This window comes from Melospiza melodia, chromosome 27, assembly GCF_035770615.1.
Source record: "Melospiza melodia melodia isolate bMelMel2 chromosome 27, bMelMel2.pri, whole genome shotgun sequence".
Lineage (NCBI taxonomy): Eukaryota > Metazoa > Chordata > Aves > Passeriformes > Passerellidae > Melospiza > Melospiza melodia.
In genome coordinates this window covers 5612632-5754184 of record NC_086220.1, presented here as the reverse complement: position 1 = coordinate 5754184, position 141553 = coordinate 5612632, and the positions used below count along the sequence as shown (strand labels likewise).

Sequence of the window (141553 nt, the reverse complement as noted above, 5' to 3'; positions counted from 1 at the left end):
GCACAAGGACAGCAAGGGCAGCAGCACTTAAAGCAGGGAGCATGTCCCTTTCCCCATCCATCCTGCTCTTCAGTGCCAGACGAAAGTCAGACTTGCTCAGATCCTCCCGTGAGTCGCTTCATGGGGAAGGAATGAGCTGGCCCTCACAGGGCTCGGGGTGAGACCTGGGGGCTCACAGAGCCTTTTTGGGGACACATTTCATTGCCATGCTTAAATTGAGCTGCACAGAGGCTCCTATTTCCCCTCTTTCCCTGGCTGGATATCCTGCACAATCCTGGCTTTCTGCAGTGGGAATGGCTGAGGGTTGGAGCAATCCTTGCAGGGTCATCTCAGTGCCACAGGTGTCCTTGGGGCAGCGTGGGCAGGGTGTACCCACAGCAGAGCCAGCACAGGTCTGTGCCCAGGCTGTGTCCCCAAGCTCTGGTGGCCTGCAGGAACTGTGGGCAGGGTGTACCCACAGCAGAGCCAGCACAGGTCTGTGCCCAGGCTGTGTCCCCAAGCTCTGGTGGCCTGCAGGAACTGTGGGCAGGGCGTACCCACAGCAGAGCCAGCCATGACCCCATGCCCAGGCCGTGTCCCCAGTGCTGGTGACCTGCAGGAACCCTGGGGCAATGTGGGCAGGGTGTACCCATGGCACAGCCAGCAGAGCCAGCACAGCTCTGTGCCCAGGCTGTGTCCCCAGTGCTGGTGACCTGCAGGAACCCTGGAACAGCATGGGCAAGGTGTACCCACAACACAGCCAGCAATGACCTTGTGCCCAGGTTGTGTCCCCAGCACTGAGGCCAGCAGGAACCGTGGAGCAGTGTGGGCAGTGTGGGCAGGGTGTAGCCACAGCACAACCAGCACAGCTCTGTGCCCAGGTTGTGTCCCCAGTGCTGGTGACCTGCAGGAACCCTGGAACAGCATGGGCAGGGTGGGCAGGGTGTACCCACAGCACAGCCCCGTGCCCAGGCCGTGTCCCCAGCACCGAGGCCAGCAGGAACTGTGGGCAGGGTGGGCAGGCTGTACCCACAGCACAGCCCCGTGCCCAGGCCGTGTCCCCAGCACCGAGGCCAGCAGGAACTGTGGGCAGGGTGGGCAGGCTGTACCCACAGCACAGCCCCGTGCCCAGGCCGTGTCCCCAGCACTGAGGCCAGCAGGAGCCCTGCAGCACCGTCCTGCAGGTTCTGCTGGGGAGCCAGAGGAGCCCAGCCCTGGGACAGGCAGCACTCCAGGTTCCCAGCCTGTGCAGCAGCAGCCAAGCCCTCAGCTCGCTGGCACCACGCTCCCTCCTTGGATTACTCATCTTTTCCATTGCGAGCCTCCCGTGCTCCAGCAATCCATCTGCTTGCTGGTGCAATTTCAGGATCATGCCTTTTGTCAGTGATGTTAATTTTGGCAGGCAGCAGCAGACGCTGCTGAAGCTCCCTGCTGAGGCCTCCCTGCCTTTTCCTGGGCATCTGGCAACGAGCTCTGGGGTGCCAGTGGCAATGGCAGCCTCTCCTCCATGGTGTGCCCAGGGTTTGGTGGCTCCCAGGAGCACTGAGGGGCCTGGCAGGGTCTGTGCTCACACACACACACACACAGGAGCAGCCTTGGTGCCCTGCACACCTCGAGGAACTGCTGTCAAACTGCTCATGTTGGCCTCTCCAGCTGCAGCCCTGCCAGATCTTCTCCCGTCTCCCAGGATTTGCACACCCAGCTTGGTGATGCTGGGAGCTCCTGGGGGATCTGCACTGCCCTGTATACACAACCAGACCTCACAGATGTGAGGTTGCACCTGAACCATCTTCACGAGCTTGGTGAGCACCCCACGAGCTGCTTGCCCCCCTTTGGTTTTCCTCATCCACTCTGGGGTTCTCTGTCCCTTGGCTGCTCCCAGGCTGTGTTTCATTTGCCCCAGTGCAGCCTGTCCACAGGACACACAGACAGACTGTGCCCAGAACAGTGGGACACCCTGAGAGTGAGCTCAGGGAGCAGCATGGAGAGAGGCTGAGAAGCTCTGGAGTGCTACATCACACCCTGAGACCATGGCACAAGGACAATGTCTCAGCAGGGACCACGGGGACACCTGAGCACAGCTTTGGAGCAGGGGTTGGCACCTGTCTCATTGGTGCCCCTCACCAGGACACAGATGCTTTTCCCCTGGCAAAACCCTCAGCTTTAAACCTGGCCTCTCCATCAAGAGCTTTGCTAGACCTGCACCCAAAGTTATTATAAGCTTGCACCCAAAGTGATGCTCCTGTGAGGCTCACTGAGCTGAACTCAGCAGGAACACTGCTCCTGGGGCACCCACCTGTGGGGCTGGGCCATGCCCAGGCTGTGCCCATGGTGCTGCCCTGTAGCACCAGGTCAGTGATTCAGGAGGTGTCTGGGGGAGCCTGGCCTGCCCAGGGCCTGCCTGGGAAGGGCTCTGTGCTGGTGTCACCACAAAGGAATGCTTGTCTTGGTCATCACAAAAGCTGAGAAATGGGGAAAACCCTTTTTCTCCATCACAAATGGGAAAAACCCTTTTTCATGCCATCTGAAACCCCCTTGGCAAGGCAAGGAGGAGAACCTGGTTGTCCTGCCCCAGCTGCGCCCCACAGAGGGGTCAGCTCCAGCCTTTCCCACCTCTCCACCTCCCTCCCTGCTTTCCCCACACTGGGATCACTCTGCTGGCAGAGTGGAGACAGAACCAGAGCCACAGAAACACTGAGGCTGGAAAAACTCTTCTAAACATCAGCAATTCCACCCTCTGTCCAAATCCCCCTGTGCCCACTACACCACATGACAAAGTGCTGCCCCCACTTGTTTTTGGACACTTCCAGGGCTGGTGACCCCGGCACTGCCCTGGTGATTTATATTATATTATATTATATTATATTATATTATATTATATTATATTATATTATATTATATTATATTATATTATATTATATTATATTATATTATATTATATTATATTATATTATATTACATTACATTACATTACATTACATTATACTATATTATTTCATATCACATTATATTATACTTTACATCATATACATATCATATCATATCATATCTGAAAATGCTATACTAAAACTCTACTAAAGAAAGAGAAAGAAGACATCAGAGAGCTAGAAAGGAATGAATAATAAAATCTTGTGACTGACCAGAGAGTCCAACACGGCTGGACTGAGATTGGTCATCAAGTACAAACAATTCACATGCAATCAAAGATGCACCTTGATAAACCATGTCCAGACCACATCCCAGAGTGATCAGATAGTTAATGTTTACATTTCTTTTTTGAGGTTTCTCAGATTCTCAGGAGAAAAATCCTAATGAAAGGATTTTCATAAAATATGTCAGTGACACTCTCTAGTGATGCCACCACCCTTGTCCATGTCTGTAAGTCTGTCCTGCATTCCTGACCCCCATCTTCTCCTGCACCCCCTGTCTGGCTTCCCCTCCTTGCTGCCCATCAGGGCATGGCTGTCCCTTGGTGGGTGTTGGGGAAGACGAAACAGGAAAGCCTTATAAATGTGATTGCCTGGCAAAAGATTTTGAGAATATGGAAACTCTAAGCAAGATTGAAATGAAAGCAAGCTTTGAGATCCCTCAGTTACTGAACAACTGGAAAACAATGGCAGGGCCAGCTGAAGGTGATCCCCTTTGGATCAAACAATCCCCTCTGCTTGCAGACAGGCCCAAGGCTCAGAGCAGACCCTGCCAGCTTGGCAGAAGGGCCCAAAGAGGAGTTTTTAGGGTTTAAAATGTAACCCAGTGTGGGAATGTAATGATTCTTATAGGCTGTATGGAAATGCTGTAGGATTTGTATCTTGTACTAGATTGGTTAAGTGAGAAAGAGAATATTCAGCACAGAAGGAGATTTATGGTATTGTAACGGGAACCTCGGTCTCTCATCCTCTTTTCCACACTCTTGCTTTCTTTCTCTTTACCACTTTCTTTACCTCTTTTCCCCTCTTGCTTTTATTCTTTGCTCTCTCTTTCCCTCTTTGGGGCTCTTCTCTCAGCCTGCTCTGAGCTGTGGCTGGCAGCTCCCAGCAGGGCCCTGCACCCAGGCCCTTTGCAATAACCCACAAGTTCCCAGCCCTGGCTGCAGAGATCTCTGCTCTCTGTCCATCCCCACTATCCTACTCCCCTACGGATGGGGAGAAGGTCTCCCCAGCCCAGAGCCCCACGGTGGCCCAGACACCCCAGAAGGGCTGGGCTGGAGCAGGGGATCCATGCTGGGGCTGCCAGGGGTGCCCTGTGTGTGCCCCCACAAAGGGCTGTGTGTCTGTCTGAGAGGAATAGTGGATTTGTCTTTCCAAACCAGCTGTGTGCATAAAACCAGCACTGGGAGATAAAAGAAGCAATGGGAAGGATTCCACTGTGTGGTGAATGGAAAAAGATATTTGCCTTTGCAATTAAACTGTAGGTTGGATGGTAAATGAAATTGGATATGGAAAGAGGAATGAAACAATGGGGAAGAAAAATCCCTAAATTCCATAGGAATTAAAAATTAAAAGGGGTCGTTTTACATTGGAGGGGAATCTTTGGGATCAGAAGTTCTGGGGAGTCTGAACCTCTCAAGTACCTCAGAAATGGGGAAAAACCCCTAAATTCCATAAGAATTAAAAATTATAAGGGAGGGTTGTACATTAGATTGGAATCTTTGGGATCAGGTGTTCTGGGAAGTCTGAACCTCTCAGGTACCTCAGAAATGGGGTAAGAGAGAAGGGAAATGCAGCTGGGAAATTGGGATAAAAAGAAGGCTGCATCCTCCAGAAATTGGAGAGATCCCAGGGGAATCCCCATGGCCTCTCCCTTTATTGGAATAAAGTAAAAGGACTCCTCTGTCTCTCCTTTTTGGCCATAAACCTCTGGTGTTTGTGGATTAATTTTTCCAACAAGTCTGAGCCCTCTGTGGGGTGTGTGGGGCTGTTCCCAGGTGCAGGGGAGGCTGCAGGTGCCCTGCCCACCCTGCTGCTGCAGTGTCACTGTGTGTGTGACAGGGTGACAATGTGATGATGTGACAGCGTGACAGCGTGCCTGTGCTGTCCCTGTGTGCCCGGGGTGCCCAGCCCTGCCGTGGGTGCCTGCCTGTGGGTAAGGAACTGCATAAAATGGGGAAATGGCTGGAAAAAGCTCTCCCCACTGCCATTTTAATCAGAGAAATGAAGCAGCTGTTGGAGTGAATAGACCCTGCACTAAAGCAGACGTCTTAATATCTTTTGCAGAGGAGGTGCATTGTGATTCATTCTGTGCATCTCTATTACTCAGCTTTTGATAGGGGCTTACTTGTCTCAAGTGCTTTTCATTATTGCCCTAATGCTATCTATTAACATACTGGATGGAGGCTCTTTTCTCATCTGGAGCATGCATCACTGTGCTTTTAAAGATTATGGGGCTTGCAAATACATAACACTTTACTGCCTCCCTGACATAATTCACCGGGAAAAGAAATACATGTAAATAGATAGGTAAATAGATAAGCGAGTCAGAGGGCTGGGGGAGACAGGGAGGCAGACAGACAGACAGACAGAGCCCAGCACAGGGCCTGGCACACAAGTGGTTCCTTTGTAATAAACGAGAAAAGAGCTGATCTCGGGGTTTATTTAAAAATTCTTGGCCAGTGTTTTGATGTCACTTGGAAAATCCTTGTTTCCCTAGAGCTCCTGGCTGCTGTGCTGGGAACAGGGGAGATGGGGAGAGGGCAGAGATGGAGAGAGGAGCACATGGTGGAGGTGTGAGCTGTGGGTTATTGGAATTTACCAATACAGCTGGACAGGACACACCTGAGCTTGTCTGGACCTTGGTGCTGAACCAAATAGTGGCACTGTGGTGTTTCACCCCACAGACAGTTTTGGCTGGCTGGGTGTGTGGTGTTTCACCCCACAGACAGTTTTGGCTGGCTGGGTGTGTGGTGTTTCACCCCACAGACACTTTTGGCTGGCTGAGTGTTGTCCTATATATCAAGAGTTCTAGTATCATTATAGTTTTGTACCTCCTCGATGCTTCTCGTGGGCACCTCCTCTAAGCACTGACTCTTCCTGGTCCTTGCAGCAGCCATCTGACTCCAGGTCCCACCAATCCACTCTTTTACACCACTGTTCATATTGGCTACAGCTGTGGCCTGTTAAAATCAGGCCTGCTGCTAATCTTTAGTAATTGGTTCAGCTGCAACTCTTTAGGAGATAAGATTATATTCTATACCACCTTCATTTACCCATACTGTGTCCCCCTACAGCTGGATGTGTGGTGTTTCACCCCACAGACACTTTTGGCTGGCTGGGTGTGTGGTGTTTTGCGGGGGAAGGGTAGATATAAGTCTAATTGTGTCAGGAACCCACGTCTTAAAAAAGGAACTCACTAGGTTGCGGCAAAATATCTAAATATGGATAACATTGTAACCAGACTAGTGAAGAGATTTTTGCTTTTATTTCTAGCACATTGGTCTCAAAATACAAAATGGAGACATGACAGCTCACTGATCTACACTAAAATGTCTTCTGCGGGAGGGCTCATACAGAAATACATAAAATCATCTCAGTCTAGATTTCAGCCAATCACACACAGAAAACACGTATTGACAAGCATTCTATCTAATTTTATAAAACATATGTAATCAAAGCTAAAACAAAGACTGGTTCATAAGAGACAAAGAACAAAGTTCTATTCATGCTAACCTCTAAAGATATACATTAAATAACCTTGTTGCCATCCTAAAGCAAATTCTACAGAGGCCTATTGTTGTTTGTCACATCTACTGCTTGGGAAACTTTTCTGTTTGCATGGGAAACTTTTCTGCAATGCTAACAAAACTCCAATCTAAGGCCTACATACTTTTTTTAACCATTTCTTAAAAATCCTCTAACCTTATGGATTCCAACATTTCCCCCTCTCTGTTTGACTCAGAAGCTTTCATTTTCTTGTCGCTTGCTACTTGCGTTTTATAGCTCTATTGTAAAATTTCTGCTTATTATTTGTTGAAGACCTCACAGACACTTTTGGCTGGCTGGGTGTGTGGTGTTTCACCCCACAGACACTTTGGGCTGGCTGGGTGTGTGGTGTTTCACCCCACAGACACTTTTGGCTGGCTGGGTGTGTGGTGTTTCACCCCACAGACACTTTGGGCTGGCTGGGTGTGTGGTGTTTCACCCCACAGACACTTTGGGCTGGCTGGGTGTGTGGTGTTTCACCCCACAGACACTTTGGGCTGGCTGGGTGCTGCACTGGGCCCGTGGGGACAAGTCCAGGCCTGCAGGAGCTCTGGTGGTGCTGGGATGGAACTTCCCCCCATAACAGGGGCTGCTCCTCAGGTTTCCCTCTGGCAGAGAAGCTTTGAGGTGATGGTGAAGGAAAGGAGTCGGTTCTGATGGAGGGTTTGGATGCAGAGCTTTATTCTGGCCCACAGGCCTCTGAATGCAGCACCAGCTCCAACAGAACTCCCTGAGCCCGTGGTTGCTGCTCCTTTGAACCCGGGGAGAGGGGCAGGGAAGGGGCAGGGAGCCACCAAGCAGGGACAGGAGGGGAGGGACAAAGGGACAAAGGACACCTGGATGGCCCAATGCCCCCAGTGTTAGAGGGCATCCTTTGAATCTGCCAATCACTCTGTGCCCTTCTGGAATGCCAGGAGTGACAGACAGTGCTGGGAGGGGAAAGGAGAGGTGACTGACACACCTGGGAGGGAATGCTCAGGGGAGGGACATGGGTTCTGAGGTAAACCCTGAAATTGCAGCGCAACATCGGGTAGAGAGCCACAGGTGATCATCCCTCACAGGTGAGCAGCTGTTGGGACCTTTATCTGCTCAGAGTGACCCCAAGAAAAGTTGGAAAGTCTCTTTTCCCAGCCCGGCGCTTGAATCAGGGCTCTTCATTTCTCACTCTCAAGGTTGTTCATTGTTTCTTATTATAAAAATTTTCTCCTGCCCTGCCGAGGTCCGTCCAGCAGGACAGTTCCAGGCACTCTGCCTGCCCCCAGGGCAGTGCTATGTCTTTATACTAAAAACTACCTGTACAATGTTTACAATTAGTTTCCAATACCTATCACCTCTGTTAGACAGTGAGCTTCTACTCTAAACCAATCCAAAAGTGCCACCATCACAGCAGAAGATGGAGGCCAAGAAGAAGAAGGAGAAAGGCTGGACATGCCCAGATCCCTCCATCTTGCCTCCTGAACCCTCATACCAGAAACCCCAAAATCGACTTTTCCACCCAGTGACAACTTCACTATTATTCTACCTAAACTGCTGTGGCTTGCTGATCTTCATCTAAGGTTGGTAATTTGCTCCATGGGTCATATTCAAACCTACAGGTGTTTTGGGCTCTGTGCCAGGGTCTCTGAGCCCCCCTGGCAGGGGTCTTGACCATCCTGGATGGACAGAGGGATGTTCTGGGTTCTGACAAACAGCCCCACAGGTGACCAGCCCCACAAGTGATCATCCCCCCACAGGTGACCAGCCCCAGAGGTGAGCAGTCCCACAGGTGATGATCCCCCACAGGTGATGATCCCCCACAGATGATGATCCCCCACAGGTGGGGCAGAGCCCCAGGACTGCCCTGCCCCAGCCCCAGCCCTCCCCAGCAGCCTCGGCAGCACCATCTCATCTCTCTCATCTCATCCCAGCTGGGTCAATTGACTGCTGTAAAGACCAGTGAGGCATTTAACCACTCGGATGGGGCTGGTGCAGGCAGAGCTCGTCAGGGAAAGATTACAGGTGTGGTTTTCTGGGTCAGGGTTATTACACACTTATCAATCATGGCTCTATTGCAGGGCAGCTGATGCTGCATTTCCTGACAAGCTCCATACCCACACAGACCAGGGGAGACGCAGAGCTGGGACCAGACACTGGGATTTTCCCCCCCTCTTTTTTAATTCTGTAAATGTCCATACCTCAAAAAGAAACCTTTCTGCAATAAAGGAGTAAATGGGAATTATAATTTAACAGCAGTACAAGTGCTTCATTCCTCAGCTCAGGATGACTTTTTTCCTTCAGATTCTGTTGTACTGTGGTAAGCAATGCAATGGCACAAAAGCAAAATGAAACAGCCAGAGCTTGGCAGGACTGCAGGGTTCAGCTCAGACTGTGCATTTGCTTTCCTTCTTGATTCCTCATGTTTTTGGAAACCCATTTCTCTGCCCTGTGCCTGTGTTCCAGACACCTCCAGGCCTGCAGAGAGCACAGATCCCACCTGTCTGGAGTGTTCCCCAAACCTGGGGGGGTTCTCTGGCAGGTGATGGCCACACTGACCTTCCCCAGCACATCCCCAGCACGGGGCACATTGCTCTGCATCCCAGCACTGCTGCCATATTTAGGGCAGGGTATTTTGGGGTATCCTGGGGACAGCTCAGCATCCTGCTCCCCTCCCAGCTGCATCAGGGCTGCCAGTTCAATCAGCAGCTGAGCCAGGGGGCTGCTGAGCAGCCAGGGGCCAAAGGCAGGGCCTCATCTGGACAGGGGGATGCAGCTCAGCATCCATGGAGCCTCCAGCCCAGGGTCTGTAGTGCCCCACAGAGCCAGGGGGATGAGCAGGACCCATGGAGGTGCAGGTAGGATGTGCCAGGAGGACACAGAGCAGGGATGCAGCTTTGGGAAGGGCTTATCCTGCTCAGGATCCGGGCTGGGGCTGTCCCCTGCTGTCACAGCAAACCAAGGCAGAGCAGCAAAGCAGGGTTTGGGTTGGAAGGGACCTTAAAGCCCATCCAGGACATCTTCCACTGTCCCAGGGTGCTCCAAACCCTGTCCAGCCTGGCCTGGGGCACTTCCAGGGATCCAGGGGCAGCTACAGCTGCTCTGGGCACCCTGTGCCAGGGCGCCACTAACCTCACAGGGAGGGATTTCTTCCTGATACCCTGAATTTCTCCCTGATTTCTTCCTGATATCCTGATTCCTGAGCCCTCAGAACCCTGGGTTCCCCTTACAGGGGTTCTGTCCCCTGGGTTTATCATCCATGGGCTAAACAAACTGGGGGTGTGTTTGGACCCACCCTGTCCCTAAGGTGGGGATGAAGGATGTGAGTCCTGAGCTCACACAGGTCCCACTCCGGCCACCAGTTCCCAATTCCTGTGTGGCTCAGGGAATGGCTTAGACAGAGAATGATAAACCCCTGTCCATGCCCTGCTCTGCATCATTGTCCCTTTTGCCTCAGGGCTGCCAGAACCCCCTCAGGAGGCCATGCCAGCCCCCCAGAGGTGTTTCCCTGGGTTCCCCCGAGGTGTGAACGCAGCTTTGCTCTCCCTGATAAATAACCCACAGGATCCATCACAACCCCTCACAAACCGAGCCCAGCGCTGGCTCCCAGCTATGATTAATCATATAAACTTGCCTAATTTTATTCTATCAGCCATCTTGTTGCTACATGCCAGATGCTTGCCCTAAATGAATAGTGTTGGAACAGCCAAGCATCAAGTTAACAGAATAGCAGCAAACATTCCCGACAGCATGAGCAGTCTATAAAACCTGGCACTAAACTGTATTAGAGGAAGAGATAAGCTCTCAGAGAGGAGCTGGGAAGACTGTGGGTTTGTTTTTTTTTCCAAATGGCTCCATGCAGCATGTGGTGCAGGTGTCGTAGGAGAAATCCATCCAGCTATGGAAGTATCTCTCCATCTGAAGCTGGCTATGCTATGAATCTCCTAATGGGATTAAGGCTTAATGCCCTAAATAGAATATGAAATAGTGCTTCCTCTCACAGAGCTGCCAGCTGTCTTGCAAACAGGGCACAGAAACTTCCACTTTTTTGCAGATCAAATCAGTCACTCTCTGAATTGATGGCAAGGGCCTCATCAACAAGATATAATGTTTTAATGATGTTGTGACATGACCTGACACTCAGTGTCATTTGATGGATTCTCTCGTGTCACGGAATATTTCTGACACAGAAAAATGTAACCTCTTTCCCCTTCCAAAAAAAAAAAAAAAAAGGAGAAAGAAAGGAAGGGGATGAAAAAAAAAATTGTTCATTTCTCCAGTTCTCAGATCTCTGCTGGCTCATGGTGCTCAGCAGTGCCCCAGCTCAGCCCTGCAATTGCCTCATGCTGGAGGAGATGAATTTGCAGCGTGCATTTCTGTGTCTGCCTCTCACCTCTGCACGGCACGTTATCACCTGCTAATCACACGGAACAAATAGCACGGCATTAATAACCAGCAGAAACCATTTCACCCCTATTTGCAGCTGTGAATCCTCTTCAAGTCACTCTGGACGTTTTGAATTGTTTTTTTTCTCTGCCATGATTCCCTGCCATACTCCCAGGGCTGTGTCTGCTTTTCCCCTATATCAGTGCAAGGCCTCAGCATCAGGAGCTTGGACAGGATGGGCTCTGCACAGGGACCATTGCCTTGGAAAATCAGAGAATTCCAGAATGGTTTGGGTTGGAAAACCCCAAAAACTCATCCAGTTCCACGGGCAGGAGATGCAGCTCTCCTTATCCAGCAGCAACACCAGCAAGGTGTTCTGGGGTCTCTGCTTCTGTGAGCCCCAAAAGGGAGTGGGGATGCAGCCAGAGGGATGAAGAGAGCAGGGATTGCTGATTCTCTGACTTCTGGGCCCTCCCAGGGGGAACTCCCCTATCTGGAGAGGGTTTGTGTCAGCAAAGAGAGACACACTGGAAACTGAAGAGCTCTGACTCTTTCTTTGGACACACGGGCTGAAACAGAGACATCCTGCACACCTCAGGGCAGCAATTAACAACCAAAAACCCGGGATATGCCCCCCTGAGACCCCTGCAGGGCTTGTGAATCCTCTGGGGGAGAGGGGTGGTAGGATGTTTGGGGGTGCCCTGACCTGCCAGCCAAAACTCTGCTGTGTGTTTGAGCCTCAGAGTTCTGTGGGACCCCTGCGCTGTGTGACATGGGGGCTGCAGGGACACCCCTGGCACCTGGGGGGTGAATCTGGGGAAAGGGAGTTGCATATTCCCCTATACCCCAGCCGACCCCACCCTAGGTCCAGCCAGACCCCAGCGCAGCCCCAGGAGCCGGGGGAAGGATTTCAGCACCCGATTCCTGGGGAAGCAGCATGGATTTGCAAGGGGGACAAGGTGACAGGGGCCATCTGTCCCCAGGGCCATGTGGGTGGGTGTCCTGCACCCACCCACGCTCCCCCAGCAGCTCTGGGATGCCCCTGTGCCCTCCCTCCCCAGCCCCCAGAGCTGCTGATTGCAGTTTGGGCAGTAAATCTGAAGCATCCAATCCTGTTAAATTATTTTCCAAATGACGTGATTTCCCCGGTGCACACAAATGATCAATTTCATGTTTTATTCCTAGCGCTATTTTAGTAAGGGGAGAAAAAAAAAAAATCTCATTAAACTATCTTGATTAGAGAAAAGGGGCTTGTCATCACGGGGTGGACAAATGGTGTGAGGGCACTCAGCTATTTCCCTGAACGCACTGACACCTGCAGAAGAGGCCTTCAAAGACCTGAAGGTTATTTGCCCATATTACAAACGAGGTGAAGGTTAAAAAAGGTGATTAAAAGCATCTGGAAACCCAAATGTGACAGAGGCTTGCAGTAACCTCCAAGCAGGTTGATTTATGACAGGCTGGTCCCACCCGTAACAAGATTATAGCTTCTCCCCATCAGCCATTGTGATAAATACCAATTACCTACTTGAGGATTGCCATTCAAATTTGCCTAAGTAAGGAGCAGAATCATACATCTATGTTGATTACATATCAATGATGCCGTGGAAGCCTTTGCAACTTTTAGATCTGCTTAAGATATGCCGCCCTGATTTAGACAGCGATTTGCATACAATTTACCCATAAAGCTTTACTTTGAAAAGTATAATTACTTTTTTAATATTCTTCCTTCTGATTTGAATGTTAGAGAGGCCATATAATGAATTACTGCACTAATGAAGACAAACATGCTCTCGAGGTGTACAATGGGAGCATTGTTAAATAAACTTTCCTGCATGCAACACATTTGTTGTGGTTAATCTTTAAATGGAGGCTCCGATTAATACCAGCACTTTTCTCGCCATAATTGTTTTCTGAGGGATGGAAATCCCTGCTCCAACGGTGCCAGCAGGTGCTGCAGGGAGGCTGGAGGGCTCTGGGCATGCAGAAGGAACCCCCAGTCTTTTCCTTAGGGATCAGGGGTGGCCTCCAGCACATAGAGTGGGGACAGCACGAGTGACACCTGCATGGAGCTGCTCATCAGCACAGCCCTGCTGCTCTGCCACCTTTAATGCATCCTCCCTGGCTTTTCTTCTCCTTCAGATGTGAGGATACGCCCCAAAAGCTTCTGTTCACATCCAGCATTCCTGGGATTTCAGGGGCTGAGATGTTCTGGGATGGGCAGAGGGAGTCTTGGAAGACAAAGCAGCCAGGTTTGGACAAAAGTCGAGAGATAGTTACTGGTTTTGCATTTTGGTCAGACAGAACAATCTTTCCAGGCCTGAGGTCCAAGGACAGCCTCTGCCTTGGGCCCCAAAAAGTACAAACAAAAGTGAATCAGGGGGAGCAAACTGGGGGTAAATGACTTAATTACCTGAAGCTGTAATTGGAGAATTACCCCCTGATATGTAAATGGAACAAACTTATAATTATCTGATAAACTGGTAACCATTGTCCCTCTTGGGTGCAGCCTCTGGGAGGCTTTGGCTGCCCAAAGTGTATCTGTTGAAGGCCTTTAATAAAAGCATAAAAATACACTTTATTCTCTTAATCTTGTCCAGCCTCTGTTCTAGGTGCCCACTCCGGGCACCAGTGTTACCTGTCCCTGCCCATCCCAGGAGGCGACACCCACATTCCCACCTCCAGAGCCCTCCCACCCTGCCAGCCCTGCCCTGCTTTGCATCCGAGGCCATTAAATCCCTTTTGTTGGCAGGGGTCCAGCGAGGGAAGCGCTCCAGCTCCGTGTGACAGCCTCATTATTCACCACTCTGCCAATCTCTGTGTCATTGACAAATTCCATCCGGAGAGATTTGCTATTGACTGCCAACTTATTGATGGGCTGCTCGACAGCATCTGGCCACAGGCTGACCCCCCCCAGTGCTCAGATGGTGTGGGATCCTCTCCTGGCCTGCAGTGCTGCTGATCTCCTCACTGACCTTCAGGATGTCACTCAGCTCTGTGGCTGCAAAGGTGTTTAACTGTCAGAAGCCAGCACATTCCTCTGGCTGCCCTGGATTGCCCAAAACCCTGCCAGAGGGCTCAGAGACCCTGGCACAGAGCCCAAGACCCACCTGTGACTTTGACTTTGAAAAAATTACCAACCTTCAATGTGGATCTTCAAGCCATGGAAGTCTTAAGTAGAATAACAGTTAGTTTGTCACAGGGTGAAAAATAGATTTTTGGGGTTTTTAGAATGGGAGTTCAGGAGGTAAGATGGAGAAATCTGGGCATGTCCAGCCTTTCTTCTTCTTCTTCTTCTTCTTCTTCTTCTTCTTCTTCTTCTTGGCCTCCATCTTCTGCTGTGATGTTGGCACTTTTGGATTGGTTAAGGTAGAAGCTCACTGTCTAACATAGGTGATGGATATTGGGAAATTATTGTAAATAATGTACAGGTAGTTTTTAGTACAAAAAGATAACACCAGTGTGCCTCTGTCTGTCCTGCTGAACGGACCTTGGCAGGGCAGGAGAAAGAATTTTATAGATAAGAAACAATGAACAACCTTGAGAAGGAGAACTGAAGAGCTCTGGCTCCTTCTTTTACTGTTGGGCTGGGAAAAGACTTTCTAATGCATCTCAGGGTCACTGTGAGCAGCAGAAGTCCTGAGATTTAACCGTACCAAGCTGCATAGGAGTGACAGTGAGTGCTCAGTGTCAGAACCCAGGACATTCCTCTGGCTGCCCTGGAGGACTCCAAACCCTGGCAAGGGGCTCAGAGACCTTGGCACAGACTCAAAGACACCTGTGCCTTTGATTTTAGCCCATGGAAGTAATTATCAACTTTGTGTGAAGATTTACAAGCCACAAGAGTTTGAGTAGAATGATAGTGAATTTGGGTGAAAAAGTAGAATTTTGGAGATTTAGAATGGGGTTCAAGAGGCAAGATGGAGGAATGTGGGCATGCCCAGCTTGTTGACCTCCAGCTCTCCATGTAACTTGGCTCTTTTTTAATTAATGCCCAGTGTTGTTTAACAATTAACAGGCCTGAAGGAAGGGCTTTCCAGCATGGACCTACCAGGAGCTGCAGGAACTGTCCAGGGCTTGTTGGAGCAAGAGCTGCCCTTGAGAAGGAGAATGGCACCAGGTCATTGTGATGGTGCTCACAGGGGTTCTTGGATGAGGATCTGACTCCATGTTTCAGAAGGCTGATTTATTATTTTATGATATATAATACATTAAAACTATATTAAAAGAATAGAAGAAAGGATTTCATCAGAAGGCTGGCTAAGAATAGAATAGCAAAGAATGATAACAAAGGTTTGTGGCTCAGCTCTCTGTCTGAGCCAGCTGACTGTGATTGGCCATTAATCAGAAACAACCACATGAGACCAATCCCAGATGCACCTGTTGCATTCCGCAGCAGCAGATAATCAATGTTTACGTTTTGTTCCTGGGGCTTCTCAGCTTCTCAGGAGGAAAAATCCTAAGGAAAGGATTTTCCATAAAAGTTGTCTGCGACAGGTCATGGCATCCCCTGCACTCCCTGCCAGCTCCTTCTGCATCGCCAGGGCTGGGGGCACTTGGTTGGAGCTGTGCTGGATTCTGGATGCTGAGCATTTCAGGCTTTCTGTGCTGACAGACTCTGACTCCCAGGAGAGCACTGGATTTGACCTGAGGCTGTGGAAGAGGCTTCCAAAATTGATGGACAATACTGGGATTATGGGTGTGGAGTTGGTTAGCAGTGTGTAATGTCACAGGGTGGAAAATTTAGAGTTTGGGGTTTTAGAGTATAGTAATATATATGGAGTAAGATGGAGGTTTTAGGGCAGAGGCGAGTTGTTCTTCTTTACTTTCTTCTTCCTTCTTCACCTTCTTCTTCTTCACCTTCTTCTTCCTTCTTCTTCTTCACCTTCTTCTTCCTTCTTCTTCAAGGGTTTGGGTAGTATCTTATAACTGGACAGAAGATTCCACACTGCAGACTTTGAGGGACTAGTTGAGGGCAGCAGGAAACCCAGCAAGCTTCATGAAATGTCCCTTCTGCTCTGCATCTGTTGGGCCACAAGGATCTGGTGAGAATGAAGCCGTTCTGGGCTGCCAGGCAGGGACACAGGGAGATGGACAGAGATGGCATCTCCCTGCTGGAGATGCCAATGGCCGGGTACCACCCTCAGGCAGGCAGATCCCTGCTGCAGAGCCAGGGGGATGTCCCAGTGCCCAGGGATCTGCCCAGGAGCCACCTTTGCTGGCGTGAAAGAGTGCTGGGGAGGGCTGGCGCTGTGCTCAGAGGGCCTCTGAGGGCTGGACAAGATGGCTTCTGGAGGGCAGAGATGTGCAGGGCAATGGTGCAAGAGGTCCCCTGCCTCTCTGGCCAGCAGCAGGACAGCCCCAGGACGGGGTGTCTGTGGTTTGTGACACGCCACGTGCACAGGGATGGCAGGGAGCAGCCCTGTGAGGGTTAACCTGGGAATCAGCCAGGCAGCTGCCAAGGCACTATAGATTTTGGAGCAGTAACTCTTCAGCTGGAGAGTGAAAAGAGGACAGCTAATGAGGCTCATGAGATCTGTTAATACTTAACCCAATGCAACACCTACCAGCCCTGCCAATAAATCAGCAGTGAGCACCAGCACCTGGCTCTGGTGTGCCAGCACAGCCCCAGCCTCCACGGGCATCCCTCCCTCCCTCTCACCACCACGGGGCCTGAGCTCCCCTCTCCTCTGTTGGGTTAACAAGATACTTAATGCTGTGCTTGTTTGATTTGTTGTATATTGGTGATGTGTTAATAATGTACAGATGTAAGCTTGCATCCTAGAGGGAGGACCCTGGTTACCCATTCCAGCACTAATTTTCCTATTTGAATATAGGTTAGCCTGTTAATGGGGAGGGAGTCAGAAAGTTCTTGTGTTTTTGTAGTGTAGAGCTTTAACGCACTCTTTGTTGGTGGCTGCTTGAGGGCCCACAATGTAATTGGAAATCAGTAAATCAGAAATCCCTCCCTCTCACCACCACGGGGCCTGAGCTCCCCTCTGCCACCCCCATGGCACAGCAGTGGAGGGGAGACCACGTTCAAACCCCTGTGGTTGGCACGAAACCCTTTGGAGATGTCTGGGGGGCGAGCAGAGCCTCCATCTCAGAGGGATCAGGGTGAAGGTTCTGAGGGAGGGGGACATGGGAAAGTACAGCTTGGAATTCGGGTTTTTAGAGCTTCTCTCAGGAAAATCCAGCCTTGGTTTAATCCCTCTCTGCTACAGTGAGGAGCAGGGGAAATCAAACCCTGCCCTGCACACCCAGGGTTTGATTTCCAGCCCTGGCTCTGGTTCCTGAGATGCCCAGAAATGTCTGTGCTCCTGCACAGCACCAGGATTTGCTTCTCATGAAGAATCCATGACCAAAGAACAGCAGCAAGGCCCACTCAGTGAAACCCTGTTAGAAGAGCATGGTTAAAGATGTGTCCTGTCCCATGAGAGTGCTCCTCCCTGGGAGCTGTGAGATATTTCAGTGCAAAGTCACCCCTGTCCAAACTTTTCTACTGTCCCTCAACAGCAGAACACACATTGGGCTTGTTGGACCACACTGGAGAACCTCCAGTGGGAAAGGGGAGGAGGACAATCATCTGCCATCCTGTTGAGGATGCATTTCTGGCTTCCTGGTCTGATGACAGAGCTCAGGAGAGATCTGCCCTTATTTCCTGGTACTGCTGCCACCACGGACATCACAGATCCCAGGAACTGCCAGAGCTTCAAACCCCCCTGTGCAGGGTGAGGGTGACACGGAAGATGGGTGATTCCTCGACAGAGGATGGGGATGGTTCCCTGCTCTGTCTGCCCCTTGCTGTGTGTCTGCCTCAGGCATTTCTGTTCATTTTCTTGATCATGGAATACATTTGGATCAGGTGGTGGGACCCAAAATACTCACAGGAGATCTGGGAATCTGGTCTGGATGCATTCAGGTGTCAGAGGTGTCTCCTGTGGGGCTTTCTGAAATCTGCTGTGGTCAGACATGAGTGAAATATTGCAACATTAGATCGGCAAAAATGATATTAAATTCCTGTTCTTTAAAAGAAAAGTTGTGTTTTGGAATGATCTCAGTTTTCATGACCTAAAAATTTCCATCGGTTTCATTTCCTCCTTCACCAAAAAGGAAAAAGAGATAAGACTGAAAAGAAGAAAATAAAAAAATGGAAGAAACAAAGCCCCAGGTCTGAAAACAGCTGAGTTTGGGGGGAACATGAGGACACCTGAAATAAACTAGAAGAAAATGTTTCAGATAAAAGTCTATGACTGGCCTATTTCTGCTGCTCCTGGTAATGTCACTGCAGGATTTGCCACACCCCAGGGCATGGGGGATATGATGAGATCCAGGGCTTGGGGCTCCAGAGGGGCTCTGTGGGCAGCTGGTGGTTGTGATTCCACTGGGATCTTCCCTTCTATACCGCTGGATGGTTCATCACCTGTGTGTGAGCTCCAGCCAACACACCAGGAAGGAATTACGGAGCTGAGCCCCCAAAATCCTGGGTGCTGCCCTGCTGTCCTCAGCACCGCTAAAATTTCATGACTCCAGGAGAGAATTGCATTTCTGCTCAAGGCGCCAATCCCCATTCCAGGGAATCTGGGCCCCATTCCTCAACAGAGGCAATTTTCTGGGTGAAATCCAGCAGGTCTGGGCTGAAGACCTTGAGCCAAAGATGCTCTGAGATCTTTTTGGTTTCCCTGTGCCCTGCCTGGAGAGCAGAGGTCCCACATGCTGGGGTGCACCAGTGCTGTCATGGTCCTGTCTGGCCAAGGTGGGACAGCAGAGCTCCCTCAGGTCCTGCACACATCTAGGCATGGAAGGGAGCAGCTCCAGTGCCCTGAGGTGAATTTTCAAAGGGTCATTAAGGTTGGAAAAGACCTTTAAGTTCAACCCAGTGCCAACACCACGGTCACCACCAGAACGAGTTTTGAATTCCTTTCACTCTCTGCATTTGCCTGATCTTCTGGGCTTGGTCTTTGCTGACCGGGAGATGTTTTGCAGAGAGAAATTTCTCCAAAATGATGACATTTCCTTTTGGTGTGTTGTCATGACAGAACCCCAAACATCTCTGTCTGCTGTTCTACTTTGTCAGCCTCTGCAGCAGCTCTTGAAAACCAGGCTTTCAGGATGGGATGGGGAGCTGGAGCAGCTCCCCAGTAGCCACATTTTCACATCCATCCAGTGTTTTTTCCTTATCAGAACTGTTGGATGCTGCCTCTCAGGTGATCTGGTCCTGTTGATTCCCAGGTAAAGGAAAATGCAAATTGGCCTTGCCCAGAATTGTAGGTCAAGCTCAAAAATCAGATTTGAACACAAGTGATGGAGCACATCCTGCCTTCTTGGGCTGGTTCCATCCGTCGTGGCTACCCAGAGAAATTCCTCTCTGTGAGGATGAGGAGGGGCTGGGCTGGAATTGCCAGAGCAGCTGTGGCTGCCCCTGGAGCCCTGGCAGTGCCCAAGGCCAGGCTGGAGCCCCTGGCACAGTGGGAGGTGTCCCGGCCATGGCAGGGGTGGCACTGGATGATCTTTAAGGTCCAACCCAAGCCATTATGTGAGTCTGTGATTCCATGAACTTCCCATTCCCAAACCATGTGCCCTGGAAACAGGCACAGCTGAATGAGCAGCAGGGCTCACATGATGCTGGGAGCAGGGGCTGTGTGGGTGGAAAACATCACGAGATGCACACTGGGATCATGAGATCTGGTCACTCTGCAAGCACTCAGGGTGTGACGGTGTTCTCAGGGGTCTTAGGATGAGGGAAGAGACGAGGATCTGACTCCATGTTTCAGAAGGCTGATTTATTATTTTATGATATATATTATATTAAAGATATATATATATAATATATATATAAATATATATAATATATAAAATATTTAATTAAATATATTATATATATATATTATATATATATATACTAAAAGAATAAAAGAAAGGATTTCATCAGAAGGCTAGCTAAGTATAGAAAAGGAAACAATCATAACAAAGGCTTGTGTCTCAGACAGAGAGTCTGAGCCAGCTGACTGTGATTGGCCATTAATTAGAAACAACCACATGAGACCAATCCCAGATGCACCTGTTGCATTCCACAGCAGCAGATAATCAATGTTTACATTTTGTTCCTGAGGCCTCCCAGCTTCTCAGGAGGAATAATCCTAAGGAAAGGATTTTCCATAAAAGATGTCTGCGACACTCAGGGCTTGTCTCTGTCCTGCCCAGCCTCCAGCAGGGCATCCCCATGGGATGGGCTCTGTGTGCCCCCATCACTGCCCTGGGGTGGCACAGGGGATGGGACGCTGTGGCTCAGAGCCACCAGGGACGGGTGATCCTCTCCTAATCACGCAGGCACGAGGTGACACAAGTTTCATCTCACACTTGTCAGGTGCTGCCCCTTCTCCTGGGGTCCTGGCAGGGAGGCAGAGCTAAGCAGGCTCAGGGGAGATGGCCTGGAAGAGCCAGGCACCGTGACCGAGGGCCTGCCAGGACATTTCCCTGGTGGCTTCCTCGCTGTGACAAGTTAAAAAACAAAACAAAAAGAAGGCAAGCAGTCAGCCAACCCACTTAACTGCAGTTTTCCTCCATCAGGATCTATTTAGTTTTATTCAACCTGACATCTCTCAGAGAGAAGAAGAAATTCTGGGAGCCTAAAGCCAGAGGGAGACCACACAGTGTGTGCTGGCCGTGCTGGGGGAGCTCATCTCCCTTATTGCATCTGACACCAGGCAGGACGAGCCAGGGTCTGCAGCTGGGGGTGTGAGGAGCCTTCCAGGGCTGCAGGCAGCCTCCCCCTGCGTGCTGCCTGTGCACACAGCAGCATCCTGCTCTCCCTGAGCCTCCTGCACTGCCCCAGACCCCAGTTCCTGGCTCTCCAGCAGACAGAAGGAGGTGGTTTGGGCACAAAGATGCTGCAGCTGGCAGCTGGAGAGGATGAGGTGAAGCTGATGGCGCTGGAATGCACAGCTGGATGTTGTGAGCAGCAGCACATCTGCATCGCTGCTTTCCAGGAAAATCCCCTTGCTCAGCCCAAATGGAGAGGCTGGAACACAGAGAAGGGGAAAGAGCAGAGCCAGTGGGAGCCAGGGCTGCCTCCCCTTGTCTGTGGGATTTGTCACCCACCAGGGGACGTGGGCACACAGGGCAGGGACAAGCCTGTGACGGTGTTCACAGAGGTCCTAGGCTGAGGAAAGAGATGAGAATGTTGACTCCATGTTTCAGAAGGCTGATTTATTATTTTAGGATATATTGTCTTGGTTTGGACAGACAAGTGTCTGCTAAGGAAGGCAGGAGCCTCCCCTGAAATGGAGAATGTAAACCCTCCCCACCCCTCTGAGTTGCTATACATTTTAAATTAAGGGGCTCTCAGACAACAAATATGGGAGCAGGAAATAACAGTTCTTTATTAGGGAAAAGAAAATAAAAGGATAAAATAAACAATGCAGTGAACTAAACCAACACTGGCAGAGTCAGAACCCAACCTGACACCCTGTGGGCCAGGCTGTTGGCAGCAGTGCCATTGGAATTGTGGCTCAGCCCTCCTGCAGTGTCAGGGCTGGTTCTGCTGGAGCAGGGATCCTGCAGAAAGGTGCAGTCTCTGCCTCTGAAGATCCAGGGGCAGAGGCAGCTGCTGTTCCTCTGGGCAATCCAGTGCAGAAGCCGTGCTGGTGTTGCAGAATCTCCAGATTCTATCCGGGTAGGAATGCTTGGCTCCTCCCTCTGGGCTCCCATCTCCCAATGGGATGCTGTAGTTCTTATCAGCCATGCAGGGACATTCAATAGCTGTTATCAGCAGGTGTCTCCCTGAGGGAGGTGTGATTGTGGTCACTCAGAGAGAGAGATAAGGCAAACTGTCCACTAGACAAAAGATAATCTGCCATACAGATGGTTATAGAAAACATCTTGCATTGCAATCTTCAACATATATATTACATTAAAACTATACTAAAAGAATAGAAGAAAGGATTTCATCAGAAGGCTGGCTAAGTATACAAAAAGAAAGAATGATAACAAAGGTTTGTGGCTCAGACTCTCTGTCTGAGCCAGCTGACTGTGATTGGCCACTAATTAGAAACATCCAACATGAGACCAATCCCAGATGCACCTGTTGCATTCCACAGCAGCAGATAATCATTGTTTACACTTTGTTTCTGAGGACTCTCAGCTTCTCAGGAGGAAAAATCCTAAGGAAAGGATTTTCCATAAAAGATGTCTGGGACACAAGCCCTGAGGGCTGCAGGCCATGGGAAGCAGCTCCCACCCTACAGAAGCTGCAATGTTCCCATCAGGTCCCAGAATTTTGGGTACAGCTCCTGCCAAGGAGTGAACCCAAGGACACAGTGCTGATCCAGGAGGTGCCCAGAGTGGGGGAAGATGTGATGGCACTGCCGGAGCCAATTGTGGGGGCATTTAGGGGAGCCCCATTGAGGAGGCTTTTGAGAATTCTGAATTTGGTGGGTTTTGGGGTCCCATTTGGGGGATTTTGGGTCCCAGTTTGGGGACTTCGGGGTCCCTTCCTGGAGATTTTGGGGTCCAATTCTTGTGGGAATTGGGGTCCCATTTGGGGGATTTTGCGTCCCAATTTGGGGACTTTGGGGTCTGAATTTGGGGATTTTTGGCTCCCATTTGGGGGATTTTGGGTCCCAGTTTTGGGACTTTGGGGTCCTTTTCTGGAGGTTTTGGGCCCATCCTTGTGGGGATCCCATTTAGGGAATTTTTGGGGTCCCATTCTTGTGGGGGTCTCATTTGGGAGATTTTTGGGGTCCTGATTTGGGGATCTTTTGGTCTTAATTTGGGGATTTTGGGGTCCCATTTTGGGGATTTTTTGGGTTCCATTTAGGGGATATTTGGGGTCCCATTTAGGGGGTTTTGGGGTCACATTCTTGTAGGGTTTGGGGTCCCATTTGGGGAACTTTTGGGGTCCTGATTTGGGGATCTTGGGGTTTGAATTTGGGGGATTTTGGGATCCCAATTTGGGGCCTTTGGGGTCCCATTCCTGTGGGATGTCTGTTTGGCACCCCATAATGATGCAGCCCATCCTGCCCCGCTCCCAGCCAGGTCTGGTCAGGCTCCAGGGCTGGAACAGCCCCGAGAAGGACCGACACACTCATCACCCAAGGCCTCTCTGTGCCTTGGAAGGAAGCTCAGCTGCGCTTGCCAACACGGCTGCAGGACAAGCAGCTGCCTGAAGGGATGTCTGGGATGTCTGCACCACTGGTGCCAAATTATCCCAGACAGGACAGTCCTGGGGGAGCTCAGCACAGACCCAAAACAGAGGAGATTCCCGGAGACCTTTCCCAACGCCAATGACCCCACAATTCCCCAACTGCTTCTCCCTGTAGTATTCATAGGGAACCCAAGACAAGGGGAGAGAATGATGAGGACTCCATATTATCAGAAGGTTAGTTAATTACTTTATTATACTATATTATTCTGTACTATATTACATTACATCTAAACTGAATCTGCCAAGCACCCAACCCTGCACACACTGCACAGAATCTCGTGACTATCACCCTACAGTCCCAACACACACACACACACACACACACCTGGCCCTGACAGGCCAAGGAACCAAAACCCCATCACTGTGGGTAAAAAATCTCCATATTGTATTCTACTTTGGCACAAAGGCACAGCAAACGAGTTAAGAATATTCTTGGGAAGAATTGTGCCTTGCTTTTCTCTGTGAAGAGAAATGTGGGGCTGCACACTTGGCCCTGACAGGCCGAGGAACCCAAACACCTTCACTGTGGGTGAACAATCTCCATATTGCATTCTACTTTGGCACAAACATGGGCACAGCAAATGATAAGAATTATTTTTCCTTTCTGTGAGGTTCAAAGAATGTGAAACCCAGAAATATTCTTGGGAAGAATTGTGCCTTGCTTAGAAATGTGGGGATACACACTTGGGCCTGACAGGCCGAGGAACACAAAGCCCATCACTGTGGGTGAACAATCTCCATATTGCATTCTACTTTGGCACAAACACAGGCACAGCAAATGATAAGAATGGTTTTTCATTTCTCTGAGGTTCAGAGAAAATTCTTGGGAATATTCTTGGGAAGAATTGTGCCTTGCTTTTCTGTGTGAGGAGAAATGTGGGGCTGCATCTCCCTGCTCCTGTCCCTTCTGTGCTCCCTGTGGGACAGAGTGCATTTCCCCCTCACCAAACCCTTGCTCTGCCTCATGTCCCAGCCCAGGACAGCCCCTCTCACCTGCCCAGCCCCAGGAATTTGGCCCAGGATGGTGCAGGGCTCAGGGAAAAGCAGGAATGGGCAGAATTGTGCAAGGCTGGGAGAGATGGAGAGGCTCAGCTTATTTACTTTATCAAGGGGAGGTTAAGAGGCAACTTGATCATAGTCTATAAATACTTATGGAGGGAGGAGATTTCTGATAATGGAGGGGTTTTTAATCTAGCAGATAAAAAATGTAATGAGATTCATTGGCTGGAAGCTGAAGCTAGGAAAAAACCTAAATTGGAAATAAGATGCATCTTTTAAGCAGGGAGTATAATTAACTATTGGAGCAATTTGCTAAGAGATGTGGTGGATTCTCCATCATTTGTGGTCTTTAAATCAAGACTTTCTAAAAGAGATGCCAGGTGTCCCTGGGCTCCACAGTGCCACTGCTGGGGGAGAGCAGTGGCCACAGTGGGTGCCCTGAGGTGACACCCAAAATCCCTGCTGCCCTCCCAGGCTGGGCTCTCCATCACTCACCTCCCACAAATTCCTGTGTGAGACCAGGACAGCTCAAGGCACACGTGGAGAGGACCCAGAGCCCTGTGCATCCTCTTACGCATCCTCAGTGTCCATCCCAGGACCACAAATGATGGAGAATCTACCACATCTCTTAGCACATTGCTCCCATAGTTAATTATACCCACTCACCTTGTCGCCAGCCCCACAAAACCCCTCCAAGGCCCCACAAAGCCCCCCAAGCTCTCCAGACCCCAGCACCACATCCTGCCCTTGATCCTGCTGCTGCTCAGGGTGGCTTTCCCAGAAGCCTGGCAGCCTCTCACAGTCCCTCACTGGTGCTGTTGCTTCCCTGCCTCTTTTTTTTTTTTTCCCCTTGGTTTCTTTCTTGATATTTTTTCCTTGCTGCCCTAATTTTTTTTTTTCCCCTATAATTTTCTCCATTGACTTTAATTAAGCTCTCCCCAGGCTCGCTCTGTAGGCAGGCTTCCCCGGGTCTAATTAGACTCTCATCATAAGTAATCTACATGGAAAGCAAACATGTGTGTGTGTGAGAGAGCCAGGGAGATTTATAGAGAGCATGCAGGGAGCAGATGGGTGCATAAAACACTACAAATAATTCTGGTACAGATGCAGAAAAGGCAGGCTCTGTGCTGAGGGCTGGAGCCTTCCCCACATGCTCACATAAGTCAAATCTCTGTCTCACTCTCTCTCTCTCTAGGTATCACCACATTTCCCACCATAAAATCAATAGTGCAGATCAGAGTAAATCATCTCGGGCTGGGTGATGGCAGCCATTCCCAGGTGAGGCTTAAGGAGATGTCTCACACTGATCTGTTCCTAACCATGTGCTTAGAGCCAAGGTGTGTGCTGAGGTAATTACCAGGGGTGTGCGGGGAGCTCTGGGCCTTTGCTCAGGGCTGGAGGATGGTTTGTGCTGTGGAGCTGGCAGCTGCTGCCCTCTCACCTCCCCAGAAGAGGAAGTTGCCCTGAGGGGAAAGAGCTGGGAAAGAGGCAAGGTTGGAAAAAGAGATAAAAATACCCAGGGCTGGGAGGCTGGGAGCTGCTCCCTGCCCTGATCCTGCCCCGGGCTGCTGCTGCCCTGGAGCCTCCTCTGCCCTGAAACAGGGCTGGGCTGGGCTGGGCTGGGCTGGGGGGTGGGAGGGGTCTGGGATCCCCTGGGCAACTTGTGGGAGAGAGGAGGCAAGGTGCAGCTCCATCCTGACCCTCCAGCTCCATCCTGATCCTTCAGATCCATCCCTGCCCATCCCAGCCCCTCCAGCTCCATCCTGGCCCCTCCAGCTCCATCTCGGCCCCTCCAGCTCCATCCCTGCCCCTCCAGCTCCATCCCTGCCCATCCCAGCCCCTCCAGCTCCATCCTGGCCCCTTCAGCTCCATCCTGGCCCCTCCAGCTCCATCTCGGCCCCTCCAGCTCCATCTCGGCCCCTCCAGCTCCATCCCTGCCCATCCCAGCCCTTCCAGCTCCATCCTGGCCCCTCCAGCTCCATCTCGGCCCTTCCAGCTCCATCCCAGCCCTTCCAGCTCCATCCCTGCCCATCCCAGCCCCTCCAGCTCCATCCCAGCCCCTCCAGCTCTCAGGGGCAGCACCAGACTTGGCCTTGTTAATCCTGAGAGATTCCCATGGCTGTCCACAGCCTGGATTTTCCAATATTCCCAGTTTTACCTGTGCATTTACAGCATAGTGTGGCTAAAGCTGGTAGGCCAAGAAACACTTACAGTGTTTTGTAATTGGGAAATAATTGGCTTCTGATTGTTATAGCGTGAATTATAACATCTGTATTGTCTCACCCTTCCCATGAGAATGAGAATGGAATAAAAGTTTTAAAAACACCTTTCAGTTGCCCCATCTCTGGGTCAAAAAAAGGGATTAATCTGACATTTACCCCCCCAGGACCTGGAGTTGCTGTTCTGTCCCTGCCCTGTGTCCCCAGCCTGTCCTGCTGTGTCCAACCCCTCTGAGCCCCACACCAAACATTCCCAGCCTGGCAGAGGTTTAGAGCTGCTCCTAACATCCAACAGAAGGATTTGCAGGTGTCAGAAATCATTCATTGCTGAGTGAGAAATCCCAGCCGGCTGTGTCCAGTTTCACCCACCACCACTCCAAATCCTTCTCCCAGGGTTGCTCTATCTGGATCCATCCCAGAAGTTTCTCCCTGCCCTGTCTGAGGTGAGGAGGGGGCCCAGCACCCACCATGGGGATCTGAGCTCTGCCTTGGAGCTCCTGGGGCTTCTCTGGCAGGATAAGGGGTCAGTCCTCTGCCCATGCCACAGCCTCAGGGGTTTGGTGCCCCATCCCCTCACCTGGATCAGCATGGACAACCACAGGGTGCAGAGAGGAAGCCACCAGAGCTGGCTGAGATGTTTCTCTGGTGACTGGCACTACCCTAGGATGTGACATTCACACTTTCCCCCCCTCACTGGGGAGCCTGGGCCCAGCTCCCATCACCTCCTCCCATCTTGGACAGTCCCATGGCCACACCTGGGATGAACTCAGTGACCTCAACAAGGTTGGGAGAAACAGTCCCAGCCCAGCTGGAGATGTCTGCACATCCCCTCTGGACCCTCTGAGAGCTCTGCCAGTTGTCTGCAGGCTCTAAAACCCCAAATCCAGCATGAGGTTTGAAGGCAGCTGTGGAGGAATGGTGGCTGACCAGGGGACGCAGGCATCCACTCAGGCAGTTCACAGCAATCTCAGTAACTCAGCACTCCTGCAGCTCAGGAACCTCCTCTGGGCTCTTGTGATGCTTGTGGGGTCTGATCTCTAGACCTGCACCTCATTTCTGTGGTCATAAAATCATTTAGCAATAACCGTGCAGGGCTGCAGAAACCCTCAGCCAGCTCTTCTCAGACTCTTTACACGTGAAATTAGACTGATAATTGAGATTAGTATTATTTTTAGGGTGATTTGAAAATGTTTGTCCCGTGTAGATGTTGTTTGACATTCTCCTTAGGTACCAAGAGCCTGAAGAGCCCTTCATTGTCCTTGCCTGTTGGAAGTGCTTCCACCCAACCACACGGAGCAGAGATGCTGAAATGCTCCCTGCTCACGTCTGCCTCTCCTGCCTCGTTATGAGCAATTTCCCCATCTCTGTGGAGCAGCACCCTCTGCCATTGCTGGGCTTTCTGCTGCTCCTAATAGACCCCTAAAACCTCTTCACTTTGCCAGCCCAGTCCTTGTGCCACTTGTGCTTTGAGGGGTGTCCCTGTCTGCCAGGAGTGGAGAGTGTGAGAGGATGGAGAGGGATGGAAGGATGGGGTGGACACCAGGAGGAGCTGGGAAGGATCAGAGATGTGGCCACAGGTCTAAGCTCCTCCTGGAGGGCAGATACTCAGATATTCGGATATTCTGTGATTCCGTGACTGATAAAAGGTGCTCCTGATGGAATCAGATAAAACAGGGAGCTGGAGCCTGCTGAGCCGGGGCTGTCACAAACCCCACAGCTTGCCCTGGTGGCATGGGCAGACAGAAGCCTGAGAAGGTAGGAGCCTGAGAAATCCCAAATTTCAGGCTGTTCCAGATCGCAATGCAAGATGTTTTCAACTACCATCTGTATGGCAGATTATCTTTTGTCAAGTGGGCAGTTTGCCTTATCTCTCTCTCTGAGTGACCACAATCACACCTCCCTCAGGGAGACACCTGCTGATAACAGCTATGGAATGTCCCTGCATGGCTGATAAGAACTACAGCATCCCATTGGGAGATGGGAGCCCAGAGGGAGGAGCCAAGCATTCCTACCCGGATAGAATCTGGAGATTCTGCAACACCAGCACGGCTTCTGCACTGGATTGCCCAGAGGAACAGCAGCTGCCTCTGCCCCTGGATCTTCAGAGGCAGAGACTGCACCTTTCTGCAGGATCCCTGCTCCAGCAGAACCAGCCCTGACACTGCAGGAGGGCTGAGCCACAATTCCAATGGCACTGCTGCCAACAGCCTGACCCACAGGGTGTCAGGTTGGGTTCTGACTCTGCCAGTGTTGGTTTAGTTCACTGCATTTTTTATTTTATCCTTTTATTTTTTTCCTTTCCATATTAAAGAACTATTATTTCTGCTCCCATATTTGTTGCCTGAGAGTCCCTTAATTTAAAATTTATAGCAATTGGGAGGGGTGGGGAGGGTTTACATTTTCCATTTCAGGGGAGGCTCCTGCCTTCCTTAGCAGACACCTGGCTTTCCAAACCAAGACATTGGCATTGCCCAGAGACACCTGTGAGAGGAGGAACATTCCTGATGTTGGTACCTGACTTGGTGCCAGGGTTTAGTGAAGGTGTTTAGGGCTTGGGTTGGACTTGATGACCTTGAAGGTCTCTTCCAACCCAGTGATTCTGTGATTTGCAGCCTCTCTTGGCTCCCAGCCTTTGCTGCCTCCATCCCCTGGTGTGGGACAGCCCCTGTATGATCTACACATGGATGTGGAAGGACACAGAGGGCAGGACACAACCTCAAGGCTGTGTATTGCTGGTCCCCTTGTCCTGCTGAGGGCTCCTTCCATCCCATGCAGCCCCAGCAGTCTGACAAAGCACTCACTGAGGATTTGTCTCAGATATTTAAATACATCTCAGGGTTCAGATCGCAGCTTCTCAACAGCAGTTAAATAAGTAACACATTCATATTTTGTAAACTGTTTCTCACAGCTTGTTTATTTAGGGTTATAACTCGATTTGGGCTCCTTATGGAAGTGTGACTCATTGTTTAATGTGTCAGCTCATTAGCAATACTTGTTTTTGCCTTATATTTCTGTGCTACCACTAATTGCTGAGCCCACTGTGAGCTTCAGCTTCCAATGACACTGTGGAAAATGCAAGAAAATAGATCAGTTACTAGATAAAAGGCAACAGAAATAAACAAACTCATGAACCTGCAGAGGAAGCTTTTTAGCTGCTGTGATTTTACTTCACAAGGAGACCTCCCTCGATTGGGAAATTGATACCACCAGCTCCTGGGATCTCATGTCAAGAGGATTTGAGCAAGAGAGGAAAACCACAGGCAAGGCCAATGAGTCAGGGTCATTTCTGCACATCAGCACAGGTGGGTGGAACACCTGCAGCTCAAGGGCCACCAGCCTGGTGCCCTGGCAGAGGAGAAATCGAGGGGCTGGGCTTGAGTGTCTTCATAGTGCAATCCATTTATTTGATGCACAGTCCCTGAGGGCCTTTGCTGAGAAGGCACATCCCAAGCAATGCCTGTGGGAACTCAGTGCATCCCTTTGGATGCCCAGAATTGCCAAGAACCCCATCAGGGGCCTCAGAGTCCCTGGCACACAGCCCAGAGCACCTGGGGATTTGATTCTGACCCCTGGAACAAGTTACCAGCTTTGTGTGAGGACCTGAAAGTCACACAGGTTTGAATGGTGTAATAATAAAATATTCACAGGGTGAAAATGTAGATTTTAGGATTTTTGATATGGAGGTTATGGGGACAAGATGGAGGAACTTGGGCATGTCCAGCCTTTCTCCTTCTTCTTCGTCTTGTTCTCCATTTTCTGCAGTGATGTTGGCACTTTGGGATTGGTTTAGAGTAGAAGTGCACTGTCTAACATAGGTGATGGGTATTGGGAATTAATTGTAAATATGTTATAGGTAGTTTGTAGTATAAAAGGACAACACAGAGTGCCTGTGGCTGCCCTGCTGAGCAGACCTGGGCAGAAAGAAAATTTTATAGATAAGAATTAATAAACAACCTCAAGATCGAAAAGTGAAGAGTCCAGACTCGTTCTTCAGCTGTGCGGGCCGAAGCAGAGACACCCTGCACATCTCAGGGCAGAGAATATCAACAGCTGACCCGAGCAATGCCTATCAAGGACTTGCTAAGGAGCAAACCTGACCAAAGCATCCCTTTGGAGAGCTGCAGGTGAGGCTGGGAGCAGCTTCAGCTGTTGCAAAAGGCACCATGGCAGGATCGTGGCTCCCCTGGGGCTGCAGGTCTGGGCTCAGCAGCTCCTGCTCCATCCTGACCCCTCAGCCTGCAGCAGTTGGTAGGAGAAGTGTCCTGGCCACAGGAGAGGTGGTTTCCACCTTGGGGGTTTTCTGCTCAGAGTATCTGACATCTCTAGGAATTGACAGCTGGAGATGGAAGAGCCCATTTTTGTCATTTAGATTTCATGGGCTCTCTGGAACAAGGCTGGAAAATGCTGATGTTCATGGTCACAGTCTTTGGCAAAGCAATTGTTCTGGACATGTGAAAATCAACCTTCCTTGCCTGTGTCCCTGCTTGCTTCCTGCCCTCCTTTATTCCTTACTTCTCTCTGCATCACTCCAGCAAGATTTTTTTTTTCTGCTCTGCTGGCAGAAGCTTCTTTCTAAGAAGAAAACGGCTGCTTGTTTCCACCTAGTTTTATGAGCTTTCATAAGTATTTAAAGGAACAACAGCCACTAAATGAAAAACATTTTATGGGAGAGAGAATGAAGGAAAAAACCCACAGAAGTGGAGGGGTCGGTGATGATGATGAAGAAAGGGGAAAGGAGCCAGACCTGCCTGATGGATGTGTTTAACTTTTCCTCCTTACAGAGCCCCCAGGGAGCCCTGCTGGAGAGGGGTTGCTGGAAGAGGCTCTCGGGGTCGTGAGGAGTCAGGAGATGTGATTTCAGATCCATCCTGCCAGTGATTTCTGATCCATCCTGCCAGTGATTTCTGATCCATCCTGCCAGTGATTTCTGATCCATCCTGCCAGTGATTTCTGATCCATCCTCCCAGTGATTTCTGATCCATCCTGCCAGTGATTTCTGATCCATCCTCCCAGTGATTTCTGATCCATCCTGCCAGTGATTTCTGATCTATCCTCCCAGTGATTTCTGATCTATCCTCCCAGTGATTTCTGATCTATCCTCACAGTGATTTCTGATCCATCCTGCCAGTGATTTCTGTTCCATCCTCCCAGTGATTTCTGATCCATCCTCCCAGTGATTTCTGATCCATCCTCCCAGTGATTTCTGATCCATCCACCCCCTCCATCCTCTGGCCCCAGCACCTCTGCTCCCTGCCAGGAGGGATGGAGCCCCTGCTGCAGCTCCTTCCCCCTGCCCACAGCCCAGCAGCAGTGCCAACACTGCCAGTCCCTCCCTGCCAGCCCTCGGAGTGTGACACTGGCACATGTCACACACATGTCCTGTGTCCCTGTGACACGGGAGCAGCACAGGAGACACCAGCACAACGTGCCTGGCCTCAAGAGCAGCATTTCAATCAGGAACAGGAAGGCCAGGGAAGGCTAAGCAAACTCAGGCTGTCCAAAGGAGGCTGCAGGAGCCAAAACTCCAGGGCTGCGTTTCTGGCCAGAAGTGCTGCAGATTTGGAAAATTACTCCACTGGAGCAGGGGAACATCCAGCCTGGGCATGAAACTGCTAGAGAGAGTCCAAAGGAGGGACAAGGAGACAGTCAAAGGTCAGGAGAGGCCACAGGAGGAGCAGCTGAGGGCTCTTGGTGTGTGCAGCTGGAGCAGGGCACACTGAGGGCAGAGCTCAGGGATCTGCAGCTCCTCCCGAGGGGCAGCTCCCATCCCTGCTCTGGCACAGGGACAGCAGCCAGGGCACGGCTGGGGCTGGGCCAGGGCAGCTCAGGCTGGAGCTCAGGGCAAGGCTCTTCCCCCAGAGGGTGCTGGCACTGCCCAGGCTGCCCAGGCAATGGGCACGGCCCCGAGGCTGCCAGAGCTCCAGGGATGCCCAGGCTGGGCTTGCTGGGGGCTCTGGGCAGGGTTTGGCTTTGGGATTGATCATCCCTGTGGGTCCCTTCCAGCTCAGCACATTCCATGATTGTGTGAGAGTGAGGGATGGGGGAGATGAAGGATGGGGGAGAAATTTGGGCAGCGCTGCAGGGATGGCCAGGGTGGGGCTGGTGGGGGTCTGGGCAGAGCCAGAGGATGCACTGGATCATCCTGTGGGTCCCTTCCATCCCAGGGTGTTCTGTGATTCCATGGCTGATAAAATGCTACTGATGGAATCAGATAAAACAAACCCTCTCCTGCCCAGGATATGGGGATCAGTCCCCAGCATTCCTTATCTGCTCCATTTTCCAAGGCAGCCTTTGGGATATGCCAGGGCTGCACGGGATGTCTCCACACAGCTGAAAAAATTAATTAAAATAAATAAATAAATAAATAAAAACCCCATTAAAGCCTCCCACAGTGACATCCACCACACTGGATGCCCTACAATCTCCCTGTCCCACTGCAGCAGGTCCTGTGCTCCTGGAGCTCTGCAGGAGGAACACTCACCCCACCTACCCCAGCCCAGGACACACCAGCTCCATTCCTGCTCAGCATTGCAGAGAGAAAGCAAAATTCCTTGTCTGGGAGATGTAACAGGGCAGAATTGCATTTTCCAGCACTGAGGAGGGCTCTGTGAACAATGGAGATTAAAAAATAAATAAAAGCTATAAAAACTGCTCGGCAATGTCCTTTTAAATTATATTTTTTTTCCTGAAAATATGCAATAAATCCCATGCAAGAGTCATAAAAGTACCTGAAATGCTCCTAGAAAGATTTATGGGCACCTTACCACTATTCTCAATAAAGTGAATATGCTGGTTCCAAAATAATTTCTCATCACCCATACTTCAAATTCCTGAACTCCTTTCAGTGAGCCTATCCCAAGAATTACTGTAACGTCAGGAGGGCTGTATTACATCCCCTCAGAAATAACCCTCCTGTCTGATTTATACACCCTGGGATCTTCCTGCTTTGTCCACGTTGCTGAATCCAGAAATTCTCAGCCCTGACCCTGTGCCAAAGAAGTGTCCCTGTAACTTTTCCAGGGAGCTGAAATAACCTCATCATGTCTCAAAGCAGTTTGGAAACTTGGCTTTCGGGATGAACATTCCTGGCAGGGAGCAGGAGGGGAGTCCTGACACCTGCAGATGGGATGGTGTTGGTTGTCGCAGACATCTTTTCATGAAAATCCTTTCCTTAGGATTTTTTCCTCCTGAGAAGTCGAGAGGCCTCAGGAACAAAATGTAAACATTGATTATCTGCTGCTGTGGAATGCAACAGGTGCATCTGTGATTGGCCTGGTGTGGTTGTTTCTAATTAATGGCCGATCACAGTCAGCTGGCTCAGACTCTCTGTCCAAGCCACAAACCTTTGTTATTCATTCCTTTCTTTTTCTATTCTTAGCCAGCCTTCTGAGATGAAACCTTTTCTTCTATTCCTTTAGTATAGTTTTAATGTAATATATATCATAAAATAATAAATCAAGCCTTCTGAAACATGGAGTCAGATCCTCATATCTTCCCTCACCCTCAGACCCCTGTGAACAGGGTCACAGTTGGTCAAGGGAGGTGCCCAGGAGAAGGTGGGGACAACCTCCCTGTCGTGATGGAAATGGAGACAAAGGGCTGGATTGGGACTGGAAGGGCACAAAAAGGCACAAAAAAGGGATCCTGTCCCCAGGGCAACCTCGTGAGAGCCCTTGGAGCTGAGCAGCCTCTGTGGGGGACAGGGAAGGGCCTGCATGGCTGGGTTTGGGGTTTGCCACAGCCACCTCAGCTCGTCCCCTTCTGCTCTTCCCTTCTGTATCTCATGCCTTGAGGGGCTCCCTGGAACAGGGGATGGACAAAATTAAGATAATAAAGTGGGTTTTTATTAAAGGGTTTTTATTAAAGGCCTTTTATTAAAGGTCTTCAACAAACACACCTTGGGCAGCCAAAACCTCCCAGAGGCTGCACCCAAGATGGACAATGGTCACCAATATATCAGACAATTATCAGTTTGGTCTGTTCACATATTGGGGTTAATTCTCCAATTACACCTTCAGGTAATGAAGTAATTTACCCCCAGATTGCTCCCCCCAATTCGTTTTTGTTTGCACTTTTTGAGGTCTGAGGCTGAAGGGTATCCTTGGATCTCAGTCCCAGAGAAGAATTGTTTTGTCTGAATAAAAGGGGAGAACAGAAGCTGACAGGCCAAGGAGTTTTGGAGTAATACCCTACAGCAGTACAGGATCTGAAAAATATAAAAGCTAAAATCCTAAGGCATCAACCAGCCAAGGCTTTCCATCCATCTCAGGACTGTCCCTAAGTGCTGCTGTGGGGCTGGGGGCTGTGGCTTTGCCCCACAAACACTCAGAAATCAGCTATCAGCACAGGGACAGGCTGTGGGATGTCTCTGTGCCCTCCTGTGCCTCCACAGAACCTCAGAACAGCTCGGGCTGGAAGGGCCTTTAAAGGTCAGGTGCTCCAGCCCTTGTTCTGCTCCACTCTTGCAGCTTTGCTCCCCAAATCTCTGCCCTGGGCAGAGCGGTGCAGCCTCTGGGATGTTCAGAGACAGCTGCCAGAACCTGGCAGCACCGAGCTCACTCAGGGGTGAAATTTATTGAGGAGAAAGCAATAGCACTGGGGAAGAAATGCCCCAAATGTCTGTGGTTTATGTTCTTTTCCCCAGCAGGAAGAATGGCTTTTAATTATTTGATTAAACCAGCCATGACATGGAGGAGATTTGGGCTGCTCATCCTCCTTCCCACCTTTCCCATTTCTTTCATTTCACCACTGGTAACCCCAAAAATGTGATGCCCAGATTTACCAAGGGCTCTGGGTTTATTTTAGCTTTTCATCTTCATTCTTTGCAGCGCTTTTTACCACTTTTCTAATGTGGAGAAGCTTGCAAAATTGGACATTAGCAAAGGGAAAATTACAAAAAAACCCCAAGGAACAAGGCTGATGCCCTTCATCCTGTGGTAACCAGGGTCTGACAAAAGGATGTGGAAAATAGCAATCAGCTAAAACACCCTGAAAATGGGCAAAGGAAAAAGGAAACAACAACAATGGAAAATTAAAGAAAATCACATCCGTGGGGGCGTTGGTGAAATGATGGATTTTTGATGAGGGGGAATTGTGGTGAATTTCTTGGGATAAAAGTGCTGTTCTCAGAGGCACCTGGGGAAGGTGGCCCTGCTTGGGTGGGCGGTGCTGGGAAAGCAGCAAAGGCTTTTTGGGAAGCTCCTCCCTTGGAGCCTGCATCCCCAGCAGCACTGTGGGAACCTCATTGTGCCTTTGTTGTGGGATTTGCTGGTGACAGGCAGTGGTGACACAACCCAAGGGTGGCAACACAGGGCAGGGAGGGATCCCCAGGAGGGCATCAAATCCATCCCTCACCCTTCAACAGGTTCTTCACTGGAGGGTGAACGACCTTCCTGCTTTGGAAGGTGCTGCTCTCTTATCTCCAGTGCTGGGGGCACTTTTGGGTGCCATAATATGAGAAGGACTTAGGGCCGTTAAAAAGTGTCCAAATGAGAGACCCAGAGCTGCTGAAGGGAAATGAAGAAATGAATTTCCATTATTTAATGATGTAAATTATATACATTTTTATCTATATATTATATAATATACAAATATATTTATATATTCTGCATTATACAATAAACAATATATAATATACAATAAACAATATATAATATATAATATTATATATAATATATATATTATACAATATATATTATATATAATATTATATATAATCTATTATATATTATATATTATATATTATATATAATCTATTATATATTATATATTATATATTATATATTATATAGTATATATTATATATTATATATTATATATTATATATTATATATTATATATTATATATTATATATTATATATTATTATATTTAATTATATAAATTATATAAATTTATATAAGTAGAAATTATATGAAAATCCAAACAAAACAACAAAACAAAACAATACTAAAAACCTCCTTGCACTTTCAGAGATGTTTTATTTACATTTATAAAATATTTATATATTATATTATATTATATTATATTATATTATATTATATTATATTATATTATATTATATTATATTATATTATATTATATTATATTATATTATATTATATTATTAAGTCAATATATTTTACAATATGAATTATATAATATCAAAATATGTATATATTATATAGTATAAAATATAATTTATTATATTTAATTATATAATTATAGAAATGTATATGAATATAAATTATATGAAAACCCAACCCAAACAATAAAACACTAAAAACCTCCTTGCACTTTCAGATGTCTCAGTGCTATTCTCTTATTTTTAAATGGTAACTGCAAAGTTGGAAACTTTGATCTAGAGCCAGGGAAGGAAAGATCTGAGGCCTGGGCCAGAATCTGTGTCCAGCAGTGCCTGAGCAGGGGCTGAGGGACACTTGGGGCACAGGGTGGAGTGGCACAAGGGACACAGATCCATCACTCGCCTTCCAAAGGCACAAAGATCCTCCTTGCCCCAAAAAGCTGATGACAGCCTCAGAAATCAGCCTTTTCAGCCCTGACCAAACCTCTCTGTGCTGTGAGCCCTGAGAGATGGAGCCTCCAATTTGGGGCCATTCTCAGCTGTCCAGTCATGCATTTCAGTGGTGAGATCTGGGTGTTTGCTTTTCTGCACTGCCAAATAAATCCTGCCCTAAAAACACATTTATTCCTCTCCACTGGTGCCTTGGTGAGAGTCACAGCTGTGTCCCTCAGATGCTGCAGGAAGCCCCTCAGAAGGAGCCTGAATGAGGGATGCCGGACTCCAGGCAACTCTCCAAAATGCAGTTTATTGTATCCAAGGTGTTACAGCAGTCCAGGGTCGTGGGTGACAGAGCTGTGCCCACAGCTGTCAGCTCTAGCTTCAGGCAGGCCTGGACACCCTGAGTTTAGGTTACAAATGCATTATATACATTTCTTGTGGTTACAATGCGTTATACACTTTCTTTGGGTTACAATTCTTTATAAACTTTTATTTTGGTTACAGTGCTTTATATACTTTTCTTTTGGTTACAATGCATTCTATACTTTTCTTTGCTGAGCATCACAATACAGCAGAACCAATCTATACCTTAACTTTTATCTATAGCCTATCATAATTGCTATAATTCCCCTATTCATGTTACTGTTCTCCAATCACTAAAAGTCAGTACATTACAGTTTAAGCTAGAAGTTGGTTTTCAGTTTTCTTGCAGGGGAAAATTCTGAGACCTTTTTTCTACTTGCAACACTGGCAGATTTGTTTGCCTGTGCTTTCTGCTTGGTAAAAACATCTTTTTGTTTAAAAACATTTTTTATCAATTTCCCAATTGATAAAAACAACTTTTTTGTGTGAGGCGGGTTTATCCTTTGCTCTAAGTCATAAAACCCCTTCTAACTAACATAGCCTCGGTTATCCTTGGTTATCCAGTCAGACTGGCCCAGCAATTCTTTTCTTCTATATCAAAACTTGCTTTCATTTCTATTCCTTCTTCAGATTCTATATCTTAAAAAAATTTTTCTGCCAAGCATATACATATCTGTGAGACTTCCTTGTCAAACTTTCATCCTTCCCTACACCCCTGGAGTGCCCTGGGCTGTCCAGCCCTGCTCCAGAGTTTGAGCCAGTCCATGCTGTGCTCCCCAGACATACCCTGAGGGGATGCAGCCACCCCAGAGCCACAGCCTGACGTGGGCAGAGCTGCCTTGACCTTGAAGCAGTGGTGCCTGAGCCAGGAGTGATTTTCCAGCTGGTTGCCCTTGGCTGCTCCAGTCAGGGCTGGAGCTGACTGCCCTGCTGTGGGGAGTGCCAGGCTCATGCCTGCCTGTGCTGCCTGGAGAGCATCAGCACAGAAATAATCAGGGAGGGAAAATCCAGCGTGGGGAGGAGAGGAAGGACAGCAGCACACGGCCTCTGTTCTGGTGAGAGGGAGAGAAAACCCAGCACTCAAACACTTCAGCAATTAATTGGGAGTGTGACAGGGAACATGCACGGACTGTAAAGCGCTGCCGTGTCTGCAAGCACAGATATGTGAGGGAGGGCACAACACTGGGGATGGGAGGCTTTCCTGGCATTCCTTGACATTCTGGAGTTTTTTTTTTCTGCAATATTGACCTGCCTTAAGGGAGCTCAGCTGCCCCTCCTTGTGCTCCCTACCTGCCCTGCAGAGCCAAGAGCATCCTGTGGGCTCTGCCCAGCCCTCAGGGCACTGGCACCTGCTGCCCTCACACCCCACCCCTCTGATGCCTTTTGGGGACTACATAAAAGCACAGGCCAGGCAAAATTCAGGCCATAAAAGGCAGTTTTATTTATTGAAGGGTCTTCAGGGATATTTCAGGCAGATGAAGCCCCCCTGGGGCTGCACCCAAAAAATGGACTCAGGGGTTTTCATGCTTTTATAAGTTTGGGCCATTTGTATATTGGGGGTTCATCTTCCAATTACAGCTTCAGGTAATGAAGTCATTCACCCCCAATTTGCTCCCCCCAAGTCACTTTTCTCATTTAAATTTCTTAGGGGCTGAGGCAGTGAGGTGTTCCTTGATTCCCAGGCCTGGAAAGGAATTGTTGTGTCTGCCCAAAATTAGAAAGTAGCAGCTCACACTGTGTGTGGAGTTTGGAGTTACACACTAAAGAACTACAGGATTATGAATATATGAAAAATATAAAAGCTGAAATCCTGAGGCATCACCACCCAAGGGCAAATTCTCTCCTCCAGGGTGGAGGCACACGGCACAGAAAGAGCAAGTAAAGTTATTTGGGATGTTTGGGGCTGAGCAAACGGGTGGGTGAGGCCTCTGTGCCCCCTTTCCCTGCATCCCTGCCCCACTCCCCAGCGAGGGGACACAGGGACAGAGGACAGGGAGGGTGTGAGTGCTGCAGAGAGGCTCCTGTGTCTGCTGAGCTCCCTGTGGGACCCATGTCTCTAAGAATAAGTGTCTGTGTCTCCATGGCCTCCGGAAAGCCAATCAACAGCACTCGTTAGCTGCCATTTGGGCTCCCAGTGTCTCCAGCCTATAATTCAGTGGCTTGCACGCATTAATTGTCAAGCTTGGAGTGCTACAAAGAAGCCCAGCCTGGCTTTCTTGTGGTTTGCACTGGCGCCTCGCAGCACAGCTCTCCATCCTTCAGCTCAGGGACTTGGCACAGCAGCCTGGGCCCAGGGCTCTGCTCTCTGAGCTGCATCCCTGCTCCACGCTCTGCTTCCAGACAGCTGCGCTGCCCCTGGGCTACCTGGGGGCTCTTCTCACCCTCCTCACCCCTTCCTCAACCTCTTCTACCCTTTCTAACCCTCCTCTACCCTTTCCTCACCCTCTTCTAGCCTTTCTCACCCTCCTCACCCCTTCCTCACCTTCTTCTGCCCTTTCTCACCCTCTTCTACCCTTTCTACTCTTCTTCACCCCTTCCTCACCCTCCTCTACCCTTTCTGACCCTCCTCACTCCTTCCTCACCCTCCTCTACCCTTTCTATCCTTCCTCACTGCTTTCTCACCCTCCTCTACCCTTCCTCATCCTCCTCACCCCTTTCTCACCCTTCCAAGCAGATCTGAAGGGATTCATCCATGAGCAGGTCCCCATCCCAGGTCCATCTGCAGGAATTCGTTCTCATCCCCAGGCCTCTTTATGAGGGAAGAAAATAAAAGGATAAAATAAACAATGCAGTGAACTAAACCAGCACTGCCAGAGTCAGAACCCAACCTGACACCCTGTGGGTCAGGCTGTTGGCAGCAGTGCCATTGGAATTGTGGCTCAGCCCTCCTGCAGTGTCAGGGCTGGTTCTGCTGGAGCAGGGATCCTGGAGAAAGGTGCAGTCTCTGCCTCTGAAGATCCAGGGGCAGAGGCAGCTGCTGTTCCTCTGGGCAATCCAGTGCAGAAGCCGTGCTGGTGTTCCAGAATCTCCAGATTCTATCCGGGTAGGAATGCTTGGCTCCTCCCCCTGGGCTCACATCTGCCAATGGGATGCTGTAGTTCTTATCAGCCATGCAGGGACATTCCATAGCTGTTATCAGCAGGTGTCTCCCCAGAGGGAAGAGTGGGTGTGGAAGAGATAAGGCAAACTGCCCATGAACAGAAGCCAGCTGCCATACAGATGGTAACAGAGTACAATAGAACACATCTTGCCCTGCAATCTGGGACACCCAGCCATGGCTGTGTTCTTGCAGGTCATGCCAAGCCCAGAGAGAGCAAACATCTGCCCACAGTGAGGGTCTGCAGCTGTGGGGGCATGTCCAGCATCTCCTGTCACTCTGGAGGCGCAGAGGCTGATGAGTGAATTAACAAAGTACTTCAGTTCTTTGTTCTTCAGCCTTTGCAAAGGGCACTGAGACATTCAAGCCCTGCCCCAAGAGCTTGGGTGCAGCCTGGAGCAGAGCCCAGTGAGTGCTGGGGGTGTATTTGTGCTGTCCCAACTGCAGCCCCACAGCTCCTCAGGTGGGGAATTCCTCAGGCATGCTCTAAGCTCTGGAAACACCCAGAGGGTTTGGAACCAGCCCAGGGCTCTGCTTGCACTCACCCCTGCAAACCTGGCACTCCAATCCCTCCCCTTCTCACCATCCTCTCAGATCTCTGGCCATGAGAAGAGCAAAGCCTGGAGAAGAGGAGCTCAGGGAGACCTTCTTGTTCTCTACAATAAAAGGAGGGTCTAGCTGGGGGATGTCAGGGTCTATCCCAGGAAACAGGGATGGGACAAGAGGGAACTGCCTCAGGCTGTGCCAGGGGAGGTTTAGGTTGGATATTAAGGAAAAAACTCTTCGCTGAAAGGGCTGTCAGTCCCTGGCACAGCTGCCCAAGGCAGTGGTGGAGTCCCCATCCCTGGAGGGACTCTGAAAGAGGTGGGGATGTGGTGCTTGGGGCCATGGTTTAATGGTGCAGTTGTCAGTGTTAGGGAAATATTTGGATCTGATGATCCTGGGCATCTCTTCCAACCTAAACAATCCCATGGTTCTGTGTTTCTATAAGAAAATGGTGCAACATGCTGTAAAACCCCTCGAGATGACACCTAGCTCTCAAAGGGATCCATTTGTATCCTTGTTCCTTCCCATGTGCATTCCTTGCACTCACTGGTGCTGAATTTAACCTGCAGCTGTATTTGCCAGCAGCTCCTGTCTGGGTTCATCCCACACACCCCAGCAGCTCTGTGATCTCTGCCCAGCCAGGTTTCCCCACGAGGAGTGGGAGGGCAGCACACCCAAGGCACAGCTCCCCCCATCCTCAGGCAGGGCAGCTGGGCCACCCCAGGGGCTGAGGGGTTGTGAGCAGCTCGAGCAGAGGCTGCTCTGGATGAGGGAAGGGGCTGGCAGCTCCTCCTCTTCCTCCTCCTCCTCCTCTTCCTCTGTGAGCAAGGCACGAGGCTCGGGTGGGAGTGATGGGAGCACAAGTGCTGCAATGCTGGGAGCAGATTTCCAGCTCTGTGTGCTGAAAAATCACTCTGATAGACTGATATTGCAAATCCCCAAACCCTGCACTCCCCACCAGCACAGGCCAGCCCTGCTCTGCTCTCAGAACTCAGTGCATCCCTCTGGGTGTCCAGAGTTGGGGGGCTCAGAGATCCTGGCACACAGCCCAGAACATCTGGGGATTTGATTTTGACCCCTGGAGCAAGTTACCAGCTTTGCATGAGGACCTGAAAGTCACACAGGTTTGAATGCTGTAATAACAAAATGATCACAGGGTGAAAATGTAGATTTTAGGATTTTTCATATGGAGGTTATGGGGACAAGATGGAGGAACTTGGGCTTGTCCAGCCCTTCTTCTTCTTCTTCTTGTTCTCCATTTTCTGCAGTGATGTTGGCACTTTGGGATTGGTTCAGAGTAGAAGTGCACTGTCTAACACAGGTGATAGGGATTGGGAATTAAGTGTAAATATGTTATATGTAGTTTGTAGTGTAAAAGGACAACACAGAGAGTGCCTGTGGCTGCCCTGCTGAGCAGATCTCAGCTGGGCAGAAAGAAAATTTTATAGATAAGAATTAATAAACAACCTCAAGATCGAAAAGTGAAGAGTCCAGACTCGTTCTTCAGCTGTGCGGGCTGAAGCAGAGACATCCTGCACATCTCAGGGCAGCAATTATCAACCAAAAACCCGAGACTGCCTGCCTGGGTCACCTCCCTGGCCTTCCTCAGGCGATGCCACCTCTGCCCTCCCCACTCCTGTGGCACTCAGTAGTTCAGTGCTTTCACCACCGGGTTCCTCAGGCCTCCAGAGCCAAATCCACCTGGTTCTGGTGCTTGGCTCCTGCTTGTGATGGATGGTTCAGTTTGAAATGCTTCCCAGATCCCCATCCCCAAAGAGCTGCTCTGGCACTGGCACCTCACACAGCTCCCCCTGTGAACGATGATGCAGATCATTCATCTGTGTGACCTTTTCCTCACCGAGTGTTTCTCTTACATCTTCACCATCTCTTGGCCCTGCAGACTTTTTGGCAGGCTCTTTGCTTCTGATGTATTTGAAAAAGCTTTTATTACCAGCTTTTACACCATTAGCAAGCTGCTCCTCCAAGTCATTCCTGGCAGGATCTGCCAGGCTTTAATTTTTAGCTCACTTGCCTTTGTGCCATCCCATTATGTGCACATGGAGAGGGGGCTGGTCCCAGCTAAACCTCCTGGGCCTCCTCTCTCCCCTCATTCCTGAACCTCCTGGTGTATAAAAAACATGGATGAAACCTTTTTATTCTGCTGCAACATTTGGTGCCTTTCTTCAAGATTCCATTTCTGGAATCAGGTAAATCCCTGGAAAATTCAGGGGAAATCTGGAATCCCTGGAAGATTCAGCTTTTGTTGTCACTTTTTTCCCTGCTCAGAAACAAGGGGAAAGGGAGAGATGAAAGGTGAGTGGAACAGGAGCTGCCTGGAAGCTGCTGTGGGGAGCAGGGGATGCTCATGGATGGGGATCAGAGATCAGCAGGATCTAGCAGTGGAGGTCCCTAAAGGGGAGATGGGATGTGCTATGGGGTCACAGGAGCTTGTGCTGGGATGTGGCTGAAGGCTTGGGCCTGCCGGGGCCTTTATGTAGCATCCAGCCTTGGGCTGGCAGCAGGAGACATGTCTTGTAACGCAGTAATTTACCCCAAATTTCTCTCCCCAGCACACTTTTCTCATTTACATTTCTCAGGGCCTGAGACAGTGAGATGTCCTCAATTCCCAGGCCTAGATGGGAATTGTGTCTGACCAAAATGGGAAAGCAGCAGCTCACACTGTGTATGGAGTTTAGTTTAAAGAACTGCGGGATTACAAATATATGAAAAATATAGAAGCTAAAATCCAAAGGCATCAGCTTTGGGATGGAAATGTGCCCCATGCTCAGAGCCACCTGCTCCTGATGGTGCTTGTGGCTCCTGGGACTGGAAACTCAGCACTGCTGGCAGCTTCTCCTGGTGCTTGTGGTAAATTCAGTGCTCATAAATCCCTGGGGATGTGGTTAAAGCTCCATGGTGTTGTTTAGATGCATGTCAGGGGTTCACAGGGACATATCCAGGAGGATGAAGACTTTACCTCAGTGCTCTCCAAGGGGAGCTGCTGATTGTGGGCAGTGTTGGGAGCATTCTTCATCTGGACAATTGAAATAAGAGATGTTAAATTCCAGAGCTCCTGATCTGTGTGAGATTACATAGGCAATCACACACACATGTAATCCTTCCTTCCTTCCTTCCTTCCTTCCTTCCTTCCTTCCTTCCTTCCTTCCTTCCTTCCTTCCTTCCTTCCTTCCTTCCTTCCTTCCTTCCTTCCTTCCTTCCTTCCTTCCTTCCTTCCTTCCTTCCTTCCTTCCTTCCTTCCTTCCTTCCTTCCTTCCTTCCTTCCTTCCTTCCTTCCTTCCTTCCTTCCTTCCTTCCTTCCTTCCTTCCTTCCTTCCTTCCTTCCTTCCTTCCTCCTTTTAGACAAATTTCCTTCATAAAACACCAAATTTTGTCCCCTGACTGATGCAGACTCTGAAGCCACCTGCTTTGCAACCTCTGGGGAATTTTAACTGTGTCCTTGGTCCTGAAGCAGGTGGTGAATCCCCTCACATCCACTGTGTCCATTCCAAACACCCTTCCAATCTTTCCTCCCACTGCAGCTCTCTGGGTCTCCCAGGGTTGAGGTGGGCACACCTGGAGCTGCTCTCTGGGCTCTGCTGCTCTTTGATACTGAACATTCTGCTCCAGCTTTGGCTGCCAGCTGCCAGGGAGCAGGAAATGAATGGATGAACAGGATATTCCCAGGAGGAGAAGGAGATGAGCCTTCAGCATCCTCCTCCTGCCTTTTCCCAGCTTGCTTCCCCACCTCCTGCTGCTCAGCAGCTTGGGGTGAGATCCCAGAGCCCCAGTCCCTTCCCACAAGCTGTCCCCTCCCTGGCTTGGGGAACCAGCACATGCATGGCTGGAGACGAGGGGGTGGCATGGGGGGATTTGGGACAGGACTCCCACCACAGAAGGACCCCCACCTTGGTCTTAGGCTGAGCCCTGCTTGGGCCAGCAGGGAAAGCCAGGATCTGCAGGGTTGGAGGAGCCCAGGTGTTGAAGATTGCAATGCAAGATGTTTTCCATTACCATCTGTATGGCAGATTATCTTTGTCAAGTGGGCAGTTTGCCTTATCTCTCTCTGACTGACCACATTCACACCTCCCTCAGGGAGACACCTGCTGATAACAGCTATGGAATGTCCCTGCATGGCTGATAAGAACTACAGCATCCCGTTGGGAGATGGGAGCCCAGAGGGAGGAGCCAAGCATTCCTACCCGGATAGAATCTGGAGATTCTGGAACACCAGCACGGCTTCTGCACTGGATTGCCCAGAGGAACAGCAGCTGCCTCTGCCCCTGGATCTTCAGAGGCAGAGACTGCACCTTTCTGCAGGATCCCTGCTCCAGCAGAACCAGCCCTGACACTGCAGGAGGGCTGAGCCACAATTCCAATGGCACTGCTGCCACCAGCCTGACCCACAGGGTGTCAGGCTGGGTTCTGACTCTGCCAGTGTTGGTTTACTTCACTGCATTGTTTATTTTATCCTTTTATTTTCTTTTCCCTATTAAAGAACTGTTATTCCTGCTCCCATATTTTTTTCCTGAGAGCCCCTTAATTTAAAATTTATAGCAATTCAGAGGGGTGGGGAGGGTTTACATTCTCCATTTCAGGGGAGGCTCCTGCCTTCCTTAGCAGACTCCTCTTTCCAAACCAAGACACCAGGTCTCCCCCAGCTCCAAGAGCCCTCCAAGGGAGGAGCAGGGGAGCTGAGCAGCCCCCACAGCCCAGCAGCAGCAGCAGAGGTTGAGGTTCAGCCCAAAACCAGCTCCAAGATCTGTGTTGAGATCTCCCTGGGAAGGAACACACAACCTTGAACATTTCAGTTTGATCTGAGGAAGGTGAGAAGCAGCACCTGAGCCAGCAGCAGGGTGAGCCTCCCCTGGGAAGGCAGGTGTGGAATTAACTCTCGCCTTGCTGCCAGGTGTTCCTGCCTCCTGGGAGTCTGGGGGGGTGACAGAGCCCACAGTTCAGAAAGGAGAACAATTAACAAGAAATAAAATACCAGCGAGCCCTGAAAATCACCTGCAAGATAATAAAGAGAAAACAAATCTACCCTTTTTCATTGAGAGCCCTTCTTAGCTCAGCAGATTTATTGTTGCCTTTTTAAATTTTAACAACTTGCAAGGCCACTGTGCTGGCTCCCATTACATTAAAACTTTTGCTTTTTATTCCCTAATTTGGAGCAGAAGAGAAGCGAAATCACCAGGCAGTGAGAGGTTTGCAGCTGACAGGTGCTGCTGTGAGAGGAAATGGGTTTGTCTCAAGGTGTCCCACTGGGCAGCAGGCAGGGAGAGGGGGGCTGCCTCCCCCTGCTCCTCGTGGGGAGTGGGGGCAGCAGGTTCCTGCAGTTTTGGGGGTCCCTGGAGTGAGACTTTGCTGTGAGGATCAGCTCCAGCATTCCCACATCAGAGCTGTGCATTTTCCAGGGCAAATTCTGAGTGCCTGGGCCTCAGGTTTTGAGGTTATTTTTGTTGTTGATGATGTTTTTTTGGTGGTTTTTTTTTTTTTTTTGATGGGGTTTTAAAAGTTTTTTTTGTTGTTTTTTAGGGTTTTTTGGTTTTGTTTTTGTTTTTTTTTGGGGGGGAGTTGGGGGGGGTTTTTTGGGTTTTTTTTTTTTTTTTTTTTTGGTTTTTTGGGGGTTTTTTTGGGGGTGGTATTTTTTGTTTTGGTTTTTGCTTTTTGGGTTTTTTTGAGTGTTTTCTGTGTGTGTCGTGAGGTGGCTCGGTGTGAACCATCTCTGTGCTCCCACAGCTCTGTGGGCTCTGATCCCTCCCAGAGGTGATGAGGCCTCAGTCCAGCAAGGACAAGGTGATGGAAGATGTAGATGTGCTTGACCACTCCCCTGACACAAGACACTTCTGCCAAGCTCCAGGTGGCTCAGGTTTTGGTGTGTGTGTTTTTTTTTTTTTTTTTTCCTTGTTTGTTTGTTTTTTGTTTTTTGGACCTTTTTTTTTGGTTGTGTTTTTTTTTTCACTTCAGGCAAACTTCATCTGCAAGATGAACCACCAAAAAAATCCTTTCCCTTGAGTGCCTTGCAAGATTTCCCCAGGTGCCACTGTTTGGGAAGGGCCTGGGAGGCCTCAGAGGGATGCCCAGGGTAGTTCCCACATGCTCCAGCAGGCACAGGGCTGCCACACTCCCTCCCTGCTGTGTGGCACTGCTGGCACTCTGCTCATCCCTTACACTCTCAGTGGTGACCCAGGGCTCCATGGGCATGTCCAGCAACTCCCTGGGCTTTCAGAAATCCTGGGTATGGCAGTGCAGGGAGATGTGTGGGCTGCTGGAGCAGGATGGGCTTTGAGGTCCTTTCTAACCCAATCCACCCAGTGATTCTGCAGTTCAGTGCTCCAAGGGGGCAGCCAGAGCCACCCTGGGGTTGGGAGTCTTGGGCCTCTGTGTTGCTGGCTCTGTGCACTGTGAGTAATTAATGCAATTTGCTGATCCTGGTGGCAATCCAGTGACTTCTTCATTAATGAGGGACAAGGACCTGTCAGTCTGTGCCAGTCTCACAAGCAGGAGGCATCAGCTCAGCAGCCTGGGGCTGGTATTGAATTTGCAGGGAACCCCAATGAGGGGAGAGAATGATGCATCTGACTCGCTAATTAATTATTTTATTATATTATATTATTCTATACTATATTACACTATATTACATTACATCTAAACTGAATCTGCCAAGCACCCAACCCTGCACACACTGCACAGAATCTCATGACTGTCCTGACAGTCCTGATACACACACACTGATAGGCCCTGATAGGCCAAGGAACCAAAACCCCATCACTGTGGGTAAAAAATCTCCACATTGCATTCTACTGTGGCACAAACACAGGCACAGCCAATGAGATAAGAATATTCTTGGGAAGCCAATGAGATAAGAATATTTCTTTTCCCTATTAAAGAACTGTTATTTCCCTCTCCCATAATTTTTTTTGCCTGAGAGCCCCTTAATTTAAAATTTATAGCAATTCAGAGGGGTGGGGAGGGTTTACATTCTCCATTTCAGGGGAGGCTCCTGCTTTCCTTAGCAGACTCCTGTCTTTCCAAACCAAGACACCAACCTGCAGCCAAACAGCTCCAGGGCCCATCTGTGGGCTCTGCTGAGCAGCGTTCAGAGCCAGCCCTTCTTTCCTTACAAAGTAAGGACATTTCAGCAGGAAAACAGGTTTTCCTGACCTGGCAGAACTAGTGTCCCCAGTCCTGCAGGTGTCTTCAGTCTGGCATCACCCACATGCCACGGGGAGCTGCCAGCAGCAGCCAGGGGTGATGCCCGGGCTTTGGGTTTCGTCAGGGCGGAAAGGGGAGCGAGATGGCACAGGCAGGGCTTGTGCAACCACGGGGAGTTACTCATGGTCACAGGCAGCACCAAGAACCTGCTTTTCATGAGCAACTCGACTTGCTAATGAGGCCTGAATCTGGGTCAGGCATTTCCCACACTGGGGATGGGTGGACACGGGCACTGGCAGAGCAGCTGGGCACCAGGAGACACAAGCAGAGCGCCTGGGAACCAACAGGGGCAGAACACTCAGGAACCTGCAGAGACAAGGGCAGAGCTCCTGGAGATGGGGGCAGAGCAGCTGGAGAACAGAGCAGAGCACCTGGGGACCTACAGACAGGGGCAGAGCACCTGGGCACCTGGAGATGGGGGCAGAGCATCTGGAGAACAGGGGCAGAGCACCTGGGCACCTGGAGAACAGGGCAGAGCACCTCGAAAACAGGCAAAAAGCACCTGGAGACAGGGGCAGAACACCTGGGCATCTGGAGATGGGGGCAGAGCATCTGGGCATTTGGAGAACAGGGGCAGAGCACCTGGAGAACAGGGCGGAGCACCTGGGCACCTGGGGACAGGGCCAAGGATCTGGGAACCTGGAAAATGGCAGAGCACCTGGAGACAGAGGCAGAGCACCTGGGCACCTGGAGATGGGGGCAGAGCATCCAGGAACCTGGAGAAGAGGGCAGAGCACCTGGAGATGGGGCAGAGCACCTGGAGAACAGGAGCAGAAACCTGCAGGCAGGGCAGAGCACGTAGAGAGAAGGGTAGAGCACCTGGACACCTGGAAACAGGGCAGAGCACCTGGAAACAGGGCAGAGCACCTGGAGAACAGGGCAGAGCACCCAGATCATCTCTGGCTGCCACAGCCACGGGTGAAATTCTGCAAGGAGCTCTTGGCTCCTGCCTCCTGCCAGTTTCAGCAGGCTGGGGTGTGTGTGTCTCTGCTGCTGCTGTGAATCTGGCCCTGAGATCATCACAGAAACTTGGCTTTCAGCTGCAGGTGTCTGATGGGGACAAGTCCCTTCAGGCCCTGGCTCCTCCTGGCGACCACGGCTGCCTCTCTCCTGGGAGCAAAGCAAAGTTGCTTAGGAGATGATGCATTATTTTCTTCAACACGGATCAGCCAGACTGGGTGCTGCCCTTCCCGAGGTCATCCTGGGGTGGGGGAGAGGCTGACACCAACCAGACCATGCCAAGGGCAGGTCTTGCCCCAGGAGAAGGGAGCTGACACCTCCGAGGTGGCTGCCTGGGTCACCCCAGCGCTTGTCCAACGCTGCCAGGGTGAGAAATCATTCCCTGACACCTCCAGATGGCTGCTTTCCACAGGCTCCTGCCATGCTGGGGAGATGCTCCAGCACCCAGGTCTGCTGATGCCCAGTGCTGCACCATGGGGCAAACAGGAGGCTCCTGTGCAGGATATGATTTATTCCAGTGTTACTCTGTTCTTTGACCAAAATTTTCAAGACTGGGTCCAGCAGCCTCTCTTGTTTGTGTGCATTCCTGGGCTGTGGATGTGAACATGGAAATGGTGCAGCAAACAGAGGTTAAAGCCCAGGCAAGTGGCAATCAGATCTTATATCCCATGTGCCAGCTGTGATGCCCTCACCTGATCTGCAGGTTACCATTTGCTGAATGCCCAGTGCTGCACCACGGGGAAAACAGGAGGCTCCTGTGCAGGATATGATTTGGGTATTTTATTCCAGTGTTGCTCTGTTCTTTGGCCAAAATTTCCAACACTGGACCCATCAGCCTGTTTAATTTGTATGCATTTCTGAGATCTGGATGTGAACACGGAAATGATGCAGCAAACAGAGGTTAAAGCCCAGGCAAGTGGCAATCAGATCTCAGATCCATGTGCCAGCTGGGATGCCCTCGCCCGATCTGCAGGTTACCCTCACCTTGCAGTCCTTTAATTCCTTGATCCAAGCAGCCCATTCCATGGAAATCTGTGGGATCTCAGCACCTCAGGACTGATGTGCAGAGTGACCGAGACCACCCTTGGGGGGCTCGGGGGTCCTGGAATGTTGCCAGAAGTGTCTGGTGGCTGGACTTTGATCCCACACAGGAGACGACACCTGTATGAGGATGGGAGGATTTCACTGGGTGAATGGTGAGGGGATAAGTTAATTAGAGTGTGAGACACAGGGTTTAGGATTTCTGTACAGGGGGGTCTAAAGAAGTAAGATGGAGGAATTGGGGCGTGTCCTGTCCTTCTTCTTCTTCTTCTTGGCCTCCATCTTCTGTGGTGATGGTGGCACTTTGGGATTGGTTATTACTAAAAGTGCACTGGTTAATAAGGGTAGAAGGTATTGGGGAAAAATGATAAATATTGTATACGTAACTTCGAGTATAAAGATAGGTGACCGCCCCGGGGGCTCTCAGTGTGCTCATGGCTGGCTGCTGTGCAAACCTCTGTTGGGCTGAAAGAAAATCTTTTAGATAAACAATTAATAAACACCGAGACCGAGAAAAAGCCTGAAGCCTCTTCTCGTCCTTTGGAGCACCGGACTGTCCAAGGCCACCCTGGGCCTTTCCAGGCCACCTAAACAGCCGAGAAACCGACAGAAATCAACGTAAACAACACTCCTGTGGTTCTGCCTCTCACCATCAGCAGCCCTTGAGTCAGACGGTCCAAAACCTGTCCTCAGCCATTTATTTATTTTTTAAAACGAACCCAGCCTAGAGCAGGATTACACGGATTAGCAGCTGAGCATTCCCCTGCCTGCAGAACATGCCCAGCCTGACGGAGCCACGATGACAGGAATGCTGTCCTGCAAATGTGACAGGGATTTCCGTGCCCTCCTGGCTGCTGCCATCTGAGCCCATCTGCTTGGCTGATGCCAGCTCTGCCCAGGAGTGCCAGCCTGGGGCAGGGGTGCCCCAAGCCTCTGCTGATGGAGCAGAGAGGGAAACCTCCCTGGGGCAGGGTGCAGGACGTGGCCTTTGTTAGTGAAAGCCCTGCAGGTTCGGGCTGGGGGATGAAGCAGGGAGATACCAGGAGAAATGCCAGGGCAGGAGTGATGGACTGGGCTGCAAAATTGGGCTGTGAAATCTGGGTAAGGAATTGGGCTATAGAATTGCTGTGGGAAATTGGGCTACAAAGTCTGGGTACAGAATTGGGCTATAAAAAATTGGGCTATAAAGATTCCGTATAAAATTGGGCTACAAAATCTGGGTACAGAATTGGGCTATAAATTTCTGTATAAAACTGGGCTATAAAGTTTCTGCATAAAATTGGGCTATAAAGTTTCTGTATAAAATTGGGCTACAAAATCTGGGTACAGAATTGGACTATAAATTTCTGTATAAAACTGGGCTATAAAGTTTCTGTATGAAATTGGGCTACAAAATCTGGGTACAGAATTGGGCTATAGAATTGCTGTGGGAGATTGGGCTACAAAGTCTGGGTACAGAATTGGGCTACAAAATCTGGGTAAAAAATTGGGCTATAAAGATTCCGTGTAAAATTGGGCTACAAAATCTGGGTACAGAATTGGGCTATAAATTTCTGTATAAAACTGGGCTACAAAGTTTCTGTATAAAATTGGGCTACAAAATCTGGGTACAGAATTGGGCTATAGAATTGCTGTGGGAAATTGGGCTACAAAGTCTGGGTACAGAATTGGGCTACAAAATCTGGGTAAAAAATTGGTCTATAGGATTGCTATATAAAATTGGGCTACAAAATCTGGGTACAGAATTGGGCTATAAATTTCTGTATAAAATTGGGCTATAAAGTTTCTGTATAAAATTGGGCTACAAAATCTGGGTACAGAATTGGGCTATAAATTTCTGTATAAAATTGGGCTATAAAGTTTCTGTATGAAATTGGGCTACAAAATTTGGCTGCAAAATCTGGGTACAGAACTGGGCTATAAAATTGCTATGTAAAATTGGGGTACAAAATTTCTATATAAAATTTGGCTACAAAATCTGGGTACAAATTTGGTCTATAGGATTGCTATATAAAATTGGGCTACAAAATCTGGGTACAGAATTGGGCTAAAAAGTTTCTGTATAAAATTGGGCTACAAAATTAGGTTAAAAAATCTAGGTACAAAATTAAGCTATAGAATTGCTATGTAAAATTGGGCTACAAAATCTGGGTACAGAATTGGGCTATAAATTTGCTATATAAAATTGGGCTACGAAATCTGGATACAAAATTAGACTATAAAACTGTTATATGAAATTTGGCTACAAAATCTGGGTACAGAATTGGGCTATAAAGTTTCTATATAAAATTGGGCCACAAAATTGGGGTATAGGATTGCTATATAAAATTGGGCTACAAAATTGGTTTAAAAAATCTGGGTACAAAATTAAGCTATAGAATTGCTATATAAAATTGGGCTAAAAAATCTGGGTACAATATTGGGCTATAAGGTTTCTATGCAAAGTTGGGCTACAAAATTTGAGTACAAAATTGGACTAGAGAATCGCCACGTAAATTTTGGGTACAAAATTGGCCCGTGGAATTGCTATGTAAAATCGGGCTACAAAATCAGGCTACCAAAACCACACTGGTGTTTTTCCAGGTCTCAGAAGACACCTGAGCACCTTGTGTGGGAGCATCCCCAGGAGCATCCCTGATGGGGATGGGCAGGAGACGCCCCCATGCACACAGGACAGCCCCAGTGGCTCCTCATGGAGGGCCCCAGCCCAGCTGCTGTGGGTACAACCTGGTGACAACCAAGAGAATTCTCAATCCTGAGCAGCCTGGAGGGCTGGGCTGGCTCTGAGCCCTACAGGACAGAACAGGAGCCCCCCTCATGCTGGGTGAGCCCTGGAAAGGACCCTGGAAAGGACCTGGCAACCAAGCAGATTTGGGAGTGTGTGATGATTCTGGGGCCACAGCTGCGAGCGCTGTGGGTCCTGGTAGTGCTGGGAGCTCCTCACTGAGCTGGGCAGGTGGGCAGGACAGGGCAGGGTGGGCACACAGGACAGAGCAGAGTGGGCAGGACAGGGCACACAGAGCAGGACAGGGTGGGCACACGGGCAGCAAGTCTGCTGCCTTCTGCTGTTCCCTGGGCACACAGGGCAGGACAGGCAGTGTGTGCACAGAGAGGAAGAAGCTCTTGGGAAGAACCTTCCCTTTGCTCCCAGGTGATGCTGAGCACTGGGAAACGCTGGCACTTAATAAAAAATAAATAAAAATCGCTGTGTGGCAGAGCAGGCTGTCCTGTGTCCCTCTGTCCCTGTCCCTGCTGCAGGGAGCTGCCTGGATCCCACAGCTCTGCCAGTGCCAGCTCCCTCTGCTCCCTGCCTGGCACAGTGGGGAGGTGCCCAGCCCCAGCCCCGTGCCAGGGAAGCCCGTTTGGCTAAACAAGTTTTCACCGACACCTTTTTATTTATTTATTTTTTCCTTCAGTGGAATCCTTCCAGCGATTTTTCAATTGCTCTGTGCCAGTGGAGAGCAGCCAGCTCCCTGCCCGCTCCTGGCTGGGAGCAGACAGCTGGCTCTGCCCTGAGCTGGCCTGCCAGGCACTGTGCCAGCTGGGCAGGACGTGTGTCCCACGCTCCCAGCATGGCCAGCGGGTGCCAGGCAGCTGCACAGCCCTGGCATCGCTGCCAGCTCTGCCCCAGGACAGGCTCTGCTCTGCCCAGGGAACAGAAGGGTCTGGCCCACAACCTCATCTGCAGCTGCCCTGGGTCCCCTCTGTGAGCCCAGAGGCCAAGGGATGGCAGTGCCAGGCTGGGCAGGTGCTGGGCACCACTGACCCAGTGGGCAGGACCTCTCTGCATCCCTCTGCCCACTGGGTCACACTGCTCTTTATCCCTCTGCCCACACCCAGCACTGCCCTGCAGCCCTGGCCCTCTCTGCCAAGGAGCTTCCCAAGACCTGTCCCTGGGGTTAAAAACTCATTTTCTAAAAATTCATTTTCTAAGTGGTGCCCTGGCATCACTGCCAGCTTTGCCCCAGGACAGGCTCTGCTCTGCCCAGGGAACAGCAGGGTCCAGCCCAGCCCTCAGCTGCAGCTGTCCTGGGTCCCCTCTGTGTGCCCAGAGGCCAAGGGATGGCAGTGCCAGGCTGGGCACGGTGCTGTCCCACTGGGTCAGACTGCTCTGCATCCTTCTGCCTGCTCATCCACACCCAGCACTGCCCTGCAGCCCTGGCCCTGTCTGCCAAGGAGCTTCCCAGGACCTGTCCCTGGGGTTAAAAACATTCTCTAAGGAAGATGGGCAGAGATGAGAAGAGCAGAGGCTGCATGGAGGAAGGCAGGAATAATTCTGGCGTGTTTGATGGCTTCCCCTGTCAGCACAGAGCTGGGGGTTCCTGCCTTGCTCAGGCCAAGAGTGACACAGGATCCTTGTGCCTGGCTCAGCACAGAAGTGGAATAGAATTGGACAGAAAAAGTGGAACATCCTGAGCTGGAGGGACCCACAGGATGATCCAGTGCAGCCCCAAACCCTGCCCAGAGCCCCCACCAACCCCACCCTGGCCATCCCTGCAGCGCTGCCCAAATTTCTCCCCCATCCTTCATCTCCCCCATCCCTCACTCTCACACAATCATGGAATGTGCTGAGCTGGAAGGGACCCACAGGGATGATCAATCCCAAAGCCAAGCCCTGCCCAGAGCCCCCAGCAAGCCCAGCCTGGGCATCCCTGGAGCTCTGGCAGCCTCGGGGCCGTGCCCATTGCCTGGGCAGCCTGGGCAGTGCCAGCACCCTCTGGGGGAAGAGCCTTGCCCTGATCTCCTCCCTGGCCCAGCTCCAGCTCGGGTCCTATCAAGGTTTGGACGTGCAGGATCCTGTGATTCACTGGGAAGCACAAGGAAAGGAAAGTGTTGAGCAGCTTTGTCATTCCAGACACATCACTCCTCCTCCACTGAACCAGGCAGGAGTGCGTGCTGATAATCTGGGATCTCGTAATTAAATACCCTGCAGCCTGAATATGGATAAGAAGGCACAGTTATGGTTTTGTGGACTGTGTCACTTGTGGCATTTCTGTGGGTTGGAGTTGCTTTGCTTTGCAACTTAAGTGCTCGTGTAGCTGCTGCGTGTGGCACGCTATCAATCACGGGTGTGAAAAATCCCCCAAGCCACCAGAAAATGGAAACAATCTCGAATGCTCCTGAAGTGAAAGCGCAAAGCCATTCCCAAGACATTCCTTCAACAGTGAAATGGCTTTTTAAGGAATTCAGACAGAAGATATAATAAGGGGAAAACTGTACAGAGAAAGAATACCACCCCACCTGCAGCAGCACAGCACGACAGGAAAATTGAGGGTGGAGGACTCTGAAGGTCTCTTGTTCAACCTTGTGCTCCAAGCAGGACCAGAGCAGGCTGCTCAGGGATTTTTCCCCATGATCAGTCTGGTCCTGAAGGCCTCCAAGGACACAGAGGCTGCACAGCCTCTCTGGGCAATTTGCTGCCAGGTTTGACCTTCCCCATGGTGAAATATTCCCAACATATCCAGTTCAAAGTTGTTCTGGTTCATCTCTGCTGCCTTCATCCTCCTGGATGGACAGCTGTGGAGATCCTGGGTCTGCCCTCTTGGTGATCTCCTTGCAGATGGCTGTGGAGGTCCCAGTCTGAGCAAACCTCATTGCCTCAGGCTCTCCACACAGTGGAACACACTCCAGCCCACAGGGCCTGTCACTGACATCTTTTATAAAAAAATCCTCTCCTGAGGATTTTTCCTTCTGAGAAGCTGAAAGGCCTCAGGAACAAAATGTAAACATTGATTATCTGCTGCTGTGGAATGCAACAGGTGCATCTGTGATTGGTCTCATGTGGTTGTTTCTAATTAATGGCCAATCACAGTCAGCTGGCTCAGACACAGAGTTCGAGCCACAAACCTTTGTTATCATTCTTTCCTTTTCTATTCTTAGCCAGCCTTCTGATGAACCTTTTCTTCTATTCTTTTAGTATAGTTTTAATGTAATATATATCATAAAATAATAAATCAGCCTTCTGAAACATGGAGTCAGATCCTCATCTCTTCCCTCATCCCCAGACCCCTGTGAACACGGTCACAGTGGGGTTGTTGGGGGGTCCAGGAGCTGGATCAATGATCTCTGTGGATATTCCAGCTCAGGATGCCCAGGATGAGGTTGTTGGGGGGTCTGGGCAGGGTTTGGGGTTGCAATCCATGCTCCCTGTGGGTCCTTTCCATCTCAGGCTGTTCTCTCACAGCCCAGGGAGATCATTTGTCCTCTGTGGGACAGCACCAAACCCACAGCACCTGCCACCCCCCTGAAAAAACACCCTGGGGGAGTGTGAGGAGGCAGCAGCACGCAGGGTGGAGATGTCAGTGTGGGGAAATCAGCTTGGCTGCAGCTGCTCTGTGGCAGGGAAAGTGCAGCACCACCCTCCCATCCCCGGGCATGGGGCCAGCACATCCCGGCACGAACAGGCAGCTCCCAGCACAGGCTGGGGGTGTTTGTGGGGGACACTGCTGGAAGGGCTGCTGGAAGGGCTTCCCAAGTCTTCTGTGCCTCTCAGAGGTGTCTGGCACCACTGACACTGCACCCAAGGGCTGTGCCCGTGATGGTGGCCAGGGACTCAAAGGGCAGTGAAAGCTTTGGGCAGAGTTTGCTCCATGGTCCTGCCAGGACTCTGCCTGCAGCAGCTGAAAGGGATGGGCCAGAGGGTCACTGAACAGCCTTTGTCATCAATTTAGGGCTGATTAAAGCTAATTTAGTGCTGAGATTTCAGCAGCAGCTGCAGGGGATGAAGTGCTTGCCCCCTCCTTGCTGTGCCACGGCTGCTATGGGAGCCCCAGTGCCAATGTCCCTCTGAACCAGCACAAACTGGGCTCCTGGAACTCTGCTGGGCCTGGCAGCAACAGCCCTGGCAGCCTGATGGCCCCTGTGCTTGGGGGGGTCCGTGCAGAGCTCTGCAGGGCGGAGTGCTGGGGAAGATGAAACAGGAAAGCCTTATAAGTGTGATTGCCTGGCAAAAGATTGTGAGAATATGAAAACTCTAAGCGAGATTGAAATGAAAGCAAGCTTTGAGATCCCTCAGTTACTGAACAACTGGAAAACAATGGCATGGCCAGCTGAAGGTGATCCCCTTTGGATCAAACAATCCCCTCTGCTTGCAGACAGGCCCAAGGCTCAGAGCAGACCCTGCCAGCTTGGCAGAAGGGGCCAAAGAGGAGTTTTTAGGGTTTAAAATGTAACCCAGTGTGGGAATGTAATGATTCTTCTAGGCTGTATGGAAATGCTGTAGGATTTGTATCTTGTACTAGACTGGTTAGTGAGAATGAGAATATTCAGCACAGAAGAAGATTTATGGTATTGTAACGGGAACCTTGGTCTCTTACCCTCTTACTCTCCTATGTTTTTGCTCTCTTACCCCTTTTACTCTCTCACCCTCTCACCCTCTCTCCCCCTCTCCTCTTTGGGGTCTGCTCTGAGCTGTGGCTGGCAGCTCCCAGCAGGGCCCTGCACCCAGGCCCTTTGCAATAAACCACAAGTTCCCAGCCCTGGCTGCAGAGATCTCTGCTCTCTGTCCATCCCCACCATCCTACCCCTGTCTCTCCTACAGTGGAGCACAGTGCAGGGCTGTCACTGTCCCTGCCTGGGGGTTTGGATGTCACCTGCAGCAGGTACAACCCCTTGGTGCTTTCCTCTGGCGCTCTACAGCTGCTGAAGGCCTGTGGATTCCTGTGGAGATTCCCTCTGCTCTCCTTCGGAGCCCTCTGAGTCTCTGGAACCCTCAGACCATGCAGCAGATGATCTGCAGGATGTCTTGCTCGCCATTTGGATCCATTTGGGTCCCTGGGATCCCCTGGGAGTGGGGCAGGTCCTGCTGTGGGGACATCACAGAGGTGTGAGACGCGCTGCAAGGGAAGAGGACAGTGCCTGTGGTGTGGGGTGGCCCAGTAACCCCAAAAAAGGCTGCACTGGTTCTGTTAGATCCATCCTATTGCAAGAAATATGGAAATTAGTGGGGTTTTGCTTTGCCTTTCGTGAGAGAAACGTGCCAGCTCTCAGGTTATGCCAGAGGACATCCAGGTTGGATATTAGGAGAAGTTTCTCCACTGAAAGAGTGGTCAGGAACCAGCATAGCATGACCAGGGTGGAGTCACCATCCCTGGAAGGACTCAAAACCCAGCAAATGTGACCCTTTTTTACATGGTCCAGTGGGCATGGTGGCACTTGATGGTCCTGGAGCTCTTTCCCAGCCTGAATGACTCTGTGTCTGTCCCCTGACAGCATGAGGGACCTCTTGGAGCTGCCCATGCCTGAGCCCTGAGTGAGGACACAGCTCCCTGTTCACAGAGAGGGATTTTCCTGTGGATTCCCGTCCTGAAGTTGCCTGACACAAATGAGGGAGCATGTGGGCGTAGGGGTGGAGGCTCAGGACGTGCAGGAGCGGCTCAGAGTAGGAGTGGGGACGTTGCCCTGCTGTGGGAGAGCATGGCAAGGTTGGGAATGAGGGGCCTGGCAGGATTTGGGATGTTCCTCTCCTGCTCCTGGTGCTGAGGGGCACAAAGAGCTCTCTTGGAGCCCAGGGACAGGAGGGCCGTGCTTCCAGAGGGGGCTGATTCTGCTTCCAGAGGGGATCCAGGGCAGGATCACCTGTCCAGAAAGGGCTCAGTGCTGCTGGACAGGACAGGAGAGGCTGAGGGGATGCTGGGGCAGGGTTCTGCCATGTGCCTTTCCTGCCAGCTTCCATCTCAGCTGCTGAGCCAGTTTGTCCACTGCAGCCCAGTTCCTCCCTGTTTATCCTGGGGCAGTGGCGCTGCAGTGTTTCAATCCAGATTTTCCCTGCAAAGAAACAGTTCATCCCACGCTCCCTGGTGCTGAAAGAGTTCATAGAATCACAGAATCTCAGACTGGCTTGGGTTGAAAGGGATCTCCAACCCCCTGCCATGGGCAGGGAAACCTTCTAATATATCAGGTTGGTCCAAGCCCTGTCCAACCCTGGCCTTCGATACTTCCAGGGATGGGACAGCCACAGCTTCTCTGGGCAGCTGTGCCAGGGCCTCATCACCCTCATAATAAAGAATTTCCTCCCAATTGTCTCAGACATCTTTTATGAAAAATCCTTTCCTTAGGATTTTTCCTCCTGAGAAGCTGAAAGGCCTCAGGAACAAAATGTAAACATTGATTATCTGCTGCTGTGGGATGCAACAGGTGCATCTGGGATTGGTCTCATGTGGTTGTTTCTAATTAATGGCCAACCACAGTCACCTGGCTCAGACTCTCTGTCCGAGACAGAATATTTGTTATCATTTTTTGCTATTCTATTCTTAGCCAGCCTTCTGATGAGAACCTTTTCTTCTATTCTTTTAGCATAGTTTTGATGTAATATATATCATAAAATACTAAATCGAGCCTTCTGAAACATGGAGTCAGATCTTTGTCTCTTCCCTCACCCAAGAACTCCATCACACCCAATATCCCGTCTAAACCCACTCTGTCAGCTGGAAGCCATTCCCCGTGTGCTGTCACTGCAGGATGATCTGACCACCCCAGCAGGGCAGTGACTCCATCCCCTCCCACAGCAGGAAGGGTTTCCCCAGGGTTACACCCCTGGAAGGAGCCCCGGGCAGGGCAGGAGGTGGTGGCCATGGCACCCACGTTTCCTGGCCCTTGGCTGGAGCCCGTAACCCCAGGAAGAGCTGGCCCCCAGCCCCGTGCGTGGGAGGAGGGCGGGAGCAGAGAGAACACGGGCTCCAATCCAGCAAGGAGGATTCCACCCCAGTCTGGCTGGAGGCAGCACTTCCCAGAGGCTGGGTCAGGAATTCTGCATCCCCCTGACCCTTCCCTGGGCTGTGGGATGCTCAGGGCACATCTCCATGTGCTGGGCACCCACTGGGGGCTGCACAGGGCTGGTGCATGGTGGAGTGAGGAGGAGCTCCAGGGTCCTGCACAAGGGCAGAGCCCACCTCACCACAGCCCCCTGCACTCTCTTGTAAACTACACCAGGCTTAGGGGAAACTGAGGCAGGCTGGGCATGGCAGAAGCTTCCAGATTGCTGGAAGCAAAAAGCAATGAGCAGGAAGTAACAAGGCTGTGGGGAACAAGTGACCACATCCACCGTGTCCCTCTGGGCAGGGTGGGAGCTGTTAGAAACGAGAGCAGGCTCCTGGTGCTAAAGTGATTTCAGCATTTATTACAATAAAAGAAAGGCCTAAAGCAGGGGCCCGGGCCGAGCAGGAGCGTTCCTGTTGAGGATGGAGCAGCGATGTCCCTGATCTCCCAGAGAGAGTGGCACACCTTCCCTGGGTCAGAGGCTTCTTTTTAACCTTTTTTGTCCCTTTGGATTGTTTTCTGTTGGGATCCTTCATTTGCATGAAGGTTTAAGGTGCTTGATTGGCCATTACAGTTCTGTCCAGGCTGGCTTGTTTTGCTGGGGGATGGTGCACTTTGCTTAAATGTAATTTCTTACAACTCCCCTTTTAACCCCTTTTACCATAACCAAACTAACAGTACATGTTAAAAATGGGACCAGGTTCCTGGTACTAAAGTGATTTCAGCATTTATTATAATCAAAGAAAGGCCCAAAGCAGGGGCCCGGGCTGAGCAGGAGCGTTCCCATTGAGGATGGAGCAGCGATGTCCCAGATGGAGTGGCACAGATTCAGGGGTCAGAGGCCCCTTTTTATCCTGTTTTTTGTCCCTTTGGATTGGTTTCTGTTTGGATCCTCCATTTGCATAAAGGTGTAAGGCCTTGATTGCCCATTACAGCTCTGTCCAGGCTGGCTCATGGTGCCCTTTACTGAGGTGCGTTATGGTACATTGAGTACCTTATTTTTTATAACTCCCCTTTTAACCCCTTTTACCATAACCAAACTAACAGTACATGTTAAAAACGAAACCAGACTCCCCGTGCTAAAGTGATTTCAGAATTTATTATAATAAAAGGAAGGCCCAAAGCAGGGGCCCGGGTCGAGCAGGAGCGTTCCTGTTGAGGATGCTGCAGCAATGTCCCAGATGGAGCAGCACAGATTCAGGGGTCAGAGGCCCCTTTTTATCCTGTTTTTTGTCCCTTTGGATTGGTTTCTTTTTTGATCCCGTTTTAGGCCTTGATTGGCCCATTACAGTTCTGCCCAGGCTGGCTCGTGGTGCACTTTACTGAGGTGTGTTATGGTACGTTGAGTACCTTATTTCTTATAACTCCCCTTTTAACTTCTTTTACAATATAACGACCAAACTAACTCTCAACTATTTCACAACACTTTCCAACCTATTTTTACCAGCACCGAGGGCCGGGCTGTTTGCAGAGCTGTGAGAGGAGCGGAGCTGCTGATGCTGAGCAGGGCTCCGGCTCTGAGCCACGCCGGGGCGGGGGCCAGGCTGGCTCCGGGGATGTCCCGGGGAGGAGGAGGATGCTCCGGGGAGCCGAGCAGCTTGGACAGCTCCGAGTTTCCTCCTCCCCGTGGGCAGGGGCCGGGAACGGCACGTCCTGGCTGGGCTGGCCGCCCTGTCCGGCCGGGTCAGCTGCAGGTCCCCGCTGGCCAGGGAGAGCCGCAGGAATGCTGGAGCGCAGCTCGCATCCCGCGCTGCTCGGCTGCAGCTCGGTTAAAAATATCCTCTGACAAATACCTGCGCAAACAAGGGAAAAAAAACAAACCCACCTCGCCCTTATTAAAAAAAAAAAAAAGGAGCTGTAATTTTCCACAGCACCGAGGGGCAGTTTTTGGCCTCCCCGTCCCTTGTCGCAGCGCCCTGTGCCGGTGCCTTTGCTGGGGGATGGAGTGATGGAGCGGGAGCGTGTCCTGCCCGGCGGGGCGAGGCTCCGGAGGTGGGAGCTGCCGCCCAAGGCTTCCCGGCAGGCTCTGGCACCGGCTGCGCTGAGCTCAGCCCAGCCCTGCTGCTCCTCCGGCTCCCCATGCTCTGGGCAGGCCGGCATTGCCAGCGCTGGGCACATCATCATCATCCTCCCTGGGCACCCCTGGGCACCTCATCATCCTCCCTGGGCATCTCACATCCCTCCCTGGGCATCTGCTCTTCTTCCCTGGGTACTTCATCATCCTCCCTGAGCATCCCCCTCCCTCCTTGGGCACATCATCATCCTCTCTGGGCACACCATCATCCTCCCTGAGCATCCCCCTCCCTCCCTGGACACCTCATCATCCTCCCTGGGCACCTGCTCTCCTTCCCTGGGCACCTCACCTCCCTCTCTGGGCACCTCATCATCCTCCTTGGGCACCTCACATCCCTCCCTGAGCATCTCACATCCCTCCATGGGTGCTTCACCTCCCCTCCCTCTCCTGCAGGGAGGACCCTGGGAAAGGTGGGCTCCCCTGGAGGGGCATCCCTGACCCCAGGCTGGGGCTTTGGCAGGTGAGGGATGCTCCCTGGCTGAGCCTCAAGCCCACAGGTGTGCGGTGTGGAAGCAAGAAACACCTCCAGCAGCACAGGCTGCCCATCCAACTGGGAAAAGGAGAGGAAGGAGTGGCTCAGCACAGGGGCAGAGAGTGCCCAGGTGGGCACAGGGTGCAGGGCTGGCACCAGGCTGGGCATGGGGCACAGGGCTCAGCTCACAGGGCTCAGCCCTCTCTGAAGATCAGGCAGGCCTGGGCTGCACACAGCAGGAGAGGGGAAGGACCAGAGGGCTGTCCCTGCCATCAAGAGTGGCCCTGCCATGGAGTGTGTCCATGTCCATGCCATGGAACCTGTCCCTACCATGGCACTCTTGGGCAGGGAGCATGAGATGAACCTCCAGATCCTTCCTCCCAGCTTGAGCTCCTGTTCCCTCCCTTGGAAATGCTGTTATTTATCTTCCCCTGTACCCGGCGCTGGTGAGGGCACACCTGGAGTGCTGTGTCCAGTGCTGGCCCCTCAGTTTGGGAATGATGTTGAGATGCTTGAGAACATCCAGAGAAGGGCAACGAGGCTGGCGAGGGGCTGGGAACACAAACCCTGTGAGGACCATTTGAAGGAATTGGGGCTGTTCAGCCTGGAAAAGAAGAGGCTTAGAGGTGATTATATTGCTCTCTAAAACTCCCTGAAGGGAGGTTGACAACTTACAGAACCAGAGGACACAGTCTGCAGCTACGGCAGGGAAGGTACAGGTTGGATATTCGGAAAAAAATTTTTCACCAAAAGAATAATAAGGTACTGGAATGCTCTTCCCAGAGAGGTGGTGGAATCACCATCTCCGTGTTGTCATTACATTGCAGGGGTTCTATACTGTTGTCTCCTTATTGCAAGAGTTTCACACCTCCTTGATGTTTCTCGTGGTCATCTCCTCAGAGCACTGACTCCAGACCCCCTCTCAACTAACCAACCCACTCTTTTATAGCACTCCTCATTGGCTACACCTGTGGCCTGTTAAAGTCAGGCCTGTTCCTAATCTCTAATAATTGGCTCAGCTGCGACTCCTTAGGGGTAAGATTACTTTCTATACTACCTTTATTTTCTAGCATTCTATCCCCCTGCATCTCTGGATGTGTTTAAAAACAGACTGGACGTGGCACTTGGTGCTGTAGTTGAGGTGTTAGGGCCTGGGTTGGACTCGATGATCATAGAGGTCATTTCCAACCTCATCATTCTGTAATTCTGTGATTTATATGAGAAAATATGAAAGCGCCTCCAGTCCCTGCTCAGTGACCTTCAAAACCATCCAGCAAATTGTGCTTGGACGCCGAGCCCGGCCAGATGGCCCCTCTCAAACCCTCTGGCCATGCAATCGGGGCTGCACTGCTGGGCTTCAGCTCCAGGCAGCCTCGGGAAGCGCCGGGGCTGAGCTCCGGGCAGGCGGCCACAAAAGGGAGGAGCTGCTGGGGCTCGGCTGGGAGGGGCAGGGCCGGCAGCCCGCAGGCTCCAGGGGTGGAATATGCCTGGTTTAGCATTGGTTCTTTGCAAATATTCAAATGAATGCTATGTGTGTTGTGTTACAAAGTGATGCTTAATTTTCTTAAGCAGTGTGTTAAATATAGTTTTATATTTAATATAGATATTATATTATATTATATTATATTATATTATATTATATTATATTATATTATATTATATTATATTATATTATATTATATTATATTATATTATATTATATTATATTATATTATATTATATTATATTATATTATATTATATTATATTATATCATATCATATCATATCATATTATATATTTGTTCATATCATATCATATCATTATAATATAACATTAAAATAGAAACTATGCTATGTGAGATACTTTTTATTTTAAAGAAAGGACTCACACTGAGATAGGAGCCACAGGACACCTAAATCTTTCAGAGAAAGAGAATTTATTGCTCTCTCATCATAAGAAACAAACTTCTTCCCACCTTGCTCAGCCCTGAAGACGCTGGTCAGGATTAAGAGGAAGAAGTTGACACTGACCAGACAGAATGTGTTGTGTTAGAAAGTGATGCTGTGTTAATTCTCTTAAGTAGTGGGTTAAATATAGTTTTATATATAATATAATATAATATAATATAATATAATATAATATAATATAATATAATATAATATAATATAATATAATATAATATAATATAATATAATATAATATAATATAATATAATATAATATAATATAATATAATATAATATAATATATAATGTTAAAATAGAAACTATGCTATGTAAGATACTTTTTCTAAAGAAAGGACTCACATCAGATAGCAGCCACAGGACACCTAAATCTTTCAGAGAAAGAAAATTTATTGCTTCATTATCAGGAGAAATGAACTTTTTCCCACCTTGCTCAGCCCTGAAGACACCATCAGGATTAAGAGGAAGAAGTTGACACTGACCAGAGAGAATCCTGTGTTTGAATGGAATTTATGCATCATGTATGAGGTGTATGAATATGCAACAGGCTGTTGCTTTTAAGGGTTAATCCTCTGTTAATGTGTGTCCTTTTTTGGGCTTATTTTACCCAGAAAAAGGTACCCAGATGTCCGTAACTCTTTGTTTCTGTTGTCTCATATTGTCCTAACCCAAATTGTCCAAACTATCGTTACCCTAATTATATTACTATTTTTATAACCATTTCATTACTATTAAACTTTTACAATTTTAAAAAAAAACAAGTGATTGGCGTTTTTCACAGGGATGTAATTGAATTGGGAAGGGCAGAGTTAGGCAAGGGGGATCCCAAATTGGAGGGGACAGGGCTGGGTGTGGGCACCCGGGGCTGCCAGTGCTGTGCCCCGCTGGGATGGGTGTGGAGGTGGAAGGTGCTGGAAGAACCTCTGGTGCTGGTGGGGATGGCAGGGAATGGGGCCAGGGCAGTGGGGACTCCTGGAACACAGGAGAGCAGAGAGAAAACCAAAATAGAGTCGGGAAGGGAAGGGAAGGGAAGGGAAGGGAAGGGAAGGGAAGGGAAGGGAAGGGAAGGGAAGGGAAGGGAAGGGAAGGGAAGGGAAGGGAAGGGAAGGGAAGGGAAGGGAAGGGAAGGGAAGGGAAGGGAAGGGAAGGGAAGGGAAGGGAAGGGAAGGGAAGGGAAGGGAAGGGAAGGGAAGGGAAGGGAAGGGGTTAAGAGACCTGTCAGAGCAGTGCCTCACTGGAAGCACAGGAGACAGCAGGAAAAGATTTAAATATCTCTCTGCTGTGTGTCTGGGAGCTGTGGCTGCCAGAGAAAGGTAGTCTTATTTCTGATAATATCTGGTCTGACACACTCAATGTGTTTAACAGTTTCCAGCTCACTCAGGCAGATGAGCCTAACTAGGAAGCGACCACGCAGGGATTCCAGGATGCTTCATTAGCATGCAGGCTGGAGAGGAGGCTCTGCCTCTACATGCAAAGGGAGGCTGCAGCTATTGCAACAGCTGTGCCTGAGGGATCCATCCCCCAAACTCAGGGCTGACCTGCAGGGATGCTGGGGATCCTGGGGGGATCCATCCCCCAAACTCAGGGCTGACCTGAGTGCCACCCTGCAGGGATGCTGTGGACCCTGATGCAGTGCCCAGAGGGGTGCTGAGGCTGAGGGCTCTTTGTCACCAACCTCCCCAGCACCATCTCCCCCAGGCACTCCTGCTGTCTCTCCAGTCACCTCTCCTTGGTCAGTGGGAGGCTCTGGGGGAGGTGGATGATGCTGGGGGCTTTGCCTCCAGGTCAGCAGCACCAGGAACCTGGGACATCTCTTCCATACAGACCTAGGAAGTGGAGGGGGGTCCTGAAGGAGTTCAGCTGCTGATAAATGCTTCCCAAAGGGATTGGCACAGCCCTGCTGGTGACCTGAGACTCATGCCCTCACCTGTGGGACACCAGAGAGGAATCAACCATATCCCCTGAGGTCTCTTGCCCTTAGTTACTGGGGGGCTCTGCCTGGGGGGACAGGACTGTGAACTGCCAGGGTGATGCTGAGTGTTTTGGTTTGGAAAGACAGGAGTCTGCTAAGGAAGGCAGGAGCCTCCTCTGAAATGGAAAATGTAAACCCCCTTCCTGAATTGCTATAAATTTTAAATTAAGGGACTCTCAGGCAACAAATATGGGAGCAGGAAGTAACAATTCTTTAATAGGGAAAAGGAAAAAAAAAACTTAAAAGGATAAAATAAACAATGCAGTGAACTAAACCAACACTGGCAGAGTCAGAACCCAACCTGACACCCTGTGGGTCAGGCTGTTGGCAGCAGTGCCATTGGAATTGTGGCTCAGCCCTCCCGCAGTGTCAGGGCTGGTTCTGCTGGAGCAGGGATCCTGGAGAAAGGTGCAGTCTCTGCCTCTGAAGATCCAGGGGCAGAGGCAGCTGCTGTTCCTCTGGGCAATCCAGTGCAGAAGCCGTGCTGGTGTTGCAGAATCTCCAGATTCTATCCGGGTAGGAATGCTTGGCTCCTCCCTCTGGGCTCCCATCTCCCAATGGGATGCTGTAGTTCTTATCAGCCATGCAGGGACATTCCATAGCTGTTATCAGCAGGTGTCTGCCTGGAGGGAGGTGTGAATGTGGTCACTCAGAGACAGAGATAAGGCAAACTGCCCACTCGACAAAGACAACTGCCATACAGATGGTAATAGAACATATCTTGTCTTGCAATCTGGAGCACTGAGCCCAGAGGATCTGCTGCATCCTGTTGGAATGCAGACAGGGAATGGTGAGCTGGGCTGCAGATTTCCCTGCCCTCATGCCTGGCCAGGGTGGCTGCGCCAGAAGGGGAGATTAGAGGGTGAGTGAACCTGTTGCACGACATGCACCATTTTCTGTGCAGCAAAGGTGTGTTTAATCATATGGAACTGCTGCCAAGAATTAACATTCAAAACTATTATTAGGCATTGCTATTATTAAAGAACAGATTTCCCCCTAAATGCTGTTCTAGAGCAAAATACAATACCTGGAGTGAGCACCAGAGGTTGATCAGAAATTTCCTATCAAAGGTTGGTCAGCAATTTCCCACCCAAGTGGTATCACACGAAAAACGAAGCCATCAGCTACATAAGACTATTCTTAAAGTATCTGTCTGTTTTCAGCAAAACCCCAGGCATTTGAAATGCAACTATTTGGGTTTTAAACTAAAAAAAAAAATAAAAAAAAAACCTCTTGAAATTTCCCCAAATGAAAATTTAATCCCAGTGTGATGCCCTTGGTTTGACATGATGTGACCTTGAAGATGGGGACACGAAGAGGGGACAAACCCTGCTGCTGTTGGACACCTGTGCCTCGTGCATGGACTGGACTGAGGGTTCAGCATCAGTCCTCATGTGATGGTGGGGAATCCAGCCCAAAGGTGCATCCTTTAATAATATAATAATATCAAAATAAAATAATAATTTAATGATAATAAAAATAAAGGCAGATTGCCTTCCCTGCTACTGTTCTGGGGACTGAGGCAGGTGCAGGTGTCACCTGGAATCCTGTTCTCTGCACAGGGCTGAAGGACTCCCTGGAGTGGTTTTCCATCAGAAATCAGGGGTTTGTTGGAATCAGATCTTTCCCTGGGAACTTGTCGATCTCGCTGCCATTTTCCCAGGAAGAAGCCTCACAGAATCACTTTGACTTTCTTGTTTCAGCAGTGTCAAAATGTTTATTCCGCTCATGTCAAAACACGAAGTTCATTTCAGCAAAGTAAAAATATTTCATTTTGACTTTATCATTTCCTTCACTTAACTTCCACTTTATGTGCCATGAAAGTGCTTTTTAATAGGCACTGCCTGAGATCTCCTTGTGCCACCATATCCCAGGGAGAGAGGGTCACACGTGGCATGTCCATGGCCCAAATTAGTGTCACCCTGTTTTTTTTAAGTTTTTCTAAACCTTCTGTTGTTCACATTTTTGTAATGAACTTTCTCACACACTTTATGTAAATAACATTTTTTGCGTTATTTTATGGAGGAGGAGAAGTTTGATGGACTGTTGGTTTGTCCAGTGTCATTGGAGAGGTGGCACTGTCACCCTCCAATCCACTGTCACTTTTGGAAATCTATAAATGTTGGAATCAGAAATCAAAAGTTCTCTTTTTTACCTTGGAGAGCTGCGTGTCCACATCATTTTATTTTGTGTTTTACAGTGACAAAATCAGCAACTGGGGGAATTTTCATTTCACAGAATGTGCTGCACGTGTGGCTCTGCCTCCCAAAGCAGAGCAGGCACCTCACACACTGCTGGGGCTCTTTTGGTGCTTCCTCCCACCCAAAAACTGCTCTGCTGCTTCTTGGGAGCTGCTTGGGTGGTGAAGGGCATGGGGGCTTCAGGGCAGCCCCCAGGTGCCAGTTTGGGGGCTGGCAAGGAGAGAGGGATGCATGGGATGTTGTGGGAATGACATGGAGATCCTGCTGGCCTGGTGGGGTGGGATGGGAGGTGACACCAGCACCACGTGAGGACACCAAGCTTTGGCTCTGCCCAGAGGTGCTGGGGCAGGGGAGCTCAGTCTGTGACCATTTCCAAGGACGTTGGAGATTTGTGCACTCAGACCTTGCAGCATCAACTGCCCATCTCTGTGTTGGGATCAGATCCCTGAAATTCCAGGTGCCGCCCCACAGAGCCCCAGCTTCCCCAGGGGGACCTGGCGTCTGGGACCCTGGGGCGTGGGGGACAGAGGGGACAGCTTGGTGCCCCCCAGCTCTGCCCCCTGGCCTGTGTGTGCCCACAGGTGAGGTGGGATGGGAGGTGACACCAGCACCAGGTGAGGACACCAAACTTTGGCTCTGCCCAGAGGTGCTGGGGCAGGGGAGCTCAGTCTGTGACCATTTCCAAGGACGTTGGAGATTTGTGCACTCAGACCTTGCAGCATCAACTGCCCATCTCTGTGTTGGGATCAGATCCCTGAAATTCCAGGTGCCACCCCACAGAGCCCCAGCTTCCCCAGGGGGACCTGGCGTCTGGGACCCTGGGGTGGGGGGGACAGAGGGGACAGCTTGGTGCCCCCCAGCTCTGCCCCCTGGCCTGTGTGTGCCCACGGGGGGTGGCTGAGCATTGGGGCTGCAGCTCCAAGGGGAGGGGTGGCTGATGGAGGTGCTGCCAGGAGGGTGAGGGATAATTACCCAGGTGTTTGGGAAGGGGAGGCTGAGCCAGCCCCGAGTTTCTGCCGGGGGCAGAGGATTCACCACCCCCCCCGTGGGCATCCCAGAGCTGGGTGTGCCCTGCACGCAGGAATGGGAACACCTGCACCCAGGAATGTGCTGCTCTGCATCCACGGGGATGGGTGAGCAGGTCAGGGATGAGCCTTGGGCAAGCCAGGGGTGGGATGGGATGGGATGGGATGGGATGGGATGGGGTGGGATGGGATGGGATGGGATGGGATGGGATGGGATGGGATGGGATGGGATGGGATGGGATGGGATGGGATGGGATGGGATGGGATGGGATGGGATGGGATGGGAGCAGTTTTGCTTGAGAGGAGCCACAAAGCTGTCCAACCTGTCACCTTCTTTCACCTCGGGGAACCCCTCAGCTCCCCTGGATAAGCCACCCTGGCTCTCCTGTCCCCACAGGTGCAACACCCCCGGCATGTCCTGCTGTGAGGGGACCCCCCCACCCTTCCCATCACAGGCAGGGTCCCTCTGCATGCTGGGCTGGGGTCTCTGACCCTTCAGCACCACGGGGCTGGAGTGCAATCTCCCCAGCAGGGATGGTGGAGCCCCCTCACATCCCCCTGATGTGCTGCGGTGCTGGTGTGGCTGTGAGGAATCCCCTTTCCTCCTTCCCACCTCGTTTTGCTCTCTCCTTTTGGAGGTTTTCATCTTCTAATTTTTTTTTTTTTTTCTCTTTTCCCTCTCTCCACGCCTGCCTGGAGGGGCTGCACAGGCGGGGAAACTGAGGCAGCAGGTGAGCCAGAGCAGCTTTGGGAGCTGCCAAAGCTCCAGGGTGAGCTGGCAGCGTGGGCAGGGAGCTCCCCGAGGGCTGAGGAGGCTGAGGGTGAGGGCAGGGAGAGGCACCTGCTGCAGGAAAAGTGCAGTGGGAGGAATGGAGTAGCACCAGGAGGGAGAGGCAGCCACGGGAAGGCTCTGCAGGCTGGGACCCTCTGCTTGGCTCTGCTGGGCTGGGAAAACAAGGCTGGGACAGAGTGAGAAATGTGGGAGGGTTTTGACTAAGAAAGGCAAGACTGAGGGAAAAAACATCCCCGGCTCCAAGTGGGCAAAAGGCTGCGGAGAGAGAGGAGGGAACGGCGCCCTGGGGCACAGGAAGGAGGTCACGGGTGTGTGAAGCACAGCCAGGGAAATTTGGGATGGATCCCTGGAGAAACGCTCTGGGGAGGAGGGAGGCGCAGGGCAGCACTCGGGATCGGGGGGTTTTGGGGTCAGGTCCGTCCTGAGGGCTGCTCTGGTGCCAGCCTGGCTGAGCCTCCCCGGGGCAGGGACACCAGGAGCTGTCAGAAGGGGCTTGGTCACAGGTCCCCAGCTGCCGGGCAGGGCTCAGGGGACACAGCCCCCTCCCCAAGCCCCCCGCTGCTGGGATGTGCCCCCAGGGCCAGCTGGAGCTGTCACTGTCACTGCGGGTTGTGAAACAGAGCACTTGTCAAGTCCCGCCTGTATATTGTATTACATTTATTACATTATATTCTATCTATTAGATTATATTCTACTTTATTATATTATTAGAGCTGTCAGGCCGAGCACTTCCAGGCTGGAAGCATCAGCTCCTTGAGTTGCTTGGGTAACCTCAGGCCGTCCCTTTGGGCCAGCAATGGGGCTGCAGGATCAGGATTGTGCCGTGATTGTGGCGTGGAAGAGCTGTCACCGGAACAACTGGTGGCACCGGGGGTGACAAAGAGCAGGAGGATGCGGGGAACGCAGTGACAGCGTTCCCCGGCATGGCTGCTGGGCAGGGACAGGGCAGAGCGGGCAGCGTGGAGGGTACCGGAGGTGGTGGGGAAGGGACAAAGATGGGGACACAGCGCAGACAGTTCTGTCCCTAGTGCGTGCAGTGTGTCCCCAGGGGATGGTGAGGAGGGGGATGCTGGGGTGGATGCAGGGGGCTGGGGTCAGGCGGGTGTCCCCAGTGGGTGCACGATGAGGGGTCTGCACCCTCGGGGGTGCCGGGCTGTGTGCGGATGGAGGAAATAGCGCTGTGTTGGGCCAGGGGGGTCCGGTCCCTCGGTCACCGCATGGCGGTGGCGACAGCACCGGGAAGGGACCCGGCTATGGGCCGCGGCCAGGACAGGCCTGAGGAGACCGGGATCGGGACTGAGATTGGGATCAGGGTCGGGATTGGGATCGGGGTCGGGATTGGGATGGAATCGGTATTGGGGTCGGGATCGGGGTCGGGATTAGGATTGAGGTCGAGATTGGGATCGGGATCGGGGTCGAGATTCGGATCGGGATTGGGATCGGGATGAGGATCGGAATCGGGATGGGGATCGGGGTAGGGATCGCCCCCGGGATCGGGACCGGGATTGGAATCGGGGTCGGGACTGGGACCGGGATCGCCTCCAACGTAGGCGGGGGCGTGTCCAGCGGGGGGCGGGGCTGCGCGGCGGTGGGCGGGGCCCACTCGGGGTCTCCCCGACCGCGCTGCGGGGGCGTGGCCGAGGCGGCGGGGGCGTGGCCCGTAGTAAAGGGGCGTGTCCCGCCGCGCGGCCGCGTTGCCCGGGGTGACGCGCGGATGCAGCCTGCACCCGTGACGTCACCCGAGGGGCGTGGCCTCTCCCCCATTCATCCCCCCCGCGCGCGGAGCGTCCCGCCGGCGCCCACCCAATCAGCGGGCGGGGGGGCGTGGCCGCCGAGCCCCTCCAGCCAATGAGGCGGCGGCGGCGGCCCGGGGCAACAATGGGGGGCGCCCGGGGCGCACGTGGGGCCGCGGCGGGGCCGGGCGGGGGCCGCGGCCCGGGCCGGGCGGGGGCAGCGCGGTGCCGGGGCTCTCCGCCGGGGCTCTCCGCTCCGCTCCGTCCCGCCCCGCCGCTGCCCCGCCAGCCGCGGGGGCACTCCCCTCCCCCGCCCTTCCCCCGCCCCTCCGGGCCCTCCCCCTGTGTCACGGCGGCGCCCGCATTCGGGAACGGGCACGGCGGAGGGAGGGAAGGAGGGAGCGAGCGAGCGAGCCGAGGAGAGAACGAGCGAGCGAGCCGCGGCCGCCCCAGCATGTGGCCCGCCCGCGCCGTGGCGGCAGCGCGGCGGCGGCGGCGGCGGCGGGCAGGTGCGCGGCCGCTGAAGCGGAGCGGGGGGGCGTAGGGGCGGGAGCCGCCCGCCGCCGCCCTCGCCGGCGCTGTCAGGTGCGTGCCGCCCGCCAGCATGGCTCCGCCGCGCCGCCGGACCTAGCGCCGGGCCGCCCGCGGGAGACTGCGCCCGCCGCAACGAGGGCTCCCCACTATCTCCGTCCCGCTTCTCCCCGCTTAGCTGCCCAGCCGCCCGGCCCCGGAGCCCGCCGGTCCCCGGCCGAGGATGCCGCCCGCCGCCGCTCGCTCCAGTTCATCTGTTGCTGCCTGACCGCGCCGCCAGCCCGATGGATGCGGCCGCCCCCGCGCCCTGCCCGCCCGCAGCCGCCCCGCTGGCTACTGAGCCGGGAACCGCTCCGGAGCTCCGCGGCTGCTAAAAACCAAACCAAAACCAAATCCGAACCAAAAAACACCCCCCAGCTTCGGGCCGGACTGGAGAGGCGGCCGAGGAGCATGCAGCGTGTCCCCCGGCTCGGCGCTCCCGGCGCGGCGCCGGGCACAGCCGCCTCCTAAAGCCGCCGGAGCCGGGGCTCCCCGGACTCGGGGCTCCCCCCGCCAGGACCCGCGCACCCAGCGCCTCCTCCTTCCCTTCTCCCTCCAGCCGGGCAGGGAGCCCGCCTTCGCACTCCTCTCCCTCTCGAGATTTTGGGTTTTTTGTTGTGTGTTTGGGTGGGTTTTTTTGGTTTGTTTTTTTTTTTTTTTTTTTTTGGGTGGAAACCGCCCGTAACTCCGGGGGGAGCTGTGGGGTGGCAGCGGGGAGGCGACCATGGAAGAAAAGCTCCAGGCGCATCAGGTGGAGATCGACCCGGATTTCGAGCCGCAGAGCCGTCCCCGCTCCTGCACTTGGCCTCTCCCCCACCCCGACTTGGAGGAGGAAGATGGGGGCGCGGGGGGAACCCCGGCGCTGGCGGCCGGCGGGGACGGAGCGGAGAACGCGGCGGCGCCGGTGGAGCGCAGAGCGGCCGCCGCTCCCCCGCCGCCCCACGGCGCGGATGTGGGGCAGCTCCGCAAGGCCAAGACCTCCCGGCGCAACGCCTGGGGCAACCTCTCCTACGCCGACCTCATCACCAAAGCCATCGAGAGCTCGCCGGAGAAGCGCCTCACCCTCTCGCAGATCTACGACTGGATGGTGCGATACGTCCCCTACTTTAAGGATAAAGGAGACAGCAACAGCTCGGCCGGCTGGAAGGTACCTGACCCCCTGAGCCCATCCCCAGCGCAACTTTGCCCTCTCTCCCGGAGCTGTGTCCCGGAGCTTGGAGGGTTCTCCCGGGGCAGCCGGAGCTTGGTCCTAGCGGGGAGGTTTGGGGGGATCCCCGCCGTCCTCGCAGCTGGCGAGATAAGGGCTCGGTTAAGTTTGGGGAGAGCTGGCGCTCCGTGGCGGTGTGTTTTGGAGCCGGGGTGAGCTTGTCCCTGTGTCACCCGCGATGGGGGTCGGAGCGGTGCCGCTGTCCCCCGGCAGGTCGGGGAGGGGGACAGCGACAGGCAGCGGGGTCGCGGGTGAGCCAGCACTGGGTACAGCGAGTGCCAGCCCCAGGTGCGGGGGTACAGTGGAATTACGGGGGTACAGTGGGTGGTAGCCCCAAATATGGGGTGGTACAGAGGGTGATAACCCCGATTACGGGGGTACAGTGGGCGATAGCCGCAAGAACGGGGGTACGGTGGGCGGTAACCCCAATTACGCGGGTACACAGCCCCAAGTACGGGGCACAGTGGCTGATAACCGGGGTACAGCAGGTGATAACCCCAAGTAGGGGAGTACAGTGGATGAGAACCCCAAATATGGGGTACAGTGGGTGATAACCACAAGTACGGGGGTGCAGTGGGTGATAACCCAAATACGGGGGTACAGCGGGTGATAACCGGGATACAGTGGGTGATAACCGCAAATACGGGGGTACAGTGGGTGATAACCGGGGTACAGCGGGTGATAACCGGGGTACAGCGGGTGATAACCGGGGTACAGTGGGTGATAACCGGGATACAGTGGGTGATAACCGCAAATACGGAGGTACAGAGGGTGATAACCGGGGTACAGTGGGTGATAACCGGGATACAGTGGGTGATAACCCCAGGTACGGGGGTACGGCGGGTGATAACCGGGGTACAGTGGGTGATAACCGGGATACAGTGGGTGATAACCCCAGGTACGGGGGTACAGCGGGTGATAACCGGGGTACAGCGGGTGATAACCGGGGTACAGTGGGTGATAACCCCACGGCCGCAGCTCTCCGGGTCCCGGCGTGCCCGTGGCGTGGCCGGCAGGGCAGCCGGCGGGCGGGCTGTCCCCAAACAAACAGCTGTCCCCAAACAAACAGCTGTCCCCAGCCTGGCTGTCACCCGGGGCGTCCCCGCTGGCTCAGCCCCCGCCTTCCCCGCGGCCGCGTCCCCCTCCCCGGGGGCCAGGTTGGCATTCCAGGCTGGCATTCCAGGCTGGCTTTCCCCGGCTCTGCGCTCGCCTGGCACGGTGGGCTCGCTAGGATTCCCTGGCGCAGGCAGCGTTCCCCGCTCTGATGCTGCCAGTGGGGATCCGGTGATGGGTCTGGGGTCACCCCTGTCCCTCTGCTGGGCTCTGCGCTGGCAGGGCAGTGAGGTCGGCTGTGTCCAGATGGTGTCAGTAAAAAGGAGCCGGTTCCTCTCAGTCCTCCCCTAAGCCCTGTCACCTCCAGGGTGATTAGTGTGTTAGCGGGCTCCGGGGCTGCCACACCAGCCTGTGGCCCTGGCACGCGTGTCCTGCCTCTGCTGGGGACACCCAGATCCAGCCCACTGGGTGCAAACCGGGCTCTTTTGGGGCAGGAAGGCTGGGCTACGTGGCTGGTGTTGTGTGGAGGCTGGCACCCACTCCTGGTGGTGGCCTGGGGGCAGCTGGAGGGATGTCAGGGCTGTGGAGGTGGCAGGAGGTGATGATGCCTGTGTGGGGTCTCTCCAACCCCCACCTGGGGGGGAAAAGGGTCTGCCAGGGCTTGCCCACCATGGGGACATGCACTGCTGGGGTCTGGAGATGTGTCAGGGGGCTGGCATGAGGAGTGAAGGGGTTCCCGGGATGTCACATGTGTCACTGGGGGTTTCATGTTGTGAAGAGTGGAGGACAGGCTCAGAGTCCAGGATCATTTTCAGGGGCTCCCCTGTGTGCACCCCATCTTGGGGCGCTCTCCCCTTTCCTGGCCCAGCTCCTCTCTGCCTGGGCTGTGGGCAGGTGCTTCAGCTGCCTGGCTGCTTCCCTCCTGGAGCCTGCCTTGCCCCCTGCTTTCCACTGGGATTGGAGCCCCCCAGCTGGGCTGAGGACTGTCCCCTGAAGTGCCCTGGAGTGCCCAGGAGCCTCTCCTGGTGCTGCAAGTGGGGCTGGCAGCAGCCTGAGTGAGAAGCAGAGACCCCCTTTGCGTGGTGGTATCATCAGACACCAGCATGTCAGGGGTTAAACACCTTCCCCACAGCCCGTGGTCCCTCCTGGCTGTCCCCTGCTGTGTCCCCCTCCTCTGTGTCCCCTCCCCAGGGCACTGGGCAGTTTTCCCTGTGGCCCCAGGCATGGCAGAGGTTCAGCTTTTCACTGCCAGAGTCGGAGGCAGGTCTCACTCCTTTTTGGCTGGTTCCTTCAGAGCAGGATGGTGCTGGGCAGAGCAGGATGGTGGGGTCTGGGGGCCCAGTGTGCCCATGGGCATCGGCTGGACTGCTGCCCTGGCAGGGCTCTGCAGGATCATGGAGTGCTTTGGGTCAGAAGGGACCTTAAAGAGCATCTCACCCCAGCAGGGACACCTTCCACTAGACCAGGCTGCCCAGAGCTGTGTTCAACCCGGCCTTGAGCACTTCAAATCCCACTCTGGACTTCTCCAAACCCTCTCTGGGGGGGCCTTCACAGGGAGACCCCTCCCTGCATGCAGCTGGCAGTGAGGATGCTGTGTCCATCAGGAAGGTGTGCCCCAGGCTGGTGTTGTCTCTGGAAAGGGAAGGCTGTTGGCAGGAGTTGCATTTTTGGGGTCAGGCCTCTCCTTCCCCGCCAGGCTGCGCGTTGCATTACGTGGTTTCATAAAATCACAGAACCTTGGAGTGGTTTGGGTTGGAAGGGACCACAAGGCTCATCTCCTTCCACCCCCTGCCATGGCCAGGGACACCTTGCACTATCCCAGGGTGCTCCAAGGGATGGAGCAGGGATGGGGCAGCCAAATCACTCATGGTGAGGCAAACAGAGGGATAGAACCCAAACAAGCCCAGCCTCGGGACCAGCACCAGCACCAGGACCTGTCTGGGTGTGCTGGAGAGCACGGTGGGGATGCTCTGCCTGCTGATCCTGGGGAATTGCATCCCCCAGGGCTGAGCTGGCTTGTTGGGCTTGTGCACCAGGAGCTGCTGCTGCTGCTGCTTCCCAATGCAGGGCAGCGGGCGCCCGCTGACTGACAGTTCTGCTTAATTAGGGAGTTGTTATTTTATCAATTCCAAAGCGCTTGAAGTTTTCTGCTCCAGCTCACGCTTTCCTCTTGTTAATGGGAAACCAACACCCTCCGTCAGAAAGGCAGCGGCGCTGATGCATTTTAAAGGGTTCTGCTTGCTCCGCTTTGACATCCAAAATATAACAATCAAGCCATCAGCTGGTGGATGCCTGTTTGATGCGGCTCTGACAGTGCTGAAAACCTTAATTTCCCAGCCTTCCTTCCTTCCTTCCCTCCTCCTCCTCCTCATTTATATTGCGGGGTCGGTGGCGTCGAGCCGGGGCTGCCATGCAGAGACACCCCCCTGCCAAGTGCCACCGTGCTCCTGGACTGGAATTATTCAGGCAGAAAAAGGTGTGGGAATGGTGTGTGAGTTTTAGTGTGGTCAGGGTTCTCATTGCTGCTCATGGGTTTGGGGGTTTGGGGTGCCAGGCTGTGTCCCCTCGATTATATTGTGGGGTTGGTGGCGTCGGGCTAGGTCTGCCGTGCAGAGATACCCCCCTGCCAAGTGCCACTATCCTCCTGGACTGGAATTAATTAGGCAGAAAAAGGTGTGGGAATGGTGTGTGAGTGGTGGTGTGGTCAGGGTTCTCATTGCTGCTCAGGGGTTTGGGGTGCCAGGCTGTGTCCCCTCGTTTATATTGCGGGGTCGGTGGCGTGGTGGCCAGGGCTGCCGTGCAGAGACACCCCCCTGCCAAGTGCCACCGTGCTCCTGCAGGGCAGGACAGGCATTAATTAGGCAGGAAAAGGTGTGGAAATGGTGGTGTGGTCAGGGTTCTCATTGCTGCTCATGGGTTTGGGGGTTTGGGGTGCCAGGCTGTGTCCCCTCGATTATATTTTGTGGGGTTGGTGGCGTGGCGGCCGTGCCTGGCATGGGGGATGCCATGCAGAGACACCCCCCTGCAAAATGCCACCGTGCTCCTGCAGGGCAGGACAGGCATTAATCAGGCAGAAAAAGGTGTGGGAATGGTGTGTGAGTGGTGGTGTGGTCAGGGTTCTCATTGCTGCTCGGGGGTTTGGGGTGCCAGGCTGTGTCCCCTCCCTGCTGCACTGACCCCCCTGAGCTATGGGCACAGGGAAGGTCCTGCTGGGCACCCCGAGGATCCTCCCAGGCAGCAGCTCCTGGCTCTGTGGCTCTCTCAGTGGTGCCCTTCCCCTCTTGGATGGGGACAGTGCCTCTGGAGCCCTGCCCAGTGCGGCTGGAGAGGCTCCAAGGCAGCGCCTGGGAGCGATGGGGATGGCTCTGCCCTCACTGGGGCGTGGGTGCTGCCCCTGGGGGTGGCACAGCACTGAGGGGGCAGCCACAGGGAGGGTGAGGTGACCTGGTTCTGGGGTGACCTGGCTCTGGGGGTGCACCCAGGCTGGCTCCTGTTTGCGCTGGCTTAGCGGTGCGGGCAGTGCCAGGCTCGGGGTGGGCACAGCCCAGGGCTGAGTGCGGGCTGGCAGCTCAGGGCTCCCCTTGGGCACTTTGGCTGGGCTCAGCTCGGCCATGGATCCCATCCTGGCCTTATAAGGAGATTTTTCCAGCAGCACAGAGAGCCTGATGTTCCCCTTGGGCTGCCCTGGGCTGGGAGAGCCCTGTCAGGAGCTGCTGGTTCCTGCCCCTCGGGGAACCCCTCTGCCCCAGCCCCACAGTGCCCCTGGATGAGCCAGCTGCGCTGGGAGCAGAGGGGCTGGGACAGCCCCAGGAGCATTCAGGGTTGGGGGAGCTGCTGCTTCTTCCACCTCGGGGAACCCCTCAGCCCCCCAGGATAACCCACCCTGGTTCTGCTGTCCCCACAGGTGCAACATCCCCTGGTGTGAGGAGACCCCTCCCCACCTTTTCCCATCACAGGCAGGGTCCCTCTGCATGCTGGGCTGGGGTCTCTGACCCTTCAGTACCACTGGAGTGGGGTCTCCCCACAGGGATGGTGGAGCCCCCTCACATCCCCCTGATGTGCTGCGGTGCTGGTGTGGCTGTGAGGAATCCCCTTTCCTCCTTCCCACCTCGTTTTGCTCTCTCCTTTTGGAGGTTTTCATCTTCTAATTTTATTTTTTTTTTTCCTTCCTTTTCCCCCTCTCCCTTCTCGTGGAATCGCTTCTCATGCAGCGCTAACTGCTGAAGTAACACAAACCTGCTAAATGGTCCGGCTTTATGATGGCATAAAAATGATACTACAGAAGCGAGTGGGGCTTTATTAAACCCCAGGGAAAGGCTCCAAATGAACAGCTTGCTCTGCTCTTAGCTCCCCCCCTCCCTGCACTTCCCCCTTTATTTTTAATAACCACTGGAATATAAACTACAGTTAAGATCCTGTGGACTAGAAGAGTGTTTGCAGCCTGGCGTTCTCACCATCCTGGATCCCTGTGTGCATCCCTCCCTCTGTTTCCTGCTGCTGGGGTGGGAGGAGGACCAGCATTCTGGGCTGGAAAATGGATTTTGTGATTAAAAAGCCTTGTAAATATTTCTTTTGGGATGCTGTGGGTCAGGCCAGGTGTGTTTTGGGGGTGAGCTGGCCAGGCTTCCCATCCCAGTGGGACCCTCACTGGAATGCTGCTGGCAGTGGGAGGCTCTCAAGGAGTGGGGTTGGGCACCTGTCACCTTGTAAATATTGTAAATATTTTTTGGGGGGCTGTGGGTCGGGCCAGGTGTGGTTTGGGGGCTCCTTGTCCAGGCTTCCCATCCTAGTAGGAGCCTCACTGGAATACTGCTGGCAGTGGGATGTCTTAAGGAGTGGGGTTGGGCACCTGTCACCTTGTAAATATTGTAAATATTTTTTAGGGAGGCTGTGGGTCGGGCCAGGTGTGGTTTGGGGGTGAGCTGGCCAGGCTTCCCATCCTAGTGGGAGCCTCACTGGAATGCCGCTGGCAGTGGGACGTCTTAAGGAGTGGGGTTGGGCACCTGTCACCTTGTAAATATTTTTTTGGGAGGCTGTGGGTCAGGCCAGGTGTGTTTTGGGGGCTCCTTGGCCAGGCTTCCCATCCTAGTGGGACCCTCACTGGAATGCTGCTGGCAGTGGGGTGCTTTTAAGGAGTGGGCTTGGACCCCTGTCACCTCTGGTCCTTGCAGGGAATTTATAGGAAAGGGATGAATGTCCCCTCCCCGTGCATCCACGGGGTCTGGGCATGGCTGGACCCCCATCCTCAGGCTGTCCCCTCCATCCCTGGGGTTCATCCCAGGCCTCACAGCCGCCGTGTCCTTGTCCATGGGGATGCTCTGGAGCTGGCTCGGGGTCTCCCCTCACTGTGTCCCCTCCCTGTGGTGACACAGCTGCCCCCTGCCCCTGCACCCACCTCGGTGGGCTCCCTGCTCCCTGCTCAGGTTACTTTTAATTACCCTGGCACTGCCGGCTCCCAGGGAAGGTGCCTGATTAGTGCCGAGGTGAAAGGCACTTTGGGTTACGGAAGGACACGCGGAGGCTCGCCTGTCTGCCGCTGAGGCTCATTTTGGACAGCATCTGTTCATTATTATGTGGTGCCTTGGCCGGGTGCCAGCCAGGGGAACTGAAAGCCCCGGCACAAAGCTCGCTTTCACTGCTGTGGGGAGCAGGAGGAGGAGGAGGAGGAGGAGGAGGCACCCGGCGCTGGGCGGGGAGCCCGGGGACCCCCAAAGCAGGCGGGGATGCTGCAGCATCCCAGGGCATCCCAGGCTGCTGGGAGGTGTCACAGAATCACCATCAGACCGGTCTGGGCTTGAGGATCATCTTGTTCCAACCCCTTACATGAGCAGGGATGACTTCCACCGGGAGATGTCCCCCCCTGGGGCTGGTGCTGGCCTGGGGGTGGGTGTCAGCAGCAGAATAGGGGTGATACTTGGGGTCCCCTTTGTCATTCCTCCCCTCCCCAGGACCCCCACGCCTCTCTGTGCATCCCTCCATGCCCAGCAGGGTTTGGGGTGGGGAAGATAGGGAACACACATGGGAACACAAGAGGAATACACAAGGAAACACAAGAGAGAACACAAGAAACACAGGAGGGACACGCGAGGGAAAACACATGAAACCACACATGGAAACACAGGTAACACACATAGAAACACACAAGGGAAGAGGAAACACACAGAGAAATACGCGAGGGAACATGCGAGGGAACACACGAGGAACACGTGAGGGAACACACACCGAGCCACGGCTGCAGCAGTGATGCAGCCCCGGGGGCCTGTAGGGCCGAGGGGGTTTCCCAGGATGTGGCACCGGGGTGGCTCCACCCGCATCCCCTGGTGCTGCCAGACCCCTCCTGTGGGGCTGGGCACATCCCAGCGGGGCAGGCAGCGGTGCTGCTGGGCACCTGCAGCCTCCCTGGGCACGTGTCCCCTCGTGTGTCCCCTCGTGTGTCCCCTCGTGTGTACTTATGTGTGTTCCCTGTGTTCCCGTACGTGTTCTCTAGTGTGTGTTCCTTCATGTGTTCCTCTTGTGTTCCCTTGCGTGTTCTTATGTGTGTTCTTATGTGTGTTCCTCCTGTGTTCTTCCTGTGTTCCCTCATGTGTTCCCTGTCGTTCCCTCATGTGTTCCCTCACATGTTCTTATGTGTGTTCTTATGTCTTCCCTCGTGTGTTCCCTGTCTTCCCTCATGTCTTCCTCTTGTGTTCCCGTGTGTGTTCCCTGTCTCTCCTCATGTGTTCCCTCACGTGTTTCTCTGTGTTGCCTCTTCCCTTGTTTCCATGTGTGTTTCCATGTGTGTTTCCATGTGTGTTTCCATGTGTATTCTCTTGTATGTTCCCTCACGTGTTCCTCGTGTGTTCCCTCGCATGTTCCCTCGCGTATTTCTCTGTGTGTTTCCTCTTCCCTTGTGTGTTTCTATGTGTGTTACCTGTGGTTTCATGTGTATTCCCTCGCGTGTCCCTCCTGCGTTTCTTGTGTTCTCTCTTGCGTTTCCTCGTGTGTTCCTCTTGTGTTCCCATGTGTGTTCCCTATCTTCCCTTGTGTGTTCCCTCACGTGTTCTCTCACACGTTCCCTCATGTGTTCCTGTGTGTGTTCCCTCTGTCCCCTCGTGTATTCCCTCTTCCCTCGCGTGTTCCCTCTCACGTTCGCCGTGTCCCCTCGCATGTCCCCGTTTCTGTGCCCGGGCTGTGCCAGTCTCCCCACGCTCGCTCAGCCCACGCCCTGCACCAGGCCGTCTCAGGTGTGCCAGGGCAGCACGGGAGGGACCCTCCAACCCCTGGTGAGCGCTGCACCTCCCTCCTGTCACGGTGGGCTGGCGGCAGTGTCCCCTTGTCCTTGGGGACCTTGGGGACAGCATGTCTTGGGGACACAGCGTGTCTTTGGGGCATTCGAAGGCTGTGTGTGGGCGCACGGGGGTGACCCAACCACCTTTAACTTACTTGGGACGGGGGGAAAAGCGCCCCACGGATTCAAAACCACCCCAAACAGCCCCCAAAAACGAGAGAGGCAGTGTGAGGGAGGAGAGGCGAGGCAGGGAGGGCTGTTGGCAGGCGGCTGGCGCGGTGCCAGCGCGGGGACGCTCCGGAGCAGACATGCCAGGCTGTAATTGCAGACAGGCTCATTTCGAGAGACGAGACGAGGTTATTTTTAACTCGCGTTAAGGTAATGCACTGATCTCCTGCCTGTGGGTTCAAAAGTTCACCCCCCACCCTCTGCCCAAAAATCCCCCTTTGCTCGCCTGCCCCACTCTGGTCAGGCTGTGGGTGACCCCTGGGATGCCCGTGCTGGTGCCCACAGCCCCTCACCCGGGCACTGCCCGCAGCCTCGCCCAGCTCCGTGTCTCCCAGGGAGTCTGGCTCAAATCCTGGGGCACTGGGAGGAGGCTGCAGCCAGGCCAGCCCTGGGGTGTGGAGCAGACGGGCATTCCTGGGGCTGTGCCAGCTCCGTGCCCGGCCCTGGTGCTCCTGAGGCCCCCAGGGAATGTGCAGAGTATGGGAGCTGTGTGCCAGGAAATGTGCAGGGGATGGATGCTGCATGCCAGGGTGCCAGGTCCTGCTGGGGCTCCCAGGGGATGAGTGCTGTGTGCCAAGGTGCCAGGTCCTGCTGGGCTTGTGGAGGGGATGGGTACTGTGTGCCAGGGATGCCAGGGGATGTGCAGGGGATGGGTGCTGTGTGCCAGGGTGCCAGGTCCTGCTGGGGGCCCAAAGGAAGAGCCTTGCCATGCTCTCAGTGGTGGCACTGCCCACGTTCCAGGTGCCCAAGCACTTTCCAGCCCTGCCACATGCACTGTTGACTGTGCTGCCCCAGGCACTGCTGGCATCTCCTCCAGACTGGCAGGCGTGGCAGGGCAATGGGGGGTGACAGGATGTGGGATCCCCCCTCCTCATCCTCACTGGGTGCCCACAGGAGGGCTGAGCCTGCAGGGCACCCTCTGGCTGGGGCAGCCCATGAGCCTGATGCCCTCAGTGCCATTCATTGGTGTGGCCACCTCAGCCCTGGGTTTATCCTTAAAACACCTTGCTCAGTGCCAGGAGGGCATTTGGGGCACCTTAAAACACATTGCTCAGTGCCAGGAGGGCATTTGGGGCACCTTAAAACACCTTGCACAGTGCCAGGAGGGCATTTGGGGCACCATAAAACACCTTGCACAGTGCCAGGAGGGCATTTGGGGCCTTAAAACACCTTGCACAGTGCCAGGAGGGCATTTGGGGCACCATAAAACACCTTGCACAGTGCCAGGAGGGCATTTGGGGCACCTTAAAACACATTGCTCAGTGCCAGGAGTGCATTTGGGGTCTTAAAACACCTTGCACAGTGCCAGGAGTGCATTTGGGGTCTTAAAACACATTGCACAGTGCCAGGAGTGCATTTGGGGCACCTTAAAACACATTGCTCAGTGCCAGGAGGGCATTTGGGGCACCTTTCCCACCCTGAGACAGGCTGGGGAGCCTGCAGCTGAGCCTGGCACCTGCTCCCCAGCCCTCTGCCCAAAACAGAAGGCAAAACAGAGCAGGAACGCCCCGAAATGTGTCAGCTTTGGGCTTGTCCTGGCTGTGACGAATCCTTTCCCCCGGCGGGGATGTGGCTCTGCTGTGTCCAGCCCCTGTCCCCAGACGCCCTCTGGCCCTGCCCGGTGGCGTCAGCGCTGTGCCAGACTTGTCCCCGGGAACTCCCTGTGTGCCTGGCATGGCTTTTGTCCCCGGCTGTCACACACACGGGGCTGCCAGCTGCAGGTGCTGCCGGCTCGGCACCGCGCACGGTGCGGGAATACCGGGATTTGGGGTTTGGGGGATCCAGGGGCAGCTTTGGGGATCCAGGGAGAGCTGGGGCTTTGGGGGGGATCCAGGGGCAGCTTTGGGGAAATTCAGGGGCAGCTTTGGGGGATGCAGGGGTGATTATGGGGGAATCCAGGGGCAGCTTTGGGGGAATCAAGGGGGAGCTTGGGGTGATCCAGGGGCAGCTTTGGGGGATCCAGGGGGAGCTTGGGGTGATGCAGGAGCAGTTTTGGGGATCCAGGAGCAGTTTTGGGGATCCAGGGGCAGCTTGCTTTGGGGGATCCAGGGGCAGCTCTGGGGGGATCCAGGGAGAGCTGAGGCTTTGGGGATGCAGGGCTAGCTTTGGGGGATCCAGGGGGAGCTTGGGGTGATGCAGGGGCAGCTCTGAGGGGATGCAGGGGCAGCTTTGGGGAATCCAGGGGCAGCTTTGGGGGAATCCGGGGCCAACTTTGGGGATCCAGGAGCAGTTTTGGGGATCTAGGGACAGCTTTGAGGGATCCAGGGAGAGCTGAGGCTTTGGGGGATCCAGGGGCAGCTTTGGGGGAATCGAGGGGGAGCTTGGGGTGATCCAGGGGTGGCTTTGGGGCAATCCAGGGAGCGCTGAGACTTTGGGAGGATCCAGGGGCAGCTTTGGGGGATCCAGGGGCAGCTCTGGGGGGATCCAGGGAGAGCTGAGGCTCTCTGAATGCTCCTCGGCATTTCACCGCCCGCCCCCGCTCGCTGCTGATAAATCAGGGCTGGAGCCCGGCTGTGCGGGGTGTGGGTGGTGCTGCCATTATCCCTGATGGGCTCCCTGGGGATGGCAAAGCCTGGCACAGAGGGAGCCTGGCCGGGGCATTCCCAGACTGTGAGCCTGGCAGGGATGTGAGAGCGCACGCAGCCGCGGTTTTGGGCAGTGCCAGCTGGTGGGAAGGGCATCCCCACACAGGGATGGGCACTGGGGGCGTGGGGACACCCCTGGCTCCACGCTGGCACCTGGATGTTGGGGGAGTGGGCACCACTCCACGGCACTGTGAGGTTTGGGGCATCCCCGGAGCCCCCTGGGGCTGCTGGATGGGTTTGACAGTGCAGGGCTGGAAACATCAGTGAGGTGGGAGAGCCGGGGGCAGCGGGACCGTGAGCCTGCTCCGGATCCTGCTCAGGGCCCTGCTCCGGATCCTGCTTAGGACCCTGCCTGGACCCTGCTCCGGAGCCTGCTCAGGGCCCTGCTCCGGAGCCTGCTCAGGGCTGTGCTTAGACCCTGTTTGGGGCTGTGCTTGGACCCTGCTTAGGGCCCTGCCTAGGACCCTGCTCAGGGCCCTGCTCCGGATCCTGCTTAGCACCCTGCCTAGGACCCTGCTTAGACCCTGCTTAGGGCCCTGCTTCGGATCCTGCTCAGGGCCCTGCCCAGGACCCTGGTTAGGGCAGTGCTTGGACCCTGTTTAGGGCTGTGCTTAGACCCTGGTTAGGGCTGTGCTTGGGACTGTGCTTAGGGCCCTTCCTAGCACCCTGCCTAGGGCCCTGCTTAGGACTGGACCCTGCCTAGGACCATGATTAGGGCCATACTTAAGGCCGTGCTTAGGACCCTGCCCAAGACTCTGCCTAGGACCCTGCTTAGGGCCCTGCTTAGACCCTGCTTAGGACCATGCTAAGGACTGTGCTTAAGAATCCTGCTTAGGGCCCTGCTTAGGACCATGCTTAGGAACCTTGCTTAGGAACCCTGCCTAGCACCTTGCTTAGGGCTCTGCTTAGGACCCTGCCTGGACCCTGCTTAGGGCCTTGCTTAGCACCCTGCTTAGGACCCTCCTTAGGGCCCTGCCTAGGACCCTGCTTAGACTGTGCCTAGGACCCTGTTCAGGACCATGCTAAGGACTGTGCTTAAGAATCCTCCTTAGCTCCCTGCTTAGGACCCTCCTTAGGGCCCTGCCTAGGGCCCTGCTTAGACTGTGCCTAGGACCCTGCTTAGGGCCCTGCTTAGGACCATGCTAAGGACTGTGCTTAAGAATCCTGCTTAGCACCCTGCTTAGGGCCCTGCTTAGACCCTGCTTAGGACCCTGCTTAGCACCGTGCTTAGACCCTGCCTAGGACCATGCTTAGGACCCTGCTTAGGACTGTGCTTAGGGCTCTGCCTGGGACCCAGCTTAGACCCTGCCTAGTTCCCTGCCTAGGACATGCCTAGGACCGTGCTTAGGACCCTGCTTAGACCCTGCTTAGCACCCTGCCTAGGACCATGCTTAGGACTCTGCCTAGCACCGTGCTTAGGCCCCTGCCTGGGACCCTGCTTAGGGCCTTGCTTAGAGCCATGCTTAGGACTGTGCTTAGACGTTGCTTAGCACCCCGCTTAGGGCTCTGCTTAGCACCATGCCTAGGACCGTGCTTAGGACCCTGCCTAGGACCATGCTCAGGACCCTGCCTAGGACCCTGCCTAGGACCGTGCTCAGGACCCTGCCTAGGACCCTGCTTAGCACCCAGCCGTGCCCTCCTTTGTCAGGGCTCCTTCCTGCAGTGCTTGCAGGGCCCTGGGAGCTCTCCCATGCCATGACAGAGTCACTTGGAGCTCTGCTGGGAGCGCTCCCATCCCGTGGCACAGCTCCTTGCAGCTCTGCAAGGGTTAAGGTTAGGGGTGAGGGTTAGGGGTGAGGGTTAGGGTTAGGGGTTAGGGTTAGGGTTAGGGGTTAGGGGTTAGGGTTAGGGGTTAGGGTTAGGGTCAGGGTTAGGGTTAGGGGTTAGGGGTTAGCAGTTAGGGGTTAGGGTTAAAGGTTAGGGTTAGGGGTTAGGGTTAGGGGTTAGGGTTAGGGGTTAGGGTTAGGGTTAGGGGTTAGGGGTTAGGGTTAGGGGTTAGGGTTAGGGTTAGGGGTTAGGGGTTAGGGTTAGGGGTTAGCAGTTAGGGGTTAGGGTTAGGGGTTAGGGTTAGGGGTTAGGGTTAGGGGTGAGGGTTAGGGGTTAGGGGTTAGGTTTAGGTGTTAGGGGTGAGGGTTAAGGGTTAGGGTTAGGGGTGAGGGTTAGGGTTAGGGGTTAGGGTTAGGGGTTAGGGTTAGGGATTAGGGGTTAGGGTTAGGGGTTAGGGTTAGGGATTAGGGGTTAGGGTTAGGGTTAGGGGTTAGGGTTATGGGTTAGGGTTGGGGTTAGCAGGGCTGCCCTGCTGCTGGCAGGCCATTCCACCAGAATAAAGATGGGCAATGCCCATCTGTGCCCAGCCCCACCGCCAGCTTTGGGCAGCCATCATCTCCTCCCAGCCTGGCCTCCCTGCCCCAGGTGTGTACAGCAGGCAGGGCAGGGATTCACAAACTCATGGCGAGACAGACTTATAAATTTTGCCTTTTTTTTTCCACACTGTCAAACCTCTTGCCTGTCCCAGGGATGTAAGACAGCATTTTATTGCTGCCTGCTTGATGGTTGTTCCCTTCCCCTCCGTGGCTGTGATTTATCTCTGCACTTTGCGCTGATTGGATTAGAAGTTTAAATGCTAAGGGTGCATAACAATATATTTTTCTTATTAATATTAAAAAATCATTATTGGATTTTTTATAGTTCTGTTTTGAATTGAATCCCCTTGCTTGATTTATTCTCTCTCCCAGAGTAGAATTTAATGCTAATAGGAACAATCATTGCTTTGTTTTGAATCTTTGACTGTTTGGAAAACTTTCCGTGCAAAGGGAAATTACAGCATTATTAAGAGTCCATTAAAAGAGGGTTTGCCCATTCCTGGCTATTACCTGTGAGCTGGAGGGAAAACAAAAAAAAAGCCAAGAGAAGGAGGGAAAACAAAAAAAGCCAAGAGAAGGAGGGAAAACAAAAAAGAACAAGAGAAGGAATCTCTTTTCAGGGTTTGTGCTCACACCCTGGCAGAGGTGCCAGGCAGTGTTGGTGCTGGTTGTTCAATCAGCTCTGTTCTGTCTCAGGGATTCATTTTGGGTCCTGTTGGGCTGGTGAAGGCGTGTGTGGCACTGGAGCTCACAGGAGCTCACTGTGGGACTGGGGATTGCTCCTTTTCCCTCTGGATTTCAGGTTTTTAAGGAAAATAGGAGGAGCAGGTCCTGGCACTGCGGGCACCAGGCACAGGGTGCTGAGCTCCTCCCTGTGCTGCCCTTTCCCTCTGCCCACGCGTGGGGACCACCCAGTGCCCACCCAAGCCCTGGTAGCCACCACGTCCTCGTGGTTGTGCCCATTGTGCCTCAGGTTCCTGCACGGGCAGGGACAGGCAGAGGTGGCATGGGGCAGGGGCTGGGGACAGGGTGAGAATGGGGCAGGGGCTGGGGACATGGTGGGCATGGGGCAGGGGCTGGGGGCAGGGTGCCAGGCATAGGGCAGGGGCAGGGGTTGGGGACAAGGTGAGAATGGGGCAGGGGCTGGGGACACAATGCCAGGTGTGGGACAGGGTGGGGATGGAGCAGGGGCTGGCGACCCAGTGCCAGGCATGGGGCAGGGGCTGGGGACAGGGTGCCAGGAGTGGGAAAGGGTTTGGGGACAAGGTGACAGGCAGGTGGCAGGGAGCAGGGGCTGGGGACACAGTGCCAGGCATGGAGCAGGGGCTGGGGACACAGTGCCAGGCATGGAGCAGGGGCTGGGGACACAGTGCCAGGCATGGGGCAGGGCCTGAGGACATGGTGCCGGGCAGGTGGGATGGGGACAGGATGCCAGGCAGGTGGCTTGGGCTGGGGACAGGGCAGCACAGCTGCAGACATGCCTGGGGCGGGCACAGCAGCAGCAGCAGCAGGAACAAGGAGCTGTGCCAGGCTTAGCACGCAGCAGCAGGGCTGGCAGGGCACCACAGCCTGCCTGGGCATGGCAGGGCAGGCCTGGGCACCCCCGGCCCTGCAGCAGTGGGGGAGCAGCAGGGTGGGGTGCGGGTTTGGGGTGTGGGGTGTGGGGGGCACAGCTGGGAGTGGCAGGAGTGTCTGCCCCGGGCACGCAGGGGCTGCGGGGTTGGCATGAGCTGCTGTGCCAGGCACCACCCTGCACCCCAAAAACTGCACCTGGCACCCTCCACTCTGCTCCCCAAACCTGTGCCCTAATCCTGCACCCTCCACTCTGCTCCCCAAACCTGTGCCCTAATCCTGCACCCCAAACCTGTGCCCTAATCCTGCACCCTGCACTCTGCACCCCAAATTTGTGCCCCTAATCCTGCACCCTGCACTCTGCACCCCAAATTTGTGCCCTAATCCTGCACCCCTCACTCTGCACCCCAAACCTGTGCCCTAATCCTGCACCCCTCACTCTGCACCCCAAATTTGTGCCCTAATCCTGCACCCTGCACCCCAAATTTGTGCCCCTAATCCTGCACCCTGCCCTCCAAGCCTTGCTCCCCACACTCTGCACCCCAGAACGTGCATCCTGCACCCCTCATTGTGCTCCCCAATCCTGCAGCACGAATCCTGCACCTCTCACTCTGCACCCCAAACCTGTGCCCTCATCCTGCAGCCCTGCACTCTGTGCCTTGCTTTGCACACTCTGCACCCCAAATTTGTGCCCCTAATCCTGCACTCTGTGCCTTGCTCCCCACACTCTGCACCCCAGAAGGTGCATCCTGCACCCCTCAATGTGCTCCCCAAACCTGTGCCCCTCATCCTGCACCCTGAACTCCTGTGCCTACTCTGTGCCTTGCTCTGCACACTCTGCACCCCAAATTTGTGCCCCTAATCCTGCACCCTGCACTCTGTGCCCCAAACCTGCAGCCCTAATCCTGCATCCTGCACTCTGCACCCCAAATTTGTGCCCCTAATCCTGCACCCTGCACTCTGCACCCCAAATTTCTGCCTCTAATCCTGCACTCTTCACTCTGCACCCCAAATTTGTGCCCCTAATCCTGCACCCCTCACTCTGCACCCCAAATTTGTGTCCATAATCCTGCACCCTGCACTCCAAGCCTTGCTCCCCACACTCTGCACCCCAAACCTGTGCCCCTAATCCTGCACCCTGCACTCTGTGCCCCAAACCTGCAGCCCTAATCCTGCCACCTGTCCCTGGGGGGACACTGCCACCTCCTCCTGGTTTCCCAGTCAGCCCAGTGTGCTCTGACGCTGGGACACCCTTGCTGGGGCTCTGTGCCCACAAATCCTTGGCTTATGCTTGGCTCTGTCCCCTCTGTGCTCTCTGGGCTTTGGGGTGTCACAGGGGGCAGCCCTGACCCCCTGGCACACCAGCAGAGGTGCCTGGGATGGATCCCAGGCTGTTCTGGGGTGTCACAGGGGAAACCCTGACCCCCTGGCACACCAGCAGAGGTACCTGGGATGGATCCCAGACGGTTCTGGGGTGTCACAGGGGATGCCCTGACCCCCTGATCCCCTGGCACACCAGCAGAGGTACCTGGGATGCATCCCAGATGGTTCTGGGGTGTCACAGGAGGAAACCATGATCCCCTGACCCCATGGCACATGAGCAGAGTTGCCTGGGATGGATCCCAGAGGGTTCTGGGGTGTCACAGGGGGAAGCTCTGATGCCCTGGCACACCAGCAGAGGTACCTGGGGTGGATCCCAGATGGTTCTGGGGCGTCACAGGGGGATGCCCTGATGCCCTGACCCATGGCACACCAGCAGAGGTACCTGGGATGGATCCCAGATGGTTCTGGGGTGTCACAGGAGGAAACCATGATCCCCTGATCCCCTGGCACACGAGCAGAGTTACCTGGGGTGGATCCCAGATGGTTCTGGGGTGTCACAGGGGATGCCCTGACCCCCTGATCCCCTGGCACACCAGCAGAGGTACCTGGGATGGATCCCAGATGGTTCTGGGGTGTCACAGGGGGCAGCCCTGATGCCCTGGCACACCAGCAGAGGTACCTGGGATGGATCCCAGGCTGTTCTGGGGGTGCTGTGCCGTTCCTTGCTGCCCTGGGGTGAGGATTCCCGCATTCCCACACCCCTGCAGTCCCAGGTTCCCAGCAGGCCCTTCTCAGGTGTCCTCCCCCGTGCCAGCCCTCCCTGGCTGAGCTCTCTCTCTGCCCATTCCAGGCTGGGCAGTTCTGGGATGCCGGCAGGATCCTCTCCCCCCACCCCGAGCGGATTTCTTGGCTCAGCCTCTCCTGTTTTCCCTCCAGCCTGGAGCCTGAGAGCAGCAGCCAAGGAACAGGAGGCTGTGCCAGGGCTGAGCCTGTCCCTGACCGGGGGCTTTGAGCTGGGCACCCAGGCTGGGGGCACATGGGGTTACCACCATGGGGTTACCACTCTGTGCCCGTCGCCGAGGTCAGGGACACCTCTGTGTGCCCATGGGGGACTCAGGGGACAGCCCCAGGGCTGGGGATTGGGCAGTGAGCTGGGGACGTGTGGGGTGCAGGGCTCTGGGAAGGCTGGGGTGCGGGGCTGAGGCATTTGGGGTATGGGCTGTGCAGTGTGGGGCGCAGGGCTGGGAGGTTTGGGGCTGCTTGCAGAGGTCCAGTCTGGCTCCCAGTTTAACCAGCAAGGTCCCAGTAAGGTCCCTGTGCAGTGTGGGGTGCAGGGATGGCACATTTGGGGTATGGACTGTGCAGTGTGGGGTGCAGGGCCAGGAAGGGGCTGCCTGTGAGGGCCCAGCCTGGCTCCCCAAAGCTCCCAGTTTAACCATTGAGGTCCCAGTAAGGTCCCTGTGCAGTGTGGGGTGCAGGGATGGCACATTTGGGGTATGGACTGTGCAGTGTGGGGTGCAGGGCTGGGAAGGGGCTGCTTGCAGAGGTCCAGTCTGGCTCCCCAAAGCTCCCAGTTTAACCAACAAGGTCCCAGTAAGGTCCCTGTGCAGTGTGGGGTACAAGGCTGGGAGTGGAGCTGCTTGCAGAGGTCCAGTCTGGCTCCCCAGAGCTCCCAGTTTAACCATCAAGGTCCCAGTAAGGTCCCTGTGCAGTGTGGGGTGCAGGGCTGAGGGAAGGCTGCGGTGCAGGCCTGGCAGATTTGGGGTGTGGACTGTGCAGGGCTGGGAAGGGGCTGCCTGCAGGGGTCCAGTCGGGCTCCCCAGAGCTCCCAGTTTAACCATCAAGGTCCCAGTAAGGTCCCCAGTTGCAGGGCTCTGGGGCAGGACCCCCCAGCCAAGGTGCTGAGGTGGCTCCTCAGCAGAGACAGATGCCTGGGGTCCCCTCCTGCCTCACTGGGGCACCCCCATGGTGATACAACCCAGGGGGGACAGGGCCAGCAGTGCTCCCTGGGACCCCCTCCCTATCCCCAGCCCTCCCCACAGCCCAAATCCTGTGTGGGGACAGTGAACCAGGGCCTGCAGCAATTCTCCTGGTGCCCTGAATAATTCATGGCAGCAGAGTCTAGCAGAGCCTCTCCCCGCCCTGCTGCACCCCCAGTTCCTCCCAGTGCTGCTTTGGGGGTGCTGTGGGTGAGGGCACAGTCTGGGGGGACAGAATGGGGTTTGTCACCTGCAATCTGCTGCCCCCAGTTCCCCCAGTATGGCTGTGGGGGTGCTGTGGGTGCTGAGGGCACAGAATGGGGTGGCACAGAGAGGGGTTTGTCTCCTGCCCCCAGTTCCTCCCAGTGTTGCTTTTGGGGTGCTGTGGGTGGGGGCACAGGCTGGGGGGGGACAGAATGGAGTTTGTCACTGCAATCTGGAGCCCCCAGCTCCTCCCAGTATGGCTGTGGGGGTGCTGTGGGTGAGGGCACAGAATGGGGTGGCACAGAGGGGGCTTTGTCACGAGCCCCCAATTCCTCCCAGTATTGCTTTTGGGGTGCTGTGGGTGGGGGCACAGGCTGGGGGGGGACAGAATGGAATTTGTCACTGCAATCTGGAGCCCCCAGTTTCTCCCATCATGGTTTTGGGGTTCTGTGGGTGGCACAGAGGGGGGTTTGTCACCCACAATCTGCTGCCCCCAGTTTCTCCCATCATGGTTTTGGGGTTCTGTGGGTGGCACAGAGGGGGGTTTGTCACCCACAATCTGCTGCCCCCAGTTTCTCCCATCATGGTTTTGGGGTTCTGTGGGTGGCACAGAGAGGGGTTTGTCTCCTGCCCCCAGTTCCTCCCAGTGTTGCTTTTGGGGTGCTGTGGGTGGGGGCACAGGCTGGGGGGGGACAGAATGGGGTTTGTCACTGCAATCTGGAGCCCCCAGTTTTTCCCATCATGGTTTTGGGGTTCTGTGGGTGGCACAGAGGGGGTTTGTCACCCACAATCTGCTGCCCCCAGTTTCTCCCATCATGGTTTTGGGGTTCCGTGGGTGGCACAGAGGGGGGTTTGTCACCCACAATCTGCTGCCCCCAGTTCCTCCCAGTATTGCCTTGGGGTTCTGCGGGTGGCACAGAGGGGGGTTTGTCACCCACAATCTGCTGCCAGGGGTTGGGGTGGCACAGACAGGGGATGGAGGGCAGATCCCCCATCACTCCTGCCCTGCTGCTCCCCCTCGCTGTGCCTCAGTGTCCCCGTTGTCACTGTGCCAGGGATTGGGGACTGAGCTGGCTGTGCTGCCTGGCTCAGGACACCCCACTTTTTTTCGGGGGTCTCTGCACAAGTTCAGCCCTTCCTGCAGGGCTGGATTAGCTCCGGGGTGGGGAGCAGCGAGGGGTTAAACGCTCTAAATCCAGTGCGAAACTTTTGGCTGGGGAGCCGCAGGCACCAAGTGCATTTGCAGCCGCAAGTGGCTGCCTTGAAGACGATCCAGATTTGTCTGGGAGCCGTCTGCTGCTAAAACCCTTTGATCCACTTACTCCTCCCCGGGGAGCTCCCCGCAGCTCTGGTGCTAATGCCCCCGTGGCGACAGGGGCTGGGCTGCCAGACGGAGGCAGGGGAGACCCCCCTGCGCTGCCAGGGGGGAGAGCAGCCGCTAGAAATGAGGGGGGGGGAGCAAAAATAGAGGGGTTGGGGGATGCAGGAGTGATGCCAGCAGGGTTAATCCATGGGGTGAAGGGAGTGGGAGAGGGTTTGGGTGTTCTCGGGAAGTGGGGAGGGATGGAGGGATGGGAGAGTGAAGGGATTCAGGGATGGAGGGATGGGGGCTTGGAGAGTGAAGGGATTCAGGGATGGAGGGATGGGGGCATGGAGAGTGAAGGATTCAGGGATGGAGGGATGGGGGCTGGGAGAGTGAAGGGATTCAGGGATGGAGGGATGGGGGCATGGAGAGTGAAGGATTCAGGGATGGAGGGATGGGGGCTGGGAGAGTGAAGGGATTCAGGGATGGAGGGATGGGGGCTTGGAGAGTGAAGGGATTCAGGGATGGGGGCTTGGAGAGTGAAGGATTCAGGGATGGAGGGATGGGGGCTTGGAGAGTGAAGGGATTCAGAGATGCAGAGATTCAGGGATGGGGGCATGGAGAGTGAAGGGATTCAGGGATGGGGGCTTGGAGAGTGAAGGGATTCAGGGATGGAGGGATGGAGGAGGTTTGGTGTTTTTCAGGATGTGGGCAGGGATGGAGGACAGAGGGATGGGAGCTTGGAGAGTGAAGGATTCAGGGATTTAGGGATGGAGGGATGGAGGAGGTTTGGCTGTTCTCACGATATGGGGAGGGATGGAGGATGGAGGGATGAGGGCTTGGAGTGTGAAGGGATGGAGGGATGGAGGAAGTTTGGCTGTTCCTGGGCTGTGGGGAGGGATGGGAGATAGAGGGATGGGGGCTTGGAGAGTGAAGGGATTCAGGGATAGAGGGATGGAGAATGGAGGAGGTTTGGGTGTTCCTGGGCTGTGGGGAGGGATGGGGGCATGAAGAGTGCAGGGATTCAGAGAGTCAGGGATGGAGGGATGGATGAGGTTTGGCTCTTCTCAGGATATGGGCAGGGGTGAAGGATAGAGGGATGAGGGCATGGAGAGTGAAGTGATTCAGGGATTCAGGGATTCAGGGATTCAGGGATGGAGGAGGTTTGGCTGTTCTCAGGGTGTGGCCAGGGATGGAAGGAGCATTGCCAGGTGATTCCCAGGCTGCCAGGCCTCGGGGGGATGGTGGTGCTGTGGTGGGCAGGGTTTGCATGGTTGGTGTCTCCCCAGGAGTGCTGATCTGGGGGGGTCCCAGCCCCAGTGCTCAGTGGGCAGATCCCGCTCAGCAGCCAGACCTGCTGGGCTGTGGGATTCAGGGGGTGAAGTGGCTGAGAGGGGAAGCAGGAGAAGGGCAGGCAGGAGCAAATCCAGGGGGTTAAATGGGATTCTGGCAGTCTGGGATCATAGGGGCTCTTGCTTTTACCATAGGAAATGTTTAAAGATCGGGAAGCTGAAATCAGCTTCTGTACTGGGCCTCAAATCCCAGAATCCCAACCTGGTTTGGGTTGGAAGGGACCTTAAAGCTCAACCTGTCCCACCCCTGCCATGGGCAGGGACACCTCCCACTGTCCCAGGTGCTCCCAGCCCTGCCCAGCCTGGCCTTGGGCACTGCCAGGGCTCCAGGGGCAGCCACAGCTGCTCTGGGCACCCTGTGCCAGGGCCTGCCCACCCTCACAGGGAGGAATTCCTTCCCAATATCCCATCTCACCCTGCCCTCTGGCAGTTTAGTGGGAAATTCCCATTTCCCAGTGGGTGTCAGGGGTGCAGGTTGTGCTCAGCTCTCCCATGTGGGCAGCCCCATCTCCCACCCTCCCCAGACCCCGCTGTGGATGGGTGGGTGTCACCCTGTGCCTGTGTCACCCTGCGCATCCTGGCAGGACAGCAGCAGTGATGGGGGTGGCACTGGGGAGGGGGGGACACCCCCTGCACCCCCATAACACCCCTGGGTGAGTTATGGATAGGCAGGATGAGGCTGGGGGCAGCATGGGGGGACAGTGACAATGTGGGCAGGGTGAGGGGGACACTATGGGGGCAGCATGAGGGGGACAGTGTCACTCTGGGGGCAGCATGAGGGGGACAGTGACAATGTGAATGATGAAGGGGATGATGAAGGGGACTGTGACCTCCTCCCTCCTTGGGTTGGCGCTGGGATCTGTGCTCAGGAGGGGTTCGGGGGGCGCTGCCAGCATCCATGGCCGGGCTCGTGGGGAGGGGAAAATCCATTGAGGCGCCGGTGGAGCCACAAGATAGGCCAGGGGATGGTCAGGGTTGGGGACAGCCGGGGCTGGGGACGGTCACAGCCGGGGACAGCCGGGTCTGGGGACGGTCAGGGTTGGGGACAGCCGGGGCTGGGTTCGGTCAGGGCTGGGGACAGCTGGGTCTGGGGACGGTCAGGGCTGGGGACAGCCGGGTCTGGGGACGGTCAGGGCTGGGGACAGCCGGGGCTGGGGACGGTCACAGCCGGGGACAGCCGGGTCTGGGGACGGTCAGGGTTGGGACAGCCGGGGCTGGGGACGGTCACAGCCGGGGACAGCCGGGGCTGGGTTCGGTCACGGCGGGTGCAGAGGGCTCCGGGAGGCTGCAGGGCTGGGCTGGAGGTGTGAAGGGAGGCGAGCGGGGAGCGAACAAAAGCTGCATTGAGTGACAGAGCCCGGCCGCCAGCGGAGCAGGAGCCCGGCCAGGAAAAACAGCCCTGGAGCGGGGAGCAGCAGCAGCACATCGTGTCCCTGGCCGCGGCCGCCGCGCTCGGGACATTCTGTAGCGCAGGAAGCTGGCGCGGGCACGGCTGGCTCGGGCTGGCCCCGGGACAGCGCGGGGGCTCCGGCGGTACCGCGGGACTGAACCCGGTACCGAACCTGGGGCCCTGCCGAGCCTGGTACCGCGCCTGGTACCGAACCTGGGACCCTGCCAGCTCCGGGTACCGCGGTACCGAGCCCAGTACTGAACCTGGGACCCTTCTGGCTCTGGGCACCCGATACCGAGCCTGGTAACGGCACTGTGTCCCTGCCGGCTCCGGGTACCGTGGTATCGAGCCTGGTACTGAACCCGGTACACTCGGACCCTGCCAGCTCCAGGCACCACGGGACCGAGCCTGGTATCGAGCCCGGTACCGAACCCGGTACACTCGGACCCTGCTGGCTCTGGGCATCGCGGGGTACCGGCACTCGGAGCCTGCTAGCTCGGGGTACCCCGGTACCAAGCCCAGTACCGAACTCGGTACATTCGGACCCTGATGGCTCTGGGTACCGCGGGACCGAACCTGGTACCGAACCCGGTACACTCGGACCCTGCTGGTTCTGGACACCAAGCCCGGTACCAGCACTGGGACTCTGCCAGCTCGGGGTACCATGGTACCGAGCCTGGTACCAGCATGGGACCCTGCCGGCTCTGAGTACTGTGGTACCGAGCCCAGTACCGAACCCAGTACACTCGGACCCTGCTGGCTCTGGGCACTCGGTACCAGCACTTGGACCCTGCCGCTTCTGGGTACTGTGGTACCGAATCTGGTACTGGGACTCCATACTCGGAGCCTGCCAGCTCAGGGTACCGCGGTACCGAACCCGGTACTGGCACTCAGCTCTTGGGGTACCGCAGCACCGAACCTGGTACTGGCACTCGGACCCTGCCGGCCCTGGGTACCCTGGTACCGAGTCCAGTATTGGCATTCGGCACTCGGAGCAGCGCAGTACCAAGCCGGTACTGGCACTGGGTCCCTGCTAGCTCTGGGCACTGTGGTACCGAACCCGGTACCAGCTCTGGGACCCTGCCAGCTCTGGGTCCCACGATACCAAGCCTGGTACCAGCTCTCAGGTCACCACAATACCGAGCCCAGTACTGACACTCAGACCCTGCCAGCTCTGGGTACCGCGGTACCGAGCCAGTACCAGCACTGTGTCCCTGCCAGCTCTGGGTACCGTGGTACCAATCCCGGTACCAGCACTGTGTCCCTGCCAGCTCTGGGTACCACGGTACCGAGCCGGTACTGGCACTGTGTCCCTGCCAGCTCTGGGCACCACGGTACCAATCCCGGTACCAGCACTGTATCCCTGCCAGCTCTGGGCACCGCGGTACCAATCCTGGTACCAGCACTGTGTCCCTGCCGGCACTCGAAGCACCGCGGTACCGATCCCGGTACCAGCACTGTGTCCCTGCCAGCTCTGGGCACCGCGGTACCAAGCTGGTACCAGCACTGTGTCCCTGCCAGCTCTGGGCACCGCGGTACCAATCCTGGTACCAGCACTGTGTCCCTGCCAGCTCTGGGCACCGCGGTACCAATCCCGGTACCAGCACTGTGTCCCTGCCAGCTCTGGGCACCGCGGTACCAATCCCGGTACCAGCACTGTGTCCCTGCCAGCTCTGGGTACCACGGTACCAATCCCGGTACCGGCACTGTGTCCCTGTGGGCTCTGGGCACCGCGGTACCAATCCCGGTACCGGCACTGTGTCCCTGCCAGCTCTGGGCACCGCGGTACCAATCCCGGTACCAGCACTGTATCCCTGCCAGCTCTGGGCACCGCGGTACCAATCCCGGTACCAGCACTGTATCCCTGCCAGCTCTGGGCACCGTGGTACCAATCCCGGTACCAGCACTGTGTCCCTGCCAGCTCTGGGCACCGTGGTACCAATCCCGGTACCAGCACTGTATCCCTGCCAGCTCTGGGCACCGCGGTACCGATCCCGGTACCAGCACTGTGTCCCTGCCAGCTCTGGGCACCGCGGTACCAATCCCGGTACCAGCACTGTATCCCTGCCAGCTCTGGGCACCGCGGTACCAATCCCGGTACCAGCACTGTGTCCCTGCGGGCTCTGGGCACCGCGGTACCAATCCCGGTACCAGCACTGTGTCCCTGCCAGCTCTGGACACCGCGGTACCAATCCCGGTACCAGCACTGTGTCCCTGCCAGCTCTGGACACCGCGGTACCAATCCCGGTACCAGCACTGTGTCCCGCCGGCCCGGGCCCGGCGCTGGAGCGGCCGCGGGCGGGGATGCAGCGGGGAGCGGGCGCCGTGCCCAGGAATTCGAGGATGGTTTGCAGGCGGCGCTGCCCGGGCAGCAGCGGCTAATTCAGGCTAATTCAATTACAGCTCCGTGTCACGGAGCCGGGCCCGGCCGCCGGGGGCCCCGCGGGCAGGGGCGGCCTCTGAGGGGCTGCCAGGGCCCCAGGACACCGGGATGGGGGTGTGCTGTCACCCCCTGCTCTGCCGGGAGACCCTCAGGCAGGAAAATCCCCATTTTGCCACTGCAAGATGGGAATTTCCCACTAAACTGCCAGAGGGCAGGGATGGATGGGGTATTGGGAAGGAATTCCTCCCTGTGAGGGTGGGCAGGCCCTGGCACAGGGTGCCCAGAGCAGCTGTGGCTGCCCCTGGAGCCCTGGCAGTGCCCAAGGCCAGGCTGGACATTGGGGCTGGCAGCACCTGGCACAGTGGGAGGTGTCCCTGCCATGGCAGGGGTGGCACTGGATGAGCTTTAAGGTCCCTTCTAACCCCTAGACTGGCACCACAGGCAGGATATTGTACCCAGACTGGCACTCCAGAGGCAGGGTGTTGTACCCAGCCTGGCACCACAAACAGGGCATTGTACCCATACTGGCACCATAAGCAGAGTGTTGTACCCAGACTGGCACCACAGGCAGGGTGTTATACCCAGCCTGGCACCATAGGCAGGGTGTTGTACCCAGACTGGCACCACAGAGGCAGGGTGTTGTGTTGTACCCAGACTGGCACCACAGGCAGGGTGTTGAACCCAGACTGGCACCACAAACAGGGCATTGCACCCATACTGGCACCACAGGCAGGACATTGTACCCAGACTGGCACCACAGGCAGGGTGTTGTACCCAGACTGGCACCATATGCAGGGTGTTGTACTCAGGGTGTTGTACCCAGACTGGCACCACAGGCAGGGCATTGTACCCAGCCTGGCACCACAGGCAGGTGCCCACAGCCTGGGCATGCTGAGCTGTGCCCCCGGGTGCTCAGACCCCTCAGGCTGGGATTCCAGAGGGAAGAAGAGCCGTGAGGAGCTGCTTTCCTGCAGGGAGCTGTGACCTCCCCTTCCTTCCACACCTCCTCCCTTGTGCCTTCTCACCCTGGCATCCCCCCCAGCCCTGCTGCACCCCCACCTGCCAGGAGCACCCCAAAATCCACACCCGGGGGCTGGGGATGGGCTCAATGCCCTGGGGTCGAGATTCGGGGCACTGTCAGTGCACTCCAGAGCTGCTTTGTGCTGGTTGCTCTGAGCCCTGGCTCCTTCTGCCCGTCTTTGGGCATTTTGTGACACCCTCCCACCCAGACACCTTTTTTGGGTAGTTTTATTTCCAAGTGTCTGATTGCTCTGACTGCCACACAAACCCAGAGATCAGGGAAGGCCCTGGGGCTGATCCCACAGCCCGCTGCCAGTTTGTAGGGGACAGCTCTTGCTCCAGAGGGACCCATCAGCAACAAAAACCAGTCCTGAGGGTGCTGCAGGGCGGGCCCAGAGCATCTCCTGCTCCTCCTGGCTGCAGGAGGGGCTGTGGCAGTGCGGGGTGGATCCCGATGCTCCCTCGGGCAGCACCGGCTGCCTGTGCCTCGGCAGCTCCGGCTGATGCAATTTTTGCCATTACAGATCAAACTGGCAGACTCCCCCGGGGCAGGCAGGAGGGGTTGTTGTGTTCCTGTTGCTTTGCAGCAGCCTACGGGGATCCCGCTGCCTCCCCAGGGTGGCTGCCTGCTTCCCCTCCTCCTCCTCCTCGTCCTCCTCCTCGTCCTCGGGCTGCCTGTGCTGGCTGAGCCCTTCCCAGAGCCGTGCTTGGGGGGCAGATCCTGCTCCAGAATTGCCCCACTGGCTCCTTGTTACCCCTGGTGCTGCCGCTTTGTGCCAGAATTCCCTCATCCCCCTGTGCCAGAATTCCCTCATCCCCCTGCCTGCTCATGGGGAGCGTCCCTGGATCCTGCAGGGATCCCTACCTGTGGCTTTCCTGCCACCCCGTGTGACCAAACAGCCTCAGAGCATGGGGACACCCTGCCCGGGGGATGGAGCATCCCTGGAGGCAGAGTTTGGGGTGCTGGGAAAAATCTCGAGGTGTCCCTGGTGCTTCCAGCCCTGGGAGGGAAAAACAGAGGCTGTGGTGGAGCTGGAGGTGGCACAGGGGATGCAGAAATCCCTGAGAGGGAAAAGCAGAGTTTGGGATGGAGCTGGAGGTGGCACAGGGATGCAGAAATCCCTGGGAGGGAAAAACAGAGACTGTGGTGGATCTGGAGGTGGCACAGGGATGCAGAAATCCCTGGGAGGGAGCAGCAGAGTTTGGGATGGAGCTGGGGGTGGCACAGGGGATGCAGAGGCTGTGGTGGAGCTGGAGGTGGCACAGGGATGCAGAAATCCCTGGGAGGGAAAAACAGAGACTGTGGTGGATCTGGAGGTGGCACAGGGGATGCAGAAATCCCTGGGAGGGTGCAGCAGAGGCTCTGGTGGAGCTGGGCATGCAGAGCTCCCTGTGATGGAGCAGCAGCTCCCTGTGACGGGGCTGGAGGTGGCACAGGGGTGCAGAGCTCCCCCTCGGTGCTGTGGGCTCTTTGCCAGCCCTGGGCTGCAGGGAGGAGCTGCAGCTCCTGCCTGGGGCACCTCCTGCGTCCCTGCTGGGTGTCCCCGGGGTCCTGGGCAGGGTTTGAGGTGCCTGGCCTCGGGCTGGGAGCAGGGAACGTGTGCTGGGTGTGTTTGTTGGGGAGGGAGCGGAGGGCAGGGAGGGAGTGCCCAGAGCTGGGGCATGGTGGCTTCTGTGTCCCTGCTGCAGCAGCCCAGGTGGGGTGGCACTGTCCCCAAGGGGAATGTCCCCTCCTTGTCACCGCACCAGTGTCCCAGGGGGCTGGCAGTGGGAGAACCGACCTCAGGGCGGCCCAGATAGGGTGGCACTGTCCCCAAGGGGAATGTCCCCACCTCGTCCTTGCCCCAGGGGGCTGGCAATGGCAGAGCCAACCTTAGGGCAGCCCAAGTGAGGTGGCACTGTCCCTAAGGGGAATGTCCCCTCTTTGTCACCTCACCAGTGCCCCGGGGGGCTGGCAATGGCAGAGGCGGCCTCAGGGGAATGTCCCCAAGGGGAATGTCCCCTCTTTGTCACCTCACCAGTGCTCCAGGGGGATGGCAGTGGGAGAGCCAGCCTCAGGGGAATGTCCCCAAGGGGAATGTCCCCTCCTTGTCGTTGCCCCAGGCAGAGCTGGCAATGGGAGAGCCAACCTCAGGGCAGCCCAGGTGGGGTGGCACTGTCCCCATGGGCAATGTCTCCTCCTTGTCACCTCACCCGTGCCCCAGGGGGCTGGCAGTGGCAGAGCCAGGGCAGCGTAGGTGGGGCGGCACTGTCCCCAAGGGGAATGTCCCCTCCTTGTCGCATCCCCAGGGGGCTGGCAGGGGCAGATCCCCCCTCAGTGCCCCCAGGGCGTGTGGCACAGGGCAGCAGCCCCCCCGGGCTGCAGTGCCAGCCCCCAGCCCGGCACCCCCTCACCTGCAGGATGTCTCTGCAGTTTCCCTGGCAACGGCGGCGCTGCCATCCCGCACACCTCGGGCAGAGTTTCCCTTCCCCGCCTCCCCTGCCATGTCATCGCCGCTGTTTCCCGGGTAACCCAGCTCCGGGAGCTCCTCCGGCAGGTACGGGGGGTCCCCAGCTGCCTCTGCCGTGCCCAGGCTGCCACACAGCCCTGCTGGGCTGGCCTGGGCCGCTGGGCACAGCTGGCGACTCCCAGAGCTGCTCTTCCCAAGGCGGGCATGGAAGGATGAGGCACCAGCCTGGCGGTGTGTCCCCATTTGTCATGGCTTAACCCCTGTGGCACAAAATGCCCCACCCTGGTAGGATGGGGAGAGAGCTGTGAGCAGGTAAAAAAAGCCATGGTTGAGATAAGAACAGTTCAATAAATGAAATAATGGAATGAAATGAGAGAGATAAATGAATAAACTCGAATTAAAACATTAAACACAAGGTCTCCTTCCAGCTGCTGCCCTGAGATTGGTGCCTCAATCCCCCAGTTTAAATATTGGGTACCAATACCCCACCCTGGTAGGATGGGGACAGAGCTGTGAGCAGGTAAAAAAAACCATGGTTAAGATAAGAACAGTTTAACAAATGAAATAATGGAATGAAATGAGAGAGATAAATAAATAAACTCGAATTAAAACATTAAACACAAGGTCTCCCTCCAGCTGCTGACCTGGAATTGGTGCCTCAATCCCCCAGTTTAAATATTGGGTGCCAATACCCCACTCTGGTAGGATGAGGACAGAGCTGTGAGCAGGTAAAAAAACCATGGTTGAGATGAGAACAGTTTAATTAATAAAATAATGGAATAAAATGGGGGGGGGGAGAGATAAATAAATAAACTGCAATTAAAACAATAAACATGAGGTCTCCCTCCAGCTGCTGACCTGGAATTGGTGCCTCAATCCCCCAATTTAAATATTGGGTACCAATACCCCACCCTGGTAAGAAAAACCATGGTTAAGATGAGAACAGTTTAATTAATAAAATAATGGAATAAAATGGGGGGGGGGGAGAGAGATAAATAAATAAACTGCAATTAAAACAATAAACATGAGGTCTCCCTCCAGCTGCTGCCCTGAGATGGGTGCCTCAATCCCCCAGTTTAAATATTGGGTACCAATACCCCACCCTGGTAGGATGGGGACAGAGCTGTGAGCTGGTAAGAAAAACCATGGTTGAGATAAGAACAGTTCAATAAATGAAATAATGGAATGAAATGAGAGAGATAAATAAATAAACTCGAATTAAAACATTAAACATAAGGTCTCCCTCCAGCTGCTGCCCTGGAATTGGTGCCTCAATCCCCCAGTTTAAATATTGGGAACATCTTCCTGCAGGATGGGATGAGCCCTGCCCGTGACAGAGCTCAGCCCTCACTCTGCTCCCTGCAGGTGCCTCGTGGGTCTGCTCAGTGTGGGGAGCCATGGGCAGCTCAGGGATGGAGGAGCAGCAAGGCTTGGGCACCCCGTGCCTGCACACAGGGCTGGGCACCGTGCCTGGGCTTGTGGGCGCTCGGTGTTGCCAAGGGAAGAGCGCCAAGGGATGCTGGCAGGGCTCCAGGGCAGCTGGGGCTCTGCTGGGCACCCTGGGCTGACTGGTTTGGGCAGGAGGGCACTGGGGAGGTGGGTAAAGCACCCCAGGACAGGCTGGAGCTGATGGTGCCTTCAGGCCATGAGCCCATGCCAGCCCAGGGCAGCTCCCCATGCCCTGGGAGCAGCTGTGCCCTGTCCCACCCCATGGGGCATGTGCCCCTGTTGGGGAAGGTGAAACAGGAAAGCCTTGTAAATATGATTGCCTGGCAAAAGATTTTGAGAATATGGAAACTATAAGCGAGGTGGAAATGAAAGCAAGCTTTGAGATCCCTCAGTTACTGAACAACAGGAAAACAATGGCAGGGCCAGCTGAAGGTGATCCCCTTTGGATCAAACAATCCCCTCTGCTTGCAGACAGGCCCAAGGCTCAGAGCAGACCCTGCCAGCTTGGCAGAAGGGCCCAAAGAGGAGTTTTTAGGGTTTAAAATGTAACCCAGTGTGGGAATGTAATGATTCTTCTAGGCTGTATGGAAATGCTGTAGGATTTGTATCTTGTACTAGATTGGTTAGTGAGAATGAGAATATTCTAATTCTCAGAATTAGAATATTATAACACAGAAGATTTATGATATTGTAACAGGAACCTCGTGCTCTTACCCTTTTGCTCTCTTTACCTCTCTCCCCCTCTCTCCCCCTCTCTTCTCTCAGCCTGCTCTGAGCTGTGTTTGGCAGCTCCCAGCAGGGCCCTGCACCCAGGCCCTTTGCAATAAACCCCGAATTCCAAGACCAGAAGAAGATTTATTGTATTTTAACGGGAACCTCACCCTGTGATCCTCTCTTTTACTCTCTCATTCTCTCTTTCCCACTCTCTTTATCTCTCTCTCCCTCTTTGGGCCTGCTCTGGGCTGTGGCTGGCAGCTCCCAGCAGGGCCCTGCACCCAGGCCCTTTGCAATAACCCACAAGTTCCAGCCCTGGCTGCAGAGATCTCTGCTCTCTGTCCGTCCCAACCATCCTACCCCTGTCTCCCCTACACCCCCACTCCCTGTACACATCCTGGGGAGCCCAGACTCCCCTAAACCCCACGGGATGGGGGTTCAGAGCCCGGGCAGGGCAGGCTGGAGCCTGTTCCGATGCTGTCTCCAGCCGTGGCTGCAGAGCCAGGACATTCCCGTGTGCTCAGCCCTGCCCGGGGAATGTGTTTGGATGAAACCCGAGCCTGCAGTGCTTCCCCCGGATCCTGAGCTGTGCCCCGTGGGCTGGGCTGGGAAATGCTGCGGGGTAGATTCGGGGAGCCCTGCTGGCAGCCAGCCCCTCTCATGCACAGGATCCCTTGGGAGCAGCACCCAGGGGATCCAGACACCCCGTCCTGCTGAGCCCCTGGGCCAGAGGTGTCCTAAAAATCTTCCTTTTCCTATCCATCAGTGGGGCTGTGCCCTTTTCCCACCCTGTGCCTTTTCCCCCTCCATCAGTGAAGCTGTGCCCCTTTTCCTCCTCATCAGTGGGGCTGTGCCCCTTTTCCCACCCTGTGCCCCTTTTCCCCCCCATCAGTGGGGCTGTGCCCTTTTCCCACCCTGTGCCCTTTTCCCCCTCATCAGTGGGGCTGTGCCCCTTTTCCCACCCTGTGCCTTTTCCCCCTCCATCAGTGGAGCTGTGCCCCTTTTCCCCCCCATCAGTGGGGCTGTGCCCTTTTCCCACCCTGTGCCCTTTTCCCCCTCATCAGTGGGGCTGTGCCCCTTTTCCCACCCTGTGCCTTTTCCCCCTCCATCAGTGGAGCTGTGCCCCTTTTGCCCCCATCAGTGGGGCTGTGCCCTTTACCCACCCTGTGCCCTTTTCCCCCTCATCAGTGGGGCTGTGCCCTTTTCCCACCCTGTGCCCTTTTCCCACCCTGTGCCCTTTTCCCACCCTGTGCCCTTTCCCCCCCATCAGTGGGGCTGTGCCCACGAGCACAAAGGAGTTTGTTGGTGATATCAGGGCTCTGTGGGGCGATACCAGGGCTCTAGGTGATATCAGGGCTCTGTGGGGTGATACCAGGGCTCTAGGTGATATCAGGGCTCTGTGGGGTGATACCAGGGCTCTAGGTGATATCAGGGCTCTGTGGGGTCACACCAGAGATGCCTGTGGTGGCACCAGGGCTCAGCCTCAGGAGTGCTGGGCAGAGCTGTACCCGGTGGGTGCCCGGAGGCTGCTGGGTGCTGGCAGTGCCTGGGTGGCAATGGGGTGTGTGGGAGGGCTTGGGCACAGGGGGATTTTGAGCCCACACTTGGGCAGCTGCTGGGCGTGGGGGAAGGCTCCCCTCCTCATCCTCATCCTCATCCTCCTCCTGCCTTCCTCTCCTCCTGGCTGTGCTGGGAGTGAGCACAGGCTGTGGGACCCACCTGTCATTGGCAGGAGCAGAGGAATGGACAAAAAAGGGACAGCCGAGCCAGCAGGGGTGGCAGGGGACACGGGAGAGGGTCTAGGGGTGGGGGACACGAGGGGGGCTGTGACTGCAGGTGCCCTGTGCAGAGTGATGCCCATTGTGCTTTTGGGTGTGTGACACCCCTTGGCAGGCTGGGGACACCCCAGGCAGGGCCATGACCCCCCCAGGCTGCTGCAGGGCTGGGGGCTGTTCTTTCAGCCCCCTGGGATGGTTTTTACCTGTCCCCTGCCACACCTTTGCCTTTGGCTCCTGCCCAGCACCCAATGGGTGAACCCCCCGAGCTGTGGCTGCCACCCCAGGGCACAGCAGGGATGGGCTCCCCATCCCCTTCACCCCCTGGACCCTACACAGGACACAGGAGCCCTCCCAGCTGTGACCCCCTAAGAGCCTCCCCCTTGGGGAGACCCCAGGGTTGTGTGGGGCGTTCACAGAATCGTGGTTTGGCTTTGAAGGGACCTCAAAGCCCACCCAGTGCCACCCTTGCCATGGCAGGGACCCCTCCCACTGTCCCAGGTGCTCCAGCCCTGTCCAAGCTGGCCTTGGGCACTGCCAGGGATGGTTTGGAGGATTTTGGAAGGTTTCAGTGTGCCAGGGATGGTGTGGAGGGTTTTGGAGGGTGTCAGTGTGCCAGGGATGGTGTGGAGGGTTTTGGAGGGTTTCAGTGTGCCAGGGATGGTTTTGGAGGCTTTCAGTGTGCCAGGGATGGTGTGGAGGGTTTTGGAGGGTGTCAGTGTGCCAGGGATGGTGTGGAGGATTTTGGAGGGTGTCAGTGTGCCAGGGATGGTGTGGAGGGTTTTGGAGGGTTTTTCAGTGTGCCAGGGATGGTGTGGAGGGTTTTGGAGGGTGTCAGTGTGTGCTGGCATGGGGGGCTCTGCCTCGAGGGCTGCCTGGGGACAGCAGGGACAGCCCAGAGCCTGCCAGGGTGCCATGGGCTGGACCAGATGGACTCAGCCTCACCGCTGGCTGGAAACTGCCCCTTATTTCCAGAGCTGTTTTTAAAATAGTGCTTCTTGCCACGTTTCTGCACAGCAAATCCCCGTGGTGAGGATTTTCTCCCTTAGAGGCTTCACTGAACCCTCCCCTGCTCCACCCTCTGGGCTTGGAACCTGCAAAACTGCTACAAACATTTGTTTGCCTGAGCAGCTGGGATTTAAATTTTTTTAAATTATTATTATTTTTAATAAAACTGTTCCATGAAGGATCTCCCAGCCAAGGGTGGTGGGGATGTCCCTGCTGTCCTGGCCACTCCTCAGAGATGAGAGCCCCGAGTTCTCCCAAGCCTTTGCCATCTGTGCTTGCTGCTGGTGGGGTGAAATCTCTTGCAGGAGGAAATTCCTCCCTGGGAGGGTGGGCAGGCCCTGGCACAGAGCAGCTGTGGCTGCCCCTGGAGCCCTGGCAGTGCCCAAGGCCAGGCTGGGCATTGGGGCTGGCAGCACCTGGCACAGTGGCAGGTGTCCCTGGGCTGCAATCAGCTGCCATTGAAGATCCCTTCCCACCCAAACCACTCTGGCATTCACATTCCTGAACCAAGGATGGAAACCAGCACCAAAACCCATTGCAGCAAATGGAGAAAGGAAAGGAAAGAATGATTTCCTGGCTGGTTCCAGGTGCCCCCAGTGCCATTTGCCACAGGGGGTTTGTAGCCTGGCAAGACCTGGTTAGAGAGGTTTGGGCTGTGCCAGGGTGCCCAGAGCAGCTGTGGCTGCCCCTGGAGCCCTGGCAGTGCCCAAGGCCAGGCTGGAGCACCTGGGACAGTGGGATGGGATGGGATTTAAGGTCCCTTCGAAACCAAACCAGTTTGGGATTGTCTGACTGTGTTTGAGAAGGAAAAAGCCCCTTCCCATGCAGGGCACAGCTCAGAGGGACTGGGGGCACCCCTGGGGGGCTGCTCTGCAGGGCTCACTGAGGATGGGGGGCAGGAAGGGAACCCCCAGAGCAGAGTGTGGGGAACATGGGGGCAACACGGGGGGACATGGGGGGACATGGGGGGACAGGGAGATATGGGAGAACAATGGGGGGGATATGGGGGAATAGGTGGGGAGCACAGGGGGGACATGGAGAGAACAGGGGGGACATGGGGGACATGGCAGGGATATTGGGGGAACAGGGAGGGTACATGGGGACAACAAGGGGGGACACAGGGAGACATGGGGGAACAGGGGAAGAACATGGGGGCACACAGGGGGAACACGATGGGACGTGGAGGGACACGGGGGGAACAAGTGGGGACACAGGAGGACATGAGGGGACAAGGGAGGGATATGGGGGGAACAGGGAGAGAACAGGGGGGAACAGGAGGGGAACATGGGAACAAACAACAAGGGGGGACACGGGGGGGACACAAGGGGACGTGGGGAGATGCAAGAGGAACATGGGGAACACAGGGAAACAATGAGGGAACAGGGGAAGAACATGGGGGCACACAGGGGGAACACGGGGGGACATGGGGGGGATATGGGGGTACATGGGAGGGATATGGGGGTACATGGGGGGACATGGGGGGACATGGGAGGGATATGGGGGGAACACGGGGAGAGCAGGGGAAATAGGGAGGGAACGTGGGGACAACAAGAGGGGACACAGGGGAACATGGGCGGACCCAGGGGTCATGGAGGGACATGGAGGGACACAGGGGGACACAGGGGGACACAGGGGGACACGGGGAGACACGTGTGCCCCGGTGCTGTCTCCCTGCCCAGTACCTCGCTGGGACCAGCCCAGCTTGGAGGCAGCTCCAGGCTGGAAATCAGGCCAGCCCTCTTGGTACAGACAGGGCAGGATGAAGGTGAGGATGAGGATGGGGCTGGGGATAGGGATGGGGATGAGGGTGAGGATGAGGAGGGGCTGGACTCCTCGGCTCTGGGGCTCCTGCTGCTGCCCATCTCAGGGGGCTGTGTGGCTCAGTGAGCTATCAGGACGGTGACACAGGGATGACACACGCGGCTGTGTCCCTCCAGGTGACCCAGAGGTGATGTTTCATGGCACCACACCCTCCCACGGGTGTCTGAGCATCGCTGTGGCTCACGGGGTGCTGCTCCCCCCTTCCTCCCGCAGGAGGAGGAGGAGGAGGAGCGGGCGGTTTTCCTCCTGGGAACAGCCCCAGGGCTCAGCACCCTGCTCGGGGCACCTCCTGCATCCCTGCCGGGTGTCCCCGGGCTCCCAGCAGGGTTTGATGTGCCTGCCCTCGGGCTGGGAGCGCTCCGGGCTCTCTGAGCACAGCCACGAGTGCCTGGGGGCACTGGGACACCGCCGTCCCAGCGGGGACATCAAGCGGTGCCCGAGGAGAAGGGAGCGCTGCTGCTTTAATGATCTGGCTGCGGGGAGAACTCGGTGTGGCGGAAATTGAACCCAGGGGAGAAAATGCTGTAATTCCATGCAGAAATGGCACGGCGGCAGCTCGGGGTGGTTTACTGCAGCTGTTTTGGTGGGCAGCTCTGGGGTGTCATTAGAGCATTACGGGGTGACAAAGGGTCCCCCAAAGGGTCTGAGCTGCTGCAGGGGGGGTCTGGGTGGGCAGGGAGTGTTCAGGGTGGGTTTGTCCCCAAAGGAGGGGGATGATGCCAGGGGCACAGAGCTGGGATGGGCAGCACAGCTGGCGCCAGGCCCTGCCCTCTGGGATGGAGGTGGGCAGGGGTCCTGGCTGTGGGACTGATGGGGGAAGCACGGTGGGGATGGACAGAGAGCAGAGATCTCTGAGCCAGGGCTGGAACCTGTGGGTTATTGCAAAGGGCCTGGGTGCAGGGCCCTGCTGGGAGCTGCCAGCCACAGCCCAGAGCAGGCTGAGAGAAGAGAGGGGGAGAGAGGGTGAGAGGGTGAGAGAGTAAAAGGGGCAAGAGAGCAAAGTTCCCGTTCCAATACCATAAATCTTCTTCTGTGTTGAATATTCTCATTCTCACTAACCCATCATACCCAAAGAAGATACAAATCCTACAGCATTTCCACACAGCCTAGAAGAATCATTACATTCCCACACTGGGTTACATTTCAAACCCTAAAAACTCCTCTTTGGGCCCTTCTGCCAAGCTGGCAGGGTCTGCTCTGAGCCTTGGGCCTGTCTGCAAGCAGAGGGGATTGTTTGATCCAAAGGGGATCACCTTCAGCTGGCCCTGCCATTGTTTTCCAGTTGTTCAGTAACTGAGGGATCTCAAAGCTTGCTTTCATTTCAATCTCGCTTAGAGTTTCCATATTCTCAAAATCTTTTGCCAGGCAATCACATTTATAAGGCTTTCCTGTTTCACCTTCCCCAACACTGGCTGTGCCCTGCCAGCCCTGCAGTGGCACCTGCAGTGACCCCACAGCCAGGCAGGTTCCAGCACTGTGGGGCTGTGCCCCTGGTGCCAGGGCAGCTGCAGCTGTGTGCCCACAGCTCTGTGGGGCTCCTGCAGGAACTGGGGGAAGGCTGGGCTCTCCCCAAACATCACCAATCCCATTGGGGGATCCCCAGCTCCCCACACATCCCCCAGTCCCATAGGGGGGTCCCCAGCTCCCAACCCTGCCCCAGAGGGGATCCTGTGCCTGCTCGTTATCCTCAGCCCTGCTCTGATATAATGAGCCCTCTGGGGAGCCTGTGGGGCACCAGGGGGTGCTGGGGATTGGCAGGGCTGTGGTTCTGCACACAGGCTGCACAGGGATCACTGCCTTCCTCATCATCATCATCATCACCCCCTGTGTGTGCTACCCCCGGGCTCCTCTTCTGCCCCTCAGGTCACCCCTTGCTGCCCACAGACCTCGGGCTGGTGGGGCAGGACAGAGTTTGGGGGATGCTGTGGGGTGATGGGACCTGTGCCAGCTGTGCTGGACCAGCTCTGGTGGCCCCTCCTGTGCTGACCCAGCCTGGGAACGGCTGTGGCTGGAGAAGGTGTCACTCAGGGCAGCTTTGGGTCTGCTCTGGCCCCGTCAGGAGAAGCCCAAGGCAAGGGGGGGGTGTTTGTGCAGGCTGTGGGAGCTGGATTGACCAGGCAGGTGTTCCCCAGCACTGAAATCACTCAGTACCAGGCCTAATGCTGTGTCCGTCCATCCATCCATCCATCCATCCATCCATCCATCCATCCATCCATCCATCATCCATCCATCCATCCATCCATCCATCCCTCATCCCTCCATCCATCCATCCATCCATCCATCCATCCATCCATCCATCCATCATCCATCCATCCATCCATCCATCCATCCATCCATCCATCCATCCATCCCTCATCCCTCCATCCATCCATCCATCCATCCATCCATCCATCCATCCATCCATTATCCATCCATCCATCCATCCATCCATCCATCCATCCATCCATCCATCCATCCATCCATCCCTCATCCATCCATCCATCCATCCATCCATCCATCCATCCATCCCTCATCCATCCATCCATCCATCCATCCATCCATCCATCCATCCATCCATCTATCATCCATCCATCCATCCATCCATCCATCCATCCATCCATCCATCCATCCATCCATCCATCTATCATCCATCCATCATCCATCCATCCATCATCCATCATCCATCCATCCATCCATCATCCATCATCCATCCATCCATCCATCCATCCATCCCTCATCCATCCATCCATCCATCCATCCATCCATCCATCCATCCATCCATCCATCCATCCCTCATCCATCCATCCATCCATCCATCATCCATCCATCCATCATCCATCATCCATCCATCCATCCATCATCCATCATCCATCCATCCATCCATCCATCATCCATCCATCCATCATCCATCATCCATCCATCATCCATCATCCATCCATCCATCCATCATCCATCATCCATCCATCCATCCATCCATCATCCATCATCCATCATCCATCCATCATCCATCCATCCATCATCCATCCATCCATCCCTCATCCATCCATCCATCCATCCATCCATCCGTCCATCCATCCATCCATCCATCCATCCATCCCTCCATCCATCATCCATCCATCCATCCATCCATCCATCCATCCATCCATCCATCCATCCATCCATCCATCCATCCATCCATCCATCCATCCCCCATCCATCCATCCATCATCCATCCATCCATCCATCCATCCATCCATCCATCCATCCATCCATCCATCCATCCATCCATCCATCCATCCATGCATCCATCCATCGGGGTGGCGCACAGAGGGGTCAGGGGTGGCACAGGGGTGGCATACACTGGGGTCAAGGGGTTTTCAGGGGTGGCACACACAGGGTCCAGGGGTGCTCAGGGGTAGCACACAAAGGGTCCAGGGGTGTTCAGGGAGGGTTCAGGGGTGGCACACAGAGGGGTGGCACACAGAGGGGTGGCACACACAGGGTCTGGGGGTGTTCAGGGGTGGCACACACAGGGTCCGGGGGTGCTCAGGGCGGGTTCAGGCTGCAGCAGCCGTGCCCAGCTGTGCCGGGCTGAGCGCACACCCCGCGGGTGATTAGCGCTCCCTAATGAGCTGTCGGCGGCGCCGGGGGGAGGCGGGGATGCTCGGGCCGTGCCCCCCGGGCTCCTCGCGTGTCAGCCACCTGCCCCTCGCAGCTCTAATGGGCATTTGCTTCAATTAGCGGCGCGTCAGCCCCGCTCTGCTCAGCCCGAGCGCTGACCCGAACGCGCCGCCGCCGGCCAGACCCCGCGCCGGGGGGCGGCTGCTCCCCCTGCCCTGCTTCCCCCCGATTCCCCCTTCTCCTGCCTCCCCCAGCGCTGTCCCTGTCCTTGTCCCTGCCCCTGCTCCCTCTGTCTCCCCCTGATTCCCCCTGCCCTGCTTCCCTCTGCTTCTGCTCCCCCTGCCCTGCTTCCCCCCGATTCCCCCTTCTCCTGCCTCCCCCAGCCCTGTCCCTGTCCTTGTCCCTGCCCCTGCCTCCCCCTGTCCCTTCTCCTGCCTCCCCCTTCCCTGCTCCCCCTCCCCCTGTCCTCCCCCTGCCCCTGCCCTTTCTCCTGTCCCTGTCCCCATCTGTGTCCCTGTCCCCCTGTCCCTTTCCTTGTCCCTGTCCCTGCCCCTATTCCTGTCCCCCTGTCCCTGTCCCTTTCCTTGTCCCTGTCCCTGCCCCTATTCCTGTCCCCCTGTCCCTGTCCCTTTCCTTGTCCCTATCCCTCTCCCTGTCCCCCTTTCCCTGTCCCCCTGTCCCTATCCCCGTCCCTACCCCTGCCCCTTTCTCTGTCCCTGACCCCATCCCTGTCCCTGTCCCTGTGTCCCTGTCTCTGTGTCCCTGTCCCTGTGTCCCTGTCCCTTTCCTTGCCCCCGTCCCTACCCGTTGTCCCTGTCCCTCCTTCCTCCTGCCATCAGCGCTGAGCCCACACCAGATAACAACCAACGGGCTGCTTGGCTGGGTGGCCCAGCAGCCTGGACAGACAGACAGACAGACAGACAGACCTCTGAGACCAGGTGTGGGGAGCAGCTGGGGTTGAGTTTGGCGTGGAAAACACGTGGTGCTGGGCATAGGGGAGGGGTGGCAGCTCGGTGGGGACAGCACAGGGTGCAGGGATGTGCCAGGCATGGGGAGGGCCCCAGAGCGCCTGGTTTGCTCTCCCCTCTCTGCCCAGGGCCTGCTCCTGTTCTTGCACTCCTTTCCCCCCACCCTGCTCTCCTCGGGGCACGCAGGGGAGAGCTCAGCCCCACTCCCTGCACCCCAACACTCGTGGGCACCCCAAGGCTGGGGTGGGCATGGGCAGTGCCCGTCCTGGGCTTGGTACCCGTGTGGGTGGCTCATTTTGGGGTCCGAGGTTCATCTCAGGGTCAATGCTTGTTTTGGGGTCCGAGGTTCATCTCGAGGGTCAATGCTCATTTTGGGGCCTGGGGTTCATCTCGAGGGTCAATGCTCATTTTGGGCTCCGAGGTTCATCTCAGGGTCAATGCTCATTTTGGGGTCTGAGGTTGGTCTCGGGGGTCAATGCTCATTTTGGGGTCTGAGGTTGGTCTCGGGGGTCAATGCTCATTTTGGGGTCAATGCTCGTCTTGGGGGGTCAATGCTCATTTTGGGGCCCGGGGTTCATCTCGGGGCTCGATGCTCATTTCGGAGCCTGAGCTTAATCTCGGGGGCCAATGCTCATTTTGGGGTCTGAGGTTCATCTCAGGGGTCAATGATTGTTTTGGGGTCCGGGGTTCATCTCGGCTCGATGCTCATTTCGGGGTCTCAGGTTGGTCTCGGGGTCAATGCTCATTTTGGGCTCCGGGGTTCGTCTCGAGGGTCAATGCTCATTTTGGGGTCTGAGGTTCATCTCAGGGGTCAATGCTCATTTTGGGGTCCGGGGTTCATCTCAGGGGTCAATGCTCATTTTGGGCTCCGGGGTTCATCTCGGCTCGATGCTCATTTCGGGGTCTCAGGTTGGTCTCGGGGGTCAATGCTCGTTTTGGGCTCCGGGGTTCATCTCGGGGCTCGATGCTCGTTTCGGGAGCCCGGCCTCGGGGGATGAAGCTCCCCCGCAGCACCGTTGTCATCCTCACCGTCTCTGCCAGCTGCCCATTGACAGTCGAGGCACTCTCGCGCACAATGGGTCCGGCTAATCCCGTTACAATGGCACTAATTGCTAATCAGACCGATTTCACGCTGCCGGCTCCCCTGACAATGAGGCTCGCCGGAGGAGGGCTCCGGGGGGGGCGAGGGGCTCTGTGGGTGCCCGCAGCCCCCCTCCGGCCCCGCAGACGGGCGCCGCCCTGGCACCGGGGTCTTCCAGCCTGGCACAGCCTTCGGCAGCTGGCACGGCCTGGCACGGGCTCAGCCGCGTCCTGCCCTGGTGCCAGCCAGGCCGGGCAGGGGGTCCGGCGCACCTGCAGCCCCGGGGCCACCTCCAGCCCGCCCTTGTGCTCCACAGAGCGTCCCGGTGCCCTCGGCTGAGCTGCGGGGCCGGGCGGGGGGCCGCGGTGTGGGTGTCACCCTGGCATGGGCTGGGTGTCACCCCTAGCACAGGCTGGGTGTCATCCCGGCCCGATCTGGGCGTCACCCCTGTCACAGGCTGTGTGTCACCCCTGTCATAGGCTGGGTGTCACCCCTGTCATGGGCTGGCTGTCACCCCCAGTACAGGTTGTGTGTCACCCCTAGCACAGGCTGTGTGTCACCCCTGTCACAGGCTGTGTGTCACCCCCAGTACAGGTTGTGTGTCACCCCTAGCACGGGCTGTATGTCACCCCCAGTACAGGTTGTGTGTCACCCCTAGCACAGGCTGGGTGTCACCCCCAGTACAGGTTGGGTGTCACCCCTAGCACAGGCTGGGTGTCACCCCCAGTACAGGTTGGGTGTCACCCTTGGCAGGGGCTGGGTGTCACCCCTAGCACGGGCTGTGTGTCACCCCTGGCAGGGGCTGGGTGTCACCTCTAGCTCTGAGCCCAGACTGATGCCCTTGCCCAGTGCTGTTTGGGGTTTGGGCACCGGGGGCTGTGGGGCAGGATTAGCAGTGAGGGGCTGAGCCACAGGGATGGGCAGGGGTGACAGGGGGACAGGCAGGGTGGCACAGCGGGGCACAGAGCACGGCCAGCCCTGCAGTGGTGCTGCAAGAAGCGATGCAGGGCAGGGAGTGGTGCCGAGCGTGTCGGGGTGCTAATGAGGAGAGAGCCGGGTGTGCTGCACCTTGCACTTAATTGCTGCTGGCTTCTGGCTCCTAATGAAGCTCGGCTGCGGGAGAAGCAGCAGCCTCTCCTCGTCTCCTGTGCCTCGGGCAGCCTGACCCTGCCAGCCCTGTGCCCTGCCTCGGGCAGTGCGGGGTGCCCTGTGCTCCCTCTGCGCTGGGAGGATGCTGAATGTCCCCCCCGTGCAGCTGTGACGTGCCCAGAGCCCATCCCCTGTCCCTGTGCTCTGCATGGCAGCTCCAGCCCTGCTGCTGCATCTCCTGCCTGCTGTGCTGGGCAGGCTGGCAGTGCTGCCAGGGAGGGACTGTGGCTGTGCCAGGGCCCAGCAGGGACTGGGCATCACTCCTGCAAGCCCAGTTTGGCATCCCCAGCTCCTGCCAGGGCCCAGCAGGGACTGGGCATCACTGCTGCAAGCCCAGTTTGGCATCCCCAGCTCCCCACTGTCTGTGGGCGCAGGGCAGCACCATGGGGCTGAGCTGGGTGGTGGCCTGGCCCTGCCAGACAGTGACAACCATTGCTGTGCTTCAGTCCCTGCTGCTTGGATGGTGGCTGGGTCCTGGATGGGAGTTTGGATCATCCTGTCCAATGCTGGATAAGATGGGAGTTTGGTCGTGGATGGGAGTTTGGATCATCCTGTGGCTTAAGGAGAGCTGCCAGAGGGGTCAGGGGGATTTTCCCTGCCAGGAACGGTGGCTGGGCCCTGGATGGGAGCTTGGATCCTCCATTCCAATGATGGACAGGATGGGAGTTTGGTCCTGGATGGGATGGGAGTTTGGATCACCCTGTGGTTTAGGGAGAGCTGCTGGAAGGGTCAGGGGCACTCTCCCTGCTGGGAACGGTGGCTGGGTCCTGGATGGGAGTTTGGATCATCCTCTCCAATGATGGATAAGATGGGAGTTTGGTCCTGGATGGGATGGGAGTTTGGATCATCCTGTGGCTTAAGGAGAGCTGCCAGAGGGGTCAGGGGGATTTTCCCTGCCAGGGCTTGACTTGCTCTGCTGGAAGGTGGTGAGCCCTGCTTGGGCAGCTGTGTCCAACCACCCCCTGGGCGCCCTCCCCAGCCGTGCAGGAAGGGGTTAATGGCTGGCCCATACCTGCAGTTGCATTTTAAAGATGTGAAATTAAAGCCCGTAATTTATTCTCCCCACACACGAAGGAGCAATTAGTTCTAAACACGGCTTAATCAGTCAGTGCGAGATTGATTTCTGTAGACTTGGATTTGGTGGCTGCTGGCGAGGAGCCAGCCTGGGAGCAATCTCCAAATAAATGAAGTGCAGAGAAGTAAGCCATTACATAATATGATAGATGAGGCTGGAGCTCACTTGCCTCTTCATTAGTATTCCACTGTACACCACAGCAGCACCAAACTTTCTCCCCTCTTCCTCCTCCTCCTGCTCCTCCTGCTCCTCCTCGTCCTTCTTCCCCTCCTGCAGCTGGGAAGGGGCTGGGGAGGAGCCTCCAGCAGCCCCTGGCCAGCCCTGAGCCTTTGGGCAGAGCTGGGGAAGGGTCTCAGTGCTGCAGACTCTTCCCTGGGCTCTGCACATTGGCTTTTTCTCCTGGGGAAACTGAGGCACAGGGAGCTGGGGTGGCATCCCTTGAGATGCATGTCAGCAGCGAGAGGCAGGTGACAGAGAACCCCAGGGTGGTTTGGGCTGGAAGGGACCTCAAAGCCCATCCCATCCCATCCCATCCCATCCCTGCCATGGCAGGGACACCTCCCACTGTGCCAGGGGCTCCAGCCTGGCCTTGGGCTCTGCCAGGGCTCCAGGGGCAGCCACAGCTGCTCTGGGCACCCTGGCACAGCCCAAACCTCTCTAACCAGGCCTTGCCAGGCTACAAACCCCCTGTGGCAAATGGCACTGGGGGCACCTGGAACCAGCCAGGAAATCATTCTTTCCTTTCCTTTCTCCATTTGCTGCAGTGGGTTTTGGTGCTGGTTTCCATCCTTGGTTCAGGAATGTGAATGCCAGAGTGGTTTGGGTGGGAAGGGATCTTCAATGGCAGCTGATTGCAGCCCAGGGACACCTGCCACTGTGCCAGGTGCTGCCAGCCCCAATGCCCAGCCTGGCCTTGGGCACTGCCAGGGCTCCAGGGGCAGCCACAGCTGCTCTGGCAATTCCAGCCCAGCCCCTGCCCACCCTGCCAGGGAACAATTCCCAATTGCCAAGATCCCATCCAGCCCTGCCCTCTGGCACTGGCAGCCATTCCCTGCCTCATGTCCCTCCATCCTTGTCCCCAGTCCCTCTGCAGCTCTCCTGGAGCCCCTTCAGGCCCTGCATGGGCTCTGAGCTCTGCCTGGAGCCTTCTCCTCTCCAGGGCAGCACCACCAGCTCTCCCAGCCTGGCTCCAGAGGGGCTCCAGCCCTGCAGCAGCTCCACGGGCTCCTCTGGAGCAGCTTTAACAGGTCCATGTCCCTGCTGTGCTGGGGATGGCAGGGCTGGAGACAGCTCTGCAGATGGGATCTCACAAGAGCCAAGGGGAGGAATCCCCCGCTTGCCCTGCTGGCCTCAGAGGCATTTGGGGACAAGGTCTCACATGGTGCTAACAGGTTGTTTAGGGCTGTGATGGTGCTGATGTGCCCTGCACAGGGCAGGTGTCGGTGCTGAGGGTGGAGGGGAGCACATCAGGAGTGATGCCAGGCAGGGGAAAGGGCTTGGAGTCGCCTCCAAAGGGATCCCCTCTGTCTGTGGAGCTGGTGGGGAGCGGGCTGGGATCTCCACAGAGGTGCTGGCTGTGCTGGGAGCATCCTGTGGGATGTGCTGGGAGCATCCTGTGGGATGTGCTGGGAGCATCCTGTGGGATGTGCTGGCTGCGTGGTGTCCTTGGGCTGGGAGGGATGGCCAGAGAAGCCCTGGGCCTGTGCGTGGTCCTGACCCCATCACTGCATTGTGGCCTCTTCACCCTGTCCCTCTGCTGCCTCCTGCCAGGGAAGGAAGGTCCCCTTGGTGCTCCCCTGGCTGCTGTGGGTCCCTGGGACCTGCTGTGGCAGGAACTGTGCCCCAGACAGAGCTGGGAGGTGCAGCAAGGGGCTGTGACCTGCGGGATGTGGGGGGGGACCTGCCAGCCAAGCTCTCCCAGCTCCAAACCCTCAGCTCTGGGGGATGGAGCCCAGGTGGGTCCCTGGGAGCTGCCACGGCAGGAATTGTGCCACAGACAGAGCTGGGAGGGAGGGACGGCGAAGCCCTGGGCCTGTGTGTTGTCCTGACCCCATCACTGCATTCGTTCCCTCTTCACCTTGTCCCTCTGCAGGCTCCTGCAGGGAAGGTGGCCCCTGGGAGCTGCCATGGCTGCCGTGGGTCCCTGGCAGCTGCCACGGCAGGAATTGTGCCCCAGACAGAGCTGGGAGGTGCAGCAAGGGGCTGTGGCCTGTGGGACGTGGGAGGGACCCACTAGCTGAGCTCTCCCAGCCCCAAACCCTCAGCTCTGGGCGATGGACCCCAAGTGTCCCGCGGTGTCCCACAGTGCCCCGTGGGTGTCCCTTTCCTTCGGGGTGCCCTCCCTGCTGCTGACCCCGCCCCTGTCCTTGCTGTCCCCTTGCAGAATTCCATCCGGCACAACCTGTCCCTGCACACGCGCTTCATCCGCGTGCAGAACGAGGGCACGGGCAAGAGCTCCTGGTGGATGCTGAACCCCGAGGGCGGCAAGACGGGCAAGACGCCGCGGCGGCGCGCCGTGTCCATGGACAACAACAGCAAGTTCCTGCGCATCAAGGGCAAGGCCAGCAAGAAGAAGCAGCTGCAGGTGACGCAGGAGCGCGGCGAGGACAGCCCGTCCTCCCAGCAGCCCAAGTGGTCGGAGAGCCCCGCGTCCCACGCCAGCGACGAGTACGACGCCTGGGCGGACTTCAGGACGCGGGCCAGCTCCACGGCCAGCACGCTGAGCGGGCGCCTCTCGCCCATCATGGCCAACCACGAGCCGGACGAGCTGGAGGAGGACGACGGCACCCCCTCGTCGCCGCTGATGTACCCCAGCCCTTCCAGCACCATGTCTCCTTCCCTGAGCGCCCGCTGCTCCGTGGAGCTGCCCCGGCTGACCGACCTGACCGGCACCATCAGCCTGAACGAGAGCCTGGGGGAGAGCATGCTGGAGGACCTGCAGGACGGCTACAGCATGAGCCCCTCGCAGCAGCTCCCCCCGGCCGCCCTGCGGCAGAGGAGCTCCAGCTTCACCTTCAACTCCAAGTGCTCCAGCATGGGGGCCGCCTCCAACACCTACTGCGGGACCATCTACAGCCAGCCGGCCATGGGCCTCATGCGGCGCCTGCCCATGCAGACCATCCAGGAGAACAAGCAGGCCACCTTCTCGCCCGCCAGCTCCTACAGGAACGCCTCGCTGCAGGACCTGCTCTCCTCCATCTCCTACGCGCACAAGGAGAGCATGGTCCCGGGGGAGCTGCCCCCGCTGCCGCAGGCCAGCCCCATGGTGCCGGCCCGTGGCCACAGACACAACCCGCTGCTGTGCGGGGCTGGAGAGCAGGCCCTGTCCTCCTACCCGCCCCACCCGGGCTCTCTGATGAAGAGCAACGCCCTGTACCACCCGTCACCAGCCGGCCACCACCCTGCGGTCAGCACCAGTGCCTTAGCCAATCCTGTCAGCCTTATGAGCCTGCCCAGTGAGTCGTGCAGCATGACGGCCGTGCCGCACCACCACGGGCACCTGCATCCCTACGCCAATAGCCAAGGGGCACACATGAGCCTGCTGGATTCGCTGCAGGGCCCCTACCCGGGGGCCGTCCACCCGCCCGTGTTGGGCCAGGACAGGTTCCCAGCAGACCTGGACCTGGACATGTTCAACGGGAGCCTGGAGTGCGACGTGGAGTCCATCATCCTCAATGACTTTATGGACAGCGATGAGATGGATTTCAACTTCGACTCGGCGCTCCCGCCGCAGAACGGGCTCAACGTGCCCGCGCTGCCCGGGGGCCCGCAGCCCACGAACCAGAGCTGGGTGCCCGGGTGACCCTGCCCCTGCTCGGGCTCGCCACCGGGAAGCCACCAGGGGAACATTGAGACTCACTGTTTTTTTTTTCCTTTCTCTTCTGCCTTTGTTTGTTGAGATAGGCGAGAGCCATCGGTCTGAGCTTAAGGTCGAACACGAAACACAAACCGGAGGGTGAAATGTTGAGATGGGGGAGGACGCCCAGCCCCAGGTGTGCCAGGTCCTGCCAGCATCCTCTGGAGGACACAGGGCAGGTGGGAGGGAGAGGCAGCTGGAGCCAGGCAGATCCAGGGTGGTGGCAGGAAGGGAAAGCCTTTCTAGACAGTCCCAGTGCCCCATGGTGCCAGTTGGGTTTGTCCTTGGGCTGGGGGACAGAGTGGTGGTGGCTGGTGCTGTGGGACCCCTGGGGAAGACCTCTTCTCTGAGCCACCTTGGGAAATGAGTCCTCTGGGCAGAAGTGTCAGGAGTGGGGACCCTGCCCCAGGGCAAGGAGGGGCTCGTGGCCTCTCAATCCTGGTGGAGATGGGAGCTCTGCTGAGCCCACCCCCCAGGGCAGCTCTGCTGGGTGTCCTGGTGGCTGCAGGCAGGGTTCCTGGCCGAGCAGTGAGCAGGGGGTGGTGATGGTGTGCAGCCAGCAGCTCTGGAGCAGCCCCTGGCAGCCCTTGGGGGTGCAGGAGAAGCTGCAGCCCCTGCCCAGAGCAGGCTGGGCACGCTCCAGGGGGTCCTGGTGGCAATGAGGGACCCCTGGGCTGGCACTGAGGGACCCCTGGGCTGGAGGCTCAGGGGCAGCTCGCAGGGGCGGGGAGGGGGAAGTATTTATTTGATTTCATGCACTCTTTTGCCATTGAGTTTTTGCATTGGAAGGAAGAAAAGGGTCGAGCTTAGGGAGAGGAGAGAGGCCGTGGGCGATGTGTCCCATCACATGGGACACACACATGTGTCCCATCACATGTGTCCCACAAGATGGCTCATCTTGGCTTGGCTGGTGGCTGTGTCCCATCACATGGCTCATCCTGGCTTGGCCGTGGGGGTGTTGGATGTTGGGGTGGAAGCTGGGGGCTGTGCTGTGGGCCACCCTCCAGGAGGGGCTCTGTGTGTGTGAGGAGGGAGGGATGTGGTGGCCCAGGCCTCTGGATGCAGCGTGGGGTCCATCCTGCTCCAAGCTGGGGTGACCCACATTGCTCAGGGAGGTGCCACGGGGGCTCCTGGGGGGTCAGTGCCACCAGGGCTCTCACTGCCCACCCCTGGGGTGCCAGGAGCTGTCAGCAAGAGGGGTGCACCCACCTGCCAGGGGCTGGGGCTCCGTGGGGGTGAGGACCACAACTCACACACGGTCCTGCTGTGTGTCAGGACCCCAGACTGACCCCACTCTGTGGGGCAGGAGAGGGCCAGGGGTGTCCCAGCCATTCCACACGGCTGCCAGGAGCAGCAGGGTTGGGAGGGGGTCAGGCTGGTGAGCGCCTGGTCTGGAGAGGATGGAGGGGCTGGGAGGAGGAGCTGGGAGCTGCTGCTGTGTCCTGTGGGGTCTCTGCTCAGCTTTTCTGCTCCTGGGCACCACAGGCTCTGTGTGACCCCCGGGCCCTGGTCAGTGCACAGAACCAGCACATTTTCCCAGCCCAGCTCTTCCTTCCCCAGAGCTGGGTCCCAGCCAGCCACAGGGACAGTGTCAGGGAATGGGGACCCATGGGTGGCACCTCCTGCTCCTCTCCTGACCCACAAGGCTGTGACAGAGGAGCCCAGTGTGCCACTGCCACCTTCACCCAGGGCACACGGCAGGCACGGTCTCTAAAGACATCCTTTACAAGTTAATTAATTATGTTTACATTATTTGATCATGTACAGAATTTAATATATTCTATTATATATAATCTTTCTTGAATGCTTTTTTTTAAGAAAAGGATTATTTGGTCAGGATCATTACCGCATTCCTTTTATAAACACCACCTCTCCTTTCAGGCATCTTTCAAATCCTTGGAAACTGATTGCAAATGGCTCTTTAACCCCTGAACCCCCAGTTCAGCACATGGTGAGAGGGACCCAGAGGCAGGAGCAAACTGGGGCCTCTGCCCCCCAGGAATGGGAGAAAGGGATGGAGTCCTGGGTTCTCCAGGTGTCTGATCTCTAGGAATGGGAGAAAGGGATGGAGTCCTGGGTCCTCCAGGTGTCTGATCTCTAGGAATGGGAGAAAGGGATGGAGTCCTGGGTCCTCCAGGTGTCTGCCCCCCAGGAATGGGAGAAAGGGATGGAGTCCTGGCTTTTCCAGGCATCTGCCCCCCAGGAATGGGAGACAGGGATGGAGTCCTGGGTCCTCCAGGTGTCTGATCTCTAGGAATGGGAGACAGGGATGGAGTCCTGGGTTCTCCAGGTGTCTGATCTCCAGGAATGGGAGAAAGCGAAGGGCTCCTGGTTCTTCTAGGTATCTGCCCTCCAGGCACAGATCCAGCAGCACACCAGCATGCCGAGCAGCACTCGGGCAGTTGGAGATGGGATTCTCCCATGCTGGGGTCCCTGAGTCCCCTCCGGTGTCACAGACACTGGCTGGCCATCAGTGTGATGGGGGAGCCACCCCAACAGCAGGAGGGAAGTGTCCCCTTGTCCCCAGAACAGGAGGGAAGTGTCTCCTTGTCTCCAGCAGCAGGAGGGAAGTGTCCCCAGCACTGGAGGGAGGTGTCCCCTTAGTGCAATACAACATCTCTTTGTCCCCGGCACAGGAGGGAAGTGTCCCCGTGTCCCCAGCACTGGAGGGAGGTGTCCCCTTAGTGCAGTACAACATCCCCTTGTCCCCAGCACAGGAGGGAAGTGTCCCTTTGTCCCCAAACTGCAGGAGAGAAGTGTCTCTGTGTCCCCAGCAGCAGGAGGGAGGTGTCCCCTTGTCCCCAGCAGCAGGAGGGGAGTGTCTCTTTGTACCCAGAACAGGAGAGAAGTGTCCCCAGGAGCAGGAGGGGAGTGTCCCCTTAGTGCAGTACAACATCCCCGTGTCCCCAGCACTGGAGGGAAGTGTCCCTTTGTCCCCAAACTGCAGGAGAGAAGTGTCCCTGTGTTCCCAGCAGCAGGAGGGGAGTGTCTCTTTGTACCCAGAACAGGAGGGAGGTGTCCCCAGGAGCAGGAGGGGACAATACAACATCCCCTTGTCCCCAGGAGCAGGAGGGGAGTGTCCCCTTAGTGCAGTACAACATCCCCTTGTCCCCAGCACAGGAGGGGAGTGTCTCTTGTCCCCAGCACTGCAGGGAGCTGTCCCCGTGCCCGCCGTGCCGCCCCGTGCCCCTGCCCCGCTGCGTGGGCACGGCCCCTGGCCAAGCTGTGTCGTGGTTCGTGACCGTGGGGTTGTCGTGTGTGCGGTGCAGTCGTGTTGGTAACGTCAGTCCGTCAGTCAGTCAGTCAGTCAGTCAGTCAGTCAGTCAGTGGTGTGTTCAGTGCCCTGCGGGGCGAGGGGCGGCTATGGGCACCCCCGGGGGGGCTGCAGGGCTGGGTGGCACAGCTGGCCCTGCCACAGAGCGCCAGGGCAGGTGGGGCTGTGTGTCCGGGTGGGTGCTGGTGATGGACTGGGGGTGGCTAGCATGGCTGTGCCCCCCTGTGACTGTCGCTGTGGGGAAGGGGGCACCCTCCAGGGCTTTGTGTCACTGCCTGATGCTCTGAGTTCCCTCTCTGCAATCAGCCACCCCACATCCCACCTCACTGACCTCCATCCTCTCCATCAGCCATTCCCCTCTGGGACCAGGAGCTCCCTCCCTGCTCCCACCCTGCCCTGCCTGGAGCCAGTGTGGGGGGACACCCAGGACCCCCCAGTTTGCTTCCCCTGGCGGTTTTGGGCCCGTTTCCCTCGTATTTATAACTGTACAGACTGGGGGGGAGGGTCTCATCTCTCACACACATTTATTGTAGGCAATGGTAACTTTCTTGGTTGTGCTATTAGAGTTTGTGTATGTGGCAATGTAAAGAACTGTGTATAGTGCATTGTACAGCATATTTTCATGAATAAAATTGTTTTAAATATTACAAGGTGGGGCTGCTGCTGCTGTCAGTGCTTGTGTGTGTGGGCTGAAAGGGGGAATGGTGCCCCCAAGGAAACTGGGGAACATGGGAGAGTTACCAAGGGGAAAATGGGGTTTTGGTGGAACTGAGCTTGCACCCAGAGCATGGGGATGGTCGGGCTGTGGAGGTCATAGAACCACAGAATCATCATAGAAAAGGAGACTCAGGGGTGCCCTCATCACTCTCTGCAACTCCTGAAAAGGTTTTTCACAGAAAGGTGATAAAGTTCTGGAATGTTCTGCCCAGGGAGGTGGTGGAGTCCCCATCCCTGGGGTGTTTAACAAAGCCTGGATGTGGCACTGGGTGCCAGGGTTGAGTTGAGGGGTTGGGGCTGGGTTGGACTCAATGAGCTTGAAGGTCTCTTCCAACCCAGTGATTCTGGGAATTCTGGGTAGAACATTCCAGAACTTTATCACCCTTTCTGTAAAATCCTTTTCCTGATATCCAGCCTGTATTTCCCTTGGGGCAGCTCCAGGCTGTGTGCTCTGGTTCTGTCAGTGCCTGCAGACAGAGCCCAGCCCCAGCTGAGCACAGGCACCTTTCAGGAGCTGTGAGAGTGATGGGGGCAGCCCTGAGCCTCCTTTTCTCCAGGCTGAGCACCCCCAGCTCGCTCAGGGGTTCCTCTCAGGGTTTGTGTTCCCAGCCCCTCGCCAGCCTCGTTGCCCCCTCTGGATGCCCTCAAGCATCCCAACGTCCTTCCCAAGCTGAGGGGCCAGAACTGGACACAGCACTCCAGGATGATTTCCTGCTTCTCCTGGTTCTCTGGCAGGTCCTGGTTCTCCTCCCTGCACTGCAGCCCCCCCGTGCTGGGCACCCCCAGGCAGTCCCAGCACAGCCCCATTTCTGCATCCACGGCTGTCCCCGTGCAGCGGCTCAGCAGCGCTGACAGCCTGTGCCTGCTCTGCACGCTCTGACCTTCTCCCAGAGCCATCTCTGAATGCCACCATGCCACCAGCAGCCCACAGCCCCCATGGGAGCCCGGCTGGCAGCCTGCTGTGAGGGTGGGATCTGATTTGTGCCAGAGGTTGGGCAGGAGAGGTCAGAGGCTGGGCTGGGCTGAGCTGGTGGGGAAGATGAAACAGGAAAGCCTTATAAATATGATTGCCTGGCAAAAGATTTTGAGAATATGGAAACTCTGAGCAAGATTGAAATGAAAGCAAGCTTTGAGATCCCTCACTTACTGAGCAACTGGAAAACAATGGCAGGGCCAGCTGAAGGTGATCCCCTTTGGATCAAACAATCCCCTCTGCTTGCAGACAGGCCCAAGGCTCAGAGCAGACCCTGCCAGCTTGGCAGAAGGGCCCAAAGAGGAGTTTTTAGGGTTTAAAATGTAACCCAGTGTGGGAATGTAATGATTCTTCTAGGCTGTATGGAAATGCTGTAGGATTTGTATCTCTCCTGCCCCGTGCCAGCTCTGCCCTGCCTGCACAGCAGGAACATCCCTGAGGGACAGGGGACACATCTGGAGCCACAGAGATTTGTCTCCATTGCCAGCTGGGGCTGTGCCACTGACCCTTCACACCCCATCCATCCCACAGGGACACAGCTGGCTCATCCCACGGGCTGTGGGCTTGTCCTGACAGCATCACAGAGAATCACAGAATCACAGAATCAGAGAACTCACAGAATCACAGAATGACCAGGTTGGAAGAGACCTTCAAGCTCATTGAGTCCAACCCAGCCCCAACCCCTCAACTCAACCCTGGCACCCAGTGCCACATCCAGGCTTTGTTAAACACCCCAGGGATGGGGACTCCACCACCTCCCCGGGCAGAACATTCCAGAACTTTATCACCTTTCTGTGAAAAACCTTTTCCTGATATCCACCCTGTGTTTCCCTTGGTGCAGCTCGAGGCTGTGCCCTCTGGTTCTGTCTGGTGCTGCCTGACACATTTCTCTGTTCTGGCAGATAACACTTGGGAGGTTTAACTGCAGAGTGTGCAGATTTCTGCCCCTTTGGAGACAGCAGCCCCTGTGGCCACCAATGCTCTCTGTGCTGCACCAGCTCCCTCTGCACCTCCCCTTGGTTCCCTTAGCTCTGGGATGAGCCTGAGGGATGCAGCCCACAGGCACTGAGTTATCCCTGAGGGGATGATGCCTTGGGAAGGCTGACCCACAGCAGAGACCAGACTGAGCTAAAGAATAAAGCAGGGATTTATTGAAAGGATCTCCTCCATGGATCCACCTTGGACAGCACCAGAGCCCAGCCAGGCCTGCACCCAAGGTGAACCAAAATGGTCCCAAAATGCACGACCGGGCACAGGATCTCTCACTGTGATCAGTTCTGCTCCATTTGCACCTTGCAATTCATTGTCCCATTCCAGCTTTAGCCCAGGCAGTCCCACCCTGCTTGGTTTTCTCTCTCCAGCCCACGGTGTTTGTGCTCTTGGGGCTGAGATTTGGATCATTTGTCCTTGGTGCCCAGCTGGAGCAGGAATTGTTTTGTCTCCCTGCTCTGCACACAGAGCTCACCATCCCTTAGTATGAAGCCCAGACTCACACACTAAAGCAGCACAGAACCTGAAAAATATAAAAACTAAAACCTGAGGCATCAGGGGCAGGAGCTAGAGCAGGAATTGTTTTGTCTCCCTATCTGTGCAGAGAGCTCACCATTCTCTCATATGAACCCCAGACCCACACACTAAAGCAGAATCTGAAAAACATAAAAAACAAAACCTGAGGCAGGAGGGGCAGGAGCCAAGGCAGGGTGCAGCATCCCCTTCCCAGATGTCCCCACAGCTGCCCCTGGAGCATGAGGAAGGGGACAGGGACAGAAGGGTGCAGACAAATCAGGAGCAAAGCCTTCAGGAGCATGTGTCTGTCATAAGATAGTCCCCAGCAGAAATCTTGGAAACCTTAGAAAGAGTTTTTGCTCAATGTTATTAATTAAGGCAAAAGAATCCCCATATGGAAAGAGAAACAGTCGAGTTATATTTTTGCTAAATACTTGGCACCATATGGTAACATACAGAGAATTGGCCACATAGGCAGCCTGCAATATATGTTACCATATGTTCATATGTACTTTAGAATTCCTTTGTTTTTGAAAAAGGGCATTGTCTTGTGGGGCAAAAATGAGCAGCCCACCCCAGGGAGGAGGAGAAACAGCACAAGCTGCTCGTGCTGAACGGAGCCCAAGGAACCAACCCAGCCACCTGGCCTGGGGCTGCCAGGAGGAGCCAAACCAGGGCAGGCAGAGCTGCTTGAGGCTGCTCCTCATCCTCCCTGGCACCCTGGGCACGGGCTGCAGGGCTGGCACAGCGAGAGCAGGCTGGGCACGAGGGGCTGTGCCCAGGAAACCTTCAGTGCCGTGCAGGAAAAGGGAGAAAAGGGTGTGATGGGGGAGTGTGGAGACCTTGGGGAGTGCGGAGATCCTCCATGCCCAGCCTGTGAGAACAGAACTGCAGCCCTGGGTGTGCCAGGGGTTTACCATGGGGGTGCCAGGAGTGTGCCAGGAGTGTGCTGGTGTGTGCCAGGGGTGTGCCCAGCCCAGCGTTCTACACACACAAGGTTTCCTGTCCCCAGCATAAAAGAGAGAAAAAGGTCTGCAGGGGAAGTGTGGAGACCTTGGGAAGTGCAGAGATCCTCCATGCCCAGCCTGGGTGTGCCAGGGGTGTGCCAGGGGTGTGCCCAGCCCGGTGTCCCCACAGAGAGGTGGCTCTGTGTGTGTGTGTGTGTGTTCTGCCCAGGTGTGGCTGATCCTGCCCCGCACACCCTGCGGGTGATTTCAGATGATTTCAGATCTCTCTGCTGCTCCTCCCATCCCCAGTGGCTTTGGTGAGCCGCCAGCTCTGGAGGAGCTCACAGGGAGTGCAGCTCCAGCTGGATGCCCTGGCACCAGGTGCTGAGTGTGCCACAGCTGCAGGGTGGGCACAGGGGGCTCAGGGCTGTGCCCATCCCTGCTGAGCTCTCACTGAGCTCATCCCCCACAATAATTGGGCAGAGGGGCTCTCTGGGGGTCATTCCCTGCTCAGGAGGGGGGCAGGACGTCCCAGAAAACAGGTCCTGACAGAGCACAGTGCCAGGTGTGCCCAGGGGTGCAGGGCCAGGTGCTGCCTCCCTGCAAGGCACTGGGGACACCTGGGCAAAGGTGTCCCTGAGACCCAGACTGCCACCTTAAAACTCGAATGCAGCACGGCATCACATGTACTTGGAGGAAGATGAAGCCATTCCTTAACTGCTTCCTGAATTAATTGGTCGAGGGATTCGAGTAGGCCCACACTCACCTCGGTGTGATCAGCCAGATATCTCAGTCTCTGCATGGTATCAGTTCTGAGTATATTCACCTTCTGAAGGGGTTTAAGGGGTGAACAACCAATCTGATGGAGCCAGTCCATGAGCTTCTCTGATAGTCGAGGATCTGCAAAGCCAGTCCAAGGCTCAACCCACGTGCCAAGATATTTATCTGAGCTCCCTGGGTTGGCAGGATGTTCCAGAGAACAGGTCCTGACAGAGCACAGTGCCAGGTGTGCCCAGGGGTGCAGGGCCAGGTGCTGCCTCCCTGCAAGGCACTGGGGACACCTGGGCAAAGGTGTCCCTGCATTTGGTCCTGCTCAGGACAGCCTCAATCACTGAACAGAGGAATGGTTTGGGTTGGGAGGGGCCTTAAAGGTCATCCCATCCCAGCCCTGCCAAGGCAGGGACACCTCCCACTGTGCCAGGGGCTCCAGCCTGGCCTTGGGCACTGCCAGGGCTCCAGGGGCAGCCACAGCTGCTCTGGGCACCCTGGCACAGCCCAAACCTCTCTAACCAGGCCTTGCCAGCCTACAAACCCCCTGTGGGAAATGGCACTGGGGGCACCTGGAACCAGCCAGGAAATCATTCTTTCCTTTCCTTTCTCCATTTGCTGCAATGGGTTTTGGTGCTGGTTTCCATCCTTGGTTCAGGAATGTGAATGCCAGAGTGGTTTGGGTGGGAAGGGATCTTCAATGGCAGCTGATTGCAGCCCAGGGACACCTGCCACTGTGCCAGGTGCTGCCAGCCCCAATGCCCAGCCTGGCCTTGGGCACTGCCAGGGCTCCAGGGGCAGCCACAGCTGAATCTCCCACCTAACCCAGCCCTCTGGCAGTGGGATGTGCTGGCACTCCAGCTCCTTGTCTGAAGTCCCTTCTAAGTGCCTTTTCCCTGCTCCATTTCCCCTCCATCTGCCCTTCATCCTCCTCCAAGGACAGGCTGGAGCTTTGTCCTTCCTTCCCCTGCCCAGCCCCAGCCCCAGCAGCAGCTCCTGGGGAATCCAGGATTTAATGCCTGCCCCAGGGCAGGGACTCTGGCTGCTGATTAAGCCCATGTTTCTGTGGGATCCTGTGGGGTTCTGTGGGATTCTGTGGGGTTCTGTGGGGTTCTGTGGGGTTCTGTGGGATCCTGTGGGATTCTATGGGATTCTGTGGGGTTCTGTGGGGTTCTGTGGGATTCTGTGGGGTTCTGTGGGATTCTGTGGGATCCTGTGGGGTTCTGTGGGGTTCTGTGGAATTCTGTGGGGTTCTGTAGGATTCTGTGGGATTCTGTGGGATCCTGTGGGGTTCTGTGGGATTCTGTGGGATCCTGTGGGATTCTGTGGGATTCTGTGGGATCCTGTGGGGTTCTGTGGGGTTCTGTGGGATTCTGTGGGGTTCTGTGGGGTTCTGTGGGATTCTGTGGGATCCTGTGGGATTCTGTGGGGTTCTGTGGGATTCTGTGGGATTCTATGGGATTCTGTGGGGTTCTGTGGGATTCTGTGGGGTTCTGTGGGATTCTGTGGGGTTCTGTGGGGTTCTGTGGGATTCTATGGGATTCTGTGGGGTTCTGTGGGGTTCTGTAGGATTCTGTGGGATTCTGTGGGGTTCTGTGGGATTCTGTGGGATCCTGTGTGATTCTATGGGATTCTGTGGGGTTCTGTGGGATTCTATGGGATTCTGTGGGATTCTGTGGGATTCTGTGGGGTTCTGTGGGGTTCTGTGGGATTCTGTGGGATTCTGTGGGGTTCTGTGGGATTCTGTGGGATTCTGTGGGGTTCTGTGGGGTTCTGTGGGGCTCAGCTTTTCTGGCATGCTGCAGGCAGCTCTGCCAGGCTGGGACTGTGCTGAGCACTGCAGGCGATGCCCTCTGAGTCCTCCTCCCCAAAACCCATCAGCACCAAGCTGGACCCTCAAAAATCCTTCCCTGGCAGGACCTGTGGGGCCAGAGCCAGGTGGGCAAGGCAGAGCTCTATGCCAGGAGACACCTTGGCTCCTGTCACTGGTCTTTTCTTGGTGCCAGGGGACATGCCAGGCTGGGCTCTGCTGCAGACACACCTGGCAGGTGCTTAGTCCTTGCTGGGAACCCAGGAGCTCCTCTCCTGGATGTTCTTGGCTCTCCTGGACGTTCCTTGGCTCTCCTGGACGTTCTTGGCTCTCCTGCCCTGCGCACTTGATGCCAAACACAGCCCTTGGTCCTGCAAGGTGAAGGCTGCAGGTCCTGGAAGGTGGGAATTGTGTGTCCCAGCAGGAACAAGGCCTGCTCAGAGCTGAGGGAGTGACACCAGTGTCCCCAGTGTCCAAGAGTTACCGGAGCTGGGACAGTGTAGCAACTAAAAGCACAACTGTAATTTTATATCCGGTTTCATTCCAAATGGGGAATTGTGTGTGATGTGGAGAGAGAAGGACAAATAATTGGTTTGAATGCCAAGAAATCATTTTGATTGCTTTAAATCCTTTTCCATAAACGGTTTTCAAGTGTTAGACTGTAAAGGGAATAATCCCACCAGCGTTCTCAGGGCTGTGCCCACTCCCCCTGTGTGGGTTTCTGCAGCCAGGGGCAGGAGCAGGGATGGGGTCCCTCTGTGGGATCTCAGCACCTCAGGACGGAGGTGCAGAGTGACCGAGACCACCCTTGGGAGGCTCGGGAGTCCTGGAATGTTGCCAGAAGTGTCTGGTGGCTGGACTTTGATCCTGCACGGGAGACGACACCTGTATGAGGATGGGAGGATTTCACTGGGGTGAATGGTGAAGGGATAAGTTAATTAGAGTGTGAAACACAGGGTTTAGGATTTCTGTACAGGGGGGTCTAAAGAAGTAAGATGGAGGAATTGGGGCGTGTCCTGTTCTTCTTCTTCTTCTTCTTGGCCTCCATCTTCTGTGGTGATGGTGGCACTTTGGGATTGGTTATTACTAGAAGTGCACTGGTCAATAAGGGTAAAAGGTATTGGGGAAAAATGATAAATATTGTATACGAAACTTCGAGTATAAAGATAGGTGACCGCCCCGGGGGCTCTCAGTGTGCTCATGGCTGGCTGCTGGGCAGACCTCTGTCGGGCCGAGGGAAAATCTTTTAGATAAACAATTAATAAACACCAAGACCGAGAAAAGATCAGAAGTCTCTTCTCGTCCTTTGAAGCGCGGGCTGTCCAAGGCCACCCCGGGCCTTTCCAGGCCACCTAAACAGCCGGGAAACCAACATCCCTCTGTCCATGGTCTGTGCAGGCTCTGGCACTGCTGCTGCAGCTCTGGGGGTGCTGTGGGAGCTCTGCCCAGCCCTGAGGTCCTTCCAAGGTTCTGACAGGCTTGGGAGTGTGCTGGGGCCCCCAGCCCTGCTCTGCACCCGCAGGAGATGCACCAGGTGCCAGGGTGGGTGTGAGCCCCATCCCCACGTGCTGCCCCAGGGTGAGCAGGGAGGTTCCCCTGCCCCACACCCACATGGGATGTGTTTTTTAGGGGATGAGCTTTTCCCCTCTGATCTCCCAGAAAGAGGAGGGTGGGCTGGTGTCGGTTTCTCGGCTGTTTGGGTGACCTGGAAAGGCCCGGGGTGGCCTTGGTCAGCCCGTGCTCCAAAGGATGAGGAGAGGCTTCAGATCTTTTCTCGGTCTCGGTGTTTATTAATTGTTTATCTAAAAGATTTTCTCTTGGCCCAACAGAGGTCTGCACAGCAGCCAGCCATGAGCACACTGAGAGCCCCCGGGGCGGTCACTTATCTTTATACTCAAAATTACATATACAATATTTATCAATTTTCCCCCAATACCTTTATACCCTTATTAACCGGTGCACTTCTAGTAATAACCAATCCCAAAGTGCCAACATCACCGCAGAAGATGGAGGCCAAGAAGCAGAAGGACAGGACACGCCCCAATTCCTCCATCTTACTTCTTTAGATCCCCCTGTACAGAAATCCTAAACCCTGTGTTTCACACTCTAATTAACTTATCCCTTCACCATTCACCCAGTGAAATCCTCCCATCCTCATACAGGTGTTGTCTCCCGTGCAGGATCAAAGTCCAGCCACCAGACACTTCTGGCAACATTCCAGGACCTCCGAGCCCCCCAAGGGTGGTCTCGGTCACTCTGCACATCAGTCCTGAGGTGCTGAGATCCCACAGGCTGTGGCAGCAGCCAGGGCTGGGCTGGGGTGTGGGGAGCACAGGGAGCCTGACCCCGAGCAAAGCAGCTCCAAACCCACAGCCCTGCCTTGATGTGGGTCCCTCTGGGTGGTCCCAGCCTCACCAGGGAGGTGGGAGGAGCAATGGGTGGGTGCCCACCTACCCAAAGAGGAGAGACCCCTTTGGAGAGGGACACGGCCACATGCAGACACAGGCAGGGCTGAGCAGAGCCCCTGTGCCCCCAGGAGCTCCTCAGCACACAGCACAGGCAGGGCGCCACCCTGGTCCTGCAGGACCTCCAGGACCTCCCACCCTGGTGGGGCAGCAGGACCTGCAGGATGTCAAGGACATCCCATCCTGGCAGGAGCTCCAGGACCTCCAACCCTGCAGGACCACCTACCTTGGCAGGACCTCCAGGAGCTTCCACCCTGGTGGGGCAGCAGGACCTTCCAGACCTGCAGGACCTCATAGCCTGGGAGAACCTCCAGGACCTCCTACCCTCCCAGGGCAGCACAACCTCCAGGATCTCCAGGACCTCCTATCCTGGCAGGACCTCCAGGAGCTCTGACCCTGGCAGGGCAGGAGGACCTTCAGGACCTCCAGGACCTCCCTCCCTGCCCAGGCTGCAAGTGAGCTCTTTGTGCCAGGGCTGGGTGGCTGTGGCCGCCCTCCCAGCCCATCCCAGTGCCCTCCCAGTGCCCGCCCAGTGCCCTCCCAGCCCATCCCAGTGCCCACCCAGCCCATCCCAGTGCCCACCCAGTGCCCGCCCAGTGCCCTCCCAGCTCATCCCAGTGCCCACCCAGCCCATCCCAGTGCCCACCCAGGGCCCTCCCAGCCCATCCCAGTGCCCATCCAGTGCCCTCCCAGCCCATCCCAGTGCCCATCCAGTGCCCTCCCAGCCCATCCAGTGCCCTCCCAGCCCATCCCAGTGCCCATCCAGTGCCCTCCCAGCCCATCCAGTGCCCTCCCAGCCCATCCCAGTGCCCATCCAGTGCCCTCCCAGCCCATCCAGTGCCCTCCCAGCCCATCCCAATGCCCTCCCAGCTCCTTCCCAGTGCCCCCCCCCAGCCCATCCCAGTGCCCTCCCAGCCCATCCAGTGCCCACCCAGCTCCTTCCCAGTGCCCACCCATCCCATCCCATCCCAGTGCCCTCCCAGCTCCTTCCCAGTGCCCTCCCATCCCATCCCATCCCATCCCATCCCATCCCAGCCCATCCCAGTGCCCTCCCAGCTTTCCCCACCACCCACCCACCCTATCCCAGCTCCCTCTCACTCTCCTCCACTGCTCTCCCAGCCCACCCATCCCTCCCCAGCTCCCTCCCAGCCCATCCCAGTGCCCTCCCAGTGCCCTCTCAGCCTTCCCCACCACCCACCCAGCCCACCCCAGCTCCTTCCCATCCCTCCCAGCCCACCCAGCCCTCGGCAGCCAGCCGGACTCCACACGAGCACAGGCAGCCTTTGCTTCCAGCCCCACTTCTGAGCTCCCCCTCGGCTTTGGAGCAGCTTCATTAAAAGGAAACACAAACCAGAAGCAGAAGGAAGCACTTTTAAGTTGCTGGCAGCTTCGCCTGTCTGTGAGTTATGAGGTCTTGCTTTATTCATGGGGCAGGAAAGAAATGCTTATCTCCTCGAGTCCATTATGTTTCATTTGGAGCCCGGGTGCAGTCGGTGCTTTGGCAGAAATATCCCAGTGCCCTGCTCACCCTCCCCAAACTTTATCTCCCTATTTCATTACTGGGAGTTGCACTCGCCCCAGTTTATCAGTGGTGATGGAGTGGATTGCTGACTTCTCTGCTGTCCTAGCAAAAATGAGGATGGAGACATTCTGCTCCAGGTTCCTGCTATTTTCAGAGACCTTGGCTGCATGATTTATTCATAAAAAAGCCATTATTTATGCCAAAGAAAGAAGACAGAATGGGTTAGCTTTTTAAGTGCTTATAATGCATTATATGGTACCTTAGCCTGCCAGACATCATTTATAATTGTAGAATCCCTTAACCTCCTTTTTCTGTTTTCCCTACCCTTCACATCAGTGCAGAGGGTGATAGCAAACTCGGTAATTAGCAGAAGTTGACAGATGTGGCAAGGAGAGGTAAGGTGAAATATCATCGAAGGAGACGTTTCTCCAGCACCTCCAGTGAAGGAAGACCCTCCCTCCTCCTCCCAGCCTTGATCTGCCAGCACAGGCAGAGCTGGGATTAGCTCATGGGGCTGACTCTGGGCTCCAGCCAAGCTGCTGACCTGGCCTTGGTCTTCTCTGGTGGCCTGGAGATCTCCCAGATGGCTGCTGTCCTGGGGAGCCCATCCCTGCTGTCCTGGGGAACCCATCCCTGCTGTCCTGAGCCCATCCCTGCTGTCCTAAGGAATCCATCCCTGCTCTCCTGATGAACTCATCCCTGCTCTCCTGTGCTCATCCCTGCTGTCCTGGGGAGCCCATCCCTGCTGTCCTGTGTCCATCCCTGCTGTCCTGAGGAGCTCACCTCTGCTCTCATTGAGAGGAGCCCATCCCTGCTGTCCTGGGGAACCCATCCCTGCTGTCCTGAACCCATCCCTGCTGTCCTGGGGAACCCATCCCTGTTTTCCTAAGGAATCCATCCCTGCTGTCCTGAGCCCATCCCTGCTGTCCTGAGGAGCTCATCTCCACTCTCACTGAGAGGAGCTCATCCCTGCTGTCTGTAGGAGCCCATCCCTGTTCTCCTGATGAACCCATCCCTGCTCTCACTGCAGAGGAGCCCATCCCTGTCCTGTGCTCATCCCTGCTGTCCTGATGAACCCATCCCTGCTGTCCTAAGGAACCCATCCCTTCTGTCCTGAGCCCATCCCTGCTGTTCTGGGGAACCCATCCCTGTTCTCCTGATGAACCCATCCCTGCTGCCCTGTGCCCATCACTGCTCTCCTGATAAACTCATCTCTGCTCACACTGCAGAGCCCATCCCTGCTGTCCTGAGGAGCCCATCTCTGCTGTCCTTAGGAGCTCATCCCTGCTCTCATTGAGAGGAGCCCATCCCTGCTCTCACTGCAGAACCCATCTCTGCTCTCCTGATGAGCCCATTCCTGCTCTCCTGATGAACTCATCCCTGCTCTCCTGTGCCCATCCCTCCTGTCCTGTGCCCATCCCTGCTCTCCTGATGAACTCATCCCTGCTGTCCTGTGCCCATCCCTGCTGTCCTAAGGAACCCATCCCTGCTGTCCTGTGCCCATCCCTGCTCTCCTGTGCCCATCCCTGCTGTCCTGTGCCCATCCCTGCTCTCCTGTGCCCATCCCTGCTCTCCTGATGAGCCCATCCCTGCTCTCACTGCAGAGAACCTTTGGGTTCCTGCTGCTGCCACAGGAGCTCCTGCCCTAGCCATCAGGGGAGGGACCTGCTGTTCCACAGCCCTTGGGAGCTCCCTGCTCCCTTCACCCAGACCCCAAGCCCCCCTTCCTAAGTTCGTGCACAGTCAGAACAAATCCCAGGAGAGCATCAGCCAAAAAAACCAATGCCCCAAACCTGCAGATGCTGAATTGAAGAGCAGAGGGGCTGTGGGCAGAGTCTGACACAGGGGAAGGGGGTGGCCACTGGGAGGGCACTGGGAGGGCACTGGGATGGGCTGGGTGGGCAGCCACAGCCACCCCAAACCTGCAGATGCTGAGTTTCAGAGCAGAGGGGCTGAGGCTGGCACAGCTGAGGGCTGCAGCAGCAGCTGCACCATCACAAGGCCACATTTGTCACCAAGCAAGGCTGTGTTTGTCTCTCTTGGGGCTGTGCTGTGCTGCTCCAGGTGAGAGCAGGTCCCACCTGAGCTCAGCTGGGCAGGCCAGGACAGCCAAAATCCTTCTTGCTCCCTGTTCCTGCCCCCAGCCCCAGCACAAGGTGGGAAATGCCTCCAGAGACCAATACCTGCTCCAGAGACCATCTTCTCCTGCAAACAGGGCTCTGAGGGGACCTCAGGCACCTCACAGAGTCATCAGGGGTGGAAAAGCCCTCCAAGATCATCAGTCCAAGCATTAAGCTCTTTGCAGGGCCTGCTGCTGTCATGTCTGTGTCCTCTCATCACTGCTAAGGGCCTCATCAAGGCTGAAAGCATTGGGGAAGGGATTTATAACCCAGAGGAGAGCCCAGCATTCCCAGTATAACCCATCCTGCAGTGGGGAAGGGATTGATATCCCAGAGGAGAGCTCAGCATTCCCAGTATAACCCATCCTGCAGTGGGGAAGGGATTTATAACCCAGAGGAGAGCTCAGCATTCCCAGTATAACCCATCCTGCAGTGGGGAAGGGATTTATATCTCGGAGGAGAGCTCAGCATTCCCAGTATAACCCATCCTGCAGTGGGGAAGGGATTTATAACCCGGAGGAGAGCTCAGCATTCCCAGTATAACCCATCCTGCAGTGGGGAAGGGATTTATATCTCGGAGGAGAGCTCAGCATTCCCAGTATAACCCATCCTGCAGTGGGGAAGGGATTGATATCCCAGAGGAGAGCTCAGCATTCCCAGTATAACCCATCCTGCAGAGGGTGCGGTGATTTTAAATGCAATATGATTTTAAAAGCAAATTTAAGTCCCAGCTGTCAAATCTGAGTGTTTGGGACAGGCTGGAATAGCTGCCCTGTGCCTGTGTCCAGATTGAATGGATGCAGGGAGGGAAGGGGTTGGTTTTCCATGGGGGCCCAGTGAGTGCAATGTGATTGCCACGGGGTCACAGCCCCCCACAAACTCACCCAAAATTTGGGGGGGTTTTTTGCTGTGCTGTTCCCACCTGGAATGAGACGCCCACGCTGTGGACTGTGAGACAAACCACAAGAAAAACAATTAGTGATGGAGGTGAGAGGCAGCCTTCCCCTCCAGGCTGGATTCAAGTAGGAGAAAATCCCCATTAAAAGGCAGTGCCATTTCCAAGCTTCTCGAGTTCAAAAGCAAGAGACAGAAATCTCAGCTCTGATTCTGCTTTTTAAGCCTAAGATAAATAAAAATGTAAGAGACGGGAAATAATGTAATGTAATCATCAAGGAGAAGAGAAACCAAAGGCTCGGCTCTCACACGCACACCCAAATATAAACACACACGCAGAACACATTTTAAAACCAATTAAAATCCCTTTGCAGAGAAAGCTCTTTCACCCACTCTCTGGGATACAGGCTATCTGCTTCCTTGGCGCGCTGGATATGAATAATTAAAAGCTAAACATATGTTAAAAAATGCAAACAGTACATGATCCTGGAAACTTCCTCTCCTTATTATTATTTCCACAAGAAAAGCTGTTAAATGGTTATAAAACTCGTGAAAATGCGCCAACCTTGGCGTCTCATGTGATTCCCTGCTCTGGCTAGGAAGGAGTTAAAACCATTTGGCAGAGACTAACCCATTAGGCCTAATAATTATGAAATTATAGAGGTACTCAGGTGACTGTTAATTTCACACATACTGTTCAGCTCGGTGGCTAATGAGAGCCTGAAGAACTCAAGTGCCTCATCTTTCTTGTTGAATGGTGACCTGCAATTAATGAGCTTCTGCAAGAAAAGGCAGCATTTTGCACTTGGGGCTAATAAGATGGCTTTTGTGCAGCAGCATTGTGATACCAGGAGCTTTCGAATGAAGATTAAGAACTTTTCTCCTTATTTATTTATGAGCTCGACGCAGTCCAAGAGACCACACATGCAGAGAAGCGGCCCTGGTGTGAGTCTTGGAAGAAACTTAAGAGCACACTCGCTCCGAGGCAATGGCAGAAATCCTCCTTCCTCTGCACTGGGTAGTAATGAGAGGGAATTGCAGAGCCCCAGCCCTCCAAGTGTTCAAGGGCAGGCTGGATGAAAGCAGCCTGGGATGGTGGAAGATGTCCCTGCCTGTGGAAGGGGGGTGGGATGGGATGAGCTTTAACTTCCAACCCAAATCTTTCTGGGATCCAGGATTCTCTGAGCTGAGCTTTAATTGTCCAACACAAACCATTCTGGGATCCAGGATTCTCTGGGATGAGCTTTAATTGTCCAACACAAACCATTCTGGGATTCAGGATTCTCTGAGCTGAGCTTTAGCTCTCCAATCTAAACCATTCTGGGATCCAGGATTCTCTGGGATGAGCTTTAACTTCCAACCCAAAACATTCTGGGATCCAGGATTCTCTGGGATGAGCTTTAATTGTCCAACACAAACCATTCTGGGATCCAGGATTCTCTGAGCTGGGCTTTAACCTTCCATCCCAAACCTTTCTGGGATTTCAGGATTCTCTGAGCTGGGCTTTAACCTTCCATCCCAAACCATTCTGGGATCCAGGATTCTCTGGGATGAGCTTTAACCCTCCAGCTCAAACCATTCTGGGTGTCCAGGGTTCTCTGAGCTGGGCTTTAGCTCTCCAATCTAAACCATTCTGGGATCCAGGATTCTCTGGGATGAGCTTTAATTGTCCAACCCAAACCATTCTGGGATCCAGGATTCTCTGGGATGAGCTTTAATTGTCCAACCCAAACCATTCTGGGATTCAGGATTCTCTGAGCTGAGCTTTAATTGTCCAACCCAAACCATTCTGGGATCCAGGATTCTCTGGGATGAGCTTTAATTGTCCAACCCAAACCATTCTGGGATTCAGGATTCTCTGAGCTGAGCTTTAATTGTCCAACCCAAACCATTCTGGGATCCAGGATTCTCTGGGATGAGCTTTAATTGTCCAACCCAAACCATTCTGGGATCCAGGATTCTCTGGGATGAGCTTTAATTGTCCAACCCAAACCATTCTGGGATCCAGGATTCTCTGAGCTGGGCTTTAACCCTCCAATCCAAACCCTTTTGGGATTCTAGAATTCTCTGAGCTAACTGCAGAGTGATCACATTTGGTGAGGAGGATGGGGCAGAGGGGTCTGGAAGAAGAAAGAGCCTAAGCCCCCTTTTCCATTCAGGGTTCCCACAAAGACCCCAAAATCAGGCCCTTATGTGACCAAGCACAGATGCTGTCTTCGTGACAATTTCCTGAAATCAATCCTAGAGGTTTCCAGAGGTGCCAGAGCATTTTCTGGCTGTTTCCAGAGCTGCATCAGTGCTGTGAAAAGTGCCTCAGGAAGGCCCAGGGCTGCAGCTGCTGGGCAGCAGAGCCAGAGCCCAGGCAGAGCTGCCCAGCCCAAACAGAATCACAGAATCACAGAGAATCCCTGAGGCTGGAACAGCCCCTGAGACCATGGAGTCCAACCTGTGACCATTCCCCACCTTGTCACCACATCCAGTCGTTTCCTCTCCAGGGATGGTGATTGAGGCCCCTCCCAAAGCCTGACCACCCTTCCAGTCAAGAAATTCTGCCTGATATCCACCCCTGGCCCAGCCTGAGGCCGTTCCCTCTCCTGGCAGGAGCTGTGCAGAGCCACAAGGGCCCCCCAGAGCCTCCTTTGCTCCAGGCTGAGCCCCTTCCCCATCTCCCAAACCCAATCTGGCTGCAGCTCACCGAGCACAGACATTTGTCAGAATCCAAGCCATCCCTGCTCTCGCTCTGCAGTTATTCTTGGTGGCAGCATTATCATAATCATTGTTATTAACACCAATTTTATCTTGGAATGCCTGCGTGCAGTGACATTTGCTTCATGCTCACACACAGAGCACTGACCCCCCTGGAGATGAAGCCAACCAGCCCCTGAGGGTGTTCCCAGCCTCACCTGGGTCAGAGCAGCTCAGAAATGCCTCCTCCCACAGCTCTGGCTGTTCCCCCTCCTCCAGATGCCCCTCTGGCTCTTGCTCCAAGCTCAGGCATTCACAGAGAGAGGAGAAGATGGACCAGGAGCAGGGATCCAGGATCCAGGGGCTGCTTCCATGCTCCTTTTCCATGGGTGGGCAGCCCATGCTGAGCAGGTCTGGCTCTGGTTTGTGCTCCTGCAGTTCCCCATCACTAAAAGCTCCCCAGCCTCCAGGAGAATCCAGCTGATCTGCCAAGAGTTTCCCACACAGAAATCTGGTGGAGAAGATTTCTGGGCATGCCAGCAAGGTCTGTCCCCTCTTGCCAGGTGGGTCTTGGTTCTCCATGGCCAGGGATGGTCACCCAGAAGCACCTGCAGGCAAAGCCAGGCCTTGTCTCTGCAGAAAGCAGGTGCAGGTCATGGAATCCTAGAGCAGTGACCTTAAAGATCATTTAATTCCAGCCCCTGTCATGGGCAAGGCTGTCCCTCACTAGCTCAGGGTCTTCCCTGTCCCTACAGAATTGTTTTCCCCCCTGAGCCTGGTCTGTGTCTGTCACTATTGAATTGAGCACGGGTGAATAAAGCACACAGAGACTCCAAGGCCTTCAGAAGGCAAATGCAATTTTATTAAAAACCACACACTTTTTATAGACAGCTATGATACAGGTGGGCCTGAGAGATCTCCCATCTCTCCCACACTCCTGGGGTGCCCCATCCTGTCCCCTCCCTTGGGGACCTGCAGGGTGACTGCTGCCAGCTGCCAGAGA

At 55.1% G+C, this 141553-nt stretch overlaps 1 protein-coding gene across 1 annotated transcript; it reads left to right on the top strand.

The window, feature by feature from the left end:
- The first annotated feature begins 72884 nt into the window (after positions 1 to 72884).
- FOXO6 (forkhead box O6) lies at positions 72885 to 124793 on the top strand. Its single transcript, XM_063177282.1, has 3 exons — positions 72885 to 73862; positions 119397 to 123461; positions 123543 to 124793. Exons 1-2 carry the CDS (start codon positions 73440 to 73442, stop codon positions 120813 to 120815), a joined length of 1842 nt encoding a protein of 613 aa, XP_063033352.1. The 5' UTR covers positions 72885 to 73439; the 3' UTR covers positions 120816 to 123461; positions 123543 to 124793.
- The last annotated feature ends 16760 nt before the right edge of the window (positions 124794 to 141553 follow it).

Excerpts from the sequence above, each read along its gene's own strand:
- FOXO6 (XM_063177282.1), top strand. The coding sequence starts at position 73,440 with ATGGAAGAAAAGCTCCAGGCGCATCAGGTGGAGATCGACCCGGATTTC. Across the intron at positions 73,863-119,396 it reads ACAGCTCGGCCGGCTGGAAG|AATTCCATCCGGCACAACCT; the intron begins GTACCTGACCCC and ends GTCCCCTTGCAG.